Source organism: Scleropages formosus, chromosome 22, assembly GCF_900964775.1.
Source record: "Scleropages formosus chromosome 22, fSclFor1.1, whole genome shotgun sequence".
Lineage (NCBI taxonomy): Eukaryota > Metazoa > Chordata > Actinopteri > Osteoglossiformes > Osteoglossidae > Scleropages > Scleropages formosus.
In genome coordinates, this window is record NC_041827.1 from 18,844,973 (window position 1) to 18,966,890 (window position 121,918).

At 45.7% G+C, this 121,918-nt stretch overlaps 4 protein-coding genes across 13 annotated transcripts; 1 reads left to right on the top strand and 3 right to left on the bottom strand.

The window, feature by feature from the left end:
* Positions 1-37,014: 37,014 nt before the first annotated feature.
* On the bottom strand, positions 37,015-41,123 carry pdrg1 (p53 and DNA-damage regulated 1). 2 transcript variants are annotated; one of them, XM_018734056.2, is made up of 5 exons: positions 41,015-41,123; positions 40,707-40,788; positions 39,924-39,998; positions 39,474-39,554; positions 37,018-39,298 (listed from the first exon to the last, which is right to left on the bottom strand). In XM_018734056.2, the coding sequence occupies exons 1-5, from the start codon at positions 41,096-41,098 to the stop codon at positions 39,216-39,218; spliced, it is 405 nt and encodes a 134-aa protein (XP_018589572.1). In that variant the 5' UTR covers positions 41,099-41,123; the 3' UTR covers positions 37,018-39,215. The 2 variants fall into 2 exon arrangements, with proteins under 2 accessions (XP_018589573.1, XP_018589572.1); XM_018734057.2 differs by lacking the exon at positions 39,924-39,998 and having other exon boundaries at positions 37,015-39,298.
* A 507-nt stretch (positions 41,124-41,630) lies between these two features.
* fam217bb (family with sequence similarity 217 member Bb) lies at positions 41,631-49,444 on the bottom strand. Of its 7 annotated transcripts, none has more exons than XM_029247632.1 (6): positions 49,345-49,444; positions 45,951-46,030; positions 45,610-45,733; positions 45,078-45,192; positions 44,123-44,201; positions 41,631-44,017 (listed from the first exon to the last, which is right to left on the bottom strand). In XM_029247632.1, the coding sequence occupies exons 2-6, from the start codon at positions 46,010-46,012 to the stop codon at positions 42,817-42,819; spliced, it is 1,581 nt and encodes a 526-aa protein (XP_029103465.1). In that variant the 5' UTR covers positions 46,013-46,030; positions 49,345-49,444; the 3' UTR covers positions 41,631-42,816. The 7 variants fall into 7 exon arrangements, with proteins under 7 accessions (XP_029103465.1, XP_029103463.1, XP_029103466.1 ...); XM_029247630.1 differs by lacking the exon at positions 49,345-49,444 and adding an exon at positions 46,387-47,316; XM_029247633.1 differs by lacking the exon at positions 49,345-49,444 and having other exon boundaries at positions 44,123-44,196; positions 45,078-45,189; positions 45,951-47,316.
* Positions 49,445-49,587: 143 nt separating this feature from the next.
* On the top strand, positions 49,588-52,666 carry ppp1r3db (protein phosphatase 1, regulatory subunit 3Db). 2 transcript variants are annotated; one of them, XM_029247678.1, is made up of 2 exons: positions 49,588-49,890; positions 50,660-52,666. In XM_029247678.1, the coding sequence occupies exon 2, from the start codon at positions 50,685-50,687 to the stop codon at positions 51,594-51,596; it is 912 nt and encodes a 303-aa protein (XP_029103511.1). In that variant the 5' UTR covers positions 49,588-49,890; positions 50,660-50,684; the 3' UTR covers positions 51,597-52,666. The 2 variants fall into 2 exon arrangements, with proteins under 2 accessions (XP_029103511.1, XP_029103512.1); XM_029247679.1 differs by lacking the exon at positions 49,588-49,890 and adding an exon at positions 49,898-50,178.
* Positions 52,667-62,285: 9,619 nt separating this feature from the next.
* On the bottom strand, positions 62,286-111,711 carry phactr3b (phosphatase and actin regulator 3b). 2 transcript variants are annotated; one of them, XM_029248008.1, is made up of 12 exons: positions 111,394-111,711; positions 89,403-89,564; positions 87,533-87,688; positions 86,756-86,980; positions 86,456-86,669; positions 86,143-86,285; positions 82,995-83,148; positions 68,730-68,785; positions 65,809-65,870; positions 64,508-64,648; positions 64,209-64,285; positions 62,286-62,745 (listed from the first exon to the last, which is right to left on the bottom strand). In XM_029248008.1, the coding sequence occupies exons 1-12, from the start codon at positions 111,497-111,499 to the stop codon at positions 62,730-62,732; spliced, it is 1,512 nt and encodes a 503-aa protein (XP_029103841.1). In that variant the 5' UTR covers positions 111,500-111,711; the 3' UTR covers positions 62,286-62,729. The 2 variants fall into 2 exon arrangements, with proteins under 2 accessions (XP_029103841.1, XP_029103839.1); XM_029248006.1 differs by having other exon boundaries at positions 86,143-86,354.
* Between the last annotated feature and the right edge of the window lie 10,207 nt (positions 111,712-121,918).

Consider the following 121,918-nt stretch of genomic DNA (forward strand, 5'->3'; position numbering starts at 1 on the left):
TACTTGTGCCAAGCCTTGCAAGATACAACTTGATCGAGTCTGATTCCTGTCCTTAAAAAAGAAAAGTTCCTGCTCACATTGTCTGCATCCACGGAGATAAACTCTGCCCACCTTTAATTGTAAACATCCAGAGACAGACTGAGTCACGGGCTAAGAAAGGTGAACAGGGAGGAGGATCTGGGTTCAGACAATGGAAAAGAACTAGAAGGAGATCCAGTCATTTTGCAATGTAACACTTTTTATTCTATGTGGCGGAGTTAGGAAAATATATATAAAGCATCACCAAATATAAAAGAGTGAAGGATTAGAATAATAAATGAGTGAGTGGATTGTGCCACAAAGTGCATGACAGTTCCTGCACAATCTTTCACAATGTCTGAATTAAAACATGTGCTACTGGCAGGAGCGTGGTGGGTGACCTCCAGAATAGGGACGGCAGCAGTTCTTTTGTAACCGCAGGCCTGGAAGATGGACTCTTTGCTGTTTTCTAGCTGGTCCTTCCTCCTTTATGGGATCTTATTATGTTGAATAATGACACAAGGGCCAGTATTCCACTCAGACACAAATATTGTTCATGCCAGCATTCCATGTGAAACCAAACATCCAAAACGTAGCCAGCATGGTTATCATACAAACAAGACATGCTCTCAGAATATTTCCCCATGATTCTGACTTCCTATCAAGGAGCATTTTCTCCAAAAACTTGAAAACAACATTTCAAAACAGCTGGGTTGTAAAACATTCGTGTTGTTGTTTGTCCCTTATTTGGGCTTCCTTTGCATTGTTATGGCTGTACAAATTTGGCGTACAAGGAAGAGCTGTATAACTGAATAAGTAATAATTAAGTGATAGGAGCACAGAATTTGATGACACAAAGAACTCCATAGAGACCAGAGGCTTCCATTCTGAACTGAATTTAAAAAAATTGACATTCAATTCAATTCAGATCCATTCAATTTAATTAATTTTTATACAGTCATACACTGCTTAACAACGTTTTGTTTAACGAATGACTGCATATGCGACGGTGATCCCATAACATTATAATGGAGCTGAAAAATTCTTATCGACTGGCGACGTCATAGCCATCGTAACGTCGTAGCGCAACGTGTTACTCACGTGTTCATGGTGGTGCTGCTGTAAACAACCCTACTACACTGCCAGTTGTATAAAAGTATAGCACATTCTACTATGTACTGTACATTATACTTGATAATGATAATAAACACCTATGCTACTGGTTTATGTATTTACTATATTGTGGTTTTTATCGCTATTTTAGCGTACTCTTTCTACTTATAAAAACGTTTACTGTAAAACAGTATGCTGCGTTACGCCGGCAGCAGCATCATAAATCTCGTGTTTACCCCATTTCTTGACTGCATCAAGGCTATACCATCTAGGTTTGTATAAGTACACTCTCTGATCGAGGCTATACCATCTAAGGTTGTATAAGTACACTCTATGATGTTTCCACAACGACTAAATCAACTAACGACGCATTTCTAAGACCGTATCCCCATCATTAAGCGACGCATGTCTGTACTCTTTTACACATTTTACTCTTCTCACACAATGACACAGAGCACTGATCAAAGGATCAGAGCAGAGGCATAATATGAATTAAAGGTTGTCTAAATATTAAATTACTACCATAACTTTGAAAATTATTAAAGCTGTAAGTAAGCCAACTGACCACAGAGGACAAGAACAAAAAACTGCCAGCCAGAAGGCAAAGGAGGAAAAAAACCTAATGGGGTCCAAGTGCCAGCGACAGCCCATCCCTCCTGGGGAGTCTAGATTAAAAAAAACGACTTTTAAGTCAATTTTCAGCTATGTCAGCTTCTGTCAGAATGGAGTGCTGGTATCACAGCCGGCCTCTTCGGGTCTCATCATGGGGAAACAATGGTCATAAAGAAAGAAAGCCATCAGTCTACTCATTTGCTATCAAGTCCTCATTTGCTTTTACAGATGCTTCTCGACTTACGATGGTTCAGCTTACAATTTTTTTCGACTTTACGATGGTGAGCTGGTGACAGATATTCAGTAGGAACTGTACTTCGAATTTTGAATTTTGATTTTTTCCCGGGAAGGCGATATGCAGTGCGATACTCTCTCTTGATGCTGGGCAGAGGCAATGGTCTAGTCCGTACCGGATTAAATGTATTTTCAGCTTACTAGATTTTTGATTTACGATGGGTTTCGCGGAATGTAACCGCATTGTAGGTCGGGAACCACCTGTGTAGTTAAAGAGGTGCTCTGTGCTAGATGCCTTTAAAAAGTACTGATGTGGACAGAACACATAAACCCATAGAGTAGCACCAAAGGCTTTGAAGGTTTTGGCGTACAATCAAGGTTTCTGCTGTTTCAGTCCCGTTTCAGGAATACTTAAAACTCTAAAGCAAAGTCTTTACGTCACACCAGCTCAGGAGAAAAACAGTGGGTATCACATGCAGAAGGAAACGGTGCAACCACCCATGAGTTTTGCAGACATTTCTGCGGAATATTCTTCAGTTTTGCAGAGAGAGGTCTCTTGCACATGCAGCTCGAGTTTACCTAAAAGGAAAAAGGTGAGTAAAAAAAACATCAATCCATAAAGGTAAAGCAAAAGAAAAAAGTAAAATCCCAGTCTGAACATCACTCATTGCTTTGACTGCATTAAGGAACATCAGCACACAAAGGGTAGCCTACGAAAAAAAAAGGATTTGAATGTCTAAGCATTTATTTGAACAAGGGAAGTCTTTTCCAGGGCATGTGACATTATAGCAATCTTCATTCTACCCGACAGGCTCCTCGAAAACAACACCGCATAAACGTGTTGCCAAAGCCGCAATGCAAGTGCGAAATTTGGGGGAAAATGCACAAATTGCATCTTTTGGCAGCAAAGTAACCGGAGATTTCACTTCTGAGGTTGTCTTTAAATTACAGGTTTGTAAAAAAAGGAAAAGGCTGCTTATCAGGACTACTTGTTTGGCTAACGCTAACTTTATCTCGTCCAGTTGTGTTTTTGAAAATACCTCACAGTTATTAAGTAACATTCCTTTTCGCTTGGGGGTGCAGAGAGAGAATTTGTAGAGTTTGATTTGGAATAGACGTTAGATGCAATATCCACCACAAACTTCACACAAATGTCCAATGTGACTGCAGGCATGCTGAAAAAGCTACCCTGGACTTACATTCATTCAACATTCAGAAATATCAAAATAATATTTCTTCCAGAGCAAAATTACTGCTCAAATAATGTGAGAATGATATATGATATGCAGGTTTTGAAATTTCTTCAGTGGTATTCATATTGGAAAAAATAAACCTGAAACATTTCTGTAGCCAAGACAAAATGACAAGATGCAAAAAAACTCACAAATGATTAAATCTGATATGTTTATATTTGGCTGTGTATTTTTTTTAAATTTGTTATACAGAATAAAAATAAGACACTGTGTTACCTTTTAATCCTTTGTCTTTCTGTTGAAATACTGGAAAGGACAGCAGTGAGTGGTAACTCCAATATAGCTGGTATATATTTCACATTTATTACAATAAAGCTAAGAAATAAAATATGTTTAAATGCGTTAATGGTTTACATGTGCCAAAATAACTTGATCTATAATGCTTATACGCTCTGCTCTCCCAAAAGATCCAAACCTGAGTTCTTGATATTTTTCCTAGGGAATAATAAATAGTTTAAGTTGTGGAAAACTTTCCAGAAAATACACCAAGCTCCACAACATATCCTATTATGACATGCCAGGTACTATACTGTATTTTATGGATATTTGTTTTAGTAACTATACATTAATCTACCTTGAAAACGAGGGCCTTGGTGGTCATTAATTCAGTCTTTGGAACGAAATCAGTATCGGATTCTCATAAAGAGCTTTGTAAACCGCCTTGCTTACTTCTCTGTGAAAGGGAAAATAACACCAAAGTCATTCTCTTAATGTTAATGATGTATTGATCACCACTTCCTAACTGAAAAATGGTCCACTGGCCCAATTGTGGTAGAAGGGAGTTGGAAAAATCACAGCCAGCTGTTATTTTCCAAATGTAAATTTGGTCTATCTAATTCCAACTGAATAAAGAAAAGGAGTCCTTCTATTGTTACCCTCTACCGTTTTTACTCTAAAATCGAAACTGCTATATGTAATCCTACTTTTCTAAAACCTGAAAGGAAACATTGTTAATATTCTATAAGCAACTTTGTGAGCATACCGGGTGGTAACATGGACAAGAGCACCAATAGCTTTGGCCATAGTGTGCTAGAGAAAAGCAGTTTGTTTTAAGACTGCATATAAATACATTTCCTGAAATGGTATTGCTATCATTAACTGGAAGATGTCCACCCAGTATGGACTCCACAACTTAAGCTTTTACTGCTAGTCAGTTAGTTCCTCCCATGTCGGTTGACGTATTGGCAGTGAGTGTTCTCCCATGGGCTGTGTTGGCATCAATGATCTCAGCATCTGTCCATTTAATGTTCATAGACTTGAGGTCTTCTGGAAAGGTGGAACGCCATGTTTTCGGTGGTCGACCCTGTTTGCGCGTTCCCTTTAGCGGCACCCATCGCATCGCCACCTTTGGAAGTCTCTGGTCAGGAAGTCGTAAAATGTGACCCTCTAGTCCCTGTTGTCGTTCAGCAACGGTGTCTTCCAGCTGCAGCAGACCACTACGTTGTAACACCTCTTCGATGGTGATCCGATCGTGGTAGGAGATGCCCAGAATTTGATGCAAACTAAGGTGGTGAAAAACATTCAGTTTGTGGGCTATTCTTTTCGAAATCTTCCAGGTTTCACTGGCATAGATGGCTGTTGGAATCTCGATGCTGTTGTCCAGTCTGATTTTGATGTTTGTGTTAATGGAGGAATAAGACCAAATACATCGCATCCGCTGAAATGAGGATGCTTCCCCAGTCCAACACTGAACACCACGTTCAGTTTTGCCATCATTTGTGATAATGCTGCCGAGATAGGTGAATTCATCCACTTCCTGAACCAACTGCTGTGCAATGGTGATGTTTATTTGCAGTTGTGATGCTTTTACTGTTAGGAGTTGATTTATGTGTTTCACGAATCACATGAAACCCTGCATCCTTTGTATTCATATTTGCTCTAATAAGTTTTTATAGTGAAGCACAAGCTAATCCTAAGCATTACACTATGTCAGCGATGAGACTTTGTCCTAAACTTTACTCGGAGGTAGTGCAGAGACCAGAGAACCCATGTAATGTTGTGTCACTTTGGCACAACAAAGCATCAGGATCCAATTATGTAATAGCATTTGTCACCGAAATAACCTCAGTATGAACATTATTTGCTGTTAAATCTTTTAATGTAAAGCCATTTCTGAAACATGAGATGTTATCATCGCAGTCTATGTCTCCACTCTGCAGCCTCTGTTGACCGAGCGTTTACCCTGCTCACCCCACGGGGTATCTCTGTGAGACACCGCTTTTCACAGTCATCTCCATCAGAGCAAGCCAGTTCCGCCTGGAAAAGATGAAAGGGAAGGAAACGTCCAGGGTGCCAGTCACAAAACCGCAGTGGCCTTTCCACACTTTTTGATCAGCCTAGTATCTAGTGTTGACGGGATTTTTCAGTGCAGCTTTACTCACGCCAGTCGGCCGCAAGCAAGGTGCTATACATGGGCAACTCGGCACAAGCACATTAATCCACTCCAGAATAACCAGTCAGCATCAGAAATCAGGAATTTGTTGCTTAGGACACAGATCTAGAGAATCAGACCGAGAATATAATTTGATCATGACTCCTAATTCTTCCAAATATTTTATAGATGCTTATATATCCTGTTTCCCCAACTAATACATGGAGATCTGGACAAAGTCCGCATCATTGTGAGGAAGAGATTAAGCTAATTTTTTCATCAATAAACATGTCAATCTGATATGATGCTATGAGGCATAGAGGCACATTATTGTAGATTGACTTTGTAAAGTGTTAAATGTTTTACAAAGTAAATTAACAAATGTTTTTGTATGTAGTTATAATTATTTAAACTCCCAAAAAAATACTTTCAGTTTGAATTAACCAAACACAATTTCCTTTGTCCAGGTAGCTGTATGAAATATTTACATATAAAAACTTCTTGCGATTTTCAAGTACTCTTGATGGAACTTTTAATGTTTAACAGACATTCACTTGAGATGGGAGTATCACTGTGGTAAATCACTAAAAGTGCACAAAACTGGTTTAACTTTGGGTATCAGATTCAGAAATTTTATTCATCCCCTCTTCCCAACATTTTTTACACAATCCCAGTTCAAACCTATAATATCTGCAAAATGGTTCTATGTATCCATGGAATGGGGTAATAAAATCTGATATGAATTCTCAGCCAAGTATGTTTCCTAATAAAGGAAGAGTTAACATCAGAACATTTGTCAGAAATTGGTTTCCTAGTTGCAAGGCTTGAGAGACATAACTGCTGTACATGGAAATATTTCTCAGCAGCATAATTTTCATAACCTTTCACAGCCATGTAAAGAATGCTTCCATAGTCTAAGTGTATTTGTGATGTGATATAAACAGATACGATTATGGATGATTGACAATGGACGCTGAACGCCGGAATGGAGAGAAATGCACCAACTGTTTGCCAGCACTCCATAATTTTCTTCAAAGCAGATAACTGCTCTGTGAAATATAGTTTGTATATAACCCTCTTTTCACAGAGAGCTTAAAAAGCCCATATCAAAAAGAATTGTATGCAACTAATTTTATTACGCCACGCCACCTCGCTTTTTGATATGAGAACTGCACTCCTAAACAGATAATAAAGTTATCAAAGAGTGTTCTAGATGTCTAATTCTGCACTGTTTGCTGCAAGGTGGTACCGTACCATACCAGTACTGAACTGTGTCCAGTGCCAAGAACAGAGAACTTGTTTACTGGTATAAAGATGTCAGAGTGTAACATTTCTCGGGAGCTAGCAAGCAGGTATTAGCAGGTAGTATCAAAGGACAGACACAGGGCTTATGACTCCCCTTGGGCATTACAAGTTTCAACTGATGCCTGTTAGCCTCTGTAATGCACCAGCCACATACCAGAGGTTTATCTGTGGTTCCGGGGCAGACAAGAGTGACACATGGTTTACCTGTACCGTATGATATTCCATTTCCATTATTTACTGTGTATGAAGATGCAGATGGAAGCTATTAAACCAAGTTCTTATTGAAGGAAGTGAGAAGTCTGGGTCATGTAACCCAGACAGATGAAGCTGATTTGACCTTTATTTTTTTCTGTTTCAGCATCCTTGCATCCTTACAATTTCCCGATCATTTAATATTCTGTGTCTGGATGTGTTATCTGAGTAAGTGGAACACATTGAGAGAAACAGCTTGCAGGGTGTCGTTGCCCTTGGAGGATGTATACTTGTTGTACAACTACAACCCTCTTAATCTGCCTCGATTATCGTTGCTTGCATATGAGTGGGTTGGGCTGTAGTTCAGAAATTTAAACATGGTGAACTTTTTAATATATAGTACATCCCCAGGTCCTGGAAATCCATATATACTGAGGGTTTTTTTTATTTTTTGCTGCAAACATTCTTGTTAATAATGTTAATAGTCTGTTAACTAGCGATGAGTACAGTTATTAGCCGAGTTAGATTTCTGACCGAAAATCTGCAGGTCTTTATCCACTGTTCTCAATAAATTTTGTATTTCATATTATTGGCATGTGAGAGAAACACATAGTAAAGGTTATTTGGTGGATTCGTGAAGCTAATGGAGGGATTTGCACTTAAAAGCAGCATACACAGAGTCCAATAAAAACTGAGTCCGACATAATATTTTAGGACACGCTCAAGAATAGGATGTACACCTTATAAATTTGCATTTAAGTGAACCCCAGTTCATTCATAAGTTTTCCATCTGATGCATGTAGCAAGGTCTCAAATCCACTAACAATGAGATGAAGACTGAGCCAGGTGTAATTGTGCAATTTTTCACAAGTGGTCCACACATTAACTGAGAGGTTTTGATACTGCCTAGTGCTTTGTGCCGGTCCAATACAAGCACTAACTATCACAACCATTAAAAGGCTGTGATGCATCCTCTGAAATCATCAGTGATGAATACACTCTTTGACATATGCATCTGAGCAAAAGGGATAGAGCCCAAGAAACTTGTGGATTTTACACAGACAGTTAACATTGTCCTTCTTAAGACATGTCTTTCTTGTGCTATGTGACTATCATGCTTTTCCAACTCTTGATAAGACAGGATTTCCAAGTAAAACTGACAGGAAGGAAAGATATCTACAGAAAAATAACAAATTAATCTTTACAAATGCAAGAACATGTTACAGGAAAGATCTGAAGGCTAAAATGTGATGTAATTGAGATGTTTTCTTTTGCTTACCCCCTGCTACACATCAGTCAGCATTGCTACCAGCAAATCTTCAGCTTCTGGAAGCTGACAGCTCAATGCCAGCTTCCTTTAACCTTCCCATTTCATCCCATGTCAGCTTGTCACACCACATGTTGCCTCACGCTTATGTGATGGCCAAGAAATGATACTTTCCTACTTGTGTTGAAGAGAAATGAAAGCAAATAACATTTTTCCATTGGATGCAATGTGCAGCTAAGATTTACACGTGGAATCACACTGCTCGTGTGCTCACGGCAAAACACACAAAGCCATTCCTTCACCAGGCATGTTTTGGCTTGTTTCCTATAGCACCATATTTCCTGTAAAGTGAAACATCAAGCTTTCGCACTCTCTTTCATAGAGTTCCCCCCAAAACGTGGTTAACCGCCCAAGTTCCATTTACCTCCTGAGTGTTCGTAAAAGGCTTCATAAATCATAAACATGACAAAAGGGCTTGTCTTCACTGTCTGCCATCATCAGAATGATTTTTATGCTGGGAAATGCTCTGAAGAAGGAACAAAGACCTCACTATTACAGGAACGATGATCAAAATGTTCTGTTTGCCAAATAAAAAGAATCGGTTCAAATCTTATGCCGTTTTTTTCCTCCAGCCTTCAGCAAAATCATAAGAGCTTTTAATTTAGCAAAAGCTGCTTTGTACAAAACATGTCATTTCTGTTGTTGTTAAGTGCTGCCAGGTATTTGCCAGGTCTTTACAACTACACAGATAACAGCATCTTCAGGAAGTTGTGTCCTTCTTTTGTATCCTGTCTGGCTTTCCTGCGGCTTCCATCAAGCCTCTACAACTGGTACAGAACGATGCTGCCAAAGTTGTGTTTGAATTTCCGAAGTGTTCCTACGTATCTCCTCTACTCGTTTCTCTGCACTGGGATCCTATAGCTGCCTGGATCAAATTTAACACCCTGGTTATGACCTACAAAAGCATCAGTAGAACTGCTCCCAGATATCTACAGGACTTGATCATCCGCTACACCCCAACCAGACTGCTACGTTCCTCCATATCTGCTCACTTGGTGGTCCCGCACACTAAAGTTAAAGCATGGAAGTTCTCGGTTCTGGCTCCATTGTGGTGGAACGACCTCCCCCTCTCACTCAGAACTGCTGAATCCTTGTCCACATTTAAAAAGGGTCTTAAAACTCACCTCTTCCAGACTCACTTTGCCCATCATCTCTTAAGTTCATGAAAGGTGTAAATGTTCATGTACTATAACTTTAAGATGATGCCTGGATGAACCTTTACACAGCTGCTCCTGTAATGTAATGTAAATGTTGGTATGTATCTCAAAAAAAAAAGATTAATTAGTAGGAAGGTGATCAGGAATCTTCGATATTCTGATAGTTTTATGCAGCTACTCATGTGATGAACTTTGGTTCATTTCATGGAAAGAAACAAAGTAACTGCACTTAAGAATCACACGTCTGCATCTATGTCTCTTCCTCCTAATGTAATGAACACGTTGTATTTTCTATGAGATGTAAGTCACTTTGGAGAAAAACATCTGATAAATTAATAAATGTAAAAGTATCCTTAGTGTTGAAAGGGGTGTGTCCATTGTCACCGTAATTGAATCTGTCCATCTAGATGCTTGTCAACCTCTTCTTCTTCCTCCAGCTTCTCCTGGCTTCACTGTCTTTTCAAGAGAGATCAGTCTTCACATGATGATTCCAAAAACCTCAGTCTTGCAAATTCTCTGTGCAATGAGACTTCTGGTTTGATTTGATCCAACATGATTCTTATTGTTTAGCACAATTTAAATCCACACTTTTCTTATGCTGTTTTCAAAGTCCAACTTTTACATGCATGTAACGTTAGAAACAAATGCTGTTGCCTGAGTAATTTTAGCGTTTGTTCTTGTGAACGCATTCGCACATTTCAGAACCATTTCTAGACCTCTCTTTGTAGCTCTTCCAGGTGGTAGTATTCATAGTATCTCCTGACTGCTGGATTCCTTGATGTTGATTATTGATCCCAAGAGGAGCCCTTGTCAAGTTTTCACCATCATCAACACAGCTTGTTGCTTTTCTAGATCGTTTCCTTCAGATTTTATCATAGCCCATTTTTCATTCTTCACCTTTTCTTTTTTAAAAGGGTTTTAACCTCTTCTTCATCCTCTGCTATCAGTGTGTTGTTCTTCACATCAGAAATTGGAGCAGCTGATAGGGTAGTGGACAAAGATGCTGCCTTTGGGTCTGAAGATTGCAGATTCCAGTCTCATCTTCTGTTGTAGTATCTTTCAGCAAGTTTCAGGTTTCCAGTTTATTGTCATAGATACAAGTACCATGTACACGTATCATGAAAATCTTCCAGAATGCTTCTCCACAGACTATGAACAAAGACAATAGAAATACTGCACAAACAAAATAATGACAATGACAGTGAGTACTGCTAATAGAAATGACAATAAATAACAGTAACAGTAATAACAATAATACCAGTAGACAGCCAGAGAACTCAGAACATGAGAGCGAGAATGAGAATGCTTGAAGTGACAGTGTAATTTACCAATGTGCTTGGGAGGAGCAGTCCAACTCTAGTTACTAAAGGCGGCACATTGGTTAGTGTTGTATACTCCTACAGCAGTGGAGTAAAAGCTGTTGCTGTCGAATAGACCTAAGCCGTTTTGCAGATGGCAGGGAAGAGAAAAGCGCCCGTGCAGGGTGACTATGGGTACTTAACCTAAATTGCTCCAGCAAAATTATCCACCTGTCCGTCCGAGCCGCTCGCCCCATATGGGGCACGGTAGCCTAACCCGGCACACAGGGCATAAGGCCGGAGGGGGAGGGGACACACCCAGGACAAGACACCAGTCCGTCACAAGGCACCCCAAGCGGGACTTGAACCCCAGACCCACTGAAGAGCAGGACCTGGACCAACCCACTGCACCACTGCACCCCCTTATGCACCTGTGTAAAGGGGTAAATCATTGTAACTTGCTTTGGAGAAAAGTGTCAACTGAATGGGTGAATATGGATGTTCCGCTGATTTTGAATCCACTTTCATATTCTAATAATGCTACTCTCATAATGTTTTCAGTGTACAAATAAGAAAGGTGGGTTAATAGAATCCAGCTTAGGACCTCCTTTGCCAAGTCCTTTGCCAATTTAATATCATTTTGTTTCTCCCTGTTCTGTTTCAACTGTGGCCTCCTGCCCAGTGCTCAAGTTCTCCATAAGGATAAGCAGGTGTTCTAGTACTGAGAGCAATATTTAAATAGTCTACCTTGTGTTTTAATTGCAATGCAGCGTACAGACAGTCCCCGACTTATGAACGTCCGACTTACATACAACCCGTAGTTACGAACCACCCCCTGCCCGCAAAGTGTATTGTATTAAAAATTCGAGTTACATACAATGGTTCGTAATAACAAACGGCACTACTTTGAGACGTGCATCAGAACAGCGGCTCGTCAGCACATGGGCGTGTGAGCCCGAGGTAGGGCAAAGACTTCCTTCTTTTCCGTCAGACCACATTGCTGTTAACAGTGTGTCGTGTGTTGCTGTATTTGGCTTTGATTTTTTTTGTTTTTACCCTCGTAACCATGACACCAAAGTGTAAATGTGATGCAAGTGATGGTGATGCATCAAAGAAAAGGAAAACGATCACGATCGAAACTACAGTGAAAATTATAAAGGGATCGGAAAAAGGTGAAACGTCAACTAACGTCATCATTATTAATACTGTATTATTATGTTAAAGATGCTTTAGTGCATCTGGAAGTGTTTCTTCAATGTTTTTTTTTGCATAGAAAGGTACACTATATACTATATACCATATACTAAGACAAACATTTGACTCACTGACGTTAGACACAAACTGTCGGTAGCTGTTCCGACTTAAGTACAAATTCGACTTAAAGACAGACTTAGGAACGGAACTTGTCCATAATCCGGGGATTGCCTGTATTGAGAGCATGATGTTGTTTACCATGTATAACATGCCAGAACTTTGCGTGCAACCCTGGCCCAGCTGACACCTGGGTTGCTGCCTGCCTCGCACCTGCGGTATCTGTCAAGGAGGAGCCCCACTAAAGACTAAGCCTTCCGGCTTGGGAGCAGCACCTCCTCCACACACCGACAGACAGTCACCTGGGTTCTCCAGCTAGTACTCTTGGACAGTTCCTCACCTCATTCATAGATGCAGGAAGGTGAGGAGCGTGTCTGTGTAGGTGGGGGGGGTGAAAACCAGTCCACAGATGCTCCCTACAAAGTGGAGACAGAGGAGCTCACTTTCACCTGTGAATGACTTTTTATATGGCGTATCACCTGGAGGGTTATTATCCTACTCATCCTGTCCATGTGCTGATGATTTTGGATTTTAACGTACATTAGGATATTTACTTTGTGCACCGTTTCACCTCAAGCACAGGGTAATCCTTCTCACAATGGAGCAGTTCAGGAATATTTGCTATTTTTAGTTTTTTGACTTTTGACTGACGTTGTAAGAATACTGCTTTAAAAGAACTTAACGCTGCCGTTGACAAACAGCTGATATATTACTTTTTTCTTGATAAATTGCCTATATAAACATTGGCAAGTTTCTGCAATGAAGCAATATATGTCAAGGCAAATTGTTTTTGCCAGTTCTGAACTGTCCTCAGGACACTTCTAATAAAAATATCTTCATATTTCACAGCACGTGTACTTGAGTCATAACTAGAAAAGCTGTTTCTGTGAGATAATAAAACACCTAATGAAAAACACAACCGAGTGTTTGTCTAAGCTCGATAAAGCTGCTCACCTACAAACAGCACAAACAAAAAAAAATCCATCATGCTTTATTAGCGCTGTTTTTGTGCTGTTTTATGCTGTGCAAATTAGAATTCAAGCCATTTTTGTTACTATTTTCGGGCAGCACGGTGGCACATCAAGTAGCGTCGCTGTGTCACAACACCTGGGTGGTGCGAGAGGACATGGGTTCAATGCCCACTCGGTCTCTGTGGAGTTTGCATGTTCTCCCTGTGTCTGTGTGGATTTCCTTGGGGTGCTCTGGTTTCCTCCCACAGTCCAAAGACATGTTATTCAGGTTCCCTCATAGTGAGCGACTGAGAGAGTGTGTTCCACTGATGTATGGATGAGTGACCCAGTGTAAGTAGTGTGTCTAGCAGTGTAAGTCACTGCGGTGAATAAGGTGTGTCGGCTGATAACACTACATAGAGTTCATTGGAAGTTGCTTTGAAGAAAAGTGTCCGCTAAATAAATAAATGTAAATGTACTAAAATAACCGCAATTTTTTTTTTCCAGGCTGTGATGTGATGTGACATCACTCTGCCCCCCTGCAGAGATGTAGGGACCTGAAAATGGGCCCATTCTTTAGTACTATTTAAACTATAATCTAAATAAACTAGTATTTAAACTATAATCTTTTACTTTTCAGGATATCAACAAGATGATGTTTCCAAGCCCCTCTAACAATGGCCTCCCTAATTTATTATAAAACAGTTTTTGTTTTAAGCCAGTTGGAGCAGAGAGGGAACTTTGACACCAGTGAACAGGCAAAAGAGAGCAGACTGGGAATGACATTACAAATTAATATCTTCATTTACAGAGCTGTTATGCTGAATTATTTAGAGTGGTGCCCCAATTTCGAAAAACAAAATCTTCCGATAAAAACAGGATTTGTGCCCGTTCGGATTCAATAACTTCTTATGAATCCTCTTGCAGGGCACAAGGACTGACTTCCCCAAAGGATGAAAATCCTTCCTCGTTTATTGCCGAAAATTCTGCATCGTAGGGTGCAGCTTCTGTCAGGGCTCATTCCTGGGCCACAGAGAAACCTTCCGGAAGGCTTAGTGTACCCTGGAGAATTTCAAACCACGACTTATATTTCATCGGGAACCGTGCAGTGTTTCCGAAAGAGCTCCGGGAGTCATCTTTCTGCATTTATGACAAAATGTTAAGTGCAATAAATGGCGGAAAATGCCAAAGAGAGAGAATCGCGTGAATTCGACTTCCTTAACAGTTGCTCCATATCCAAGATATTAAAGCAACATGAGGGGTGGAGAACAGTGTTATATCATCAGGCGATGCATAACCGGTGGTAGCACTCGTGAACCTGCAGAGGACTGCAGCTGAACCTGAACCCGATGTGAAGCTTTGATTCGGAAAGATGTGGAGCACCTCCGGCAAGACCACCTCTTCTGAAAACGGGCTGCTGTTCTGTAAAGACGCAAAGCTTGGGTTAAGGAACTCCGTATGAAATTCCCTGCCTCGTTTTCTGGACCTGTGGCCCATGTTGGACGTGCAGCAGCAGCTACTCAGGACTTTGACCTCTTTGACTCGGAGAACGACGAATGGTCCTTGCATAATGTTGCGGCGGTGTGTTTCTGTTGGAGGATGGATCAAAGATGACCGCTGGTGACCCTGAGCATTCCGCTGGGGAGCAGAGGCCTTCGTTCGGCCGGGGGCAACTTGTGGAAATGCTGCAGCAGCGCCTCCTGCAGGCTGCCCCATTATCTGCACATGGACTTGTTCTTCTCCTGCATGAACTAGCTCTGCTGCCTTTGACTGGTCGGCCATCAGTTTAACCAACGTGAGTCTAAGGTTGTTGGGACATGTGCCAGATGAAACGGAAGAATGCTGAGCATAAGAAAGCTAGACACATGGCTAAACTGCGGTGAAAAGTGGGGAGGTTTTCCACAAGGAGCCCATTTTGGGTTCCGATGCTCTGATTCCCTTTGTGGTTTGCAAAGCAATGCATGCGCAAGACCTGGAAAACCACAAGTTTTTCGCTGTTTAAATCATCCATATGTATTTTCTAAGGGTCACCGCCACCCTGACTTTGGCTGGTCCAAGAAGCTCGTAATGAAGAGCTTCCTTGGGGGCCGAGGGTTGCGCGGGGGTGTTATTGGCAAGGTTCACTGGGTCAAATGACTCACCATCTTTAACACTATTTAAGGGCCAAATAAGGTAAATAAACATCTTACTGACCGGCCCTGCCAGCATTCCAAGGAGAATTACAAACAAACGTGTCATGATCTGTTATCACCGCTAACGACATTGGTGACAAAAGTCTGGGAAAGACCCTGAAGAAAACCCTGTCAAGAAACAACATCGATAATCCCCAGATTGAAGATCGCCCAAACTGCCTTTAGAGCACATTTGCAAAATTCGCTTGTCCTAAGAAAAAAAAGGAGTTTATCAAGAGCACAAAAGATATGGAAAGAAATACAGTAATTTGTTGAAAGTGTGATTTAATTATTTTCAGGACCATTTTTGCTCAAGAGGCATTATTTGCGAAAAGTTAATAAAATAAACATAGTCAAGAGTTCAGTAATGAAAGCATTTGAGAGGTGGTGCATTTTCACATTAAAACTTTGTAAATATTAATGAATATTGAATGTTCTTCATGGGTGGCACAACGAATAGTGTTACTGTCTCACAGCACCTGGGTGATGCGGGAGGATGTCGGTTCGATCACCACTCAGTCTGTGTGGAGTTTGCATGTTCTCCCTGTGTCTACGTGGGTTTCCTCCGGGTGCTCTGGTTTCCTTCCACACTCCGAAGACATGCTGCTCAGGTTCACCCATAGTGTGTGAGTGACAGAGAGAGTGTGTGTGTTCCACTGATGTATGGATGAGTGACCCAGTATAAGTAGTGTGTCTAGCAGTGTAAGTCACCGTGGTGAATAAGGCGTGTGGGCTCATAACACTACATAGAGTTCATTGGAAGTCACTTTGGAGAAAAGTGTCTGCTAAATAAATAAATGTAAATGTGCTATATGATCTCAGTATTTAAGTAAATACAAAGAGAGAGAGCATATAATCACATCATTGCTGTGACATAGAGGGGACACTTTAATCGTACTGTTGAGTCTCGTCTCATAGAGCTGCAAACCGTAGGAACTGCACCTGCTGGGTCTGACCTCGTATAACCTTTCAGCAGCAATATGTGCTGAAAACACGAAAGATGAGACACAGACCAAATGGCAAGTAGGTCCTGTGTTTGTGGACCTCTGCAGTATACATCTCTGCAAAGAAAGACTCCCACTCAGCTTGACTGGACAACATAGAGTAGTCTGCTGGGGCTCTTACTTCAACTTCCAGGTGCTCCTTGGACAGAGGTTGGGAGGTGATGGAGCTCGAACCACAGCGGTTGGGGTCCCACGCAGGACTTCGTGTCTCATCATCAGCCACCCAGCACTACATGTTTCATCCCACTGCTTCATCCCTCCGCTTCATCCTGCTCCAGGCAGCCGTCCCCTGAACATCCTCAGATGAAGAATTGTGAAGCTGTCTTGAATTACCGCCGATACCCAGGCTTTTTATACTGGGTAAAGTCATGGTGCGTCTTCTCACATTTATAACGGTTTCTTTCTAAAGTGTCCCATGAACATTCATCTGACATTTCACACCCGATGTCGCAGCATGTTGTTCTAACAATCAGCTAAAGAGAAACTACATACAAGGCAAACACTGAGCTCTAATGTGGTCCTTCTGTACTCCTAGTCGGGCAGATCAGATTAATGATGAACATTTCGGTTTTAGATGTTGCCTTTGTTTGTGCAGGATTGGAAGGACGGTAGATGGGCGATAGAGAAAACCAGGAAAATCCTTTATCGAAAACCACTGGTGGTCTTTGAAAGACTCCCAAGGCTTTGAGGGAAATACGTTTGCTATTTTGAGCCCATTAATGGTCGGCCTGGTTTGCTGCCATCTGGGGCCTCTATACCTGTGGTAGGTAAGAAAGGTCGGCCGAGGTTACCGAGAGCATTAGTTTTTTTGGGCAACAAAGACTAAGAGATTCACAAGTTTATTTATCCTCAGAAATGATAGCAATATGCATATTTTAGTGACCATTTTTATTCACGTATATATCTAGGGACAAGTAAAGACTGATTATGATGGGTATTTGGGTTATCAGCTAGAGAAGGTACTGGTGATAGACAATAGTAAACAAATTTAAGACTTGTTTTGAACTTTATATTGTGGGTAAAATCCTCTGGGAAATTTAACTGTTATTAGACTCGTGTGATAAGGTACAATTTTCTAAGACCAGCCAGTTTAAATGATGAAAATACATTAAACTCTTTGTATGACTTGACCATAGAACAATATTTGCCCTATGAGCAAATTAATCAACAACATCTTTATTAACTGATACGGAAGAAACCGGAAGCTATAACTGACAGCAATTATAATGTGGGGCAGTTGTAATGACATTTTTTTTCACCAAGGAATTTTTTAAACGTTGAGTAGATGGATGGTTGAGGAGTTAGATATGCGCATCCTTCGAAATTTGAATGAAATCTGTGGCTCACACACTGGTTTACGTAATACATCGCGAGAGCTGTTGCACATCAATATACGGGTGACCCTATAAAACATGTCAACACAACGATTCATGTTCACTGAATAAATGAAATATGCAAGGATTATCAATAATCTCCTTGAAATTATGAGGATAAGAAACAGCTGGTCCAATTAGCATCACATTATTTATTTTCTAGGCAGACACTTTTATCTGGAGCAATCTGGGCGCATGTACAGCAAGGCCTGAATTTTTATATTATAATCAAAAAATGTATTATTATTAAATTTGGAAAAAATTCCTATGGCAATATCGGTGTGTTATTTACAAACCTAAAGAAAATATAAATACAGTAAAGTACAGCCAGTCATTATATTTTCTTTACATTTTCTGGTTAATATTGTGTATGGAAATTTAGGATATGGTTGTGTGTTTGCTCTGCCTATGCGAACAGCAGAGATCCAGAGAGGGGAGCCCTTTGCCTCCATCACCTGATGAAATTATTTCTTTTTCCCCTCCGATTAAAACTGAGAAATCTTTGAAGGCCAGGCGCACATGTGATGGGCCCTCCCGCTTCCTTTCCTACGAGAAATTCATCAATTCCCCATCAGAGCGCAGGTGTGTATGCATCGTGTGAGAGCGAACGGGGGAAAAGGTCAGCGATGCCTCGGCGTGCTGCTCCCTTATTTATTGGGCTTCGCCGAGGACATGTAGCCCTTCCACCACAACGGCTCCCTTGTGTTCCCCATCAGGCCAAACCCCGCAGATGGCTAATAACTCTGACCGTGAAAACCTTGACTCCCGTTCACCCGCTGGGGCCGAAAGGGGAATGCTTCATGTGGTCCATACACATTCCTGACTGCATCCGCCGTTTATGAGTCATAATACACGTGAATATCCACGTGGACAGATCACCACCACGATGCGCCGCAAAAGACAACGAATGGTCATATGGACCGGTGCAAACACACACGCGCAGTTGCCGAAGCCTCTTTCGTAGCAAAAGTCGGCCGTAAACATGTGCACACATTTCATACCAATAGAAAACTACGTCTTCACTATGCCCATCACTTTGCTTTATATAATTGATGAATAATATAGGAGGATATTAGGATATCTATGGGATATGTGTCTTTCTGGTCCCATACACTTTTCTCCAAAGCAAGTTACAGTGTTTTTACTGTATCTGTTCGGGGTAAGTACCTTGATCAAGGCAGCTATAGCTAGAGGTGGGATTCAAATCTGGGTCCTTTCAGTCCTTCCAAAGGCAGCAGCTCAAATCACAGCACCGCCTGCAAACGAATATGTTCACCTGTTAATTTCAATCTACTGAATAATTTTGGCTAATGAATCCCTTTCTTAATTTTTTATCTGTTCTAAGTTGCTGCTGCACAAGTTGTGTTTGACCTGCTGAAGTTTTCCCATCTATCCCCCTCCTCCTCTCTCTCCACTGGCTTCCTAGCGCTGCCCACAGCAAATTCAGCCACCAACCAAACTGCAACTGTCCTCCACGTCTACCTGCTCGGTGGCACCACACACAAGGGGTCCGAATTTGAAAGCACAAAGGCTTTCGGTTCTGGCTCCAATGCAGCGTAATGATGTCCGCGTTCACTCAGAACTGCTGAATCTCGCTCAGAATTCAAGAAAGGTCTCAAAACTCACCTCTTCCTGACTCATTTCTCCCGATTGCTTATATGCTCAATAAGTGTCTACTATTTCATCTGTTTAATCATTAAGAAAATCCCTGTATACAGCTACTTGCGTGATGTATATTGATTCATATGGTGGAATGTGACACATGGATCGTACTCTAGAATCACTGTCTGCATCCAAATCTCTCTTCTTGTTGATATTATGTACTGTTTACAGTGTTCTCTGAGATGTACATCACTTTGGAGAAAAGAGTCTGCTAAACGAATAAATGCAAATGAAAAGATTTCAGAAATGATATGATAATTGTAGGGGGTATGGTGAGGCAGTGGGATTGGCCAGGTCCTACTCTCCGGTAGGTCTGGGGTTCAAGTTCTGCTTGGGGTGTTCGTGTCCTGGGTGTGTGTCCCCCACCCCCCCCCCCCCCCCCGGCCTTGCACCCTGCATCGCCGGTTTAGGCTCCGACTTGCCACAACCCCACATGGGACAAGCAGATCCCACAATGTGTATGTGTATTTACTGTAATAATAATTGTAACCTTAGGATTGTAGTCACTTTATAGAAAAGCATCTGCTAAATGAATAACTGTATGTAAATTAGCAGTTACAGACCATGTTTTTTTTTTCACTTTTTTTGGGTTTTTTCCCATTGCAAATTGTAGACTCGAGTCATGACGCTGTCGGAAGACGCAGGTCACACTGTGTTCGAACGGACAGGAGAACCATCAGGACGGAGAGCTGACGGTACTCTGTGCCTGGGGCTCTCGGATCGAACCCTCACGCTCGCTCATCGGACCCCGTGACGGACACCTCAGCGAGTCGGATGGAATTCCACCAGGGTTCGGAGGACCGGAGCCTGTGCTCTTTGCCCCACAGCCAAAGACCTGCACTGCCAGGTGTTGGACGTTGTTTGTTGATAGTAAACCAGCCACGCTTTCGAACCCTGTGCGGTTCCCTTCTGGCCGTTTTTGTTGCCGGGGACACCCACACCAAACTGTGCACAAAGACTGCCCACCATTGTTGCACCATTTCCCCCCGAAGTCCTATCCGCTCCACCATCTATCACGGCTCCTGGATGATGAAGTACTTCCTGTTTTTGCCCTGGTTCTTTCCGTTCCCCTGCGCCAATCAGTCAATTCAATTCATCGATCATCAAGATTTTCAATCATACAGATTGAAAATTATTACCTTAGAGAATTCTCTTAACTGATGCCGCTTTTGAAGTTGACTTGTTGTGAAGTGGCATCAGATCAATAGGGGAAGTGCTTCTAGAAAGTTCTGCCCTCCACTGCTGACCTTTGGATTACATTTATTCATTTAGCTGATGCTTTTCCCCAAAGCAACTTATAATTATTTACCAATTTATACAGCTGGTGATTTTACTGCAGCAATTTAGGGTAAGTACCTTGCTCAAGGGTACTACATCCAGAGGTGGGAACTGAACCTATGACCTTTGGGTCCAAAGACAGTACCTTTAACTGCTACAGGGTCTGATTGCCAGTCTTTCTCCTCTCCCTTTCCTTCAGTTTTTCCAAGCATTACCATTTTTTTAAGAGAATCTAGTCTTGATAAACCTCAGTCTCATTTTTTGTGTCTCCAATGACACGTATCGCTTGATTTGATCCAAGGTCTGTTTGTTTTCCCGCCTCTCCATGGTGTCCCCCTAAAGTTCCCTCTAGGTCGATGGCATCCATGTCTCTTCCTGCCCTGCTTTTCCAGTGTCCACCTTTCTAATCCATGTAACATTACAGAAAATACAATTGGCTGAACAGTCCTCAGTTCTACCAAGGATTATTTACATTTATTTATTTAGCAGACGCTTTTCTCCGAAGCGACTTCCAATGAACTTTATGCAGTGTTATCAGCCCACACACCTTATTCACCGTGGTGACTTACATTGCTAGATACACCACTTACGCTGAGTCACTCATCCATACATCAGTAGAACACACACGCTCTCTGTGTCACTCACATGGGTGAACCTGAACAACATGTCTTTGGACTGTGGGAGGAAACCAGAGCACCCAGAGGAAACCCACACAAAGATGGGCAGAACATGCAAACACCACAGAGACTGAGCGGGGATCAAACCCACGTCCTTTTACAAGACCCAGCTGCTGGGAGACAGCAGCGCTACTCGCTGTGTTACCATGTCACCCATCATTGAGAACAAGAGAGTCCAGTCTTCATGTAACATGTCCAAAATGCGATAAAGTAACTTGCAATGTTTTTTCATCAGTTAAGCAGCTTACAATCATTTTTGCATAGAAGTAACATAATTTATTAATTTTTACTAGACCGATTCAGGGGGTGCGGTGGTGTGGTGGTGCAGTGGGTTGGACCAGGTCCTGCTCTCCTATGGGTCTGGAGTTCAACTCCCACTTGGGGATGCCTTGTGATGGACTGGCGTCCCATCCTGGGTGTGTCCCCTTACGTCCTGAGTTGCTGGGTTAGACTCCGGTTCCCTGCGACCCTGTATGGGACGAGCGGTTCAGAAAATGCGTGTGTAGACCAATTCAGTGTAAGTACCTTGCTCAAGGGTAATACTGTAGGAATAGGATTTGAACCAGGAACCTGCAGAGAGCTGCACCCCAAAGCATTAAATCAACCGCTGTCCTCATAAACTACTCTACATCATCACTCTACCCCCAGCATCATTTGTATCCCATGATGCACCATTTTTCCCGTAGCGTGGCTCCCCCAGGACCTGTTCATGCCTGAGTATGCTGTCAGACGATTAATTGGGTAGAATGCGTGGTAATTTACCCTCTCACCGCTGGTGACCCCAGCTGTCGCAGCATCGTTTCGCTGAGCTTTTGTGGAATTGTATATCGAAGTGCTCATTATGCCCATGTCGATCTGTAGGCCGACGCCGACTCATCTGAACAGCCCAAATTAGCTCTGGCAGACAAAACGCGCCGCATTGAGAGCTCGGCAAAGTGCTCCACAAGGACATAATTGGCCCTCTGAGTGTCGATGAGCAGAGACTGAGTGGAGGAGATGTTGAAGGTGACGCCATTGCTCGTTTACCATCTTTTTTTTTCTCAGGGCAGCACAATGGCATAGGGAGTAGTTCTGCTGTCCCACAGTGCCTGGGTGGTGCGAGAGGATGTGGGTTTGATCCCCACTCAGTCTGTGTGGAATTTGCATGTTCTCCCTGAGTCTACGTGGGTTTCCTTGGGGTGCTCTGGTTTCTTCCCACACTCCAAAGACATGCTGTTCAGGTTCACCCATAGTGTGTGAGTGACACAGAGAGTGTGTTCCACTGATGTATGGATGAGTGACCCAGTGTAAGTAGTGTATCTAGCAGAGTAAGTCACCGCGGTGAATAAGGTGTGTGGGCTGATAACACTACTTAGAGTTCACTGGAAGTCGCTTTGGAGAAAAGTGTCTGCTAAATGAATGTAATATGAAGTTTCACCTGTTAAAAGGCATGAAAAAGAGAAGAAAAGTGACAAAAAATCAGATCTTTAAGTTCAAACACAGCCTTTGCTTCTGGCTCATTTGGTTTCGGGGTAAAAACAAGATCTTTCTCATTGTGCCTTTTTTCAAATATGTTTTGAAGTGTAATATGCGTGGTATTTTTTAAAATGCCGGACAACTTATTAAACAGGCATGTCTGAAGTATGCTCACCATATGGTGCGCTGGGGCACAACCTGAACCACATGCAACAAGACTGTCCCAGCATCTGCATTGAAAATCAGCAAATGATAGCGAGCAGTTTGCTTATAATAAGACATAATTGTGTTTCATTTCCGAAAGAAGGCCATTAGCTACTCGTACACTTTCCTCACTTCCTCTCCAGCTGCCTCACCATGGTCCGTGGACTTTCCTGAAATGTCAAAGCTGATTAATGGTTCGCCACAGACAGCCACCACCTGGCCACGTGTCTGCGCCCTTGAGACCCCCATCCGCTTAGATACAAGATCTATGGAATCTGCACATGTGACCGTGAGCAAACAGGTACAAATCCCATGTGGGGAGGGAGTCCTGCCGATGGCCCACTATCCCAAACTGCTACAGTAAATATCCAGCTGTGGAAACGTAAGCAGTAATAATGATCTTGGATAAATCAGCTGTCTAAAAAAAATTAGGAGCTGAAATGTAATACGTGGACCTCACACATACGACTTATTTCACTGGCCTCCCACTGTCTGATTATTTATCCCTCAATTCAGTCTCTTTTCGTACTTATTATGTTCAATTAACAATAAAACCTTTCTGAATTTTTCGTAGTTATGACACATTTTATATTGCTGACATCCATAATCCCCTCATAATGAGCACAGGGCCCTTCTCGGTTTTGCGCTTATGTTAAAGATCATGTTTTGGTTAAGTATTTTTTTCCCCCCCAACTCTGACCTTCCTGCAAGATTCCACTGGGAAGTTTATTTGGAAGGCGAGTGTTAAAATGAACTGTTGTTATTTTTTCAGTTTTATATGTGGGATTGTAATAATCTGAGCTCAGTGTTGGGGGGGAGAACATTCTGGTGAAAAACACCCAATAAAAGAAGGTGCAGAAACAATTTTTTTTTTTTTCCGTCCACTGCGCAAAATCCACCCAAATCTAAAGTGAAAGCAATAGAATTCGTGAATAAACATGTTGCTCTTTATATCCGTGCCAAGACACAAACTCGACCGTCTATTTAAGTTCCGTAAAATATGCTCTGTTTCTGTTAGTTGTAATTCGCACCATGTTGCTTTGTTTTCAACACATTTGTTTTCAATGTGCTCCGTGACACGTGAAGATGTGCTCGCCTTGTCTCCGCTCCCTGACTTGCTGTTTGGGTTCTACACTCTGATGAGTTCAGTCGTGTTGTCCAGGAACGGAAGTTCAGGGTAAACGTGGTACAGGGTAGGTCCAGCAGGTACTTGTTAGAATCTCCCCTCCTCGTCTCTCTCCACAGGGTTCCTGGAGCTACTCGCATCAAGATCCACGCTCTGGTTGCGGTCTACAAGACCATCGGCAGATCTACTCATCAATACCTACAGGACCTGATCACTCCCTACAGCACAGTAAGACCGCTGTGCTCCTCCACCTCCTGCTGCTTGGTGGTCCTGCTCACAAGGGGTCCGACATCCGAAACCTGAACGTTCTCGGTTTTGGCTTCGATGTGGTGGAATGAGCTCCCTCTGTCCCTCAGAGCTGCTGAATCCCACTTAACATTGCAAAAGGTTCTCAAACCCATCTCTTTCAGACCAACTTCTCTCCAGCCTACTCCACAGACCAAACTTTATTAAACCGTATAATTCATGTTTCTTGACTTCTTGCAGTTCGAAATAAGGAAGAACCCAGTTAAGTTGTTTTTTCCGTTCAGTTTGTTTGAATTCAGTGGTAATTTACCCTACGTGACAACGAGTACTGAGCTGGTTCTAATGACATCTTCAGAGATCCTTAGCGCCACATTCATTGTGGCACAGAAATAGGGACGTACAGAGCCTCTCCAGCGCTGACCTCCATAAACACAATATCCGTGTTTAAATTATTCTGGACTTAAACAGTTTGGATGCTTCCCCGTGGAAAGTGGTTGCAGATGTATCCTCGGCTTTTTGCGAGATGACAGAAAGCAGACTCAGAGAGGGCAGTGAGGGGAGAGGACCCGCATGGAGGAAACTGTGATAGGAACCAAAGGAACCCAGCGTCAAGGCAGCTGGGCTCTTCCACGGTTACCTCACGTGAGCCTTGCTTCTGCAGCGATGTGACGTTCGGCTTTGCGTGCTCAGGGAAGCACGACAGCGACTGTTATAAACAGGCCTTTTACACAACTTTGCAAACGGCAGCTTTGTGGAAGATCCGATCACTCCGTACACTCCGACGCGAGCACTGCGCTCCTTCACCTCTGGCCCCCGGCGTGTCCTGCTCGTGAGGGATTGTAAATTTAAGACTGGCTGGTTTTCAGTTGGTGGGATGAGCTCCCTCTGTCCCTCAGAGCTGCTGAACCCCTCCCACAATCAAGAAGGGTCTCAAACCCATCTCTCTCATGTTGACAGGAGTTGATGGCTGCATTCCGCTGGTGGAAGTGATCAGCATATCTGAACCTGGACATCAGCTCATCAAGTCTTCAGCGTCTAGTGACTGTGTTATTGTTATAAATAGCTGTATAAGTTTTCTCTGTTAGCTGCTACTGCTGGCACTCTTTTTCCATCTAGAATGCCCAAGAGGAGTGGGATGGCAGCATGGAGGTAGCCACTGGAACTTGGACCCCAAGATGTTTTTTTTCTCCCTTTCTTTTTCGTTGGGAGATTTTTATTTTCCTTTCCTCTGTGGTCAGTTGGTGTGCTTTACAGCTCTTATAATTAATACAGTTTTCGTAGTAATGTAATACATAGCCAACCTTCTATTTGTATCTCATGGTGCTTTGTTCAGCACTTTGCGTCACAGTGTGAGAAAAGTGTTCTATGCAAAGAAACTGAATTGAACCAAATTGAACTGAACTGAATTTTGAATTGAATTGAATTGGTACAGCTGGTATTTATCATTTTAATAACATGGTCATCTTATTTACCAACATTTCGTAAATAGGCCTGCTGTGATGCGCTGGGATTTCAAGGAGGGCCGGGGAACCGCTGGTACTCGGACCCTGAGAAGTTATTTTTCTTCTTAGTTCAGTCTGAGAGTTTTTTGTTTTCCTTTCCTCTGTTACCAGTTGACTGACTTACGTGCTGCTTACAAATAGTTGTTCTTTGGCTCACTTCTGTAGGACTGGTGCTCAACTGTTCAGTGCTCTACGTCACCCTGCTGAGAAGAAAACTTTACAAAAACAACAACTAAATAGAAAATATTTGAATAACCAATGCAGTGTGAATGTCTCTTGGGATGTATTACATTTACGAAGTAATGAGAGTGTGTGTGTGTCTTTTTTAACCCTCAGGTTGTGTTCCAACAAATCTGACCAATTTACATCTTTTACAAATATGGTTTCTTTCATCTTATTGCCATACGGCTCCATGACATCCTCCGCAGCAGGCATCTGAACACAACAAATTAACGATCGACGGTTTCAGTGAATTTTATGTGTTTTCTTCGCATTTTGAACATCTGCGTGCGGTCAGATCTGGGTGCCAGGGGAAATGAATGGATGAGATTATGATAAAGTGCAGAGGATTAAATGCAGAACTGAGTTCACTCACACACACACACACACACACACACCACTCCGCACAATGCCATGGACCATAAATTCCAGAAAGAAGGGTAGGACTTGCAATAATGCGATAGGAATGAATTTGGTTAAAGGGTGTAACAACATTAAGTGATCATCTGTCTTTCATAATCTGTGTAAACAATTATAAGGCACCGCCCACTTTTGGCCCAAAAAAAGGAACCTGTCTGGCACACAACCCGAGGGTTACAGCTTGCCACCTCCTGGTGCGTCTGATACATACAGCGGTACCATACTTGACTGTGTAAGGATTGCGGCTGCAGCGGGCAGCCTGAGCACAGATGGATGGCTTTCATTTGGCTGATCACCACTACCAACTCTCAACAACCGACACCAACACCAATCCCTCACACCACCACTGTTTACATTTGTTCGCTTAGCTGAGAACAACTGAACAATTATTTACACATTTATAATGCTGGGTAATTTTCAGTGGAGCAATTTAGGGTAAGTACCTTGCTGAAGGGTATTACAGCTGGAGGGGATTTGACCCCATGATGTTTGGGTCTAAAGGCAGCTACTCCAACTATTACTCATACCAACAGCTTGTACCACTACGAACCCTCGCACCGCTACTAACCCCTCTCCCTACCGTCAACCCCTCGCACCACGGACCAGCTAGTCCATTAGTAAGATCAAAAAAATTATGAAGGCGAGACTGCAGTTATTATATTGTCACATATATTATGAGAACAGCTGTATGACACATACAAATGGTTCTGCTTATGCATGATGCAGCTTTTGAAGGAGCAAATTTATTTATTTATCAGACACTTCCAATGAACTCTCTGTAGTGTTATGAGCCCACGCACCTTATTCACCACGGTGATTTACACTGCTAGATACACTACTTACACCGGGTCACTCATCTGTACATCCGCAGAACACACACTCTCTCTCTCTGTCACTCACACTATGGGTGAACCTGAACAGCCTGTCTTTGGAGTGTGAGAGGAAACCAGAGCACTCAGAGGAAACTCACACAGACACAGGGAAAACATGCAAACTCCACACACACCGAACAGGGCTCGAACCCATGTCCTCTCACACCACCCAGGCGCTGTGAGAGAGCAGCGCTACTCACTGTGCCGCCGTACCACCCAGTAGCAAGCAACCTTGTGAGAAAACACGGTCAACAAAAGGACAACTGCAAGGGCCACACTGAAACTACCCAGAATTTGCACAGGAATCTGTGCACGCTGTTGAAACCCGTCCCTCCCAGCCTCTTTTCACACCCAAACATGAACACGTGACTGAAGCAGGTGATGTCTCTGTTCATTCGTGCCTGAGACCATAGATGGGGCATCTGGTGCCATACCTCACATTTGGAACCTGTCAGACATTTCTCCATAACTCTATTATGCTCTTTTCATACAACCGTCATATTTAATTATAATAATTATTTATTTAGTCAGCACGCTCTGCTGCCTGGAGACTTATGAGTTCATACAGCTGGATGCTCTACCAGGATGTGGACCTGCCAAAATGTCTTGTGACACGGAACTCCTACGGTCTGTTCCCCTTCATGCGTAAGGATGACTGTCAAGAGCGAGAGAGTCCCCAGACAGCCTTAAACCTATTACAGCATTTAATAAATGGAGCTGAACTTTTATGGATATGGGCAGTCTGTACAAGGTCACGTAACAGTTGAAGGGAAGAGCTGCTCTGTAGAATCTATAGTTTATATACTTCCTTAATCCTCTTTCCTTGAACTCACAGTTCCCCACAGCAGACTGCACTGCATCTTTTTTCTTTTTTTTTATTTTACTGAATTTCAGGCTCCCACAGATTCAGCTGTGCACTACTCTCACTTTGTGTGCCATCATTCGTTCATTCACATTTTTATTTACTTAGCTGACACTTTTCTCCAAAGCGACTGCCAGCAAACTCTATGTAGTGTTATGAGCCCACACACCTTATTTACCGCGGTGACTTACACTGCTAGACACACTACTTACACTGGGTCACTCATCCATACATCAGTGGAACACACACACTCTCTCTCTGTGTCACACACACTATGGAGAAACCGGAACAGCATGTCTTTGGACTGTGGGAGGAAACCAGAGCACTTGGAGGAAATCCATGCAGACACAGGGGTAACATGCAAACTCCACACAGACTGAGTGGGGATCAAACCCATGTCTTCTCACACCACCCAGGTGCAGTGAAACAGCAGCATTACTCCCCGTGCCACTGTGCCATCCATTCTTCTTTCTTTCTTTCTTTCTTTCTTTCTTTCTTTCTTTCTTAATAACCACGCGTTCAGAGCAGGGTCACTGTGGTCCAGAATCTATCCAGGAAGCATAGGATGTGAAACAGAGTACAACCTGGATGGGACAGCAGTCCATTGCAGGGCAATCACGCACTCTCACACACAAACACACACTCACACTGGGCAATTCAGAGTCCCCAGCCCACTCAAAACACATGTCTTTGGACTGTGAGAGGAAACAAGAGCAGCAGGAGGAAACCCACATGAAAACAGGGAGGAAATGCAAACTCCACACAGACCGAGTGGCAAGAACTGTGAAAAACTATAAAAATTATGACAAACTTTCACTTTCAGTGTCTCTGCTATGCATCCAGTGCCCTGTATCACACATCGCCAGTACCATATTACTGTACTGTACTACCTCACACAGCTACTGCTTTCGTTTTTGCATTTATTCATCTGGCTGATGCTTTTCCCCAAAGTGACTTAAAATGCGAATCTTCTCATAATTATGTACCCATTTATATAGCTGGGTAATTTTACAAGAGCAATTCAGAGTAAGTACCTTGCTCAAGGGCGCTGCGGCAGCAAGCGAGACTGAAACTGGCAACCTGTGGGTTCAAGGCAGCAGCTCTAAGCACCGCGCTACCAGCTGTGCCCCTTCCTCTAAAGGAAAATGTAAAACACTTTCCATTTTACATCGGTAGCCCGAACGCGATTAGAATCTTGCAGCATCTCGTCGGTTCTTGGCTGGAAAGAAATGAAATCGACGTGTTTATACACGGCGTTGGTTATCTCAGACACATGGTCCGCTGGATGAAATAATGGAATATCTCTTCATGTTTATGTAAGGGTTATATAAAGAGGGCCTTGCCCTGCAGCATCAGAAGGTTCGAGAGTAATAGGGCACCACATGCCAAAATAATATTTAAGTTTAGATATGAATGTAAACAGTGGAGTAAAACAGGCCCCGGGCTTCTTTGAACATTATGGTCCAAAGAGGACACGATGAAGAGCTATATTGGCAGGAGAGATTATGGTGCGGCATTAATTCTCAGCCAAGTGCGGCGAGAGACACGGAGATGGTAAACAGACGCGTGGTGAGTATCGGCAGCTCGGTTTGTCCCGGAGCCAAAGCCAACAGCGGCTCCGGTTTGTTCCCACGGGGAAGCGCCTGACAGCCGACGACGGCAGAGCTCGCTGCGAATCCGTACCGCGGTACCGCAGCGGGTTTGTACTGTAAGCTGCTTTTACAGTAACAGACACATCACACAATAGAAATAACCCTCGGTTTTAAAGCCCGGAACGAGCTGTGATGGTGTAACGCGGTGTAGAGATGACATAAGCTTTGTTCTGTTAATAAATGAGCATTGATTAATCTAGACCTGTAAAACGTACAAAATGCAGAAAGCAAAAGGGTGTATGAAAGATTATTTATCCATTTGTTTATGGACATATATGTTTATTGAATTTTAACAGTAGTAGAACTGCCTTTCTGACAGTGGTATTATTATTATTATTATTATTATTATTATTATTATTATCAATGTTGTTGCTATTCTTTAACTTATGTCTGTTTGTTTGTTTGTGTCTTTTTATTTGTTTTCTTGGTGCTTACTGATCAAGTCCAGTCATTTTCACCCTATGGATGTTTGTGCTTTATGATGTTGTAGCAGTGCAGTTTTCTTCTGGAATAATATTTTTCAGTCATTTTTTCATTTATTCATTACTTATTTATTCTGCCCTTTTTTTTTTTTACCATATTTTACTAGTTGGGTGGGTGCTGTTTTATGAACGACTCTGAGCTGGCACCAGTAGACATTTGTCAGTGCGGTTATTTGCTGTCGTATTTCTCCTTGTCGGGGCCACAAGTGGCTCTGGATGAGAACATCAGCCAAATGAAGGAATTCCACCGTAATGTGCTGCACATGTTTGGGTTGAACCCGCACCCTGTGCACCGCCGGGCCGCCGAGCCACCGCTCGCTGTTGTCCCGAGACGAGTGCACACCGAACTGGAGCAGCACGTCGATTTAATGGCTCCGCAAACACCGGTCCAGATCCCGGGAGCGTAACAATACCTGCCCCGCCCCACCCTGTCATGCCCCGCCCCATCGCACATGTCCCGTCCCATCTCACCATGCCCTGCCCCATCTCACCATGCCCCACCCCATCACACACGTCCCGCCCCATCTCACCATGCCCTGCCCTATAGCACGATGCCCCGCTCCATCTCATCATGCCCTGCCTTATACCACAATATCCCGCCCCATCTCACCATGCCCCGCCCCATCTCACCATGCCCCGTCCCATCTCACCATGCCCTGCCCTATAGCAGGATGCCCCGCCCCATCTCATCATGCCCTGCCTTATACCACAATACCCCGCCCCATCTCACCATGCCCTGCCCTATAGCACGATGCCCTGCCTTATAGCACGATACCTCACCCCATCTCACATGCCCCGCCCCATCTCATCATGCCCCGCCCCATCTCACCGTGCCCCACCCCACGCCCCGCTCCAGCCAGCCACCGCTCACACTGCTCCCCGCTCCGTTCCATCACTCTGCACGCCGTTTGACCTTCTCCACAGGTCTGCTGCGTGATGAATGAAGACAAGCAAGGTGCTTATTCACTGCGTTAAGGAAGCTGCAGGGGCTTTAGAACCACGGTTGTGGAAACCGTTCTCGTTGGAGACACAGTCTGGCGTCTGTCTCATGGTGCCGGTGAAACAGCAGACAGATGGAGCGCGGATACAGTCGGGTTCCAGTTCTAGCTAAATCCCCTTTTATTCCGTCTCACTTGTCTCTGTCTTTTTCTTTGTGTTTTTTACATTTATATTTATACACGTGGGATGTACATCCCTTTGGGGAAAAAAGCGTGTGACAAATGAATATTTGCGTGCCACAGACTCCAAAGCGACACATCAGAAAGTCAGAATGATTTACCCCTATATACCGCAGGGTGCATTTTTACTGTATCAGTTCAGGGTAAGTACCTTGATCAAGGGTACCACGGCAGGAGGTGGCATTCAGACCTGAGTCCTTTGAGCAAAAGGCTGCAGCCCTTAACTGCTACACTAGCTGCTGGTAACAGTGATTTACCCATTTATAAACCAGGGTGATTTTTACTGTATCAGCTCAGGTTAAGTACCTTGGTCAAGGGTACTACAGCAGGAGGTGTGGTTTCAGTCAAATACCTTCAGACTGCGAGGCGACACCAGTCATCGCTCAGCTATCAGCTGCTCCTTTTGCTGCTTCTTTAAATTGCACACAAAGGAACCCCTCGGAGTCAGAAAGGTCACACCCCCTGAACCCAACATCCACGACCCGCTGTTGTTCCCCAAAACCTTACTGACACCTTAACCAAGGATGCAAGACCTCAGTCCTCAGTGATGATAACTGCCTGAGCTGGATGAGTACGGCAGCTGAGGAGGAGAAAGCAAAAAACCAGTCATGATGATGGAGAAAATAATAAACCTCTTGGGGTCCAAGTACCAGTAGCTGCTCCTCCCCCCCTTTAGAGTATTCAACTGTGGTCACAGGGGACCCGTTTGGACGTATCTACAACTAAAAGATCAGCACATGAAGCTGCACAAAGTCCTATGGAGGCCATCGAGAGAGGAGTCGAGGTCCAGGCTCAGGTGGCTGATCTGGAGGGGCAGCGGATGGCCGTCCCTTCTGTGCTTCAGGCGGCAAATGAAAGGCGCTGGTTCGACCGCCAGCTTCCCAGGTGCCTCAGGAGTTCCTAAAGGCACCATGATGCTCCAGGAGAGACGGGGGGAGCGAGGACAACCAGCGGGCGCAACACCGATGGTCAAGGAGCCGGACCACCAAAGCAGCACGACCAAGACCAATAAGGTGGTGCTGCCACCGCGGCTTCTTGGTTTCCCCCCGAACCCTCGATAAATCTGTGCTCTCAGCTTGGGCCTCCCCAACATGCAAGTGGCAGTGATGCCGCAGCTCCCTGTCTTCAGCTGTCCTTTTCCATGTCCTGAACGTTGTGATAAGGGGGCCTTTCCTTCCTTCTCCTGATGTTCCTCAACACCTATCAGTGACCCTCGTAGTCCATCTGTTCTCCCCATTCTTGCTGTGTGACCTGAACCTCTTTTGACTGCCAGGTAACATCTCAACATCATCTCTGACTCCTGTTTCCGCCCTTATTTCTGAGTGTCTGACGTGCTCCGCAACGTTTGTGCTGCTAATTCTACGTTCTCTTGCTCTCCAGGTCCTTACGAGATAGTTGCTGGGCCTGTATGGAGTTCCGGAAGATGCGGCTGCTGTGCTAACAGGCGCTTGCTTCAGATGTAATGTCTAATTTCTGCTGTTTTTAATTGTGCTTTCTTTTCGACTGACAGCCTTCCAAGGCGCTCCTTTATTTTTATTAAGAACAAGAACATTTACTATCACACTGGAGTAAAATCAGCTGCGATCGTAATCCATTTTTCACGCACCATCATGTAAAATGACAAACAGGGTTGAGTGGCTAGGAATGGTCCCAAAAGAAACCGTGTTCTGCAAATCATGAATTACAATCCAACTCAAGATATAAGGGAAATGATCCACCCGTGACACCAGTGTCAGTTGTTGATGTCATGCACACATTGTATTTTCTCTGAGATGTACGTCGCTTTGGAGAAAAGCATCTGCTAAATGAATTAATGTAAATGTAAATAACCAGCTGCCCTGAGCAGGGTCAGAATGAAGTGGAGCCTATCAGGAAAAAATGTGTAAATGAATAAAGACAGAAACAGATACACGCACACCATCTGAACCACTTGTCCCATACGGGGTCGGAGTGAACCGGAGCCTAACCCGGCAGCACAGGGCGTAAGGCTGAGGGGGAGGGGACACACCCAGGACGGGACGTCAGTCCATCGCAAGGCACCCCAAGCGGGACTCAAACCCCAGACCCACCAGAGAGCAGAGCCCACTCCAATCCACTGCACCACCACGCCCCCTAATCAGATACAGTACTGTGCAAAAGTTTGAGGCACTTTGGGGAAAAAGACCTGTAAAGTAAGAATTATTCCAAAAATAATGCTCTGAATTAATAAACTTCCTACTAAGCTTAGTAACCATCCATTGTCAACTGCTTCTCTAGAGCGGGGTCTCAGCGGGTTTGGCTGGGTCCCGCTCTCTGGTGGGTCTGGGGTTCAAGTCCCGCTTGGGGTGCCTTGCAATGGACTGGCGTCCCGTCCTGGGTGTGTCCCCTCCCCCTCCGGCCTTGCGCCCTGTGTTGCCGGGTAGGCTCCGGTTCCCCGTGACCCCATATGGGACAAGCAGTTCTGAAAATGTGTGTGTGTGATCAATTCCATGTTACTTTAGAGGAAATCACATGTGTAGTAGAAACACGCAAGTAGTGCAGGTGTAAAAATAAGTGAAGTCCAAGTTACATTGGTTAAAGCAAGGAGGTAAGTAGAAGGAATCGGGGAGGAAATCATAGTTATTTATTCATCTTATCAGTTTATTTTGAGATTTTATATAAGAATAACAACCATCCCTATAGGATTCACATACTTTCAAGGTGTTGTTTGTGTGTGTGTGTGTGTTCGTTCTATATGGCTGGTCCATTACCGGAGGGAGAGAAGAGGAGCAGGGACAGCAGAAGCAGGCAAGCAGAAACCCAAGCGAGTCTGGCAGTGCGGTACGCCCTCACACCCCAGGGGTGAGGCCTCTTCCGCTCTTTCCGTGGCTACTTTGACTTTATTCCAGTTTAATTAACGAGAACTTTGACTGCTTTGCTCTTTTCGAATGGAGAGTCTAACATCCTTGCGCTTTTAGTTCATGGGCAGCAGGTGGCACAGTGGTTTATGTTGCAACCTTGCAATGTGAAGGACCCAGGTTCGAATACCACCTCCTGCTGCAGTACCGTTAATTCACGGTCAATATCTTGATTTGTACCGCTGAATAAATAGGTAAGTCACTTTCCAGAAAGTGTCAACTAATGGAGCAAATGCTCATATCTTACTCTGAAATTAGGCTACATCTTTCGGCACTGTTGTCATTCGGTCCAGAAATAAAAAAAAATGGATGTTATCGGTGTTGCTTGTTCCAGAGGTGAGATGACAGTCACTGAACGCAAGTACTCCTGGGAACCACACTCTTCTGCAGAGAGATGCGAGTCATCAAACAAGAGACAAAAATGTGGACCAGAAACAACCACAAATCTTCCTGGTCTGTGGGCTAAATGCAGCTCTGGCTTTAACCGCAAAATCAAAGATCAATTACAACCAAAGATTCAGAGCAGCACACTGAGGAGATTTTTGATCCTTTTGTGGATTTATTATTACTGTTATTATTATTATTACCTTTTTTCATACACTGTTGGTTTAGTGCAGGGTTCCAGTCATCAATCACAGAGAGTGTGAGACAGGGTACACCAGTCCATCACAGGGCCGTCTCTCCCTCTTTCTCTCTCTCTCACAAACACACACAAACACACAAAGGGTGATTTGGAGTCACAAATCCACCCGAGACACATCTTTGGACTGTGGGAGGAAACCAGAGCACCTGGAAGACACCCACATAAACGTGGGGAGAACATGTACATTCCACACACACTAAGTTGGATTCAAACCCAGAACCCAGGAGCTGTGAGGGAGCAACAGCATTTGCTGCTATGCAACCCACTATTATTACCATTATTACTACCAAAAAGTAGCTCCAAAGTGTACAGTGTTCTACCCTCCATATACGTGTACAGCAGCTGTGGGTTAGAACCTCTGAGATGTTGGCTGTGGCGCTGGAGGACACACCTGTGAGAAAAGGCGCCTTGTTCACGTTTATTAACTTTTCAGACACTCTCCTCCAAAGCGATGCACATCTGAGAGTAAACAAAAGTGCGTCAACAATAGACGAAGAGCTTTAGACACAGACATATTATCGAGCTGGCGTGTCTGACACCACAATGTTGCCGGTTCACATCCCTCCAGCCGCTGCCTATAGAAGAGAGAATCGTATAACGATAAACTGAAAGAAAGGGAATCCTTTTTCCCCGTTATACTTTCGGAGGGACTTTGCCATCGCAGATTCATAAAGGTGTAATATAAAGAAAAGGGGAAATATTCTTTGCACCCTGCTTATGGATTCAGTGTCAAAGGCTCTTCCTGCACCCCGCTGTCCTCTTACCTTCGATCCCCTATTATTTGGCCCTACTGGTCCCACCAATTCTTCCCAGCGACAGGTTTCCACTGGCGTTCGCACCCGCCGAACATTAGTCGAAAAACGCAAGCGTGGCTTTCGAATTCCACAAATCAAACGGCTCAGACGGACGGGAGCCGCAAAGCGAGAGGCTGCGACAGAAAATCATAAGAGCAACAATTTCTAGTTGGGTTTGACTGCGTTAATAATAATAATGACAGTAATAACATGTTTGGCGGATGCAGCAAAGCCAGTTCTTTCACTGCAGGCCTCCAACAGCTTATTTATTATTTATTGGCTGGTTACTAAGTAGACTTTTTGGCTGCGTTCCACTGCCCAGGAATTCGCCATAATCAAAATATATTTTAGGCTTAATACTACATTTTCGGGTTTAAATTTAAATAAAAATAAAAAAAACTGTACAGGTTGTAGCCATCCTTAGAAAAAAAAAAAAAAAAAAAGACATCTCAATGAGTTACAGATTAAAGGAAAACTGCCCGGGGGGGTGGGGGTTCTGGTGGCAGCAACTGATGCTCGGACCTCCAGGGGCTTAAATTTTTCCATTTAGGTTTTAACTTGTTTTTGGGCATTTTGTTTTTCCTCTCCTCAACTGTTAGACGGATAACTTCTGAATACTACGTTAGCAAATTTGATGATCAAATTTAATTCATTTAACTGCGGTGAGAAAATAAACTGAATTGAATTTTTATGAATGATCAGGTTCTCCTTCATTCATTCATGTTGTTAAAGGAAACAGCAGAACTCGACACTTTGCCTAGAGAGTAATAAAAGCGACTCGGATGCTGACAGGTGGTATGTGTGAAACTCAGCAGAACGTCGACTGCGGTCACTCAAAGCCACAGGTGCAGGCGGCGACTTCCCCCGTCCCACTGAGTCACACACACCTCACCTCAGACTCACCTGAGAGGCGGCTCGAACCCGGAGTCTGTGGCACGCAAATCCCTCGGGCCCACGTGAACGCGTGCGCCTCTTGCCACCAACCCGGCTTGGAGCGCAGAGCATTTCCCTCCTGTTCTCAGGCCTTCCTGTCACGACATGTCCAACTTCATTTCACACAATTACCTTTCTTTTTTTTCTAAATTTCTTTCCCCCCCAGGAGTGAACGACAGGGGAGAGAGTCATTGTTTGCTTCCTGGAACAAACCGTTCTTTTGTTATTCCGTTTAATCATTCAGTATCAATAGAACCTGATTCATCTCAGCAATGAGCTCCTACACACTTGCACTTATATTTATTTATTCATTTAGCTGACACTTTTCTCCAAAGCGACTCACAATGTTAAGCGACTTTTACTGTAATATTCTTTCAAGTCCCACAATGGGGGCGGCTGCCAGTTCTCCAGCCAGGCAACAGTAAATATTCATAGTTCACAGAAATTGAGCAAATGCGTCTCATGTGAAGATGGAAGAGGATTAACGCAAAACGCATACTCACAAACTCAGCAAAATGTGCACTTAAAAAATTTGAAGCTACTTCATTTCAAATATCATACATTGGATAAAATGCATTTTGGGTAACTCTAATTAAACAAGTGCTGTCAAATGTTACTACATGTATATAAAGACTATGGGCAGCTAAGTTCATATGTGAAAATACAACTAATATCAAACCCCAAATGGCCTTTAATTAGTCTCTGCACAAAAGCTCAACAACTGCAGTGATTGGTTAAGACGCGTCGCCATCTAGCGGTTGCCTTGTGAATTACTCCTCTGGTCAAAAACACAATTGAAGAGTTGAAATTAAGAAGTAATCCAAAATATTGACTCAGAACAAAAAACATGATTTATGAGCAAGAAACATCTGGACTGCATGAGGAAACCAGAGCACCTAGAGGAAACCCAGGCAAACACTGAGAGAACATGCAAACTCCATAGAGACTGAACCAGGGTCAAACTGACACCCAAGTTCGCATGCTGTACCACCCTATAAAATTAAACTAAATGTAAAGAAAACAAGTAGTGCCACTTTTCACTAAAGACAACTGGTAAAAAACTCGAGTCCCTCTGTGTCATAAAACCCACAGATGGATTATTACTTCTTTACAATCTACGTGCACCATTTCTCACCTGCAATCTTAAGTTTATGACATTTCACCAGTGTGCCACCTGATACCAATATGTGATATGAATTCAGATTACTAGAATTCCAAAAGTTTGGAATCAGCAAGAAATGTTCATGTTTTTGAAAGAATTGATACTTTATCAAGATACCATTAAATTGATCTTAAAATATAGCCAAGAGATCTTTACTAATGTTGCGAATGGCTACTACTGCCTAACGTCAGATTGCTAAGAAACTGAAGGGTTCATGTAAAGGTTTCCACTACTGTTTTGAGTGAAAAGGGCAAACTGGATCTAACCAGGATAGAAGAAGACATCGAAGGCCCAGATGCACAACTGCACAAGAGCATTACATCAGAGTCTGTGTTAAAGAAACAGACACCTTACAAGTCCTCCGTCAACTGCTTCCTTAAATAATATACACATCACTGTCATCTCAGGTGAAAAAACAACTCCGGGACACTGGCCTTAAAGACAGAGTGAAAGAAAAAGCCATATTTGAAACTGCCAAATAAAACAGGGCACAGACATTGGACAGCTGAAGGATTGGAAAAGAGTATTATGGACAGGTGAGTCTAAGTTTAAGGTGTTTCAAGGAGAACATATGCGAGATGTAGAACAAATGAAAGGATGCTAGAGGGGTGCTTAATGCCTTGTATCAAACATGGTGGAGGAAGTGTAATGTTATGGGGCTGCTTTGGAGCTGATAAGGTGTGAAATTTGCACAGAGTGCAAGGAATAATGAATCAGGAAAGCTATCACTCTTTTTTACAATGTCATGCCATCCGCGGTGGTCAGTACTTGTATGGTCTTTGATGGACTGGCCAGCACAATCGTGGATTCTTTGATGAATTTAAGGTTTACTGTATAGTTATATGAAATATAAACAATGTTATAACATTGTCAATGTATTGACTATCTTTTCTAATCCATTATTGCTACCTTGGTGAATAAAAATCATCAATTTAACAAATGCTGCATGACTCCAACCTCTGGAACACTAGTATAAGTAAAGGAAACAAGCCTCTCCAACTTTCATATCTCAAATACGTAGTTCATTCAGAACTTTGTTACAATAAATAAAATAAAAACAAAAAAATACAAATTAACCGTCCATATTCCACAAGCAGTGCAACGATCACACTTTCCTTGGTCGCAGAAGTCCAACAAGACCACAGCAAGAGATGATTCCCATTCAAGCGACCACAGATGTTCAGCATCTCCATTTCGAGGATGTTCAAGGTTCTGAGTCCCTTCTCAGGTCACCAAGCTTTTCTGTAGCAGGTCCATCGGTGGCCCAAAAGCCACAGCCCAACTCATCTCTTTAGAACCTGGTTGATGGCCTTCATCTCGTCTCTGCTGAGCGGGGACAGGTTGAACCCTTTCAATTCAGGCTTTCCTGAAAAATACACAAAACTGGTTTAAGAACACATTGTAGAAGCACATTACTGGGTTCTGCTTAATAAAAAGGCTGCAGTTCATTTAAATTTAAAAGAAAAAACAGACATAAGTACATCACTAACATTCATGTAGGATTAAAGTAAATAATGTGTAACTTTAGGAGAACACCATACCCTGTAGCTCATTCAAGCGGTTAACCTTCACTTTCAAACGCTTTCGGATATCACATATCTCCTTGTCCAGTTGCTCCTGGTCTGTTCGTGCGAGGAAAGGACAATAGAACCAACTGTGTTAACAGATATTGATAAGAAATGTGTGGCAGTAGCACATAAATTTGCATCACTCTTCCTGGCAGGATCTTCTTTGCATTTCCCATCTGACCCAAAATTGTAAAGGTGGCTACCAGAAACGGTGTTATCAGACAAACAAGCCACATCTTCATAACTGTGTGTTTGTGCCTAAAGCTCTTCATCTGTTGTTAATACACTGTTATTTACTACTCTGACTTGTTGGTTGTTTTGGAAAAAAAAAAGCGCCCGCTGAATGAATGAATGTGCATACAATCACGAGAACGGAGGAAGCACCACATTTCATTCAGTTTCTCTCAGATTCCACTCACTTACCTTTATGGATCATCTGCCTGGTTGTCTTTTTGGGCAGCTTTATGAACATGCTCCCAAAACACACCTTGATTTTATCTGCGAAGGAGGAGGGAAGGGAAAGGAAGGAAAACAGGGTGTCCGTAATCGAGAGACCTAAAGTAGAACGGAGGAAGCCAACAACTAACGTCTGGAAACTTGTGGCTTTTACATTTACATTTATTCATTCGGCAGATGCTTTTCTCCAAGGCGACGTACGTCTCAGCAAAAACTAAACTAAACGTGTTCAACAGGTATGGATCGGACAGGAACCAGGTCAGGACGAAGTCAGTCCGTAACACCTTTACAAGTAATGCTTTACAAAGCCAGGTGTCATGCTAAAAATCTGAAACACCACCATACTGCATCGTATAGATTCACCATGGTATGTTTAGGTGAGCCTCAGATACAGTAACAGTGTCTTTCAGACAGTGTATTTTAACAGTCACGGCTTCCACACACTTAATTACACAGAGGTCCACATATTCGACATTGCTCATATGGACAACTACTTCTTACATTTTCTATCCCTCTCCTCGATGATCTTCCTGTTTTTTTTTTTTTTTTTCCTTTTTATTACCTGTTTTATTTTGCTCATCATCATGTTTCACTCCAATTTCTACATTCATTGCATTGAACATTTGCGTTAATGGTAACTCATATCATATGTTATCTTTACTTATTTGAAAGCACTCTAGGAAGGTGTTCAATATATAAAAATTGTTATTATTATTATTATTATAAAACACTGTGTTGTTCTCTTCTCACCCTCGTCACTCATTTCCGCGTCTCTCCGCAGTGCGTTCAGAGCCTCTCTGTTCCTATTTCTTCTCACATCGAGATCTACAATCTGAAATATGTAGATAATGTATTAGTGACAAGTGGTAATTAATTATATAAATTATATATTAATTAACATTACAATTACGTCGTCTCCGTGCCAGAGGCTGACAGACACACAGAGTCTCAGAGACGGCTGTGCTGCAGCATTTTCCACTTTGATAAACGGTAAGAAAGGAAAAAATAATAATAAATTGCACATTTTCTATTTATTATTAGATTTTATGTGCCACCACCTGCTGTTTGTCCGCCAGAACATCCTCTGCTGCTTCCTCCACTTCTGCCAAATACCGCAGGACTCGCTCCGTCGAGGCCTCCATGATTGTTAGCCGGAAGTGCACCGCCTTAAGGTGTCCGCCCTTGTTCAGGAAACACGGTCCCCTCAAACTATAGGCCCGCGCTCTTACACACACCTGGTGATCCTGTTGTCTGTAGGTTTTGAATACTTGTCCACTTCCGAATTCCAACAAATTCCATTTCTGCCACTGAAGCACCAAAACCGGAAGCACCATCTGCCTTTTTCCTCCCGGATAAACCAGTTCAGGTTTTTTCTGGTTCACGATGTGAGACAGTAGAGGACGTGGTCCATTTGTACAGCTGCAGAAGTCAATTTGTACCTGTTGTACTGTAGCCGGTGCTCATTGCAAACATTTCATTTGGGAATAAAAGTCTCCCATGTATTTGTAAGCAGACACTAGAGGTGTTTGAGGCCACTTCAGGCACAGCTCATTTGCCATAGAGCCAATGAACATCAACAAACGTGTGGGGCCACACTTTACAGCCCCTTCGCTGAGCATCATCTTCATTTTCCCCAAATCAAATCATGAAATGACAAAAACACTTTGACGCGCAAGGAGGCTTTATTGCATAACATCTCAAAAGAAAAAAAAAAAAAATACAACTTTTTACATTATCACAATGTTTGTATAAATTAAAAAATTCATTCCTTTTTATCCCTGATTTCAACATGTAAACATCACAATTTACACAAATTGCTTCAGAATATAAAGTTTTTTTCATTTGTTTCACATCCTGCATCATGGAAAGTATTGCATGCTGGCAGCAGTTCTAAATTAAAAAACACGTAGTAGAAATATATTTACTCCAGATAATTAACCATGCACACTCCTCTTCGGAGAAACAACCTTAACAGTATAAATGTATACAAATATAAAAACCATCTGGTACCTTAGTGTATGTACAAAGATAACTAATCATGGCAGAAATATCATTATTCCAAATATTGCATTAGAACATATTCAGACGCCCTCGATTTCCTTCAGATCTTTTTGTTTTAAAATATATTCATGGTTTGGTGAATATATTTCCTTTCTGTATAACGTGAAATGACATGTTTGTTGAAATATCTTCTATACAACAAGGAGGGATCTTGAATTTAAAGCAGAGAATGGGCAAAGTTACAGAAATGCCAAAGAAATAGTTGATAATGACTCCACTTTGCAGCTTCTAATTATTATTCGATTCCTTTTTCCATGTAGAGTTTAATTTTGTCCATCCCCTGTACACAAGGCAGTAAAGCCTTGAAAAAAATGAAAAAATGTTTCACATCCTAGTGTTTTAAACAGACACCACTGCTAAGAGTATTAAAGTCAAGGAAATGTCCTGGAGAAGATAGCAAAATATTAAAATATTACATTGCATCACTGGAGACCTGAATTAAATGGTACAGAACATCGTTTTCTGTTGTGCCACTAGGCTTAAAAAGATGACATACCCAAATCTGAGGATTCACAATTTTGTTTTGCACCTGCACAAAATGCTCTGGCTACTCAAGTTACAGATTTTGAAATTTTAAAATGCATTGGTATGATTAAAAAAATAATAACAACAACTATTTTCTTCTCTTACAGTATCTGCAGTCCCAAATTTCCAAGCCAACAGGTGGCAGTAAAGTGCACCTTTATGACTTGAGTGTTAAACAAGTAATGAACTTTCAGTGCCGGCATATTTGTAATTCGACGAGCCAGTGTACAAAACAGAAAGGAAGAGAGTTTGACATGAAAGAGTATAAAGTCACTTACTGTGCAACAAATTTAACTTTCAGGTTGCTGTTAACTCTCGCACCAGACACACAGGAGAGGTCTTTAAGAGAACCAACAGGATGTGTTTTCGAATCCCGTCCCACTGGCACAACTTGCTCACCATCGCTTCTAGCTGTGATCAGCGGTCTGCCATCCCTCACATTCTCACAGGAAGACCCAGCTTCCCTCGAGGGGCCTTCGGACCTGCTAGCTCCAGATACAAAACAAGGCGGGCTCGAGAGGGGCCTCGACATGGGTCTCTGACCCCCCGTAGGTCTGCGGATGTTCCCGGCGGCCTGCATACGCTGCAGGTGGCTACTGCCCCCCGCAGAGCTGCCTGGTTCTCGGCACTGATGGGCGAGACCCGCCCTGCTCTCGCTGCTACTCCTTGATGGGAGGGCGCCACCCCGGGCCCTGCGCTCGGGGAGGGGGCCGAGCCGGGAGTAGCGCTGGTACCCGTACAGTCTGCACGCCCCGTTGCAAAAGGGGTAGCGCACACGGCAGTGGGGACACACACGGCCCGAAAGTGCCCCGGCAGCGGGGTCTGCCAGGGAGGACAAGAAGGCCAGGGGGAAGGCACGCTGGCAATGGCGCAGACATTTGGGCGAGCTGAGGCTGCTGGGCGGAGCCGTGTGGGGGCGGGGCCGGCTCACGCTCACAGAGGCCGTGGGCCTGCCGTTCTCCTCCTGGATGGTTTGAACTTGGAGCCACTCGAGTTGCAGCAGCCGTTCCAGGTACCTCTCCAAGAGAGTGGCCGGCCTGGGCCGAGGGGCACTCCTGCCCTCCGTGTGGACGAAGACGGCCAGCTGCCGGAGGCTCCAAGTGTTGAACGGTGTGGGCAGGAAGTCGGGGTAGCTCTGGCTGCCGAGGAACGGCACCCAGGGCCCGGGGAGGGGCGGCTGCAGGGGATCGGGGCCAATCACTTCGGCCCGCAGCTCAAGCTGCGGAGGAGTGCGCGGTGGAGGGAGCAAGGGCAGCCGTTCCGAGTCGGACAGGTCGCTGGCGCTGTCGGGCTCCTCTTGCTCGCGCCGCATCAATGGTTCCAGGTGGGCAGAAGGAGGAGCCAGGGAGAGGGATAATGCCCGGCGCTCCTTCCCTTTACCCATCTCACTCCGCTTGCTACCCCGACCACGAGGGGAGCCCCGCTGCTCCTTGCGCTCCTCGCTGTCTCCTGCTGGAGAAACTCGAACCTGACCGCTGCGGGGAAGCAGATCAAATCGTGAAACATACCCGTCCAGCTCATACTGCGGTGAATTACGTTGGGTTACGGCAAGTGAGAGCCAACGTGACCGTGAAGCTCACCGGGGACGAGTCGTCCCGGCATCCGTTCCCCGGGGCGAGACGGACTTCACCCTGGTCCCACTGCACTGCACGTCCTGTACTTACAAACAGCGCAGGTCTATTCAGTGCAGCTATAACATGTAGAGTCATAGAAAACATCCCTTACAAACTACAATTGATCTCCCACGTTACAAGCTTAACTGGGACTGAGTTGGTTCAACACTTGAAGAGTTTGTAAGTCAAACGTGACATGGAGCGTGTGAGGGGATCCTCATTAATTCTTTATGTAACCACATCTGTAATGTGCACCACAAAAACAGTGGTACTGGACTAATTCACTCATTAGAGAATACAGTGTCTATATCTCTATATCTGTTGGTGAAACACTTTACAATTACATTTATTCATTTAGCAGATGCTTTTCTCCAAAGCAACGTATATCTCAGCGAAAATACAATTTGTGCATTACCTTAGCAGGAGAGGCATAGTCGCATACATGTGATTCTTAAGTAAACCTAGTTTGTTTCTTTCCACTTTATGCACCGATGTTCATCTCACGAGCAGGTGCACAAAACTCAGGATAAACTAATCCTGACCACCTTCCTACTATTTTTTTTTAAAAGGTACACAAACATTTACATACAATACAGGAGCAGCAGCTGTATATTCCTAGCTGTACGTCACTTTGGTGAAAAGCACTGGATAAATGAATGTGTAAAATGTAAATGTCAACAACCCAGACAGAAATACCAACACGGGGCGCAAGGCCGAAGGGGGAGGGGAAACAGCCTGGGCAGGACGCCTGCCCGTCACAAGGCTTCCCAAGTGGGGCTCGAACACCAGACCCATCATCATGCCCCCCCAAGATTAATTTATTTACTCCTTAATAAGAAACCGCATTTGTAAATAAAAGAACAGTGATGCAGACTCCTCACCAACGAGGCAGGTCATACCATCTTCTCCTTCCTCAGCTCACCTTTTCTGTTACTATAAGGGGGTCCCTGCGCAGCGGCTGTGGTGCGTGTTTGGGGATTGCTCCTGGCTTTTTCTGTGACCTGCAGTTCTGATTCAGCTTCCCTTTCTTGGGGCTGCTGGGAAGAGAAAGAAAACAATTACATTTATAAGTGAACTTGGATAAAGGAGACGAATACTCATGAGACATTACCAGGCTTGGTAGACACATCACATAAGGCTGCAACAAACAGGACAGCAGAAGGTGTCGGGGTTAGAGCTGCCAGTTTGCGACTCAGACTTCTAGGCTCGACTCCCATTACTCCATCGAAATAATTAAACCGAACTAACACAGTAAAAATACCCTGCTGCGTAAATGGGTTAACCACCGTGAAGCTGAATAAGACCAAATCACCTTGGACAAAGACGTTCTCTAAAATTAAGAATCATAGTCATTAAAAATCACAGTCATTCTGTTTACCTCCTAATAAAAACATTGAAATTTAAGTTGGATACTTAGTTTATTTATTGTGTTGTTAGAGACTGAAGTCACTCACCTGGCTGCTGGCCCTTTGTGCCGTTCTTCCCTTCTGCTCCATGTTCTCTCTTTGCAGGACACTTTCTCCTGCAGGATGGGTCCCATGGCACGTGATCTCACCGTTACTGTGCGTCCCCGACCACCTGCCCAGGTGATGGACTCAATGGCACGCGTGTGGGTTCAGACTGGCCCATTACAGTCTGATTTGCCAGTAAATGACCCACTTGCAGGGAACAGACAGAAGTAACAAATGGGAGAGAAGGGTGTTTGATCCACGACGGATAGGGCGGCGGCCCGAGAGCCATTCAACAGCAGCTCCAGCTGAGAAGTAGCGCAAACTCTGTGTCTTTGTGAACTCACCTCTCATGGGGGTCGGTTTGTCCCTCACTTGAGATGGTTTTGGCAACCTTCCGATGGGTCATCCGCAAAGGAGCGAGCGTCTGCCAATACAACACAAGGCTACATTCCTCGCTGACAACCTCAGCCAAACAGAAACTGGTCTCCTGATACATCTGGAGTCTGCTACTGGCTCCAACCTCAGACTAAGAATCACTACAATGAACCCCATGTTCTCGGCACAGATTCCACTGACTCGCTAATGTAAATCAACAAGAAGCAACATGGGGAAAAAGAACATGAGTTACGATCGATTACAGCGGGTGTCAACACTACGACAAGCTTTGCAGGATTCTCCTGTCAGTGCGCTGTCCTCCAGAATTAAAACTGCGCTTTGTGGGATTAGTATGTTTAATTTTTCTGACATGTTTACAACGAAATGCCAACAGACAATACTTACACTGTGGTTTTTGCTTAAGGGGAGAAATTGAGGCATATGGGAACTTTCCAAACATATGTTAGTTTTTTCTGTTTATGGGGGGTTTGACAAAGAATTTTATCCGGGTTGGAAATCTGTTGAACTAGCTGAGCGCACGTTTAATGTCATACTTGGAGAAGTCACATAATTTATAAACCCAAAAAATAGAATTTCAGCACTGATCAATTTGACCTCCAAATATTTCATTGACACATTTCAGCAGCGACTGACAACATTCAGTCACTTACACTGTTAACCCGTTTATACAGCTGGGTCATTTTTACTGTATCAACTCAGGGTAAGTACAAGATAGCAGCTGTAACTACTATGCTACCTGCCGCCCCTAAGACAAAGCTGAGAGAATGAATAGCACATATTTCCAGCTCCTGAATGAGTTCAACAATGCCAACTTCATTTTTTTTTAAATACAGGCAAAGACATGTAAAATGGTATTTATAATAATGCAAAACTTTGAAAGATGATCCAAAATAATCCAGACAATTCTGAATCAGTGCAAATATTATATTCTTCTACAGGGGAACACCAAAAAGATATATCAATATCAAAAACCTAATAAGAAAGAGTGCCACCCTTTGCCCTCAGAAGAGCTTCAGTCTGAATTGTGTGTAGTGGGATATTGCACCATTCATCAAGTAGAAAAGCCTCTAGTTCCTTGAGGGATGAAGGTGGTAGAAATCAACTTAACACTCTGCACTTGAGGACCTCCCAAAAAGACTGAATGACATTTAGGTCATATGATTTGGGAGGCTAAAGAAATATTTGACATCACCCTGATGTTCACAAAGCCACTCAAATTTGTTTAGCAGTGTACCTCTTACTGGAATATAGGAGCATCCTGAGGGAACATTTGTGTTCCACTGATGTATGGATGAGTGACCCAGTGTAAGTAGTGTATCCAGCAGTGTAAGTCACCGCGGTGAATAAGGTGTGTGGGCTCATAACACTACGTAGAGTTCACTGGAAGTCGCTTTGGAGAAAAGTGTCTGCTAAATAGATAAATGTAAATGGAAAATGTCTGCACCGTAGGGTGCACTTGGTACTGAAAATGACTTCATTTTGCTTGGTTGCTACAGGGCTCCGCAGAGCAATAAGGGCAGAGTGATTATCAGCGGATCTAGTTATTCCCATAAGACGGCTGTCGATTCCGATGCAGATCCTCCACCAGTTGGCAACAGACATCAGAGGGTGAAGGCATCCTTTTGCTTTCTGCAAACATAAACCCAGATGGATGTAACAAATAGGGAAAATGTTGACATTTACATGTATTCATTTAGCAGACGCTTTTCTCCAAAGGGACATACATCTCACAGAAAATACAATGTGTTCATTATATTAGCAGAAAGAGACTTAGATGCAGACGCATGATTCTTAAGTGCAGTTGTTTCTTTCCACCATATAAACCAACGTTCATCACACCAGTAGCTGCATAAAACTTTATCAGGATATCCACGATTCCTAATCACATTCCTAAAATATATTTTTTGAGATATATATAAACATTTATGTTACATTGCAGGAGTAGCTGCGTAAAGGTTTATCCGGACCTCATCCTAAAGTTATAGTGCAGGAACATTTATACCTTACATTAACTTAAGAGATGATGGGTGAAGTGAATCTGGAAGAGGCGAGTTTTGAATGAATGAATGAGCTTTATTGCCAAGTATGTTTACACATACAAGGAAATCGTCTTGGTGAAGGAAACTTCCACAGCACAGACAGAATGACAGTGACGAGACACAGATAATAAAAGCAGAGTGGGCTAATAAAAGATTTAAAAATATATATATATAGAGTAAAAAGTACACAATATACAAAATAGACACTGGACATTATATGTTTGTACAGGTATGTTATATACAATGCAAGGGAAAGTAAATAAGAGATATGATGTGAAAAATAAATATAAATAGCTTTGTTTATTGCACCAGTTTACTCCCTAAGGGGCATTTAGCTGTTCATGAGTTAGATGGCCTGAGGAAAGAAACTTTTCCTGTGCCCGGCTGTCCTGGTGCTCAGTGCCCTGTAGCGCCAGCCAGACGGCAAAAGTTCAAAGTGGAACTGGCCTGGGTGCGAAGGGTGCGAAGGGTCTAGGATGATTTTGCCAGCCCTTTTTAGACCCTTTTTAAATGTGGACAGAAATTCAGCAGTTCTGAGTGAGAGGGGGAGGTCGTTCCACCACAACGGAGCCAGAACCGAGACTTGACTGGCTGGGTGGGGAGTAATATGGTCTTGAGCCATCCAACCCAATTACTCCCCACCCACAAACACTCAGGGGTCCAGATTTTGAACTCCTGAAACCAGGTTATGCACTGGCCAGTTTATGAATCGCAACCCCGCCATAACTTCCAGGTTTAGGAAACTCACAACATAGTTTTTCGTGGACACTCGGTGACAGAAGGACTGATTCAGTTTTGTTGTAATTTTTGAGGCTGTACTTTTGGGGCATTTATTTAGCAACTATCCTGTGAAGTGTCTGCCTCTGTATCTAGTGAGCTTCAACTGTGATCTCTCTTCCTCTTCTTTGCTCATACACACAGTTTGTTCATGTTTGCCATGTGGTGTTATTTTCTAAACCGTTCCCCACTTGACAAATTATAATAATATACAGGAAATTTAACTTCGAATCGAAGTAGCCAATCCATTGACATTGTTTCCGTTATTCACCCCTAACACAAAACATCATGATGATGCCCCCGCTCCACCGCGATTTTACTACACTAGTACCTCGGCTACACTGTGAGTAACAGTAAATTACACTTTTATAAAGACGACGTACGGTACGGTACGCCAAACGATCATTTATGATTAAATCAGGCAGCTAGCACCGACCTTTTACAAATTATACATATCGAAAGGATGAACATTTTGTAAACAACTGAAATGCCTGCAAATTAAACGGGTTCATTTGCATTATTTTACCTGGCAACATTATGCAAATATTGCTCCTTTTCCCCTCGTCGTCAACGCATCAACTGGAAAATATGCTTACCTCGGTACACCTGTGAATCGATATTATGATTTCGAGACGTACGATCGTACGCTACGTCGCTTGCGTTTACGTAGGTATTGTGGGAAATGTAGTTTAATTTACAAACAAAGTTGCTGGGCAATTAACCCTGCCGCTTGCAGATATTTACAGTAAATGGTACGTGTACCCAGCTAATGGTGCAAACGTTTCCAAAGGCACAGCTGTCTTTGATTCTTTTGTAGGCAAAAGCCACGCGGACCCCGGCTTCGTTTCCCGCACGTGCCGCTCGTGCCACGGCGTAGGAACTACTTTTCCCAGAAATCTGTGCTTTGAAATATCAAGGGTTGAGTTTGGACGGTGAACGCGGACACACCCCCCTCTCCCAGCGCAGCTGCCCAGGCCAAATTAAATCAGAGGAGTTGTAAATGTGCTAACGCGTGCGCTCTGCTTGTTATTAATGTACACATTTAGCTGCTAATTTCACAGCATCTTGTGAGGTGGGTGTAAGTGGGTTTGGTTTGATGTTCTCGAACTTTGAATTTCCGCCAGCGGGTCTTTCGCGTCATCAGCGAACGAACGGGGATCGTTGTGACATGTCAGCCCCAGACATGTAGTACGTGCGCGTGAGCGAGAGCCTCCCGCCTCGCGGTCCAGCTGCGAGCTCGTGACGCCCCGGGAGGAGAGCAGAACGCCGCTCGCGGCCGAACGATCGCAGGCGCGCGAGCCGAACGTCCCGGAGCGGAAGCGCGCCCGCCGAGCTCGCGCTGCGCGTCACGTTTCTGCAAGTACGGCGCTGCCCTGAGGAACGGCCCGGTGGCGATGTGACGCGCTTTTTTTGTTTGAAATAATCTTCGCGTTACCATAGCAACTGTAATTTTTTTAGCGCTTGTAGGAAGTTCGATTAAAATGACTTGTGAAGTAATGATCGAATGCGGCGTTCGGCAGCTGTAGATCATGTTATGCCGCTTTTATGGGGACCGAGCTGAGTCTTTCTCGCCTAGCAATTTAAAGTTTGCATCTGTGTGTCGCACGACTTAAATGTGTTGCTTAACTGAAAGATTAAACATTCTTCCGCTGATTGAGTTTAGCAAAGCGTTGAAAATGCAACGAATGAAATAATATGCAGTCAGTGCACGGTTATGTTGGTCATATGTCTAATGGTTTGGATGTTGCATATTTAATTGGATATTTTATTGCATATTCCGGGATGCAACTTTAAAAGTGAGGTTTAGAGGTGGCGCGTAACCGTGTTCCTTTTCCGGCCAGGTGTCCGAGGTGCTGCGTGTCGGCCATGGCGAACCCGGGCAGGTGGTGGCAGCAGAGGCAATTTCCAGAAAAGGCGGGCATGAGCGCGGCCTTCGGCCCGGTCACCAGACCCCCGGTCACCATCCGGCTGAGCGAGATGCTCGCGCCCAAGGCCGACGCCGAGAGGAAACCGGTGAGGATCCGGCCACCCGCCCCCAGTACCCCTCCCCCGAGAGAGCCTGCTTTGGGGCGGAGCTTCTCCTGCGAGCCCGCGCCCAAGCCCATCATGAGGCGGCGCACGCGGTCCTTGCCCTCTGCGGCCGAGCGCAGGCGAGACTCCCGTCGACTGCAGGTGCGCTTCGTGGACTCGTTGGGCCTGGACCTGGAGGAGGTCAAGGTGTTCGCGGCAGGTGAGGACCCCTTGGTCCCGCAGCACGTGCTCTCCAGGTTGCTGATGAGCGCCGAGATGGCGGCGGGGAAGCACCTGGAGATCTCGCTGCCCTACTTGAAGCCGGCGTTCCCGGAGCGGCCGGTCGAGCAGGCGGACTTCCTGGCGCGCCTCTGCCGCCAGCGCGTGTGCCTGGAGCAGGTGCTGTGCTCGGAGGCGGGCATCGTGGGCACGGCCCAGGTGCTCAACCTGGCTTTCGAGAAGGACGTCTCGGCACGATACTCCTTCACCGACTGGAAGAGCAGCGCCGAGAGCAAGGCCTCCTGGGTGGGCACCGTGCGCGGGGCGGGCGCTGCCGATGGGCCCGCGTCGGACGTGTTCCGCTTCAGGCTGCCCGTCCCGCCGTTCATTCTGCAGCCCGGCGCCGTGCTCGAGTTCGCCGTGCGCTTCCGCATCGCCGGCGCCGAGTTCTGGGACAACAACGACGGGCGCAACTACCGGCTCACCTGCCACAGCTACAAGCTCGCCGTCCCCAAGGAGTGCGAGGACAGCATGGTGCACTTCATCTAGCCACCTGCAGGGGGCGCTCTGCTTTGAAGAGCACTGTACCACTAAGCACTGCGTATTCTTAGTCTTATTAGGCAACCGGTTGAGGAGACAGCTGGCTGGAGACACTTTTTACACTTCCTTACACTGTGTCTCTGTTGTAAATGCACTTTTGTTTAGGGCTGTTTTGCCGTTTTGCGCCAAAACTGAGAAATGGCCACTGGTTCGAACCGCTGACCTTCACCGATTTCTCAACTTGCCATTTACTCTGCACTTGCTAATAGCTGGTTGGGTTTAAGGTGCTGTTTCGGGATTTAAAGTGAAATGGGAATTGAGGGGACGACTACTGAAATGTGACTTAATGCTTTAATAGAAAAATCTCAGAACTGAAATGCTACATGTAGCAGCACTTGCACTTATTTTGTCGTTTTTCCTCACTAAATGTATATCAGCAACAGCACTTGGTGTTGGGAAGCGTGGTGCCAATTTCAAACGCACTTTTGCAGTAATTCACTTATTCTTGGGTTCATGCTGGAGAACATGTCTATCACACAGGTGCCTTTAAAAGCAGCATAGTGTAGTTTATAATTAGCAGTTTTAGTCAAGCAATGGAAAGATTTCTTTTCTATTTATAAACCCCTCCAGTGCTATTTGCCAATAAGCCATGGAACGTTGTCTTTAAGGCCGCCGTCTCAGTGTTTCACCTTCGCCAGTATTCCGCAATGCCAAAAAGCACACTTACGTTCTTCTGACGCTCGAGGTTTCTTAAATATGCCGTAACTCAACCGAACTTGGAAATTCCTGTTTGCCCAATGTGCCGTATCTATGTCATCGTGTTGAGTGATAAATTTCTACAAGTGTGAAACTAAGAAACTTGTACACAAACGCACCAGCACGTTGTTTAAAAGGAGGGAAAAAAAAAAACGAAAGGGGGGAAAGTACTTTAAGTGTAACAGGTGGGAGAGTGGAGCTGATGTGTAGAACCAGTACCGCTCCTTCTCAGGTGGGTGAAGTGTGGTAAAAGCCATGTTGTTCTATGAGAAACACACTGATTCACTCAGTTGCTCGAAACTTTATTAAAGTTTTTATATATGCTGCTTTGTGCCTGCTTCTTTAATTTTTGTAACTTGTCACTTTAGTGCTGCTTGAAAGTATGTGAACCCTGGATGGATGCGTTTTATTCCTGTAAAAAATATTAAACTTAAAAAAATAAATGATTATGATTTACACACCTGATTCTACTTACCCACTTGGTTTAACCGAAGCAACTTGAGCATCACTTACTTTTACACCTACGATGCAAGGGGTTCGCCTACTTCCAAGCAGCACGGTAGAGAAAGAACATTTGAGTGGAATATTTTTGTACACTTTTAACGGTGAAGATAAATGACAGTAAATAATTTGGGCTTAAAACCAACGGGAAACTGCATGATTAGTTTAGGACGCGATCCTAACGGGGTGTCAGCAGGAGCCATCACCTTGTAATGCAGGGACTTGGGTTTGAATCCCACCTCCTGCTGTAGTACCCTTGATCAAGAGACATACCCTGAAGTGATGTGGTAAAAATTACCCTGCTGAATAAGTGGGTCACTCTAAGCAGCTTATTGTACAAATGTGGCACTGTGGTTCATTCTGAAGAAAAATGTGAGATGAATGAATAAATATTGTCTATTTTGTGTCAAGGTGTGTCTGCAATGGTTAAAGCACCAAATAAGTGCACAGAATGCGAGAGTAAGAGGAATGTTAGGGTGGGTCCCGTGAGCCGCAACACGATTGGTCCATCGCCGTCATGTGACTTCTGCCCTTTTGTGCTCCTATTTTCCACCGCTGTAGGCCCAGCAGCGAACGCTAGAAGGTCACTGCTGACGGCTACAGCTCCTGGGGGAAACGGGCCGGGCGGGGGTGTGTGAGGAACCTGGGCCGGCGCTACACAGCGTAACGGCGGTTCCTCTCACACTGATCGTTGATTGCCGATCACCCATCGCTCTCGCCGGCTGGGCTCGCCACCCTGCGTAGTGTACCGTGCTCAAAATTACCAGACGTTGAAGTTATCTGTGTAACTGGACCAGACGTTTCCTGTGGGACGGTGACCTGGCGTACCCTCCCCTTCCAGCTCCTCCATCGTGCTTTAACTTCTCCATGAGCCTCTGGAAGTACCAGCCTGCTGTGTATAAACCCACTTGATCCCGGCCTGCGGCTCCTCTCCACCCACCTCTCGCTGGACTTCCTGGCTCTCACCGGAATGTTCATAACCTTGGACGATACAGCCACGCCCGTGACCCTCTCCACCAGGTACTCCTCTCATAGCCTTCGTCCCTCTGGCAGAGGTGGAGGCGCAGACCTGCTCATCTCTCCCCGTTGGGAAAAATTGGTTCTCTCCTTCTCCACCTGCCTGATCTTTCCTCCTTTGAATTCCATGTTGTCTCTATCGCTGTCCCAACCACACTTTTGACTGTCCTTCTCTATCACCCTCTTGGCCCTCCTTTCTGCTTCCTGGATGACTATGGCTACATACCTATCACATGGATCTTCAGAGAGGGTCTGGTGTGGTTTCCTCCTGTCTGATCTTCTGGTATCTACCATCAGGCCTCTCCAGATGATCCAGAATACCAACGTGTCAATTGTGTGACCCGCCAAAGCGTTCCCATGTACCCCCCGTGCTCTTCTCTCTCCAGTGGCTTCCTCTAGCTGCCTGTACCACGTTCAAGACTCCAGTTGTAGTCTACAAGACCATCAAGGGATCTGCTCTCCAGGATCTACGGAACCTGATCACTCACTACGCCCCAGCCAGGCTGTTATACTCCCAAACCTCTGGCCACTTGTTGGTCCCACACATAAGAGGTTCAGAATCAAAAGCCCCGAGGTTCTCAGTTCGGACTCCAATGCAGTGGAAGGAACTCCCTCTGTCACTCAGAACTGCTGAATCCTTCTCAACATTCAAGAAGGTTCTCAGAACACATCTCTTCCAGATCCACTCATGGTCTACACATCATCAGTGGATCTGGTCCCCAATATCTACAGGATGTGATCACTCCTTACAGCCCAACAACAGCACTGAGCTGTCCCACTCACAAGGGGTCCAACATAGACATGTATGTAGGTTCTCAGTTTTGGCCTCAGTGTGGTGGAATGGGCTCCTTCTGTCCCACAAAGCTGCTGAATCCCTTTCAACATTCAAGAAGGGTCTCCTTTCAGACCCACTTCTCTCCTGATCTTCGAACTGCTCCATAAAATTGCACCACATCATATGATAAAGTCTCGTTGCCAGTTCTATACACAGCTATTTGCGTTATGTGTGCAGACAATAAGGTGATGTTGGAGTAAACGGCTGTACTTTGAGAATCACGTATCTCCGTCTCTGTTGATGAAATTTGTTTACGCTGATTCATGCAGGGGGGTGTGGTGGCGCAGTGGGTTTGCCCGGGTCCTGCTCTCCGGTGGGTCTGGGTTTCAAGTCCTGCTTGGGGTGCATTAAAGTGGAGTGGTGTCCTGTCCTGGGTGTGTCCCCTCCCCCTCCTGCCTTGTGTCCTGTATTGCCGGGTTAGGCTCCGGTTTGCCGCGACCCCAGTTGGGAGAAGCACTTTCAGACGATGTGTGTGTGATTTGTGCATTATTTAGAAGAAAGGCATCTGCTACATGGATGGATGTCACTGTGAGTTCCACTCAACACTTGTACAACCCAGAGTCACGCTGTTGTTAAACTGTAACTAGAAACGGGGTGGAAATGACTGTTTACTGAGTCCTATTAGCGTGTTTAAATGCAAAGTCTTCAGAAATGCGTTTTATTGCCATTGTGAGTTCAGAGCTGCCAAAGTGCAGTGTCGAGAAACAGGGCTGCAGTCGCAGAGATGGAGAAAAACGCACAGCGCGCTGCAACGCCTCCTCTGGCCACGAGGGGGCGCTATAGTTCGTGTCTTTATTTCCAATGCCCGTGTTGGAACAAAGAGCACCCTTTTCTATCCTCTGTCCTTCTGAACACCTTGAGTTTTTACTTTTTTCTTTTTTTTTTTTTTGAAAATAAGCAAAATATGGAAATGGGAAAAGGACAAATCTTTAAACGGGGAAACGGGCTTTTAAACTGCTTTACATGCCATTTAATTCCTCATTCATTTCCATAACTCAGAAACTACAATAGAATTTATCACATTTCTCTTTACGAGAGATTTCGTTTTTAAATATTTGGCCTGATAGGGTTACGCACAAATCTACATAAAATACAGATGTACTATGTAGCCTTATTTAGGTTTCTTCAGTGCCAATTCATATGCAGAGTATTAGGATATGAGGATATTTAACATTAGGATATATTAACAGGACCAGTTGTAGAATTGGTGAAACTGGGGTTGAATAAATTTGTGGACTCCAAATTTTCCTTCAAAAATTCAAAAATAAATCTTGGAAAAATAATGTTGAAACCTTGCTTAATAATAAACAGTTTTATTACGAAACTGAAGGTCTGCTGCCTTATACATGATGTAAACATGGTATGAGGCATCAGCACCGGGGTCTTTGAAATGTTGTAGCTTCAAAGGTGAGGTTTCTTTAAACAAACTGTCGCTCCACACAGTAAATAGTCTTTATTTGTTTGTTCCCTTAACCAACTTCCATCTGGAAAATGTTTAGTTTTCAGACGTCTAAAGTATAAATTGTCTAATTATAAATTATTTATTAAGTATAAATTTGAGTTCTTTGAATATCTGATGTTCACATATTTGTTATCCTAAATAATTACATAAAAATAAATGATAAATTCAAATTTTGTTTTTTTTTCTTTTGTTACCTTTAATAGTTTAGAGACAGAAGTCTAAGAGGTGGTTAAATATCCAGGTCTGTACAGTCGTGTAAATAGTGAGAGCTGAGTCCTGAATAACAGAGAGATGAAAACATTTTGCACAAGTAATGTTTTTCTGCTCATATGCACACTAGTGAGGGCGAATAAATAAAGTACACAGGAAGCTGAACACCGAAGGCGAACTGATCCAGGGTTCAAATCCTTGCCTCTTAGCTGTTACGGTTCGCCAGGCACAACAGGCAGGCAATTTTGTTCTTTTCCTCTTGTTTCCCCAACCCACAGACACACGCACACACACACTCTCACACACACACACGCATCAGCAGCAGCGGAGCCCTGGGATGCTGAAGGGCTGCAGAGTTGAGAAGCGGAGGATGCTGGGCCTTGACGGACGTGTCTGTACAGACCCCGCCGAGACTCGGCGGCCTTCGGTGGCAGCGCTGTCTTTAGGCCCTTGCAGCACAGCCCCCTTGGGACCTGAGGCGTAGTTAATTACAGGTTGTGAACTGTGGTGAGGAGTCGTCACTTTCAGTAAGTACTTACAGTCTGGTAGGAGGCACCTGAAATAACCCTGTGTGGAAATTCAGCTATTATAACTGCAAAGCAGGGTAGAACAGCGGGTAGTGCTGGTGCCTCACAGCTCCTGGGCTGTAGGCTTAAAAGTTGGGCCCAGCGCATGTACAGTTTGCATGCCCTCTCTGTATTTGTATGGGTTTCCTCCAGGTACTCTGGTTTCCTCCCACTATCCAAAGACATGTGTTTTAGGTCAACTGGTGACTCTAAATGGTCTGCAGTGTGTGTGTGTGTGTGTGTGTGTGTGTGACTGCCCTGTGATGAACTGGGGTCCCATCCAGGGTGTACCCTGTCTCACACCCAATACTAATGGGACAGACTCTGGGCGGATGCACCTGTCACATGCCTCACTCTCAAAAGGTGTGTTTCATGCACAGTTCTCACACACTCCTCTCTGATCATCTGCACGTTTGCCCGACAGAAACAATATCTTCCGACTACTCGGCCAACAACCCGAAACGAAACACGGATCTCCGAAAACAAACACGACAGCATCACTAACATGTAGAGCCCCATCATCTGTGTTGAACCGTGTCACGTGCAGGAGGCTCACGGGTATTTCACTAGGGTGAGAGTAGATCCAGTACCAGGGTAAAGTGATTCCACTTGGTGGAAAGAGCTTTTTTCCCATAAGGCACTTCGTTCAATCTCACCACTACACTAGTACATGTTAACTATAATAAAAGTGTATATAAACATATACTGTATAGATGAGGGGGGATGTGGAGGTGTGGTGGTGCAGCAGGCTTGGCTGGGTCCCACTCTGTGGTGGGTCTGGGGTTCAAGTCCTGTTCGGGGTGCCTTGTGACAGATGGGCGTCCTGTCCTCGGTGTGTCCCCTCCCCCTCCAGCCTTGCGCCCCGTGTTGCCGGGTTAGGCTCCGGTTTGCCGCGACCCCGCTCGGGACAAGCGGTTTCGGACAGCGTGTGTCTCCCTCCACGGCAACTTATAGTACAGGGATGAGCTGAGCAATATCATTTTAATTTTATAACCCTTACCACATTCCCTAGATCCGCTTAAGGAATGTATAGAATGATATAGAGCTTTGTTGTTCCGAAAGTGCCAAAATGGTATTTTATTATGCATACACTGTTAAAAAAACACTATTTTCATGCAGAAGTCTATATTCTGTAATTTTTTTTTTCTTATTTTATAAGCACTGAATCATTATAAATCCATTCATCTATAAAATTCTAATGTATTTTTCAATGTATTAAATATAAAGAATGTATCCGCACAGAACGTTCATTTAATTATTAAATTATTAATTACTTTAATTAATTTGTAAATACGTTAATAAAGTGGGGATAAAAACAGGGCTCATCGGGAGTCAGGAGCCAAGGATGAGGTCATTTCATGACTCACATGGCTTGATCGTTTTTCAAATTCAGTCATCAGAGCTAAAATAACTCAACTTAAATACCATCCTCGAAGGTACAAAAGCAGAGCCCCACCTGGGAGTTTAACCCACCCCCCCACCCCCGATGGTCCAGTTCCTTAACCACTGAGCAAAGTTGAGGTTCCACGTCAATCGTCGGCGTCTATTTTTGACGGCGGCTGCGTTTGCGGCCTGAATAATCGCACAGCCCTCGTTTTTGTAACTCCTCGCTGCGCCGTCTCGCTGAGAAGAAAGCGGCAATAATCTCGCCTCGAGCGATTTTTTTGGAAATCTTGCTGTAAATTGATGACCTACTTTCTAATAATCCTTCATCTCCTGTCACCGCACGAATCGCAGCCCAGAGGGTGGCAGCGGAAAAAGAGACTCGCTGATGCTTCCCCGTGGAACAGATGCCGATGTGTGTGTGTCGGGGGACGGAGATGACGCAAGTTACCTCGCCTCACCCCACCATCGCACCTGCAACACCTGACCTGTCCTCATTAAAACACACCTCCGGAGCCATGTAGGGGCCTGCGTGTTTCTGTGCCTTTCTGGACGCTGCACACACACACACACACACACATAAGACACAGGCGAACATCCAGCCCTTTCCCCAACACCTCCAGTAACCAGATCACATGATCACAGTCTCCATGGTCCCTAAACCCCAACCACCACCAGCCATGATGAAGACACCTCCATAGTACACCATAGAGACGTGGCCCGTGGTTTACCGCGTTGCTTAGGCACTCCGAAAAGGCGCACGCAAAGTGACATTTGTCTATTTGGAACACCAGAAGGGATCCTTTGAACCTTGTGAACACTAGAAATGAATTTATTAAAAAAAATAATCAAGCCCAAAACTGAACAAAATTAACTTCTCTGCCCCAGCCATTGTGTAATTTAGTTTTACCACGATTTGGGAATGAACACGGTGCAGAGATGTAACTTCGCTGTCATACTCTCCTCCGATACTCACTTTCACATTGAAAATTGATTCATTTGGCAGACGCTTCCGTCTGAAACGAATTACTGTGATTTTTGACTAGTATTTAGCCGACTCCTGTATCCATGGTAACTTACAGCGTTAAACATACTGCAGTAAAGGGCATACTTCCTTTCAAAGTGTGGTGGAGAGTGGTGTGGTGGTTAGAACTGTCATCTTGCACACGAATGTCTCAGGTTCAAATCCCCATCCTGCTATAATACCCCTTGATCGAGCTATTCACCCCAAATCGATCCAGCAAAAATAACCGTATTGTCAAAATGAGTAAACCAGTGTAAGTACCTCAGTGCTGCGAGCTGCTTAGGAGGAAAGTGTGAGATAGATGAATTATTAATCGTAAAAGCGGTAAACAAAAAGGGAGCTGTGTGGCTCAGCTTCTGATTAGACCTCATGACAGGATTTTGGTATTTATAGTAAAGTTTGATAATACTCGTTATGCTGGAATTTGCATGTTGTGTAACATGGTAAATCACTGTATCTCAGTATCCAAACCTAACATAGTAAGTCACCTTGGCAAAAAGTGTCAGATAAATTAATAAATAATAACATTACATCACTTTGGACAAATTAATAATATAATATAATATACACACACACACATTTTCAGAACCGCTTGTCCCATACGGGGTCATGGGGAACTGGAGCCTAACCTGGCAACTCAGGGCGTAAGGCTGGAGGGGGAGGGGACACACCCAGGACGGGACCCGTCGCAAGGCACCCCAAGCGGGACTCGAACCCCAGACCCACTGAAGAGGAGGACTGTGGCCCAACCCACTGCGCCACCGCACCCCCTAATATAATATAATATTATATAATATGGGGGGTGTGGTGGTGCAGTGGGTTTGGCCGGGTCCCGCTCTCTGGCGGGTCTGGGGTTCGAGTCCCACTTGGGGTGCCTTGTGACGGACTGGTGTCCTGTCCTGGGTGTGACCCTCCCCCCCTCCAGCCTTGTGTCCTGTGCTGCTGGGTGAGGCTTCGGCTCACCAAGGACCTGCTCGGGACAAGTGGTTATAGAATTGTGTGTGTGTGTGTGTGAGAGTGAGATAAGATAATACAAATCAGCCAATAAAGGCTGCCACAGCCTCTAGCAGGTTCTTCCGGGCGCTGAACCGGTAGGCCTATATTCAGGACACATAGTCAGTTGGCAAGAGCGCTAACTGGGCCTCCTTTTTAGATTAATATTCTTACAGTATAACACTACAGCCTCTGTGCTTGTAGTAAAAATCACTTTGCTACAGTTTGTCTGTGGATCTGCGGGTGGGGTTCTGGTTTTACGTCATCTGACCGTTCGAACTAACGGCGCACGTGGTGGATACGTGGTCCCGGTGAACCCCGCAGAGGCGTGCAGGCGCACAGGCGCACGGAGGCGCACCCCGGCCTGCGAGCGCCGCTCACAAGAAGCCTGGAGGGCGTGTGGGATGAGCTCTCCGTGACGCCCACGCTGCGTTTCGGGGAGGATCGAGAGCCACGGCAGCTTATGTAACGGTGCCGCCGGTGCCAAAGCGCCGTCCCGCCTCCCGGGTCCTTCCACCTTAACAAAAGGACTGTTTCACGCTGGAGCAAGAAGGGAAATCCAGCTGCATTGATACTGACATGAGTCGACTCCCACAGCTTATTATCCTTACTGTTTTCTCAATTATCTGCTGCTTTTCTCCAAAGCAACTGAAGGTGTGAAGCTACTAACAGGGATTTACCCATTTTTACAGCAGGGTAATTTTTACTGTGTCACTTCAGGGTAAGTACCTTGATCATGGGTACGACAGCACAGACGGAGATCCATACCCAGCTCCTTTGATTTCTAGGCAATAGGTTACATTTATTTATTTAGCAGACACTTTTCTGCAAAGCAGCTTCCAATGAACTCTATGTAGTGTTATCAGCCGATACACCTTACTCACCGCGGTGACTTACACTGCTGGATACACTACTTACACTGGGTCACTCATCCATACATCAGTGGAACACACACACTCTCTCTGTCACTCACACACTATGGGAGAACCTGAACAGCATGTCTTTGGACTGTGGGAGGAAACCAGAGCACCCAGAGAAGATCCACACAGACAAGGGGAGAACATGTAAACTCCACACAGGCTGAGCGGGGATGGAACCCACGTCCTCTCACATCCCCCAGGTGCTGTGAGACAGGAGCCACCGAGCCGCCCACTAGTTCCAACCACTACGCCACCTACTGGTCGTGCTCCTCTTCTAGTGTCCATCGTAGGCCATGGTGACAAAGGTCAGTTTGGGGCAGCGGGCGGCAAAGTGATTTAGATCTTCCACTTCGCATTCAAAGGACCGTGGTTCAAACCCCACTCCTGCTAGTGTCTTCGATCAAGGTACTTAGCATGATACGATGCAGTAAAAATTACCCTGCTGTATAAATGAGTGAATCGGTACATGTAGCTTTGAGAAACATGTCAGATAAATGCATTCTGGGACAACTTCATTTTTTCCGCCATTTACATCTAGTGATGCAGGGCTCACCCCGGGCGAGTCGCCAGTTCATCGCTGAATATCATGTCATACCATCAGCATCATATTCCTGTCGATGGCTGATATGAAAGTTTATTTTTTAAAGAACTGTGAATAAGTGAGTAAATATGACGCGCCGTCGAGTCGAGCGCCGAGTGGCGATCGTTCGGTGTGAATGGGCTTCCTTCCTGTCCTCCGAGTTCGGCCTCTCCCCCCCCAGGAGCGTTTTGACAGATCCTGCCCACGCCGATCTCTGCCACTGCTTCGGCGCCCTTGAGCATTCAGCCACGACAAAGCGCCCGCCCTCCGCCCACCCGCCTCCTGCCCAGCCACCCACCAACCCACCCAAAAGAATCAGAAGCAGCTGGCTATTTTCTAAAAATCCAAAAACTTGTATTGTGCACACAATAAATAGTGTTTACAAAGGGACCTTCCTCGTGTTCACACATGGAGTTCTGTTAAGACTGACATCTATACAGTGATAGGAAATCAGTACGAGAGCAGTGAGTCCACAATGCTGGCGCGAGGACAGACGCTTACGTGGTAGGAAAGGTAAAGCCGGTCAACATGCACGAACCCCCGCCACCCTCCCTCCCACCTCCCTTCCCCAGATATGCAAAGACAGTCTTTCTTTCTGATTTTTTTTCCAAAAGAGTCCGTAGAAAAAATGGTCCTGGAAACAAAGAGCAACCAGGACCTCTGCCGAGCACTCCTCGGAAATTTCCGGAGACCTCTGTCTGAGCAGGTTGTCCGGCTCCCGGCGGCGCCACTTCCTGCCGGGCGGCACCCCCAACGTGGAGACATAGCCTCCGAGGTTCACTGCGCCCAAATATCAGGACACCCACGGACCGAGGGCGGGGCTCCCGGAAGAATCCCCCTCGAGGTCTTCGCCGGCAGGACCCGGATCGAGCAACTCTTCACGGAAGAAACGCTGCTACGGCCTGTGGAACCTGCGGCACAAGAGCGAGGGGTGTCAGTAAGCGGGGCGGAGTGGGGGGTCGGGGGGTGTGGGGTCCGGCCCGAGAGACGACGTCACAGCCCTCCGTTCGGAGGACTTCATTAATCTCTGGGCTATTCTTGGACACCGTGGGCCGCACAGCAAACAGGTAGGCCGTGCAAAGTAAGCGAAACGTGGGCTAATTCAGGTGCGGCGCATTTGTTATCTTTGGCAAGGTCAGAGCGACGCCCAGATTTCAGACCCCTTGGGGGGGAGACACCCTGTTAATTTTAGCCCAGCGCTCTTGTCTCCTTTATTCCTGACTCTGGCGTTACTAAAAATATCACCGACCGCACACGTATCGACTCTCACCTTGACTACGTCCAGCGCAAGGTGTCCAGCTTCCCCCCAGATGTGCGGACAATGACAAGTACGCACGATCCTCGGGCTACAAACCCGACTCGTTCCACAAAATCAGCTCGTTCGGCAAAAACTCACATTCCATTATTTCTTACGGGTGAAACGTTAACTCATTCCAAGCAGGATCCAAACACAATAAGAAATATTGTTTCGATGTGTCCAGACCAGTTATCCAAATTGCAGACAAGTGTTATTAAACAATTACAAATATTATAATAAAATACAGTGCTGTATATACATGTATGTACATATAAACTGCATGTATTAATGTAGGTAGTATATGTATGGTTAAGGGTAAGGTAATAATATTAAACACAAATATAAGATGACTCATAAAATAAAAGATTACTTATTTCATAATTTACTATTTATAATATATAATTTATATATGTGTATAAAGGGGGGTGCGGTGGCGCAGTGGGTTGGACCGGGTCCTGCTCTCCAGTGGGTCTGGGGTTCGAGTCCCGCTTGGGGTGCCTTGCGACGGACTGGTGTCCCGTCCTGGGTGTGTCCCCTCCCCCTCCGGCCTTACGCCCTGTGTTGCCGGGTTAGGCTCCGGTTCCCCGCAACCCCGTATGGGAGAAGCGGTTCTGAAAATGTGTGTGTGTGTGTGTGTGTGTATATGTGTATATTTAAATAATTATATATGTAATCTATAATTTTACTAATTATTTTATCACAAATTATTCTAAACATAAGAAACACTCAAATTAACTAGTTAGGTAATTAAAAAACTGCAAGAAGGTGACTAGCCAAGCAAAGGACGCAGGCTGTTTTTTAACAATCTCAATAATTTGTTTGATTTTTAACAGTGAATAAGCACAGCGCTCAGCACAAGGCACCACCTTGAGGGAACATAGGGACTAACGCGACGATAATTCCCACAATGCTTAGCGCCAGAGGCATCTAACGTGGGATTGCACGACCTCATGTGAGCAGAAACGTTTGTAAATAAAGACATTGACCGATATTAATGTAAATTGTAAAGGTATAAATTGAACAGGTTTATATATACATATAGATATGTGTATGAAGACACACACACACATCGCTGACCTTGTCAGGTGTTTGCTCGATGCGTGAACCTCCATCTCGTTGCTTTTGAATTCATTGAGCTCTTTCCGTATCGCCGCCTGCACGGAAAATGCAAACACAGTGTTTTACCATCCTGTCCCAGAGCTGTGTTTCCCCCCCCATGTGTCTTTCCCATCATGCCTCGCTCTGATTACGGTCATACTGTAGGTACAGGTGGTGGTACCGGGCAGTGCTCGTCACAAGGCCATGCGTGGCGTGTGGAGCGCGCACGGAGCGTATGTGTGCGTGCAGGTGTGTGCGTGATTTACTGTAGGCTGTACCTTGTCAGCTGCCGAGAGCCGCGTCCAGGGCTTGTCGGCACGCCGGTCGTAATCCTGAGCTTTGGCCACCTCGACGTAGTCGCTGAAGCGGATGAGGATCTTCCTGTCGCGCAGCTCGTCCACTGTGGGGCGCTGATTGAGCTGCGGAGACAGAGAGGAGGATTCTCAGCTGGAGGATGTGGGACGGACGCTTGGTCCCGGCTTCCAGTGAAATGCAAACGAGGGGGTGGGGGTGGAATTATGTATTTCCGACAGCGGAGGGGTTATGTGTCTCCATCGACCAGCTCTGCCATCATCCCATGTGCAGTGCGAACACGTCGTGGCAGCGAGCTCTCATTGTTTACCGTTGCCACGGCATCACTGCACTGACAGCTGATCTATCGCTCTCCCAGACTTCATGAGGTGAACAACCTGGAAAAGCACTGTGCTCCTTCACCTCTGGCCACTTGGTGGACTCACTCACGAGGGTCCAAACCTGAAACCTGAAACATTCCAGAAGGGTCTCAAACCCATATCTTTCGGAGCCACTTCTCTCCCGATCTCCTGACAGCTCCATAAATAAATCCAACCCCATTTGCTATGATTGCCTATGTATTTGCATTTTCCGGAATGTCACTTCTATAGGTAGCTACCGGAGGGACGTGAACCAGCAACAAGCTGCATGTCCGTCATCTCGGGTCTGCGTCCGAAGCTCCTTGTCTGTCGATGTACAGAATAAATGGAAGCTCAGAAAAGCAATGACCATGACCATGACCATGTTACCTCTTCCCCTCACCTCACCTGGAGCATCTAACGCTCAAACGTGCACCTCTCAGGCTGTTCTCGTTACATGTCTGCTTGGCTCACACTGAACTGGTAGCGATCCATAATTCTTCAGTACTTCTGCCCCCATAACAAATCCACCTCATATTTAATATCATCTCCCTGCTCGCTGATCTCCTGGATCAGACTCAAGGCCTCAGCCTGTGAGGAGCGTGTCACCGATACTCAGCTTCCCCTAAGTGGTTGAGATAATCCGGTCGGCCTACTCGCACGCACCTCTGCGGCTTAGTGGGAACGCGGCGTCATCCCGTTTCGATACGTGAGCCACCTGCTTCCTGCGGTCAGCATCCCACAGTCAACCGCGGAGGGCCTTTCGCTGCTTTCTCCACCGGCGCCAGTGTCAGAGCGGCTTTGCTGGTTGATTTTGTTGTTCTCTGTGTGTGGGCACGCATGTGTGCGCGTCCATCGGGGATTTAGTGCGGGGGTAGAGGAGGGACGGAGAAGATTAGGGGCTGATGGGATTCCTGCGGCCTACAAACCTTTCGATTGAGCCGCTGTTTAATTTCCCGCCGCTCCTCCTGCTCCGTTTGGTCGTTGCGCTCTGCGACACACGGGACACAAAGTCACACGTCAACAAAAGCGTCCAGGAAGGGGCACGAACAGACAGGAAACATGCGGCTCAGAGCCGAAGGTCACTATGTGTCCCCGAAGCGGTGCAAAGAGTGCGGGACACATGGGTTCGGTGGCCCACTGTGACCTAGGCCCTCCCGACATTAACCCTAGAAACGAGACCCGTTACGTGATGCGATCCCCATTACGGGACCAGATACTACAGCGCTGAATTGTGACAGATGCATTATTGCATGATCCAATTTCCTTTATCATCCTTGTCCACTTTGTGTGTCATTCACCTCAGGGGGACCAATGGCCACTCACCGTATCTGTGCACAGTCTACAAATTGTGTGAGGAGCTTAAACAGACTGTAGCAGCTAGTGGCCAGCAGGTGGCTTCGCGGTTAGAGCCACTGCCTTTGGCCTCGAAAGAAGCAGGTTGGAATCCCATCTCCTGCTGTAGTACCCTTGATCAAGGCACTAACCCTAAAACAGTAAAAATTGCCCAAGTGTGTTAAAGGCTAGGGGGCAAGGTGGTGCAGCGGTGCAGCGGGTTTGGTTGGGTCCTGCTCTCTGGCGGGTCTGGGGTTCGAATCCTGCTTGGGGTGCCTTGTGATGGACTGACGTCCTGCCCTGGGTGTGTCCCCTCCCCCTCCAGCCTTGCGCCCTGTGTTGCTGGGTTAGGCTCTGGCTTGCAGCAACCCTGCTCAGGACAAGTGGCTTCAGCCAATGTGTGTGTGTTAAAGGGTAAATCAGTGTAAGTTGCATTGGAGACAAGCATCACATTAATAAATCATTGTAAATAAAGCCATGAAACCATAGCTTTAGCGACACCGGATGAATCCTTTAGATGACCCTGAATCACGGTTTGACCCCTGCTGAACAAATTAGCTTTTGATGGCAACAGTGTGTGTGTTTGTGTATGTGTGTGTTACACTGCTCTGTTGTACAGATATGTGAATAACTAGGGAGTTTACTGCAGTACATCTCACACTTCAAGTCAGCGATATCCTAGTTAATAATCGTTTCAAGTCGCTTCGAAGAAAAGCTTCTGCTACAGTGATAAATGTACACGACCGGGCAAATGCAGTGCCTTAAATTACCCATAAGTCTTTGCTGGTCTGCAGTTGCAGCTGTGATATCTGGAGCACCTCTGGCCCCGTATCGCAGACGGACCCCAGGGCACGTTGCGATCGGATCTGGGGATCCAGTCTGATTTCTGGCCACGAGGTTTGACTCGTTTTCGAACCCCTTCTGGGTAACACTATCGAAAGCGTCCCCCTACGGGGGTGACAGAGGATTTCCAAGGAAAGCCGTCACTCTTGTATACTTTGCCGCTCTACATTTTCCTCCGAGCACAAGTGAAAACTCCGCGCCCTCCAGAAGTGCAGCGGCATGGGGTTCACAGCCCTGAACGACGGCTGCTGTCGTCGTGTAATTAGCGTCCTCCGCAGAGGATGCTGCTCCAGCCCTGCTGTCGCCTGATGTCACTCACTCCTACGATGCAGGTTGCTGCTGTTCGCCATTCCTTTGGCTCTGCGCTCGGTGTTGCCGCCAGAGCAGCTGAAGTGTGGGTTCCAGTTCTCCGTGTTACACGTGCCTCGCCAGGGAGGGGGCTGACGTGGCGGCGCAGTTAAGTGACAATTGCTCTGAATCAGGAGGCGCCGGGGCCACATTAGGCACATGGGATTGATGGGCCACATGACCCCAGAAGCGTGTTTTTACTGGGTTTGTTTCTCCGTTTAGAAGGCATTTACCTCGAATGGTGGACTGGGGGTTTAATAAGCCAGACGCTGGACAATGGAGTCCACTGAAGAAGGATGTAACGGATACCACCCCTGAGCATGGTAAATGTGTGAAGTGTTGGAGCATGTGTTAGCGCGCCGATCCATATCCATATCACAGCACCCTTAGGGGGGTTTCTACACAATACAGCACACATCTTGGATAAGTGGCTCAGGTTTCATTATCAGAGTAAATGAAATCCCTTCATTGACACATGTTAAGTGTGGCCTCATATACAGTATTTGATGGAAAAAAAAAAAAACAATTACATATAAAAATTATACCCCACATTTATAAAACATCACATTAGTTTCTTCGTGGACTTATTTTATGTCCCGTTTACTAAAATAAATTTTAGAATTAACAGTCGCCAATGCAAATTGTGGATTCTGTTTAAGTGAAATCTGAATATTTTGCACATGTAACTATTAAAACTTTCAAAAACATTTGCAATTAATCATTTTAACACATTTCAGATATATTGAAGCATTTTTTATGCCTTCAAATTATTTGCTGTATTTACTATATCCCTATATAAGTCGCAATGAGTCACTCAGCTTCTTAAATTCATACATTCAGTAATAACTTCTCTATTGAATCATGGGGTCGCAGTGATAATAAATTCACCTATTTCTAGACGGGTCTCCTCTATTTACTTTCACTGAGCACAAACTCCGGGGCAACAGCAATAGAATCAATTTCTTCCAAACTGTAAAAGTATAAAGCAGTGTGGGGGAGTCATGATATATGATTACAGACAGGAGGAAATACACCTGCTGTAGGAGGTGATCATGGGGAAGGATTTACCTGTGCGAATACTGTGTATGAAATAACACTTGTATAAATACCATAGAGAGCTGTATGAATACAACAGTGAATACCTGTACATGCAGTATTATACTATAGTAAGAAGGTGTACAGATACGATCACTTTAGTGCATGCCCACAGGTACCATGGTAAAACTAGATCCGCGTGAATGCTAGTATAATTATGATCCCTACAGGTTCGGAAAATGTGGTGAAGAGCCGCGCAGATACCATGGTGCAGGCGCGCGCCACTCACGTTTGAGGATGTTGCGGCTCTCGAGCTCCTCGACCCCCGGCCTCTGGCTCAGCCTCCTGCGGAAAAACACGAGAATGACGTTCTGGACCATGTCGGCGCGCGGCGCCCGGTGCTCCCGCGTGCGCCGTCAGCAGCCGAGCGCGGATTCAGCGAGGACCCCCCGCAGCTCCCATGTCCTCTCCGCTCGGGACGCGATCCACATCGGGGCTCCGACCCCCTTATAGTCCGCTCTCGTCCTAGCTGACCCGTCCCGTCTTCCCCGAACTCGAACCCGCCAGCCGCTCCGCCTCCCCTGAAACGCCGCGGAATAGTGTGCGCGGGCGCGCGCGCTCTCCTCCTCGCGCCTCAGCTTCAAGTGCGTCTCCGGCGCGCGACTCTCCTCTTTTCTCTCCTCGGCGCGTAATTGTGCTGCTGCGCGGAGAGAGAGGGGGGCGAGGTGTGCGGCGCGTGAGAGATCCCCGCGCGCGGAGAACACGCCCGCAGAGGGGGGGGGGGAACAGCAGCCACGGGGGGTCTCCACGCCTTCCTGCGCCGCTCAGTACGATTTACTATTATTGTTCGCCAGAGGCAGGATTTTCCCCGCAAAGAGCAGGAAAAAAAAAGTGCGGCCAGTTGAACAGCGCACAGGTGGAGCAGTTTCACTCTGTTCTCAGTTCCAGTCCCTCAGTCTGTACTCACTCAGAGATGACAATCCTTCATTGCGACAAAGACACGTAACATTCCGCTTTGCTCTCTCTCTCTCTGTCTGTCTCCCACTCAGTCATTCTATCAATTTTATCATCACCTTTAGCTGCTTACCGTCTTTACAGCACTGTACTCTTCCCACACGTGTACATTTACATTCATTTACTGTATATGATCGACGCTTTTTTTTTTCTCCAGGTGACTTACAAAATGCTTCCCGCACTGACTGACAAGTTTATTCAGCAGAGCGAGTTTTACTGCATCAAATCAGGGTAAGGAGCTCGATCAAGGGTACTACAGGAGGTGGGATTCAAACCCATGTACTTCGGACAGACTGAGGGTAACACTAAACAGTACACTTCCTTTGCCCTTATGGACTAAGACTGAGGACCTTTCCATTGAGTCTTTATAAATGTACCTTTACCATATTCACAGTATAAAACTGCATTTACCAGGACACCAGTAATTACTGATTTGACAAATGCTACTAATTGTCGAATAAATGTGAGAGATAAACCGCTTTCTGAAATCACACTGACATCAAATCTGCTCCTTTGAAAGAAAAATCTTTTAAATTATTCACACCAGATGGTGCATATTAAATTACATTTTTTATAAATAGCCCTCCACACGAAACGCTGAGATCCATCCGTAACAATGAACCACTTAAAAAATGCCATACTTAGTCCTACAAAATTACACAGGAGTTATTAAACACATGCTACAAATTTATAAAAGCTACAGTTGTTAAAAAAGAAATGAATTGTTTAAAGAAGTGTGAAAATATGCAGGAAGTGTTAATACTCTTACGCACAGTCCCAGTGAGGGAACCCAGGCTATACTCCTTCTATTGTTTATATATAAAGCAATACATTTTCTTATTATATTCAAAAAATACTATTTATTTTCAGATTTGAAGAGAAAGCAATCGAAATCAGAGGTCACCTACCTGGCCGCGACCCCCCCCCCCCCAGCCCACGCACCCAACAAGCACAGGGCCGACCATTTGAAGAGACAGGCCACAGTTACCATGATAGAAAGAGCAAGGGAGCAGGGTGCGAGACTGAGCTGCACCGAGTGATAAACTGGTTGTTGTTTGTAACTCGGGATCTGAGGACAAGCAGTCCAGTTCCTCTGTTTTAGCTCCACATGTCATGGGACACGAGGAGATGTTGACCAAGGTCCACCTTTAGGACAGGACTGACATGAACAGGTGTTTTTCAGGGCAGCACAGTGGCACAGGGAATATCCTCGCAGCACCTGGGCTGCATGCTTGGATGTGGGTTCAAATCTGGCTCTGTGTGGAGTTTGCATGTTCTCCCTGTGCTTGTGCAGGTTTACTCCAGGTGCTCTTGTTTCCTCCCACACTCTAAAGCTGTGTATATGGTTTGTGACTCAAAATTTCCCATCATGTGTGTTTGTTGTTGCCCAGCAGTGGATTGGCATCCTGTTCAAGGTCTGCCCTGTCACACATCCAGGATAGATTCTGGACCACCTTGACCTTGCCTGGGATGGGTGGATTGTGATGGTGACACACACACATTTTCCAAACCACTTGTCCCATACAGGGTCACGGGGAACCAGAGCCTACCCGGTAACACAGGGCGTAAGGCCAGAAGGGGAGGAGACACACCCAGGACGGGACGCCAGCCCGTCGCAAGGCACCCCAAGCGGGACTTGAACCCCAGACCCACCGGAGAGCAGGACCCGGTCCAACCCACTGCGCCACCACACCCCCTGTATGATGGTGAGAATAAATATTTATTTCTTGTGTTTTCAGTGCATTAAGTTGCACTGTTTGCTGTGTGAGACTAGTTCAAAACCAAAAAGAAAAAAAATCCCTTGGAATTATCTGCTAAAACAGATAATGAGAGAGTGTAAAAGACGGAATACATCTTTCCCCATTACCACACTACTTATGGAGGTGATTTTCTGAACTAGACACAAGTGGACACTCTGTCCATCTCCAGTTGCATGTCCCAGCTGAGAAGACAAAGATCTGGACATACTGGAACGCAACGGTCGGGTTCCTGGAAACAAAACGGCCGCACAATTGACACAAGAAGGCAGTGATTCACGGCAACAGCAGGACACGGTTGGCACCGGCGCCGGCATAGGGGACAGAGCGATAGCGCTCGGCCGAGCGGCTGTGATTAAAAAAAATAAAAAACACATGCGCCCACACGTTTGGAAATAAGCCTGGAGTATTTATTCCACTTTGTTTAGTTATTTTTGGCTCCCTATATACAGCTCCCAATCTGGGAATCCATACACAGCGCCAGTGATCAATACCTGTAAATAAATAAGGAGTTTAATCAATAATGTCCTGGATGTCCACAGTGATCGAGGACAATGACAGATGTATCAGATAAGTGGCCTTAAAGCAATTATCAGACCAAGGGGTGAAAAGGGACTTGCGTGCCGACTCCTGTTGTCGCGTCTCGGTCCCGAACCTCACTTGGGGGGAGGGGGGGCACCCGCAAAGCTGACCTAAATACATCCTCTAATGTCTCGACGAGTTTGACTCGCAAAGCCGGAAAGCTGCCCGGCGGAACCGCAGCATCTAAGGCCTTGTCTTCCTATGCCTCCATTTTTTTATTTACATTACTTTTAGCTGATAAGTTTCTCTAAAGTGACTTACAGTATAAAGCTGTTTATTTAGCCATTTATACAGCCAAGTGACTTTTACTGGACCAATTTTAAGGGTAGTATATTAATCACAGTTATTATAGCTGGAGATAAGACTTGAACCTACAACCTCTGGGTCCAAAGACAACAGCGCCAACTACTAGGGTACCAGCCGGCCCATTTTATTTACCACTTACTTTTATCCAAAGTGACTTACAATGTTAATCTACTTGCACTGATCTGCTCATTTACACCACAGGGTAATTTTCCTGTACCTTGATCAAAGACACAGCACAAGGTGGGATTCGATCCCCTAACCTCTATGGAACCTGCTGAATTGCCATTATTTCTTTTCCCTTCTAATGTGGCCTTAGAAAATTGCTGTACTGTTCTGGTCGACATCCAAAGGTCCCTCTGTAAATATGCGAAGAGCAAAGAGTTTAACTTTCTTTCTTAACTTTCTTAATATTTGATCTGCATGATAATACATAGGAATTCTGGACACCTTTCTGAGGTTTATTAGACAGAGCTACATGATCAGACCTTTGAAATACTGTAACTTTTTCACCTTGTTTTATGTGTATGGATGTGTGCGCTCTGTCTCCATGCTGCTGTGACCCGGTAATGCTGTGGAGTGAACAAAAAAAATTCAGAGTGTTAATCATATGGGGGGGGGGGGGGGGGGGGGAGGAGGTTCCCTGCGTTTCCAAGATAGGCGCTGGACCTCCAAGACCCTGCATTAAACATGGGATTAAGGGGATGGATGGATGGATGGACGGATGGAATAACCTAATAATATCACATAAAGTCACAATATTAAGAAGTTCTCCTGCATAACATCCGGAGGATGGGTCCTTGTCACACAACAGACTCTACAGAGATCCTGGTCCAGGCCATGTTAATATCACACCTGGACTACAGCAGCTCTCTCTTGTCTGGTCTTCCTCCACCATCAACCCTTTCCAGCTGATACAGAATATCGCGGTATAAGTTATGTATCACTTACTAACGTGTTCCCATGTATCTCTCTTCCTCATCTCTCTCCAGCGGCTTCCTGTAACTGCCTGCATCAAATTCAACACTCTTGTTACAGCCTAGAAAGCCATCGACGGATCGGCTGCCTGATATCTGCAGGACCTGATCGCTCGCTACACCCCGACCGGACTGCTATGCTCCTCCACCTCTGCTGACTTAGTGGGCCCGCATGCAGTGAGCTCAAATGCTCTCAGTTTTCACTCCAGTGTTATGGAATGAGCACCCTCTGTCCCTCAAAGCTGCTGAATCCCACAACATTCAAGAAGGGTCTTAAAACTGTTTCAGACCCACTTCTCTCGATGATGTTTGCCAGCAAAAATAGTGGTACTGACTGACTGTACTTTGAGAATCAACTGTCTATACCTTTATTACTCCATCTGCTGGTTTTATGTTCCTTTGGAGAAAAGCTTCTGCAAAATGAATCAATGTAAATGGGTAGGTGGAGGAGAATGGAGATGACAGGTGGTACTCTGGTTTCTAGGATGTACATCTCACAAGGGCTGCATTTCTTCAGGCCATCGATGTGGCCTTGGGCCCTTGGAAGAGTGTCAGAACACATTTGTGAGCACAAAGGTGCCCGCCCACACACACACACACAAACACGGGCAGGTCAGCATCATGTAATAGAAGAGGAGACGAGTTGGAATGTGTGACAGGGACACCGTCCAGTTCCATGAACTGCCACTCAACACGGGCCGGTTCAGTGCCGCGAGGTCTCGCTACACCTGGGCATTAAAACTGCAAGCGCCCCTCCGGCTGGGCAGGTCGCCAGCGTGCCAGAGCGATGAGAGGGCGGCCAGAGCAGGGGCTGATGGGAGTGTCATGCCATGGGTAGAGTAGAGGGGAACGGGTTGAGTCATGGGCCGCAGGCAGCGTGCTGCCAAGCGGCAAACAAAGTGTGGGGCATCGGAGGGTGTGTAGAGGGCCGGCGGGGAGCGCTGAGGGGTCTCGCAGGCTGTCTGGGGCGGAAGTGGAAGATTAACAGAAACCACTTCCGTTCCCAAGAGGCAGAAGTGTAATTTTTACATAAGCCGGATTTGTACCGTTGACATAGCAACCAGACCCTCACCATCCAATCAAAGAACCAGGGTTTGATTCCCCGTTGAAGTACAATACAATATTATTTGGTTGCTTCTTCTGGATAATATGTAACAAAGGACTGTACTGGTAGTTTTTGTCCAAACTGAATTGTGTGGAGCAACAGGCGGCGTACTGCTCAGATCTGGGGCCTTGCAGCTGTGGGACCCAGGTTCAAAATCCATCCCCGCTGAAGGAGTCCTGATCAAGGTACTTACCCTTAACTGACACAGTAGAAGTGACCCTTATCTACAAAGGGGTGAATCACTGTGAGTAGCTTAGTGTATAAACCTCACGTTATAAGTCATTTTGGAAAAATGCATCAGACAGAAAAATGAGTAAAAATTATGCCACTCCTTTGTGATAACTTGTCAAAGAAATGCATGAACCATCACTTTGTTTTGTACGCGCTACTGGGATAACTGTCCAGCGATTTTGTTGATCTAGAATGAGGGATTTTCATGACCTAGAAGATTATGTGATAAAGCAGGGATTATATTTCTTGTTCTCATTATTGCTGTAAAAGTGTGACTATGTAGACTTAGTTGTTGCAGGTCATTAATTCCGCCATATGCTCCGTTAAGAGAGTTGGCACTGCAGAATATGGGCTAATAGAGATTTCTCCTTCGGCTTATAATTTCGGAAGGGTTTCTAAGTGTTGCCGTGGTTTCCGTCGGACCCTTTTAAAGATGCGGCGCGGCAAATGACTCAGAGAGAGACGCTCCTTTCAAAGGGGACCCGTCCGTTGTTTTTACCACCGACTTCAAAGAATCAAAGGAGCCAAAAAAGGGGTATAAAAGTCACTGCCAGGAATAAAACCTGCATTTAATGGGGCTTAAAATCAATGATTCATCAAAAGCCAGTTTGGCCTCAGTTCACACCAAGCCAAGAGGTCTTCTTCAAACAGCAAAGGTCACCGTCACCTGCACCACTGCAGGGGTAGACATACAAAGCGATACGGCATCTGACTGAAAGTAAATGCCTTCGAATGTTTCAGTGAAACAGAAATTATATTCCAGTGTCAATGAGCACAAACTCCAACAACTGGACATTGCAATAAAGTAAGATCTTATGAGGACTACAGGTAACTGTCTCCGATGTGCAGACATTGAAAGAGCTGGACAATCACAGCAGGTGGTGTTGGACTCATGTATAGAGCTGTCAGGAGATGGGAGAAAAGTGGCTCTGGAAGAGATAGGTTTGAGACGCTTTTTGAATGTGTGAGGGATTCAGCAGCTCTGAGGGACAGAGGAAACACATTTCACAACATCAGGGCCAAATGAAGAAATAACAGGTTTTTGGTTTTGGACCCCTGGTGAAGGACAGGACATCGCTCTCCCTGGAGTGTAGGACGGATCAGGTCTTTTACTTTTCTGTTCTACTACCTGCGATTCTACCTACAACTGAACGAATGCATAACTGAAGAAACGTTGGAGGCACTCTGTTTCAAAAATAGACTAAATGCTTTTTTAATAACTGTGTGCAGTCCCTGAGTCTCATAATCCAGTATTTTGCGGAGGCAGGTGCTCTACCTGGTCAGTTACTGAGTACACGTCCTACCTTGTGGATCCCACAGTTCTGGAGTGAACAGCAAATCAGCGGCGTTTTGATGTCTTAATTACACACCATGCAGCCCCACACAAATCCTATTTTACCCCACTGAGTGAATATTTAATTACTGCACGTAGGTCGTGTGAAACCCCGTAACAACAGCAGGGCGACGACATGGAGACAGCGTATAATTTTACCCTTTTTTGGTATGGATTCCGAGCTTCCGGAGAAACGCACACTGGAATTTTTTTTTAACAGCCAAATAAAGAGGCAGGCGGTGGTGGGGGAACCTGCTAGGGATCGATGCTGCGCCTTCCGTCACCAGCCTCCCTCGCCTCTATATAGCAGTGGATTCGGGCCAGGCAACGTGTTGCTTAGAGCGCTGCTGCAGATCTTTCCAGAAGGCCCTGTCACATAAGTACGTGCGCAAAGAGTGACGGACGGCTGAACGGCCGCGGTTTAAGGAACCTTCCGGAATTGCGGGTTGCCGCTAACCTCACTTGAGGTCTGGCTTGGCCTTTGACCCTTGGCCCAGCAGAAGGGGTTCTCCCGAGTACCACAGACATTAACCAGACAGTTCCCGTGGCCTTCAGCAAACAAAATAAATATACACACACACACACACACACACAGGCTGAAACCACTTGTCCCAAGTGGGGTTGCAGCGAGCCGGAGACTAACCCGGCAACACAGGGCACAAGGCTGGAGGGGGAGGGGACACACCCAGGATGGAACGCCAGTCCATCACAAGGCACCCGAAGCGGGAGTCGAACCCCAGACCCACCAGAGAGCAGGACCCAGCCAAGCCCGCTGCACCACCACACCTCCAAAAATAAATAAAAAAACCAAAAATATAATTTACATACTTAGCGTCTATGACCAAAACCTGAACGACGAGTTGAGAAGAAGCCTTAAAAACTGAAGGCCGTACGTCTGACTGCGGAACGGACCGGTCGTGACGGAAATGCTATGGAAAACCAGCCAGCGCAAATTTGTCCCAATGGATTTGGGTGATTAATTCATGCTCAGAGAAAAGAGAAGGACAGTGTGATAAGTTCGTACAAAGACAAATGGTGTGAAGGACATCCACGAAAGACAGAAAACAAAAAAAAAAAAAAAAAAAAAAAAAGAGTAATTCAAGCAGCACTCTAACGCTCTACGATATTTGTCATCCCTCAGCCTTCACCCGAACAAAGGTAACACCGAGAATGCGTTAACCTCGCACTGACCGGTTCTTTGGGAGCACAGGATGTACCGCTGAGTCGCATAATGAAGCAGACCAGAGTTTTATTAATACTTGTTAATAATGGTCATTTTCACCGCGAGAAACACCTTGAGTTATGAGACCAGTAAACCAGCACAAACAAAGGGAGGCGAGTGTATTCCCACTAAGAAACTGCCATTAATATTTCAGCACATGGAACAGAGGATTTCTACTGCAGCGCCACCAAAATATTCCCATTATTGACCACCCTGCGTTGCCTAGCAACACAGTGTCACCACCGAGCACCAACGGGCCAATCGCATCTCTGCAAAGAGCCTAATGAGGATGGCTTGGGCGGTGAATCACGCTCTGTGGTGGAGTGTGTCCTCTGGGGGGTCTGCGCTGCGCATATTTCCCAGCTTTGCACAATGTCTCTAGCTGCTAAAAAAGAATCTAATAAAAAAAGATGCCACGTGTTCGTAGCTTCTGACCGAACTTAATTTATAGCTACGTTTCTTCTTTTTCCAGACCCTGCAAACTCTGCTTTTTTATTTACTCAGTTTCTCCTAAATGACACATAAATCATTATTAAAATATGTGAAACCTCAAAACAAACAAAACATTTATTCAGTTGAAATGTTAAACACTTTCTTGCAAAGCAGCTTACAATGTTATACCCATTTATACATAGGGATAATTTTTAGCATAGTAATTTAGGGTAGAGGTGGTGCGGTGGTGCGGTGGCTTTGGCCAAGTCCTGCTCTCCGGCAGGTCTGGGGTTCAAGTCCCGCTTAGGGTGTCTTGCGGTGGACTGGTGTCCCGTGCTGGGTGTGTCCCCCCTAGCCTTGTGCCCTGGGTTGCCAGGTTAGGCTCTGGTTTGCCATGACCCCACTTAGGACATGTGGTTTCAGACTGTGTGTGTGAATTCAGGGTAGGTACCTTGATCAAGAGTAATAGAACCAAAGGTGGTATTCAGACCTGGGTCATTTGTATGTAAAGGTGAGTGTTCTAAGTACTACTGTCACAAAGACCAGGTTTGCTATTCTATTACTGTATCATCTATCGATTGTCACCCAGAGTGGCCGAAGACCAGCAAGTGTGCAAATGACAGGACACGTCATTAAAAGAGGCTGGAAGGGTTTTGCACAAACGGCTGGCATAAAGAGCATCTTCACTCCACATGACACCATGGATGTACAGCAGTGTCCATGTGAGCGAGGCTGAACGTGTCTGTACACCGGGAGCAGCTGTGTGCGGGTGGGCCGACTGGTCTTGTTAGGGGCTGACTAGGTGTTGTTTGGCGCTTTCTGGTTTTATCGCAGTCCAGTGCTCATGCTGACATTCAAGGAGCACCGCAAGCTCAGAGTCGTCCGCTGACCCCCTCCGTGCTTCCCAAGGGTGCGGGGTTAATGAGCTTGCTGGGCAGTAGTGTGCAGCAATGTATAATTCAGCGGTCTCTGTTCTAAAAATAGCTGCAGACCACCTCCTTGGGGACTGCGGAGCTGCGGACCCCATCAGTGAGCACAGGAGTGGTACGAGAAGGGGTGGGGGGGGCAAAAGAGCCACCTCTGTGAGCGATGTGCTCAGTGGGGCTGATACACTGGAAGCCTCCCCTGGGGGGGCGGTCCAGGTGCTTGTTCTGCAGTTTTCCACTCGGTTGCCTACGTACACGACTATAAATAGCAGCGTGAGGATTCCCTCCTTTAAGGGCTGCTGCGCCGCATTCTGGTCCAGGCTGACAGATGCAGTGCTGCACGGGGGGGGGGATGGGCTGCACCGCAAAACGCTGCACAACCTGGAGATAAGAAACTGCAGAACACAGAACTGCGCTGTGGAGAGAATGGAATCTCATCAATATGCGGGAACCGTACATAAATAAGATAAACTTTAGTGAAGCTGATCGATATGTTCTCCTGACAGCCAAGCAGAGCAATTGCTTAACCTTTCACCGGTAAACACTTGTGGACCCCCCCGAAAGGATGCAAACACCCTCACAGAGCCTGTGTGTCATGTATCGGAGTGTGTGACAAACCTAGGATGGAACAGGGAATAGCAGAACACACACACACCATCTGAACCGCTTGTCCCATACAGGGTCGCAGGGGACCGGAGCCTAACCCGGCAACACAGGGCGTAAGGCCGGAGGGGGAGGGGACACACCCAGGACGGGACGCCAGTCTGTCGCAAGGCACCCCAAGCGGGACTTGAACCCCAGACCCACCGGAGAGCAGGACCCGGTCCAACCCACTGCGCCACTGTGCCACCGCGTCCCCCTAATAGCAGAACAATGGCTGAATAATATACGCACTTATGGATGATGGACGGACAAACGGGTGGACACTGCTCTTTGGTTATCATTATTTATTAGCCTAATGGTTAAGGACATGGACTATATTTTGAAGGTTACCAGTTCAAATCCCCCTCCCCATTCCCACTGTAATATCCTTGATCAAGATACTTACCCTGAACTGATATAGTAAAAATTACCCAGCTGTGCAAATAGCTGGCTGAAGCTGCTTGTCCCAAGCGGGGTCACGGCGAGCCAGAGCCTAACCCGGCAACACAGACCACAAGGCTGGAGAGGGAGGGGACACACCCAGGATGGAATGCCAGTCCGTCACAAGGCAGCCCAAGCAGGACTTGAACCCCAGAACCGCCAGAGAGCAGGACCCGGTCAAGCCTGCCTGTGCAAATCGGTTCAATTCTATTTTACTACGGATAGGTGCATCACCTAAGCAAGAGACATTTACGATTATTACCCCTTACAAGCTCAGATGATGCTCAACCTGATGGGACTCTTAAATTGTACACAATCATTTACATGCATTTATATTTTATTGACACTCATGAGGAATAATGGTTTATGCTTCTTGATGAAAACTCCATTCACAAAGTCCTCACTTTTATCACCATTTACTCTTAACTTTGAAATAAAGACACTGTTTGCCAGTTCCACACATCAAACCGGTGATCAATGAGCTTCTTGACCGAACACACTGGACCGGTCACTGAGCACCAGTCTGCGACTCAACACCTGCTCCACTCATCCAGATAAATAGGCCGTTTTCAAAAAACACGGCTCTTTTCCTCTGCCTCCATATACACTCTGACTTGGGGTACTATGGTAAAGTGGACTTGAGAAGCCCGCTAAGAATGCAGCAACCTGTGGTTTTGGGGTTTGGTATGAATATTTTATAGGGGCTGTAGCTCACGTCACTCCTCAAATACCAAATAAATAGCATGTATGCGGTTTCAGCAGTGGCAAAGGTGACAATGTGGTCAGGGGAATGCCGGGCCAGTGACAAAGGTCTGGTTTTTGCTAACACTCTCACTGTTGGCCGTGCCGGATCCTCTACCGCTAAAGTCTCCAGATCCATCCAGTCAGTGGGCTTTGACCTGCAAGTGTACTGTAAGTCTGATAGATCCGGCCACTACAAAAACATCCAGTAGACAGATGATAGAGTAGTGGTTGGAGTTGTTGCCTTTAGACCCAAAGGTTTGATTCCCACCTCTAGGTGTGGTACCCTTGAGTAAAGTTACTTACCCTAAATTGCTCCAGCTATATAAACTGGTAAATAACCGTTGGTTGCTTGACATTGTAAGTTGCTTTGGAGAAAAGCATCAGCTAAATGGATAAATGTAAATTAGGGGTTCTGCTGACACCAAGAAGCAATGAGACTGCTGTGTGAGTGTGTGTGTGAGTGTGTGAGAGAGAGGAAAGGAGAGAGCCAGCGGACCAGTTTCCTGCTTTCCCTTTCCTCATACTTGTCTCCTCACACTTACCGCACTGGTTCTGGGTAATGAGGGATAAAGCGTGTGCTAATGATTTAATGCTTAATCACAAACTACTTCCATCACTGCAAGTGCCAATAAATATGTCCTCTTTTAATAGTGAGTTCTGCCTTTCATTGCCATGAATGAAAAAACCTCCTTTCAACTTTTCCAGCTTGAAGTGCGAAAACCCCGTCCCATCGCTTGGTGCTCCCGCGTACAAAAAGTAAAGCACGGAGGTTCTCGCTTCTGGCTCCATCGTGGTGGAATGACCTCCCCCTCTCACTCAGAACTGCTGAATCTCTGTCTACATTCAAGAAGGGTCTGAAAACTCAACTTTTCTGGACTCACATCACCCAAGATCTCCCCAGCTCATGTATGGTGTAAATGTTCATGCACCGTAACTTCACGATCACTCCCGGATAAGCCTTTACACAGCCACTACTCCGACACTGTATGCGAATACTTGTGTACCTTCTAAAAAATTGTAGGAAGGTTATCAGCATTCATCTAGCCTGCGTTTTATGCACCTACTCGAGCTATGAACATCGGTGCATCAAGGGGAAAGTAACAAACTAGGTCTACTTAAGAATCACATATCTGTAGCCATGTCTCTTTCTCTTAATATAATGCACAAATTGCATTTTCGCTGAGATGTACGTCATTTTTGAGAAAAGCGTCTGCTAAATGAATAAATGTAAGTCTGTGATAACCAGCTCTGGAAAAACTAAAAAAAAAAAAAAAAAATCACAAAAACACTTGTAGTAGTTAAGCGTATTCTTCTCGAAATTCTCAACTATTACAATAAGAAAAAAGGGGTTTAGCATCACCGATTGTCGAGTTCGAGATAAAACACGAAGACAGGGAGAGGAGCGTACGAATCCATCCGTCACAATAGCCCGCAAACACAAATATGGCATCACTAATCCTGCTGCATCCGCCATTATGCAATGAATCCCCCGCCACCCAAAAAATTATACAACCCTTCAAATACGATTATGGTTTTCCACTTCTGCGTGTGTCCCTCAATAGAACAATCCCATTCCATTAACATCCAAGCGCCTGTACAACCGCCAGAGCCTTCAGAAAGCTGCAGAGTGGGAGCACAAATATTCGATTCGGCCCTCGATGCGACAAGAGTTTGCTCTCTTCTTCGCCATTTACCTTTGCTCCCAGTCTGGGCCTCTGGTTTTGAAAGGCATTTTCAACAATATGGTTTGCACTTTGGAAACAGATCTGATACGGGGACATCCTGTATGTACACCGCCCCTAAAGGGACACTCTTCTAATCATATTTTGCCAACATTCAATTTTACACAAATTAAATTCCATAAAACCCATAAAAGAACCCTGCAGATACCACTGGGAGGCAGACAGGAACTGAGAAAGGTCAACGGGAACTAAGGAAACAGATTAGGCAGTCTGCAAAAAGAAAAGCTATGGAGTGAGCGGTGAAGTAAAGGCATTAAACAGAGAACAGCCAATAGGAGATTCAGGAGGCGGCGACTAGACACAGAGAAGGCCAATGGCAGCTAAAGGAAATGGGGACTAGACAGAGTGGACCAATAAAAGGGAAGGAGGAGGGACTTAATGTAAGAAAAGGTCAGTGGCATAAAAAGGGGACAGTGAAGGCCACTAGAAGATAAAGGCGGTGGTGACAGGACAATGTGGACCAGTACATTTACATTACATTTATTTATTTAGCAGATGCTTTTCTCCAAAGCAACTTCCAATGAACTCCATGTAGTGTTATCAGCCCACACACCTTATTCACCGTGGTGAATTACACTGCCAGACACACTACTTACACTGGGTCACTCATCATCTCTGTCACTTACACGCTATGGTTGGACCTGAACAGCATGTCTTTGGATTGTGAGAGGAAATCACAGCACCCTGAGTAAACCCACGCAGACATGGGAAGCACAAGCAAACTCCATGCAGACTGAGTGGGGATCAATCCCACGTCTTTTCAGACCACCCAGGCGCTGTGAGACAGCAGTGCTATGTGCTGTGCCACCCAGTAGGGTGTAAAAAAGCAAAGAACCAAAACAGTGAGTAAATTAATGTGAATTAAAAGAGAGCGAGAGAGGGCAGAATAGGGGCCAATAGGGAGTAAAAGGGGGGAAAAGCAAAGAGACCAATCGGATATAAAAGTGGCTGAAAGAAGAGACCAATAGGAGATAAAGTTGGCAGGGAATAGACAATGTGGACCAATAGTGAGTAAAAGGGGGCGGGGCCAGTAAAGAGAAGACCAACGGGAGATTAAAGGAGGTGGGGATTAGATAAGAGAGCCAATGGTTGGCGAGACTAACTTTGCGAGTTTCATCTCAATCTGCTGGCGGATCTCCTGGCGCTCCTGGTCGCTGCGGGTGGGGAAGATGTTTCGGTCCTCCAGCTCCTGCTTACTAGGTCGGTTCCTCAGCTTAACGGCCAGAAGCTCCTTCCTCATCCTGCGCGGCAACGTTCCTGTCACGGCATACGCGGAAAGACACAACGAAGCACGTCACACACGCACAATATATCAACACAGTCCAGACACACACACAAATTCAATTCAATATATTTTTATAGAGCGCTCTTCTCATGCAGTGACACAGAGCGCTTTAACACAGGCATAAGGCAAGAAAAACAGATACGGACAAATAAAACGACTTTTATCTCAATTAGAAGGAAGCGAGACTTTTCTGAGTGTTGATTATTAAAGTCAAACTGGTGCTTTGATCCAAACACACACACACACACACACACACACACATTTTCTGAACCACTTGTCCCATACGGGGTCACGGGGAACCGGAGCCTAACCTGGCAACACAGGGCGTAAGGGTGGAGGGGGAGGGGACACACCCAGGACGGGACGCTAGTCCATCGCAAGGCACCCCAAGCGGGACTCGAACCCCAGACCCACCGGAGAGCAGGACCCAGTCCAACCCACCGCGCCCCCCTGATCCAAACATGACACCTTTAAATTATTATGCAGAAATTTCCTTCCTATATTGCTTACAAATTTAGTTGCATGTACCATTCACAGCATATTTACCTTACAATTATTTGCTTAGCTGATGCTTCCTTCCAAATTGACTTACAATGTTAAGGCTCCTACAGTTATTGACCCATTTATAGAGCTGGAGGTGAGACTCAAACCTGCAACCTATGAGTCCCAAGGCTGCAGTGCTAACCACTATGTTACCACCATGTTACCCCCTACCCCATACTTTACTGTAATAAAGACAAATAATCCTGAATGAAAAGCATTAGATGTGCTTGTACGTGTGAAGTTGCCAAGCGTGAGCAGATTCGGCAAATCCAGCGAAGGCACCACCGATGCAACGGCACAACTTCTAATCGGAAACTGTCCGACCGCAGGGCGGCTTCACTCGATTCTTCGCTTTGAGAGTTTAAGGGCACAATTTCTCATTAGAAGTGAAACAGGTGTGGAAATTTCCTGAACTTCCCATAAATTTTCCACCAAAAAAATACCATATCAGAAAATAAATATGCAAGCACATCATGAATAAAAACAATGTAATGAAACGACTGAAGATATGTACAACGGTATCAAAAAAAAGTCTTTTGTACTTTTCTGGAGGGGGGGGGGGAGAGTGATCTGATCAGTGAAACACACTTTTGCTGGACTAACATTCATTGCACATTTTTCTCCAACTTGATACACAAGGTTAAATTTGTATACTTGGAATTTTTACCTATTCATACAGCAAGGTAAGTTCTCCTGTATCTGCTCACAGTTAAGCATCTTGACCAAGGGTACTACAGCAGTAGGGGGATTCGAACCCAGGGCCTCTGAGTCCAAAGACAGCAGCGCGAACCACTGCCCCACCTGCTGGCACAAAGGGGTGGGGACACCTGACTCTGTGTGAACCCCCTCCTCTGCAGCACTGCAACTCCTAAGTGCTCTTATAGAGGGTTCAATAAGACCACAATGGGCAAAAACGGTTAAGGGCAACTGTTCTGCCGCTTCGTCTGAAACTGCTGTATTATCGGGTCAAGCAGGAGGGACGATTCAGAGCACTTTACTGGATGAAGCTGGTGGTTTCGCTCTGTCTCATGGCAACATTGCAAAGGGATTTTTGGAACAATGCTGATCTCCTTGTGGATGCGTGCAACATTCGCCGTTAAAGTATAGCTTTTAGTACTGAGGCCATGATGAAAAGTAATTGGACAGCTGATAGCAAAGTGGACCCAAAAGTTGCAGGTTTGAATCCCACCTCCAGCTGTAGTACCCTTGAGCAAGGCACTTACCCTAAATTGCTCCAGCAAAAATTACCCACCTGTATATACGGGTAAATAATTGCCGGTAGATTAACACCGTAAGTCGCTTTGGAAAAAGCATCATCTAAATGAATAAATGTTATTACACTTCCAGTGTTTCCAGCATATTTTGGCAGAAATTGCTGGAACAAAAACCCGTTGTGGAGCAAGTAGTGCTTTTCACAGATGTTCACGCTGCACTAGGAGGAGCGTTGCTGCTGTTGGGGCCAGTAGGTTGCGTAATGGTTAGCGTTGCCAGCTGGGAGTCGAAGGTCCAGGGTTCAAGTCTTCGTTCCTGCTGTAGACCTTGATCAAAGTACTTACTCTGTATTGATATGGTAAAAATTTCCCAACTCCGTACAGTGTGAGTATCTCAGTGTAGAAAAGAAACATTATCGGTTGCTTTGGAGGAAATTGCCATATTAATAATACCTCATTCTGCAGCATTCATATAAGAAATGACAATCCGTTTCTGGAGCTGATGTGCTGTATGTACAGCTACATAAAGGGGTAAAATCAGTGTAAGTGGATGAACACTCTAAGTCACTTCGGAGAAAAAGCGTCACATAAATAGTTATTGTACCGCATTTAATAAAAAAATAATGTCTGTGCCTCATGTAGAGCTATGTATGTAAATACATGTTTGTTTTATGCATGACACACACACATCATTGTATTTCCAGGGGGAAACTTACTGTCCAATGAACAAAACACACAGGGAAGCGCACACACACTTTCAGATCACCGTCCAACTCCCATCTTCCCTTTCGCCGCGTGTCTCACTCACCCGACTCCCCACATGTCAGAATCCTTCCCTCAGTGCTCCGCAATGCTCGTCTTCCTCTGTGTTCACTTACTGCTGCCAGATTATTCTTATTATTTTCTTTATTTATTTTAAATCACAGCATACAGGGAAGTGGTGTGTCTCAGTGTGTGGCTGCACCGCTCAGCGTTTCACCAGGCAACTCGGGTTCCGGCTGCAAACACTGACCCATTTGGAGGCGCCGCTAGACAGAGCCAATCCTCCCAGGAAGTGGGTCAGCAGATGCTGGTCGTCTTAAACGCGGTAAACCCGTTTTACACCAAAAAACGTCCATCAGCGATGGATTGAGGCGGATAATGCACACGCCCGGCGTAATTCACACCTTTTTTTTCCCGTTAAGTCACGGTTGGCAGCAGGGGGCGACTCACCCGAGATCACCGACTCGTTCCAGCTGTCCTGGTCGTGCAGCAGCCCAGAGGCGTCGCTGTAGAACTCGTCCAGACGCACGTTCTCCTTGTTCTCATCCGCCTCCTTCTTGGTTTCCGCGTCGCCGCCCGACTCCTTCTCCGCGCTGGAGGTCCGGGAGAGTCGCCCGTCAGAGCGGCGCTTGGGGGACAAGCGTACTTCGCGCCCATGGAAGCTGCGGGGCCGGGGTGGAGGGGTGGAGGGGTGGAGGGGTGGGGGGGCACGGTCAGGAGAGGACGGGATGCGCGCGAACTCGGCGAAGTCGGGGACACCTACCTGTCCTGGCGGTGTTTGGAGGCCAGGGCTCGGTGCAGTTCCTCGATGATGCAGCTAGGGGGCAGCTGCGGGTGCAGGATGCCCAAGTGGGGAGAACCGGTGGGTGTAGAGCTCTGGCCCCGCACCGCATCGGGGCCCCACGGAGTCTCCTTCGGGAGGATGCTGTTCCTTTGCAGGGAGGAGGGGGAGGTCACACCAGTATCCCCTTGCGAACCTGCAGCACGGGGAAGTGTGAGGCGGTAAGACTCGGGTTCGAGAGCAAGCTTCCCTCCTGGCATCCCGCACACCCACAGCACTGACCCTCCACGCTGCCCAGCCGGCTGAGCAGTTTGACTGGCAGAGCAGGCGGGGAAGGGGGGCTGGGCTCCCCGCTGCCGGGGTCTCCCTCACACTCTTCCGCCCCCTCCTGGGTGACAGCCGCACCGACGGGACTCCCAGGGGGGACCGACTCCTCTTGCTGCTCCCCTTCTTGCCCTGCATCCGGGTCTTGATCAGCTCCGGTCTCACCGTCCTCCGACTCGCACGCTGGAAAGGAGGCAGCAGAAGTCACATGACCAAATTTAAATCAAGGTAGGGCACGACAAAATCATTTATCGTAACTCGGAAGAGGCCACCATTAAAACATTCGCTGTCAAGTACAGTACTATTGTTTCTTACTGTCATGTTTGACTGCTGCCTCTCTTATTGCGCCACCTTGTGGGAATCATATGAACTGCACCTTTCACACACGCACACACTTTCTGAACCGCTTGTCCCATACGGGGTCGCGGGGAGCCGGAGCCTAACCCGGCAACTCAGGGCGTAAGGCCAGAGGGGGAGGGGACACACCCAGGACGGGACGCCAGTCCGCCGCAAGGCACCCCAAGCAGAGCTCGAACCCCAGACCCACCGGAGAGCAGGACCCGGTCCAACCCACTGCGCCACCGCGCCCCCCTGCACCTTTCATGTTTATTTTAATATCACCTTTAAATATTCAGTGTCATCTTTCAGCCACAAAGAAAATATTCTCTTCAGTTTCACGCATTTCCCAATTAATTTGTTTATTTTGCCCATTCCACCCTAACATGGCAGCCGCACCTGTAGAATGGTTTTCCTCGCTGGATCCCTGGTCCTCTCGGGCACTGGGGTTAAGCAGGGGGATGGGGAGCTCTTCCTCCCTCTCCTCTCCGTCCGAGAGCTCCTTGGTTGGGGTGCTGGGCTCCTCAGGGCTCCCCCCGCAGGCCAGTGCGGAATCTGCAGGTAGAAGGTGAGACGACACGGAGTGGATACAGCGTCTCTGCCAAAATCTGTCAACACACACACACACACAGAAATCCAAGCGTCCCGGTGGACAACGACAAGGCATCACGCGATGAGGTCTGTTGGCACCTCGCCTGCTGGGGTGGGGAGGGGATGTGCCCATGTGTTTGTGTCAATCTGTGCCTGACACATACCCCTCTTCCTCTGAACCCCTGAACTCTCTTTCTCCTCTCTCTCTCTCTCTCTCTCTCTCTCTCTCTCTCTCTCCTGGCTCCACCACCTCTGCCTGCCCACTCCTGCCCAGCTCATTCTGACCGTGCAGCAGCAGCACCACCCTCCTCTCCAGATCCGCAGGGAACGACTAACACCCCGTCACTGGCAACGGTGCGTCGCCAGCGCTTTGTGACCGACCGTGCCGCATCACGGCTATCACGCTCCACTGACCGCTAAATATTCACCCATCGTCGATAACTGCCTGTCCGGTGCTGGCGGCAGAAGTCTAGAATCTATCCTGGAGGCGTAGGGCATGAAGCAGGTACAACCTGGATGGGACACCAGTCCATCATTGAGGTCGGCTATTAGAAAATACCAATTAACACCGACAGGAACCTCCAGTCGGCCGGGAAACACCTCAAAGGCGTCGCCATTATCAAGTTTGACACTTATTGTTGTAGTTATGATTTCTCTGCTCAACCAGATGCTCGTTGAAGCTGCTCTGAAGAAGTTCTATATCTGTAAAGACGGATTTAAGTAAGAGGTACAATAGAAGGTTAGGGTTAGTGTAAGGTTTGACCCAGGGGGTTGTGAACAAACCCTGTTCCTAAACCCCAGCACCACACCTTGCAAACACATCACCTCTTTAATCCAAAAAACATCAGGTCAAAAATCCCCAAACACAGCATCATAATTCAGCAAAACCGAAGCAAAAAAAGAAAAGACGAAACAAAATTTCACACATCAGCCCTGCAGCCAATCCATATTCATTTACACCAATCTGTGGGCACAAAACCCTTCATTCACACTCTCTCCTCTTCCTTGTGGTGGTGGAGCAAGTTTTCCCATAATGCACCAGGGCACACCCACTGCTAATCAGTTTATTAATGCCTTTAGCTGTTATTCTTCATTATGGGCTACTATGGGGTATTTGGCACTAAAATGGTTACAGCTGCTGCCATTGGACCCAAAGGTCACAGGTTCAAATGCCATCTCTGGCTGTATCACCCTTAAACTAATAGTAATTTTTGTAATTTGTGATTTACACCTTGTGTTTTTCTTTCCTTATGTCCTTACAATTTATGTCATTGGCTGCTGGGAGGATTCACAGAGTAAGAATTTCATTGTATGGTGCAACAAACTGTTTACTGTACACATGACAATAAACTCTTGAATCCTGAGCAAGGTACTGTACTTACTCTAAACTGACACCGTAAAACTACCCAGCTGTATAAATGGGTAAATAACTGTAAGTGGCTTTGGAGGAAATAAATCGATCGATCAATCGATCGATTGATTGATGTATTTGCCAGAAAGCTCCGAAGGACTCAACTTCTCCATCCTGCCCAAGAGATGGAGATGTGACCCAAGTCAGACCTTGACTTCTACCACTGTTTTGGACTGGATGGGGGAAAGCAGTGAAATCAGAGTGCTGCCTTTTTTAAAATTATGATTATTATTATTATTATTATTGCAAAACACTCAGCGCATTCACCTGTGGAGCTTTGCTTCAGCTTCTCCGTTTTCTTTTTCCTCCACTTCCAGGGCCGGAAGATGCGGCCCAGAGTGGCCAGTTTGCTGCTGCGGCGCGCGGGCGGCGTGCGCGCGCCGCTCACCAGGCAGCCGGAGTGCAGCGCCCTCTGCTGGTCCATCACATCTGCAGCGGGAAAAATACATGGGGGGGGGGCGTGAGGACGGAGGACGAAGCGCGGAAAGGAAGCGGTGCAGCGGGGCAGTCTGCTGTCACAGTGTCCCGGAGGTCAAACACACACATACACACACACACCTGTGGGGTGTGAAAATCCCGGCCGCTCTCTTACGTGCGTCTCACTTGAATGGAAATGAGCGTCAGCGCCCTCTGCTGGAAGAGCGACTGAATGTCGCCATCGGCACAAACGCCACTCCCACAGCACAGCTAATCGGTATCATTCGTAACAGATTTATTTATTTCGATTTTTAATTTTTTTGCTGCAGCAGAAAAAGACTCTCTCCTGTGATTCGCCACAGGAGTCGAATGGAGATGGGGTCGGTGTGGCTGACACGGCCCCCCTATCGTAGACGCATCCGTGCTCGAACCCGACAAACCCCCCCACCCTGCCCCACAGGGAATAAGTGCCCCTCTGTGTGAACTGGGCTCCGACAGGAAGACTTTCGCTCCGGGGCACAAAGGGACCCCTGTTCTTCCGTCGTCGGAGCGGACAGAGGGGGCTACGCTGCAGTCCAGGGGGTCAGTGGCACCATAAATCAACTGTGGCAACCAGTGCTGCTCCTAATGCTCAACCAAGGGCCTCAAACTGTAGACATTATTTATCATAGCTTAATACAATTATTATTATTATTATTATTATAACTTTCAGAAGTATTTATTATGATTAACCTCACATGACATGTTCCTCCAAAGCAACTTAGTGTTTATACTGCCTACAGCACAATCACACACTTGAGTTATGAATGAGGCTGTTGGGATTATGGTTCAGCAGCAGATGGCACAGTGGTTAGAGATGCTGTCTTTGAATTTGAATCTCACCTCCTGTTGTAGTAGCCTTGATTGGGGCACTTACCCTGAACTGGTACAATAAAAGTTACCCAGCTCCATGAATGGGTAAATCAGTATAAGTTGCTTTAGAGAAAAAGCAACTGATTGAAAAGTATGTGTTCATTCCATGAAACTGGATTCTGTTAGAGCAGCAGCAACAATTATTAGTTTTTTTTTTACGGAAAAGCAGCTCAAAGTGATTGTAAAAGAGATTGAAGAACTATTTCCAGCTGTTGAGTAAATATATCAGAAATGAACCCCTTACCTGGCGTCACCTCTAACCACTGCGCCCCCCAGAGGCGACTCCAGCAAGGCCATCCACTTACATGTAGTTGTGTAAACTGATGTGGATGAGCAGTAACAGTGCATGACTGCATGTGTTATAATCTCATATCAAAACGCCTTTATGCAGAATTTATATACCTGGATTTTTCTAAGTGAGGTGTAGAACAACAGAGGGGGCTCCTGGTGCTTAGACAAGTCCCTCAACTGCTATGCCACCTGATGGTCAGTTGAAGCAGTACATACTGCCCACAGAAGGCCACACCCACCCCCCCAGTCCCCACCAGGAGACGTGAGGGATGCCAGTCAAGCTGTCGGAGGGTCTGATGGTGAATGTTTGGTGAAGAAGAAGTTGTGGAATGGAGTTCCCCCTGTGTTCCCATGGGTTTCCTCCAAGTGCTCTGGTTTCCTCCCACAGTCCAGAGACGTGTTTGAGGTGAACTGGTGACTCTAAATTGCCTGTAGTGTCTGAGAGAATGTGTGTGATTGTCTTGTGATGGACTGGTGACCCATCCAGGCTGTATCCTGCCTCTCGCACTCTTCTAAGATAGGCTCTGGGCCAGTGTGACCCTGCACTGGACAAGCAGCTACCGATGATGAACGATGATGAACTAGACCATGTTCTGTCATCAGCTCGAGGGGACGGGCAACTGCTTGACTTAGACCTCTTCGGCAGGTAGTACAAATGTTAAAGAAATGATCACGGGTTCCAGCTCCTTCCCCGGTGATGCTGTTTGGCATGAATGGGGCAGGGTGTAAGGGGGTGGGGGACGGGGGGGCCCGTTCTGCTGAAGTCGAGAGGAAACAGGTCAGCTGCCCACGTCCGTCTGCCCGACTAACCGTCAGCGCAGAATCCAGGTCAAGCCAGCAGACACTGCAGCAAAAAGAGAGGCCCGGGGTCATCCAGCCGTTGCCATGGAAACCACAGCGGATGCTGCAGAAAAGTCCCTCGGAGACAGGAGAGGATGGCGAGCGCGGGTGGGAACCGTGTCTCCAGGCCGCACAGGGAGCCTCGCCGAGGCCCAGTCAGAGCGGGACGATATATAATGCAGGCAAAGGCGTCGCTAAATTTTTAATTTCTGGGGAAGCAATTTAAAATTACTTTGAGTGAATGTGGGACTGTAAGAAGGAGACAGCTGAGCAACGTGGCATTAAATGATTGATTTTCGTTACACTATCTCAGCGTAACAAAAACATGAGGCCTAATCCAATTCCTTGAGTTACCGAAAGGGTGACATAAGCAGCGCGATAAAGAGAAGAAGGAAATGAATCGAGGAGACTGTTACTACGGTGAACGGCCTCACCCGGCAAACGGGACACGTGGCTCTCATTCTCAGCTACAGCTGAGACTCTATTCATAACCAAAAAAAAAAAAAAATTAGAGGTCAGTTCAGTTTAAACTGAGAGGTAACAGTAAATGTTACCTATATAATACTGGTTTGCATACTAGAAAATACACACACACACATTTTCAGAACCGCTCGTCCCTTACGGGGTCACGGGGAACCGGAGCCTACCCGGCAACACAGGGCGTAAGGCCGGAGGGGGAAGGGGACACACCCAGGACAGGACGCCAGTCTGCCGCAAGGCACCCCAAGCGGGACTTGAACCCCAGACCCACCGAAGAGCAGGACTGCGGTCCAACCCACTGCGCCACCGCACCCCCTACTAGAAAATATATTAATATAATACATATAATACACACACACAAAGAGTCTGAAACCGCTTGTTCCAAACGTGGTCGCGGTGAACCAGAACCTCACCCGGCAACACAGGGCGCAAGGCTGGAAGGGGAGGGAACGCACCCAGGACGAGACGCCAGTCCATTGCAGGGCACCCCAAGTGGGACTCGAACCCCAGACCCACCAGAGAGCAGGACCCGGGCCAACCCACTGTGCTACCGTGCCCCCCATATGAATATGTATTTATATATATATCCACATACACATATGTATATTTAAATACACACACACACACGCATATATAAACTCTGTCAGACACTGCTAAAGTGTGGTTCTTTTTTTACTTTGGAAAACACTGAGATGTGAGATGTATGATTTGAATGATGATGCCCAGAGTGTGTGTGTGTGTGTGTCACTGCTGAGTGGCGGAACAGGAGGACAGAGCAGCGCACAGACAAACAGCACAAATGTCATCAGGTTTGTGTGCTGCCTGCGCCTCGATTTTGAATTCGGGCCCCGGAGGGTCGTCTGTTACCAGCAGGACGCGCATCGCGACGGAAGGGACGCGGCGCCACTTTTCACGTGTCTTTGCCGCGTGTCGATTTCGGCCCGTCGTCCCCGCGTGAGTGGGCGTCGCCGTCCGACTCGAGGGAAAGGCGGTTTATCGAATCGTTTGTTATGACAGCAATCGATGGCGAGAGAAGCGTAGTCGTGTGCGGTTTTCGAATCGCTCCTGAAAAGAGTAAGTGGGGGATATTAATATAACGGGGTGGGGGTGGGGAGGGGGGCTCAGAAATACAAGCTGCTCTAACAAAGCGAACCGCTGAGCGTCTTCTCCAGGGACCGCAGGGCGGTAAATAAAAGTGCAGCGTAAGACCGCAGCGTTTCATCGTTCTTCCTAAGCTGAAATGGAGCTCATTCAATATTTATGAAATTATATTAAATGTGCACTTAAATCACCCGGCGCTGAACGAGAAGCAACTGCCGGACGGTATCCAGAGCGGAGAAAGAGCGTCCGGGACAGGCGCCAGCGCGGGCCGGGTTCGCGACCCCGGGAGCGGTCCAGCGCAGATGGATGGGAGCCCATCGCTGACACACACTGCGGTTCTGTCTCGGGGGGTCATGAGTCAAAGGGATCCAGTCAGGAGCTTTGAGTGACAGCTAAGGGTCGCTTTCACAGGTCCCTGTGCTGCAAGGGGCGTCCTTTCACATCGCCGCTCGTAATTCAGCCAACATATCGGTTCGAGGTGACTTGCAGTGCAAAAGGCCAATATTTTTAAATGTAATTTATACATGGTTGTTGCATATTAGTTGTTTACTTTTGGGATTTCGCACATAAACATAACGACAAAAATAACCCTCGACACCCAGTCCGAGTCCGCAGAGCCCAGGTGAAACCCTTTCAAAGAAACACCCGACAAGTTGAGGACATGGCTGGAAATACAAAAGAAAAAAAATCGAAAAATCAAAATAATTATGAAAGGGAGTAAAGATAAATGTTACATTTTTGTTATTTCATTTATCAGACGCTTTTCTCCAAAGCGACTTCCGGTGAACTCTAGTGTTATGAGCCCACACACCTTATTCACCGCGGTGACTTACACTGCTAGATACACTACTTACACTGGGTCACTCATCCATACATCAGTGGAACTCACTCTCTCTGTCATTCACACACTATGGGGGAACCTGAACAGCATGTCTTTGGACTGTGGGAGGAAACCAGAGCACCCAGAGGAAACCCACACAGACATGGGGAGACCATACGGACTCCACGCAGACTGAGTGGGGATCGAACTCACATCCTCTCGCCCCACCCAGGCGCTGTCTGTGCCACCGTACCTCCCATAAACAAACAGCTGTTTATCCAGTAAATGTAACTCCAACAAGGGATCAGGGAACAAGGTGCAGATGCGTGGACTCAAGGATGGGGACCGCAGACACACCCCTTTCAACACTAAGGAGACACGTGGACAGAACTTTCCGGAAGAACTGCATCCGACGCTGTCCGGCGCAGCAGCAAGGAGGGTCGGCAGAGCAGGAAAATGCGATTTACTCGATCCACCAATTTCACTTCCCTGCAGCCATCGCCCAGAATGTTCCAGAAGATGTAGACCATGGGGCCGTCTCAGCGTGGAACCAAAGGGTGGCTATGCTGCGGATTCACCGCTGACTCACGGTTCGCACTGCGGTGACACAGTGACTCTTATTGCCGGATCAGAAACCCAGGACCGGCGTCACCTACCCACTCCAGGCTCTTCTGAGTCACGCAAAGCAGCTCCGCTTCCCTGTGTTTGTGATGCTGGTGTCCGCTGCACCGAGCAAGTTTTTTCTTGGTCACGGGGGGAAGTAAATACTCCAAAACTGGTGTTTTCACACTGGTCCCATCCCTCACGGACGCCTCGTAACGACCAAGCACTGCCACACAATCAGTCCTCCACATGGGCGTGCGGAGCTCAGAAGAGCAGGACCCGTCGCTTCCTTTCCACACGTTCTGCTGATCTCCAAGGAGGGCACAAGTTCTCCCTCAAAGCAATGCTCACAAGACAGCTACTTGCACAGCCAGCAGGTGGCGCAGTGGTTAGTGCTGCTGCCTGTAACTCAATAGACCCAGGATTGAATCCTCTTTCCTGCTGTAGTACCCGTAACCAAGGTACTTACCCCGAACTGATACAGTAAAGTTACCCACCTGTATCAATGAGTAAATCAGTGTACGTTTCCTAAGAGAAAAAAGTCGGACGAATGAAAATGGACGTAAATGTTGAACGTTTCCTTCAATGTGCAATGAGATGCAGCACCGGCAGCGGACTACAGTGCAGCGCCGTGTTCGATCCCTCACGATTGTATGGAAACAGGTGTGCGTCTCATTACCCCCCCTGGTTAGACTGGTTAGGGGGTAAATACGTTCTAACACTTATCACGGCTCATTTATTCATTGTCTTCCACACCATTCACACGATGTTCAAATTTAATGTCGAAAAGCTGCAAAAATCATGAGAATTGAGTGCATTCACAGTCACTCATTTAACTGAAGATTTTCTCCAAAGGGACCACACACACACACCCACACCTTCAGAAACCGCTTGTCTCGTACAGGGTGGTGGAGAGCCAGAGCTTAACCTGGCAACACAGGGCATAAGGTTGGAAGGGGAGGGAACACACCCAGGACAAGACGCCAGTCCATGACAAGGCACCCCAAGCAGGGCTTGAACCCCAGATCCATTGGAGAGCAGGACCCACTCAAACCCACTGTGCCACTGCACCCTCTCCCAAAGGGACTTACAATTACTTATCCAATTGTACACTTGGTAATTTTATGGGAGCAATTTAGGGGGTATTACTAGGACAGCTGGTAGTGTGGTGGTTAAAGCTTTTGCCTTTGGCTCTAAAGGTTGTAAGTTTGATTCCCCACTTCTGGCTGTAGTACCTTGAATAAAGTACTTACCCTAAATTGCTCCAGTAAAATTATCTAGGGGTAAATAACTGTTACCTAAACATTGTAAGTTGCTTTAGATAAAAGCATCAGTTAAATTAATAAATGTATATACATGTAATTTGCTTGCTGAAGGGAACTACAGCTAGAGGTGGGATTCAAACCTGCAACCTTTGGGTGCAAAAGCAGCAGCTGTAAGTGCTATGGCAGCACCTGCCCCAGCAAATGTTCGCAAAACAATTAAGAAAACGGACACATCAGTCCCCTCAATCATCTGAAGGACAGTGTTCTAAAGGAGGTTTGGACCAACAAATAAACATATCTGAATACACTTCTCAGCAGATAGATAGCCATAGCAGAGCCATTGCCTTCATCTGAAGGACCTGGGGTTCAAATCCCACCTCTTACTATAGTACCCTTGATCAAGGTACTTATCAATATCAGTGATTTTTACTGTATCCATGAACGGATACAGTAAAAACTACTCCACAAATGTGTAAATCACTGTAAAACTGACTTTAACATTGCAAGTTTCCTTGCACTGAGGACTTAGGTAAATAAGGGTTAGATATTTATAGTACCATAATTGTACTGTAACACTAGCAGTAACTTAGAGTACATAAATCTCACACTCTAACTGGCTTTGGACAAGGGTGCGCACTAAAAAGGGGGTAATTATAACAATCTACTTTTACATTTACACTTATTTACTTAGCAAATCTACATCTTTATATCTTAGGGCAAAAGCTGAGAAATTGTGTGCTTGTCGTTCATTTCACTAGCAACAGACTTACAGCAAAAGCTGTTTCTAGAGTTTGTCGGCTAAAGTAAAAAATTTTAAGTTTATAATATTTCATGGCAGAAGACATTTTTATATACTTCCATTCCTATATATTGTTTAGATAAATTAAATAAATGAATATATAAATTTTAATGATATATTTTCTAATAAATATATAAATAATATTTTTAAAACTGTTCATTTATTTATTGTGAGTATATATGTAGTATATACTGTATATTTATATACTTTATGTATTTATTCATGGGCTGATATTTAAATACATACTTACATTTTTATTTGTTACTCATGAAACGGCTACTTCTGAACGCCGAAGCAACTGCTCGTAAAAGTGTAACCGACTTGTCGCCTTGCGTTTATTCAGCCAATTTATTTAATTCACTGCAGTTTTTCCAGGTCAGCGATCACTGCGAAATGGGGACTGACTGAAGATGACTGAGCCCATCACTTGTGTCGCTGATCCCCACCTGCACTGGTCGAATTCAATGATTTTTGAATGAATTAATGAATCTCTTAATGAATTTTTCAATGTCAAAACATAAATTTAGTTATTTTTTTGCCAATGTTAAAAAAATTAATATAATGAATGCATGTGTGTGAATAGAAACAGCAAACAACCCATGTGTCTCGTGAGCTTTCATTCTGAGACGACTCTGATTATATACCACTGGGTTTAGCACGCAGGAATAACTGTTATTTAGTGTTATGGAATTGTAGAAATGAACGCTTTTCGACACATCTCTATGATCTTAAGGCTGCCATCTGTATCGCATTTTCCTATGGAGCGGCCTGGAAATATTTTAGGAAAATTCGCTCATCCAACCATTATTGAACACCACTTGTCCACTGCAGGCTCACGATGGTGCGGAGCCTGTTCCGGAAGTACAGGTGGCACAATGAGTAGCACTGCTGTCTTGCAGCACCTGGGTGTTGCAAGAGGCTGTGGGTTTGATCCCTGTTCAATCTGTGTGATGCCTGTGCAGGTTTCCCCTGGGTGCTCTGGTTTCCTCCCACAGTCCAAAGACATGCTGTTCAGGTTCACCCATAGTGTGTGAATGACAGAGAGAGTGAGTTCCACTGATGTATGGATGAGTGACCCAGTGTAAGCAGTGTATCTAACAGTGGAAGTCTTCGGGATGCTCTGGTTTCCTCCCACACTTCAAAGACATGCTGTTCAGGTTCCCCCATAGTGTTTGAGTGACAGAGAGAGTGTGTGTGTCCCACTGATGTATGGATGAGTGACCCAGTGTAAGTAGTGTATCTAGTAGTGTAAGTCACCACGGTGAATAAGGTGTGTGGGCTGATAACACTACACAGAGTTCATTGGCAGTTGCTTTGTTCAAAAGCATCTGCTGAAAGAAGTACAACAGAGGCCGCAGGGACACCTGGTAGCGTAGTGGTTAGAGCTACTGCTTTCGGACACAAAGGTCGCTGATTCGAGCCTCACCTTCAGCTGTCGTACCCTTGAGCAAGGTATTACCCTCAAATTGTTACAGTAAAAATTACCCAGCTGTATAAATGGGTCAATAATCATAACCTCAACACTGTAAGTCACTTTGGAGAAAAGCATCAGCTAAATGAATAAATGTAAATAATGTAAACCCTGGACAGGATACCAGTCCATCGGAGGGCATTGTATTAGAACATTTTCCCCCTTTATTATATATAAATATTGAATTATCGTTATTGTTATAATAATAATAATAATAATAATAATAATAATAAACTTTGTCTGAAGAGATGGGTTTTAAAAAGTTCAACTCGTTGTGGCTGCAGCAGGGATCAGGTGGGTGTTTCCTCATGTGCAACTTATTACAGTTAGTCAGCGCTGCGTGTTTTTGGGTCAATGCATGCAACATTTATAAAACATATAATAATATGTGCCGCACGGTTCAGTTCCATCTAGCCCCCCTGGAGGAGGAGGAGACCAGCGTGCAGTCGCTGGGCAGAATTTCTCTGCGTTCGCAGCCGAAGCAAGCGCACACACACACAGGCACGCGCGCGCACGCACACACGCACACACACACGCACATACAATGTACACAAAGCAAAGAGCACACATACTCCATTAATATCTATGGGTGAACACACACACATGACATAAACACACTCAAATAAGCAGACAGATACGAATGCACACACACATACAGATGCCCAACACACACTTCCTCTGGTGTGTTGCCACTAAGTGTCGCTGACCTTTATTTAGCTCAGACATAATGTTTGTACCCTAAGCTTCTTACACTGATTTACCAATTTATACAGCGGGTGATTTGACAGGCAGTTCATAGAAAGGTTTCTCCTCACCAGAGACCAACATATGAAGAGCGGAAAACCTGTATCCACACACAGAGCGAAAACACCATGGTAAAACGCAGCGTACCAGGCCGGGTATTTAACGACGCCCCCTCCATCATCGGTAAACACCCCCGACGTGTTTCACCACCCGCACGGGTCCTGCAGGGTCATCATCACACAGCTCCTCCCAAACGTTCATCACCTGTTCGGTTCCTCGTCGGAAGCCTCATCCGGAGACGCGACAGGCCACATGCGGTCAATGACGGTGCACATTTACGACCGCGCCATTGAGGGACCGTGTTCATTAATGCTCGCTTTAGCGACCGCACTCGCGAGTACATTTTCTTTCAACGGTCGCGTCTGCGGCCGAACCTGCCCGACCTACCTACGACGTTAACCTCTGCATTATAACATTCTTTTACCGCACACTTACCCTACGACATCATGGACAAGGGAAAGAAATTAGCACACATTAATTCTTTTTTTTTTTTTTTCTTTTTTTAATTCATCTTGCAACTCATGCCCCCAATGGTGCGGTTACTGACGGTACCCAGGCAACGGCTCTATTCAAGAGATCGGCGAGGAAAACCTCGATTTGTCCCTCTCTCTATTCCCGTTAAACCACAACCCGAATCGTTCATGGCGAAGTTATGAAACGTATGTTAATTATTCCACCCATCTGTTCATAAAATGTTTCTACAGCAATGGTCACAAATATGTGTGTCTATCTGCCTCTACTAGGGAGGTTCACATTTACCCTGCATTATAATTTTTAAGAAATTTGGGAAGGTCTGGACCCTTTACAGACCAAGCTAGATGACCACCCAGTAGCACTGCAACCTTTTGACCTTATGAAATATGTATGCATTTTCATTTTCTCAGAGGTTCAGTGACCACGTTGCTGTAACCTGGTTTGATTATTATTTTTTTTTTTGGTTCCGTTGTCAATTAATCAAACTTTGAAAAATCCCATTCCGGGTTCACTTGGCAGAGCAACTATCTAGCAAGGTGATGGGACGCCGAAATGACAGCCTGCGCTATAATTCCTGCTCTCTGAGAGCTGGCCACACCCCCTGCCCCGTGGCGTCACCAAAACCCCACCGGCCAATCAGAGGAGTCTGTGCATTTCGGGTCTCTGGGCTCCCGAATGCGAGTGGAGGACAGTGACGTCATGTCTCTCGCTCGCCGCCATCTGTGTTGCTGTCTGTGGTACTGAAGTCGATGGGAGTCAGAGACGTCGCGGGTTCACACTGGGGGGTGGGGTGGGGTGGGGTGGGGTGGGGGGGGCAGGGGTGCCACTCAGTGCTGTCTCCTTTTACTGCCACATGGAGCCTCGAGTGCTACACACAGCACCAACACACACGCTCGCCGCTGGCAGAATTTATTCCGCTTTGCAAAGGATCGATAAATTCATAATGAACAGCAGGTGGCGTAGCGGCTAGTGACGACACAACCCCGCAATCTCACGGTCCAGGTTCAAATCCCACCTCCTGCTGCAGTACCCTTGATCAACATACTTAAATAAAAAATAACCAGGCTGTATCCATGGGTAAATCACTTTACGATTGACAGTCTAACCCTAAACAGAGATTAATAATAATAATGCGATATATTAAACGTGGACAGCTTGTCAACTGTACCCATCATTTTTTTTAATGCAGGAAATGAGTAGAAAGGCTGTCAGGGAACAGAGGAACCGTCAAAGCACACGAGTTTCAGATCAGTGCAAGATGCTTTCCCTGTATAAATATTAAGTAAATAAAAATGTTTAAAAATGCATAAATAATAAATTTATTCATATTAATGTTAATTTTGTCTTGCAAGGGACTAGCATCCTATCCAGTGTGTACCATCTCATGCCCTTTGACTTCAGGATAGGCTTCAGACCACCGTGACCCTGCACTGGACATCCCGTTATTGATGATGAATGAATGAATGAATGAATGAATGAATATTAATTTCTTGCTCATGTTCAGCTGGACACTGTAGCAACATGCCGACGTCTCATTTCCTGCTGTGGCATTTTTGATTTTATACCGTGCAACACAGCTTTGCGCAGAAGCTTGAGCTCCTGCTGCAACTTATTGAGTTATAATAATAATTATTGCTCCCATTTGTTCGCCACACAGACGTATTTCTTCCACATGCAGTGTAACCACATGGACAGCTATTTTTGCCCTCCAAAGCTGTTGTGCAGCACTGATGTTCCGACCTCCTCCGCACACAGCAGCCGCTGGAGCTGGAACAGCACCCCCCCCCCCCACTCTCGGCGCTCCTTTGTTCTCTCAGACTCCGCCTCCTCCCCCCAATTCCTGTCCTCAGTCCCGTTCTCCTGCTTTTCAACTCTCACCCCTTTCCTCCGACAGGACTCCTTAGTGAAAGCCGCCCTAATTTGCATGCCATTCCAATTCTGACCCCCCCCCCACATCCAACCTCCCCCCAACACTGTGCTGATAACACAGGAACACAAAGCCGGTCTTTGCAGCATTGCACACAAAGAGCCGGCGCTCTAATGACGAGCTGAGAACGGAAGAGCAAACGGCACGTGGGTGGGGGGGCGGAGCTTATAGACCTTCGAGTCGCCTCTCCCTCATCACTGCCCTTCTCCCTGCCCTAGACGGCGGGCACAGGGCCGAGGCCTGGAGGGGTGACAGCACGTAGCTCTCACCGACTCCCGAGGGTCCCTCACATTTTGGCCCTCCCATCCGGTTCCTACAGAAGGTCTTAATTTCCCATGATTCCTCTGGCTCCGCCACTTCTCTACAATCCTTCATCTTCAGGAGGGCTGTGCTGTGTGTGTGTGTGTGTGTGTGTGTGAGAGACGTAAGGGAAGTACGTTGTGCCACTCGAGTGTACGATGTGCTTCTGCGGGGGTCCAAATGTCGATCGCCACGGTAACCTGACAACGCCAGTACAATGTGGAAAAAAATGCACATGCAGAAATCTGTGTTGCGCAATAATCGGAACCCTTGTCACCCTCAATTGAGCCGCAACTTCATCTCACCGCGGTTAAAATCTCGCAGCGGAATCTCACATCGCTACGATCACAACCAGACTACATTTATTAACCTGATTCCTTTTCTCTAAAGTGACTTTCACTGTTGTTACTTACTCTGATTTACTCATTTATACAGCAGGGTAAGTTTTACTGTATCACCTCAGGGTTAGTACCTTGATCACAAGGTACTTGTGCTCAGCTGGCATCAGGGCAGCTGGTAATGTAGTGGTTAGAGAAACTGCCTGTGGGGTGAAAAGTTACAGGTTTGATTCCCCCCTCTGGCTGTAGTACCCTTGACCAAAGTACTTACCCTGAATTCCTCTAGTAAAAATTACCAAGGGGTATAAATGGGTAAATAATTGTCAATGCTTTAACAGTGTAAGTCACTTTGGAGAAAAGCATCAGCTAAATGAATGAACATAAATGATCAAGGGTACTACAATTCAAACCCTGGACTCTCCATTGCACAGTAACAGCAATAACCACTACGCCACCTGCTGGCCTGTGGAAAGTGCTGTCACAGAAATCATTCATATGCTGCTTTGCACAGGGGTTGTGTGACAGGAAGGTCACAAGGTCATCGGCGTTCCCTGGAGACCCTATTAAATGCCACCTGAGCATGTCCACTGGCACTTAGCCTCAACAAGTCTTTCTGGGTTTGAACCCAGCTGGCTGCCAAAGGGGGGATATTTTGCGACCAGTAAAAAGGGCCTTGACCACACGATGACAACCTGCAGGGGGTGCTCTCGAGACCCGTTCGTCAACACCCTGCCCCCCCCCCCACAGGACCCTCTGTGTTAATCACAGCTCTGAATATTCACCGCAGGAAAGACGCGCTGGTTAAATATAGCGCCTGATTAATAAAACATGAACCCTCTGTGCTTTAGCAAGGCGGGGGGAGGGGGGGTGTTAATCTCCTGCATGGGGGAGAGGGTGAGATAAAAGTCCAAAAAGGGGGACGGGCTTTGATGTGAAGGTGCGGTTGGCAAATACGTCAGGGCTGTCGGATTGTGGGGGGTCTCGGAGGCGGGCAGAAAAGAGCCCCCCCTTAGCTGCTGATAACAGCTGGAACTCCCGATGAGGCACCTCAGCTGTGGGACCCATCTAGGAAACACACTTGCGATGCGAGCCTGGAAGGGGACGGAGGGCTCGTCTCCCGCCTGGACCGGCCGACCGGAACACCGAGCCCTGTCTGAAGCACGCGAAACGGGAGCGTTCCCCCCACCCCATTGGGATGACTCAGGTCCAAGAACAGAGTCCACCTTCCTGCGGGGGTGGAAGGCCATCCTTGGTTGTTGTTGGTTGCACCAGAAAGGCACACGCTCACGTAGGCAGGAAACACGGGCGCCTGGACTGAACGTTGGGATCTTGCGTTTCAAAGATGTACAGTGACTCAGAGCACCGTCCCCTCCGCGCACCCTGACCACGGAGACGGGTTCGACAGCACATTCGCGCCGAGCTCATCGGCGCCGTTTCCATCATTTACTCGTCTAATACACCAAGTGGGACCAACCTCTTACTCTCCACACTGTCAGCTCCGCTTCTTATTTATTATTCACACACCCTTCGCTCACACTTTACACTGTCTACATGTGCTATTTAATCCGGTGTCTCTGACTCTGTTCACTGCGGTGTGTATACTGCTTTGGCCTTCTGCAGTTTCCCTTAGGACTGATACAAGTTCTATATATTGATGCATTTCTCTGCAATTCTATCTTTATATACACTCTATCTATACATCACTCTACAACTCTATTTTTACATATGTCTGTGCATCTCGACAATTCTCTGTTCATATGTAACCATCCTAATAGCAACCAACCAACATCAACAACCGCTTGTCTCGAGAGGGTCTTGGCAAGCCAGAGCCTATCCTGGAAACAAAGAGCACAAGGCTGAATGGGGAGGAGAAACACCCTGGACAGGACACCAGTCCATCACAAGGCACCTCAACCAGGACTTGAACCCTTGGCCCACCACACACCAGGCACCAGCCAAACCTGCTGCACCACCACAGGCTCCTCAATGTCTATATCTCTCCTCAATTTGGTCTGCCTATCTATGCATTTCTGTACAATTCTATTTTTATATACTATATACATACATACATGCATCATTCTACAATTCTATCTATCTATCTATCTATCTATAAGTACATAAGACACAGCGCGCCCAGGTTTGATACACACCAGCTGGGCCAGGCTGTTCCTCTGGGAGATTCATATGACTGACTGTCTCACAGCACATGTGTGCATTCGGTCACCGCTTCTGGGTCATCATGTTTCGTGCTTCAAAGGGGAGACATAAGACCTGGGTAATTAACCGCAACCAAATCGAGAGGGAAAACATACAAAACATACCGGCACGGGGGCATCAGTTCAGGGTACTAGAGCAGGAGGTAGGATTTGAACCCAACCCTGCGGCCTGGTTCTAACCAGTGCCCTTTTACCCTATTCTTTAATGGGAAAAATTCCTGGATTTTTACACCAATGAGGTGAACTTACTGTTTTGAATACATAAAGATGCCTTCCTGACCAAAGAGGGTGTGGTGGTGCAGTGGGTTTGACCAGGTCCTGCTGTCCAGTGGGTCTTGGGTTCAAGTCTTGCTTGGGGAGCCTTATGATGGACTGGTGTCCTGTCCTGGTTATGTCCCCTCCAGCCTTATGCCCTGTGTTGCTGGGTTAGGCTCCCCATGACCCCTGCATGCGACAAGTGCTTTTGGACACTGTGTGTGTGTGTTCCTGGCCTTGGATCCTATTCTGTTCTCCTGCACTCACGGACCAGCAGTACAAGGTCTCCATACCACGGTAATTTAAGTGTTTTTTCCACAGTGAGATTAATCTTGGTGTGGGGATCACACTGCTTTAGCTGAGCCTCTGCAGTCATGTTTGCACAATAATCTAACATCAAAGAGCTCCCATTATATCCCCCAGTGCTGCGATAAGCCGCACTTTTACCTGCCATCGGTGTAAACGAGTGTAAACAGGCAGAGCTCACTGTTGCCAGCAAAACACACCAACCTGCCTTTGCTTCCTGAATTCCGATTATGAATCATACACATCCGCTCTTTCATTATCACGCATTTTTCATCTCTTACGCTTCACATTTTCAGTTCTTGGTCCAAAGTGCGACTTCTCATGAAACCATTTCAAGGCCACTGCGTTGGAAAGGATCGACGTTATACGACTCCCCACTTTTATTTTAGCTAATTCTCTAAATAGAAATGCTTTTAAAGCGTCGTCGGTTCAATTCTAACGTAACGAAGCGGAACAAACACCGCGAGACAGAAAGACAACTGACTGCACGCAACCCAAAGCCCTGAAAATGTGCATCTCTAACGTGCCCTTTAATCTGAATTGAGACTTAAAATAAAACAATATGAATAAATAGATAAGGATCTTCTACAAGTGGGCGCAAGGGCGCAGTGAGTTTGCCTGGGACCTGCACTCTGGTGGGTCTGGGGTTTAAGTCCTGCTTGGGGTGCCTTGCAATGGACTGGTGTCCCCTCCTGGGTGTGTTCCCCCCAGCCTTAGGCACCCTGTGTTGCTGGGTTGGGCTCTGGTTTGCTGCAACCCGGCTTGGGATAAGTGGTTTCAGTCAGTGTGTGTGTGTCTCATATGAATATTTTCCTGCAGCAAAGTCAGTCCAATGACACAGAGGGTTTTCTGGGCTCCAGGATGAGGTCAGAACTCTTTCCCAAGGACATTCGCACATGAGCTCATGGGGGGTATCCAAGGACTTTGTCCGTGATACTGCACCTGACGGAGGCTACACGTCCTAGAGCCCAAATGGCGGTCTCTGTGGGTGGGGGGAGGAGGGGATTGGGGGGGGGGTACCTTCACCACTTCTGTAGGAATGAATTGTTCCATAAACCGACACGAGTGACGTGATCCGAAGTGACGAGTAACAGGGATGTGGAGCCCGTGCTACATCTGCTCACACAAGTGACCGCTGGCCTCGTGCCACTGCATGATGACCACAAACCTTGAAAGTGACTGCGGTCAAGATCAGGAAACTATTTATCTGTTTACTCAGTTCATGACCTTAAACCAGGTTAGACAATGTGGGCCAGCAGGTGGCGTCATGGCTAGAGCTGCAAATTCAAATCCCTACTCGACCTGCAGTACCCTTGATCAAGTTACTGTTCAACTGTCACAGTGAAACCAACCCTGCTGTATAAAAGGGTAAATCATGGTAAGTTGCTTGGCATAAGAACCAAACGTTGTCATCCGCTTTGGAGAAAAGCATCAGCTAAGCAAATAAATTGCATAAAAAAACAATAATATGAGTTTCTTGTACATTTTGAGAGCCCTCATGATATTTAAAGCAAAAGAGGACTGGTATCATCCCATTCTTTCTCATCTGTAAAATGCAATTCACGGTTTAAAAAAAAAATTGATGACTTGCCGCAATTATCGCAAAAATGGAACATTAATGAGTAATCAATAAATCCATCAGTGACGGCATGAAGGGAACAATGTATGTACCTGAGGCTCCATTTCAAAACCCTTTTAATATTCTCAGTGTTTTTATACACCCCTGTAGATTAGACATAGCGCACATTCTGTTTATAGATTATTTTAAAAAAGCTGCACGCAGAAGCAGATGTTTCATTTTTGTCGGTGTTCAACGGCAGTCGGGCCGAGCATCATTCCCTCAAGCGACATCCTGTACTGTACAGTCCGTAATAAGACACGCAGAAAGTACGAGTGCATCACGATCCGCTTAATGGGAATGAGGGATTCTATCGCATCCAGCCCGTTAACACAAAATATTATTTGTGCACAACCCAAAAAGCCAGGTCTGTGTGGACTGTGGGGGATTTTCAAGGTGGGTTCCCATGACAACAAGTCAACAATGAACGCCACCAACATGAGCGAAAACTCTCCTCCCCAAACCCATGTGAGGAGGAACCCCGTCGTGATGCCCTTGATGACTGCACGCGGTGCGACAGAGCCTTCCGGAAGCCTCACGAACAAGCCGTAGCCTTGCCATGACTCCCTTAAGATACAAACCCCCCAAAACTAAACGAAAGGAGGCAAACGCAGCCGAACAGGAGCACTAACTGTACAGTAACGCCTCCGCCTCCCCTTGGCTGCTTTACATAGCGTCACAGCTTATCATATTTACATATATTACTCTAGTGAAAATACCCAGCTGTGCACATTTATCTAATAATCTAAGCTGCTTTGGATAAAAAAAACCTAAGCAATGGTTTAATAATACATATATTAGTGTGTTGAGCCATAATTGTATTCCCTGACCATTTTTGCATGTAAAGTTCCAGCATTTTACTGTTACCTGCAGCCCAATGCGATTATTATACCAGACACACCTCACGGATGCCTGCAGTATAAATGACACAAAATATGCAAAATAAAAGAGAAGCGATGGTGCATAATGTATTTAAGGCAGCCTGGAAATAAGTGCAACTCAGTGCACTGCTCTCCCCTCCCCCACGACATCACATAACAACGTACCGTGTTATTGAGACGTGTTAAAGCCTTTTTGTTTGTGTCGACGTGATGACCGAGCATCTGTCCTCATATACGGCTGATCACTTATCGCTCTTTCCACATTGCGGCCACCGTGACACCTCTGTAAGCGCTGCAGTACCCACACGCGTGTGCCATATTCACTGAGCTGACACTTTCCTCTAAAGTGACTTACCACGTTAAGCTATTTACACTGATTTACCCATTTATACGGCAGGATAATTTTCACCGTATCCGTTGAGAGTGAGCACCTTGATCAAGGGTACTACAGCAGGAGGTGGGACTCAAACCTGTAACCTCTGAGTTTAACCACGATGCCACCTGATGTCCAGTAACAAAAGCCATACGCTGCCATCAAAATGTGTGTTTGCTCCCAGTGTGTTTCACATGTCATGTGTGACTAATGACTGGACTCCCCATTGGACGAATCAAGCAAAGCAACTTAGAAGGGTAGTAACTTCACCATTTTTGAACAGCTGGAATTTTTACGCAGGGATATTTCTCCAGGTGCTGATCAAGGTTCATGCGCATGAACTAGAGTAGGAGCTCCCCTCTGGCAGCAGGTGGCGTAGTGGCTAGAGCTAGAGCTGCCCCCTTTTAGACTCACAGCTTCAAAGCCAGCTCCAGCTATGGTACCTGTGAATAGGACACTTACCCTCAATCAATACAGTAAAAATTACCCAGGTGTATGAATAGGTAAATGAATGTCAGTAGTTCCACATGGTTGCTGCTGTGGCGAAAGGAGTCGAATTCAAATATTAATAAATGTCCAGTATGTGGGAGCAGCGGTCAGTTGCCCCTGAGCATTTTTCTACTTGCTGCTACAACACTGCATGGTGCGAACAGCCCAGTATTATAATATATAACACTTCAGAGACACCTGCAGTTCCATTTCGGTCCCCGGAAAACATACCTGGAACGCCAAATGAGATCTGGCTTAATGGACAAATCGTCACGAAAAAAACCGAAAGCAAATAAAGACTGCATTTTAAAATGCGTCTACAGAGACAGAACTGCTCAGGCCTGAGATGGAGGGCTGGATGCTGCACGCGCCTTTTTGGTTTGCAGCTCCCGAGTGAAAAGTTATGGATATGTACCGGCTGCTTCACAAGGCAGCCCGGTCGAGCCGTACTGACCATCCCCACTCATTAAAAGCAGGCGGATAAAAACCTCTCCTTGCATATCGGGGGTGTGAAATTGGCCTCGGCCATTTGGGTTGCCATGGAAACGGCTGAATACACAAGGAACGCTGTCATCAACCTCTTTAAGGCATACTGATTTCCCCAGAAGACGAAAGGCTTCAGTCACTTATTTATCCATCCACACTTAACGGATTTAAAAAGAAATGATGTGGTGTGACAAATGGAGTCTCTCTCCTTGTGTGTCTGCATGCGTGTGTGTGTGTGTGTGTGTCTCTCCTGCCCAGTGAACGGCTGGTTCAGTGAATTATGCAGCACTCGTGTCATTAATGAAGTAAACTTCATCGTTTCATTATGGGCCGCATCACACAGGGATGTCGGGAGCTTAAGGTCCACACAAAGCGCCGGTGCTCACCGCTTCGGTACCACGGTATGCTGGGCTCCCATGGAGATCCAGTGGGAAAAGTAACGAGTCTGATAATCGTTCGTCGATGCTGTGTTGCTGCTGTATTCTTCAAACCCAGGACTGAAAGTCGAGGAGCCGTGAACGTAAACCTGGGTCTTCAAAAGCTCTCAAGAAGATACTTGAGGGAGAACCATCTCTAAGAGAGATTTGCAGAACAACAACGTCACACGCTAGATTTAGATTGCGAGCTTCCATCGAAAACACACCGTGACACTGCATTTCAGCATTAGGCCATACCATATCAAACATCAACTTAATATTTTACACTGATTCTCTCAAATGAGTCAGAAGAAACCAATAAATAGACCCTTCAGTGAAATGGAAAAATGAGGTTTTGCCGGAGGGTCTAAAGGTAATTCCCAAAATAATACCTGGGACTGTAAGGAAGTTACTATGAAAGACAAACTCAACGGGATGACTGCTGACATCCATCCATCTGACCAAATCAAACCCTCTCCAGACGGCATTCATCGAGCAGCAAAACAGATTAGAAATTCCTCAAGAGAACTACGCACACTGATGACACCTCACACTTACACAACAGGGCAATTTTTACTGCATCAGTTCAGGATAAGGACCTCGATCAACGATCCTCCAGCAGGAGGTGGGACTCAAACCCAGGTCTTTCAAGTCTGACGCAGCAGCTCAAGCCGCTATGTTATTCGTTCACTCCTACGACCCCCTTATCATTAGACATAACGAATCAAAGTACCGCGGTCCGGGAACGGCAACCGTGGTGCCAGCCACAGCCGCTCGTTGCCCGCTCACGGTTGGCTGGCACAACACCACCGACTCCGCAGTCCAGAGATATCTCAGCTGCTGCCACGTTTCTCCCTTGTCTTCTTAAACCCTCGCAGCATTTGTTTGTCCGAAAATAAACTAATCAGCCAGTTAAACACATGGAAGAAACATAATGCATCAGCACACACAATGGAAATACAACACCGAGAGCAAAATTACACTGGTAAATTGTGTCTGGACTGCATGTATGAAGGGTGTGTGACGACAGCAGATTTCCCAAACACTCACGCACACCCTGCACTGAATGATATGAAGCATCGAGCGTGAGTGTGTCCATAGTTACAGTTTATACACCGAAGAAAGCCTCTTCATTCACCACATGTATGAATGCATCTCAGAGGAGCATCGGGCAGCAGAGAGGACGGGGCTGCTGGTCTTGCAGTCTGAAGGTCCCTGGTTCAAACTGAGCTCCTGCTGATGTACCCTTGATGAAAGTACCTACCCTGAACTGATACAGTTGGCTGTAAATGGACGCTTTGCTGTAAATTGGACTATCCAGCACTGTAACTCACTCGGTAACAGTAAAATATTCTGCCAGACGGATTTTGCTACTGGAAGGATTTGGCCTCCTTTTCCAAAGAAAAAATGCTTCTTATATTTCCCCATATAATATTTATCACCATTGTAGCTGAAGCTGAGCCCCCAGTGTATATATGCAGAATAAAATGTTTTGCTATAAATACACACACACACACACACACACACACACACACACACACACACACACACTTGGTTGCATGTCCTCCAGTCTTCACCTCTAAGTGAAGACAGTTCTGAGAGGGTGAGACTTTAGTGCGACAGGAAAGGTGTCCGTGCAGAAGAGGCCGGGTCCCCATCCCCGGCGACGCTGATGCTGCTGCTGCTGTTGATGCTGATGCTGATGCTGGAACAAAGCAAACGCCGCTCAGCCCTGTCGCGTGCGATGCGCAATAGACAATGGATGGTGTGGGGGGGGGGATAAACCAGCGATTTATCCACAAACATCTTATTTCCTATCGTGCATCAGTGTCGGATCATCTGCGAAAAATCCAGTCGCTCATGATGCTAAGAAAAAAAGGCGCCGATAATTTGCAATATTCTCTCTCTCACACGCGCGCGCGCGCGCGTTCTCCACACAGGAATACATTATATATGCGCACAGTTACACTGCAATGTCACACTCCCGACATCAACAGCAGACGTTCGCAACCATTTTAATTCATACACATGTGCACGCACACACACACACGGTGCGTTCACTGCGGCGCCGCGGAACGCGCACGTTGCTCTAACGCGTCGCTCGTGGCGCTCGGAGCGTCGCGCGACACGTTTGTCCCAGGACGCGTGTGTTGCACAGCGACTCGACGCGCGTGATCCGCGAGGCAAAAATATTGCGTTATCATCGCGTTCGAATCAAGCCGTTGATTCGCGCGTGTCGCAGCTCGAAACTAAGCGGCCGAATGAAATTAAAGGGAAAAAAATGCGCTTCGCTCGCCGATTCCGTCGAAACGTAGCGCAACATTTAAATGGTGGTTTTGCGATCTGGCGCGTGGCGAGGCGGGGGCGCGAGCGTACCTGTGCGGCGCGCGTGCTCCACGCCGGTGTCCGTGAGGATGCTGGGGTCACTCTGCGATCGGCCCCGCTGCAGCGCGCATCCCTCCAGCGCGCCCGACGTAGCCATGGAGATGGCCGAATGCGGGCTGATAAAATATTGACGAAAAAAAAAAAAAAAAAAAAAAAAAAAACGCACCCGAAGCGAGGCGGCCGAAGCGGTGGTGCGGATCTGATTCGGCTTGACACGCGCGGACCCGAGCCGCCGCGAGCCCACGGGTGAGCGGAGACCCTGGAGTGTGTGCGCGCGCGCGAGCGCGGGTTTGTGCGCGTGTGTATGTGTGTGCGTGTGCGTGTGTGCGCGCGCGCGTGTGGATGCTCCGGGAGGGGTGTGAGCGCTCTGTCTGTCTGCTCCACGGCGGGATGTGGAGAAAGGCTGCCGCCTCCGACGGTTGTTCATGAATGGAAAGGCAGAGAGAAATACGTAATATACATTATACAAAAAAATTGCAGAGCCCTCAAGAAAGTGGAGAAGTGGAAATGCAGACCCTAAAAGAGGACCGCTGAAATCATTTTCTAAAAGTAGGTTTATATTATGTAAGTATTATCGTGTGTGACCTGGTAAATAAGAGGAAACCCCAGGTATGCACCAAGTGCTCATACTAGGTCCGTCCAGAAGGTACCGCTCCTGTCTGGTTGGGCTATGATGGGCTTCTTAAGGTCCTACTTTGAGTTGAAGGATCTTGGATTGGGGTGGGGGGCTGGGGGGAGGAGGGGAGACTCTGGCACCGATCACAGGCTACAAGAAATTTAAGGGGCTGTCCACAGTGAGCTAAAACATGAACACAATCCAAACCAAAGAAGGTTCCAGGCATCTATGTGGTCCAAGCATTACTGCTGAACAGATGGACTGTCCAGAAGCTTCCAAGCAGAGACAAAACTGGTTGTCGATGGTGATCAAACACACACACATTTTCAGAACCGCTTGTCCTATACAGGGTCACAGGGAACCAGAGCCTACCCGGTAACACAGGGCGTAACGCCAGAGGGGGCACACCCAGGACAGGACGCCAGTCCGTCACAAGGCACCCCAAGCTGGACTCGAACCCCAGACCCACCAGAGAGCAGGACTGTGGTCCAACCCACTGCACCACCGCACCCTCTGGTGATCAAACACATTACGTTTAAAAGTCCAAAGCGACTTCCAATAAACACTATACAGCAGGATCAGCACACACCCCTTACGATGAGTCACTCATCCATGCCAACGAAAGACACTTTCCATCACTCATACAGACAACAGGTGATTCTCGAGTCACCAGTCTACCTGAACAGTATGTCTTTGAACTGCAAAAAGAAACCAGAGCCCCCAGCAGAAAACCACACAGACATGGGGTGAACAGGCATATTACATTTATTCATTTAGCAGATGCTTTTCTCCAAAGCATCACACATCTCATAGAAAAGTTCTACACAGACTGAGCAGGGATCAAACCCACACCCTCTCACACCACCCAGGAACTGTGAGACAGCAGTGCTACTTGCTGTGCCACTGTGCCACCCGCAGCACACACTGCAGGTAACCATGTAAGAGTACTTGGATGGTGTGCATCCCAAGGTCACAATAAACCATTCCGAGGGAATAACCTCAGATATGGGTGAATAGCCTAATAAGTGCATTAGACACATAATTTATACATAAATATATAAACACATTATGAGAATGAGAATGTTTTATTGGCTAAGTGTGCTGATGCACGCAAGGAATTTGCTGTAGCTCTTGATGCTTCAGACAACAAACAGTTTTATATTTTGTGATATTTTGATTTTTTTGTGACAAGAAACATATAGCAAAAGGGGTTGGACCATTTTGAGGGGGTGGATTCTGGGTGTCCTTGGAGAAGGTGATGGTCAGCATTCGTAACAGCAGTTTCCAGGTTGTTCCATCAGCGGTGAGGCTGTCAGTGGGGAAGTCACAAAGTGACCTGGGAAGATCAGGGGATGTGGATGATGGATCTTGATGGACTATTTGGTTGTGTGTAGTCTGACATGGGGGACATTTAAAAGAATTCTAGCTAAAAACGTGGACTGACACACTTTTAAGGATTCTAGTTGCGCTGTGACTTGAGACCAAGATTTTGCCTGAGACTCACAGTCAGACATGTCATGTTTTAAAAATAAAGATATAAACACTAACAGATAAACAATAGATTGGCAGATTTTGTCTATTTCCCTCCCCCCCCAAAGAGGTAATATGCTATTCATATTGCAAGAGGCATTTTCCCAATGTCAGTTTTAATATTTATGCACTACCGCCCTCCTTTGATAACAAAAGGAAATTCATGCATTTTGCAAAACATTTTCACTGAAATTTAATATGTAAATTAACTTGTAATTAAATACTGTAATACATATTGTACATTTTTTATTCCAAACAGCAATTCATGGCAAATCACATTTAATTTTAATAACCACAGTATTTTAAATCACTGTTTCAAGTTGTCTGCATAATAGTCCATGTCCAAAAAAAAAAAACATAAGTTTAAACGTCCCTCAAATTATCACTGTACTTTTTGATCATGATGAGTTTCAATAATACACACACACACACACATTGTCAGAACCGCTTGTCCCAGACGGGGTTGCGGGGAACCGGAGCCTACCCGGCAACACAGGGCGTAAGGCCGGAGGGGGAGGGGACACACCCAGGACGGGACGCCAGTCCGTCGCAAGGCACCCCAAGCGGGACTCGAATCCCAGACCCACCCGAGAGCAGGACCCGGTCCAACCCACTGCACCACCGCACCCCCCAAATGTTTTGACACAGTTGCATAATAAAGGTAAAATCTTTTGCCCATCCCCTTTTGTGTTGTGCAGATATTCCCTTCTGACCGAGTTGTCTAGCTTTACGTTGTCTTCATGAAAAATGGAACATTTTATTACATTTATATTACATACTGTACATAGATTTGATAAGATACTTTGTCACTGTACAATACAATGAAATTCCACATGGCAACCCTCAGAAGAACAGTAGCACAAAACACTTGATACAAACAACTAAATAAGAATTATGATAATAAGAATTGCACTGAAGAGCTTTGGAGTCTTCAGTCCTTAACAGCCTTGGGGGGCAGGGTGGATGTGGGGGGAGTAATGGAGTAATGTACATTGCACAAATGCATTAACCATATACTAAAGGCTTCGTTTATCTGCATTTGCTTCACCCTGGGGAATTTCTCATTGTGTATTTCCCTGCAAGTATTATTATCCCATCCTGTCCTGTACTGAATGTGTTGAACAATTTACAAGGCGCCAACTTCTACTTGTAGTATGAAGCTGAGTGTTTTGGTCATGATTATAGGATGAAATTGCAGCGCACCACTTGTCTGTCACAACCCAATGGATATTCTTATAGAGCACTGTCCTCTGCAATGATGATTGTGATTATTATCTCAATGATTATCTTTTTCCCTTCACCCAAGCAGACACCTTGAGCTCAGCACTTGATGGTAACGACTGAGAGAATATGACGAGAAAAGCAAGAGAGGCCTTAATGCTCTGGCCTTGTGTTTGTTTTAACTATTAAGCAAACAAATAACAACCATGGTTAAATGGCTTCTGCCTCTCCTGCCTGTCATCTTTCTAATTGACTTATTTTTGTCTAATAGTTTGTCCTTTAAATCCCATTCATTTAACTCCTGCAAACTTGAACAGGGATTATCTTACTAGTGACTATCCCACTAGTGACTATCTTAGTGACACTTGGAGGTAGTAATATGTTATTTAATGGGGGTGGTGCTGTGTCAATGACAACGAATAAAGTGTAAGAATGAATTTGTTGGCTCTGTAAAATGTGTTTACAATAAATTGTAAGTTAGTACCCAGACACTATCTGCGGTACACCATCTTATTGCAGGGAAGTAAATATGTATGTAAACCCTTTGGATAGTAGGTGAAACACACATTTTCTGAACCACCTGTCCCATACGGGGTCATGGGGAACTGGAGCCTACCCAGCAACTCAGGGCGTAAGGCCGGAGGGGGAGTGGACACACCCAGAACAGGATGCCAGTTCTGCCAGGATGCCGCAAGGCACCCAAGTGGGACTGGAACCCCAGACCCACCAGAGAGAAGGACTCGGTCCAACCACTGTGCCACCACGCCCATAGGTGAAACAAATAAAATTAAATTACCCATGCAAGAAACCCTACCACAGCAGAGAATGAGCAAATGAGAGTCTCAAACAGATATTTTCTTCTCAAACTGCATAATTTATACATTTTTTTCTCATTGAGTTTTAATTCGGCCAGTTGAACATGCAGCAAAATGAGGAAAATTAAAGGCTTTAAAAAAAAACTTCAGAAATGTATGTACTGCTACTACTGGCCATCAGTGAAGAACTTTGTAGTTTTGGGAAAATGATCTTGAAAATGGACTGATACTGATACCCCTCAGAGCAATCATTCTGGGCAAGAATGTCACTAACTGTAAAGAGTACACTTGAGGTTTGGACAGAGAGAAGGAAGTAGGGTCTACAGTTTTACACTGAGTGTGGGTCCATAGAACAGCGCTTTAATGGTGAGAGGTGGGCAGTTTTGACGGCAGATTTGAAGCAACAAGCAATGAAGACCGATGAAATAAAAGAGCACAGGGCAGCAGTGGGTGGTCTTAAAGTAAATTTAATTATGTCTCCAAAATTAACTGCAAAACTTGGTGACATTTAATAAAGGATATTGAATTGGAAATGGCTTTTCGGCTTTGAACAAGATTGAATGTACCCAAAACTGACACGTCAGCTAAATTAATAAATGTAAATAATGAAACAAAAGCAGCAACATTTTATGAAGATAAAATATTAGTCAAACAAATGAAAGGACAAATGGAGCATTTAAATGTATTATCAGAAAGCGATGTGAACATGTGGATCTTGAGCCTGGATTTAAAGGTGCCCAGACTGGGAGACTCCCTGATATTCTTGGGGAAGGAACTCCACCTTAAGGGCACAGGAGGAGGAAGTCCCCGTTATAACAGAACGCTAACTTTACACCCGGTATTGAAAGCTGCAAACTTCTCTCACCTCCAAGTTCTCTCTATAGTCTTTTTTAACCAACAGACTGGCTGCATCTGATGCTTGATTCCCCTTAATGATCCACCAGTCTGGGGAATGGGGTGCAACCTGGCTGCAGATTGGCGCATCAGTGTTTCTCTTTCAAATATACTCATTAAAACAAGTGTTTTGTCATATATTTTGAATTACAGCAAGTACATTAATCAGCCTTGAATTTAAAATGTTTTGATATTATTTTTTGTTTAATTCAGGGCAAGAATTTAACTTCTTGTCTTTTACAAAGGGAAAGCTCAGTCACAATTGTAGAGAGAAAATGTATGGGCCCTGAAGTTCACCAGCGGGCCGACTACTGGGGCTAGTATGGGGCACGATTCGGGGTGCGGCATTAGGTTGGCGCTAAAACACAGTAGGGAGCAGAGGGAGCCAGGTTCCACAGTACAGTCCAGAACAGGTTCTGCAGCGCCGGAACTAGTCTCTTTGGGCAAAATCTGCCTAATTGAGGATCTTCAGAACCATGAAGAAAATGAAGAAATTCAACGTAACATACTTTCACACAGGCTTAGAGTATTCACAATATTTTACCAGGTCAGCATGTTCATAGAAGTCTTCTTGGAGTGGGGTTTGGGTGGCTGAAAAGGATAAGAACACAGAGAAACAATGTAACTACACCTAAAGGACAAAGAAGTACACATCTTCAAGCAGCATCCTCCTTGCACTCCGGAGGCTCCTCGGCGCAGTCAAGGGAGCAGCGGCCTCCTCGGAGCTGTCTGGAGATCCTCAGGGCTCCCTAGAGTGGGGTCTTCGCAGATACGTGGAACAGGCTCATCAGAGATACCTAGAGTTGGCTCCTCGAAGATGCCCAAAGCGGGTTCCTCAAATATGCCAAGAGCGGGCCCCTCGATGTTGCCTGGAGCAGGCTCTTCAGAGGTATCCAAAGAGGCTTCCCCAGAGATGTCCTCAGCAGGCTTGTCAGCACTCTCTGGAGCAGGCACCTTGGTCTTGATGGAAGAAATTCAAGATGTCATTTAGGGTTTGGGTTTTCCTCATGCAATCATACAAACCTTGCCAGTAAAAGCAGCCCATTTTATACCTGATCACCGTGTTCATCAGGTTTCCCTTGGATAAGGTGCTGGGTGCCTGAAAAGGAGAAGGGCACAAACACACCACACTTAGGGGACAGGTTTGAAAGTATAATACTCAAGCAGTACTCTACTTGACACTGATCCTTGCGCGTGTAGAGCTCATATTCCTGGTATAGCAAAGAGAGCATAACGCACTCTTAAATCCATATTTACAATACATGAATGCATCTACAATTTAGAAATAGTTGTATTTCAGTAAACAAGGATTAGCAAGTTATTTATAACAAATATCTTTATTTATCAAGAGATGTTGTTGACTACAAACGAGTACCAAAAATAAGGCGCCACACACTTAAAACTGGCAAAAAGTTATAAATAGCTGCTATAGCTTTACTCATTTTAAATTGAAAAATAAATTACATTCAAATTATAATGGAAACATTGAACATTAGGTTACAAAACTTACTGTTTATTGCTAATCTGGATACAATTCAGATATATTATTAGATTATTAATTCAGAATAATATTGACAAATTGTTCATTATTCTTTTGAGTCCTCGTTACCTTGGAGTCTCGTGCAGATGAGAATTGAGCTAGCTGCAGCAATCACTAAGCCAACAACACATATCAACGGTGTAAAGTACTTCAGGGATAATACTGGGTAAAGTAGACAGAGAAAATCCATGCTGGAGGTCTGTTATGAAAAGGACCATGAGTTGTGAGAGCCTTCTTCAACAGGGGCCAATATGAATATTGCATGGCAAAATTCTGTAGCTATATAAACATTTTGGTTGCCCAGGCAATTTCTGTGAGTTTGTATAAGTGTAAACATTCTGTTACCGTGACAACAGGCAACTCATGGAAGATCCTCATGTTCTTTATTATCATATGAGATGTGCTTACAACAGTGGCATTAACTGTAGGGCAGCGAATCCCTCCCAGCAACACAATGCAAAACCAGAGGAAACAGAATATAATAATACACACTATAATATTTTACTTTTACTCTTTTTACTTTTCTTTTTACTTTCACTGTTTTACTCAGTACTTTTACTGCTTTTATTTTTTCGAAAGAATCATTGCAAAACACTAAGAGTAAATGAGACTCTGGTTGCAGTTAGCCATATGTGGGAATAATTATCGAAAGGCACATCAAAAAACCAGTGATTTGTTATGAATACAAGTGTCAGATTTTTCAGCTTTTACCTTTATCACACCTAAGTTTTATGTGAATGTTGGTTCTAAATGACTTCGCCCTTTTGGGGGGTAATTTTTTCCCCCAGAAGCATGGCATGCCATGCCCTCACTCCCCCTGCCATGCCATTTTTTTTCAAAAGCAGAAAGGTGTTTTATTAGTTGAATATTGGTTAACACTTTTAATCTGAAATCATAAAAATATAGAAATTCATTGAGATGTATTGTGATTTAAATAACATTTTGTCTTTTTATGCTAAAAACTATGTTTGTTTGTACTGATCAATTTCACTGAAGCTAAAAACAAAAGTTATATCTTTAATTGAACATTAGGTTAAAAGATTTAGACAATCATTCCATAAAATAACAGCTCTTGTCTATGCAGTGCAACTCTTTCTTAGAGCGCCCCTGCTTCACTGCAGAGTAAAATCAGAGGACAACTGTGTCTTTCCCAACCTCAGGGTGCAGCAGTGGACGAGAGTGGACGAGAGCATTATTTCCGAAAGCATGTTTGACACCGTGTCTTTAGAGCTGTATGCCATTGCTTCAAGAGCCAAATTCGTACTTCTGTAGTGTGTTCATTGTCTCACCTGCAGTCACGTTAAAATGTGCTATGAGTCAAAACGAGCTGTTTGCTGAAATTCTTTCACTTCAGAAAATGGCTGGCAACGCTGCTGTCTTACAGCACCTGGGGGGTTCGAGAGGACATGGGTTCGATACCCGCTCAGTTTGCGTGGAGTTTGCATGTTCTCCCTGTTCCTGGTGGGTTTCCTCCCACAGCCCAAAGACATGCTGTTCAGGCTCCCTATAGTGTGTGAGTGACACAGAGAGAGTGTGTTCCACTGATGTACGGATGAGTAACCCAGTATAAATAGTGTATCTAGCAGTGTAAGTCACCGCGGTGAATAAGGTGTGTGGGCTCATCACACTACATAGAGTTCATTGGAAGCTGCTTTGGAGAAAAGTGTCTGCAAAATAAATAAATATAAAATGGGTTTATCGTTATTTTTATCAGGAGACCATACCTTTCATAGCTGCAGTTGTGGCTGACATTAATACACAGAATTTTCATGTATTGCTCCGTACATATGAAAAGTAACCCCAGTCTGCTCGCTGAAACGGTTCAGATTTTCAGATATATTATCCTTCCGTGGATGGGACCTCCCAGCAGATCTTTCTAGTTTGACTGCAGCAGAAATCCATTTAAAGTCTGTTTATAGAGTCTTTTAAAATATTTTCATAAAATACAAGGAAAATGTTTCCTTTCATTGTTATTTACTCATATTTAGCTTATTTCCTTAAGTAGCCACAGCAATGTTTTGTTTATGGGCGGATCAAAGATCTGCAAAGGAAATTTTTTAGTTTATTTCCCTGTTTTTGCCATTATTTGTACTGCAAGTAAAGGATGTGGTCAGTTTTTCTTTAAGCAAAGTGAAGCAACATTGAAAGTCCATAATAATTATCACTGGCAGGCTTGGCTTTTGTTTTTGTTTTTTGTTTTTTTTTTTAATAAAAGATGGCTGGAGAGACAGCGAATCAAAATTCCTGTATGATTTCTCTAATGAGACGATTGCTCATGGTAACATTAATGGTCTTGCTGTTCTTGGCTGAATCGGGCAGCAGAGGCTGCAGCCCTCAGGGAACAGGGCCAAGCTTGCTACCTTCCAGGCAAAGGGCAGACAGAAAAACAATCCCTCTGTCTGCCCCTCCCCTCTCATTAATGTTTTATTTTCTGTGAAAACAGAAGTGTGCACTTCGGGCAAATTCCTGTGTGTCTCTGAAACAGTTTTGCCAGATGCAGCACAGTATGGTGGGAACTGCAGTTTGGGTCAGTTAGAGGGGCATCTGAGCGGAACAAGGCCTTCATTTAGGCCGTGCAGGAAACACACAAACCTGTCCCTGTCCCGTCCATGTCAGATCTGTAAACATCAAACTATAGCTCCTCACAGCACACGCTAGATGAACATCCGTCCACCCATTCAGTTTTAATAACCGCTTTGTTCTGAGCAGGGTCGCGGTGAGCTGGAGCCTATTCCATGAGCACAAGGCTGGGGGGGGGGGGGTGCACCCTGGAGAGGATGCCTGTCCATTGCAGGGTAGTCACTCACACACACACATACACACGGGCACACACTGAGGGCAATATAGAGTCACTAATCCACCTGAACTGCATGTCATTGGACTGTGGGAGGAAACCAGAGCACCCAGATGAAATCCACACAGAGACATGGAGAAAATGCAAACTCCACGCAGACTGAACAGGGATCAAACCCACATTTTCTCTCAACATCCAGGCACTGTGAGATGGCTGCGCCACCATACTGCCTGGGAAAATGAACAGACAGTGCTCAATGGAATTATTAATTCTGTGTTTCATTTTTATGCAGGGGGCACAATGGTGCAGCGGGCTTGGCTAAGTCTCGCTGTCTGGCGGGTCTGGGGTTCGAGTCCTGCTTCGGGTGCCTTGTGACGGATTGGCGTCCCATTCAGTTTGTCGCAGCTTCAGACAGTGTGTGTGATTTTTATGTATGTGATTTATAGTATACATTTGGCTATATGTGATATTCATAGATTATGCATTCAATTTTTAATGGTTTTTTGGAAATCTTACTATGTGCAGTTTTTGACAGCTGGCAAATACATCCAGCTTCTTACATGTGTCTGTTTGGTTTGATCGATTCTGCCTCATAGAAAAAATTCTGGGATGTAATATGTCCACTTGCAGAAGAAAACTGCGCTTAATATATGATGGTTGTTTTCTTATATAAAGCCCACAAGTCAATTTTTTACAGCTATCTTCTATAAAAAAAACAGGTAATTTTCACTTTTTTTGAAGATCAGCCTAAACAGTGACTGAAGTAGCGTGGTGAAAGTAGTGAAAAAGCAGTGTAACGTTAAAATTTTAGTTTTACTGTTTCAGGTTTCTTTCCAGAAAATAATTTTAACATTTTTCATTTCTATTCCATTACCTCCGAGAAGTGTTTTTGAGCTGCGGGCATGTCCAAGAAGGTTGTTTCAAGGTTTACTGGGTCTATAGGTCTACAGTGGGCTATTTGAGAAAATGTGCACATGAAATATATTTTTAGTGCACATGAAATATATTTTTTTTAAAAATGATTTCTTAAACTAACAGCGATACTGTTCATAGACTGGCTAGAGTAAGATGAAGGTTGAGAGCGTTGGTATGTGCTTCCCACAATG

What these genes read in the sequence shown, in the direction of transcription:
- fam217bb (XM_029247628.1), bottom strand. Translation starts at nt 46,102, where the DNA reads ATGTATCAGGAGACCAGTTTCTGTTTGGCTGAGGTTGTCAGCGAGGAA. An exon ending in CAAACCGACCCCCATGAGAG is followed by an intron (nt 45,734 to 45,950) that starts GTGAGTTCACAA and finishes TCACCTGGGCAG; the next exon opens with GTGGTCGGGGACGCACAGTA. An exon ending in CACAAAGGGCCAGCAGCCAG is followed by an intron (nt 45,193 to 45,609) that starts GTGAGTGACTTC and finishes TTCTCTTCCCAG; the next exon opens with CAGCCCCAAGAAAGGGAAGC.
- ppp1r3db (XM_029247678.1), top strand. Translation starts at nt 50,685, where the DNA reads ATGGCGAACCCGGGCAGGTGGTGGCAGCAGAGGCAATTTCCAGAAAAG.
- phactr3b (XM_029248006.1), bottom strand. Translation starts at nt 111,499, where the DNA reads ATGGCTACGTCGGGCGCGCTGGAGGGATGCGCGCTGCAGCGGGGCCGA. An exon ending in CCGGCTGGGCAGCGTGGAGG is followed by an intron (nt 86,670 to 86,755) that starts GTCAGTGCTGTG and finishes CCCGTGCTGCAG; the next exon opens with GTTCGCAAGGGGATACTGGT. An exon ending in GAACGAGTCGGTGATCTCGG is followed by an intron (nt 83,149 to 86,142) that starts GTGAGTCGCCCC and finishes ATGCCGTGACAG; the next exon opens with GAACGTTGCCGCGCAGGATG.
- pdrg1 (XM_018734056.2), bottom strand. Translation starts at nt 41,098, where the DNA reads ATGGAGGCCTCGACGGAGCGAGTCCTGCGGTATTTGGCAGAAGTGGAG. An exon ending in TTCTGGCGGACAAACAGCAG is followed by an intron (nt 40,789 to 41,014) that starts GTGGTGGCACAT and finishes TACATATTTCAG; the next exon opens with ATTGTAGATCTCGATGTGAG. An exon ending in CCGCTTGAATGAGCTACAGG is followed by an intron (nt 39,299 to 39,473) that starts GTATGGTGTTCT and finishes TGTATTTTTCAG; the next exon opens with GAAAGCCTGAATTGAAAGGG.